The sequence below is a fragment of the Lissotriton helveticus genome, chromosome 12, assembly GCF_964261635.1.
Source record: "Lissotriton helveticus chromosome 12, aLisHel1.1, whole genome shotgun sequence".
NCBI lineage: Eukaryota > Metazoa > Chordata > Amphibia > Caudata > Salamandridae > Lissotriton > Lissotriton helveticus.
Window position 1 is genome coordinate 825,679,506 of NC_136073.1, and position 144,179 is coordinate 825,823,684.

General features: G+C 48.2%; 1 protein-coding gene across 1 annotated transcript; it reads left to right on the forward strand.

Annotated features, from left to right (window-relative positions):
* The first annotated feature begins 7,216 nt into the window (after positions 1-7,216).
* On the forward strand, positions 7,217-48,862 carry HNRNPM (heterogeneous nuclear ribonucleoprotein M). The gene is made up of 16 exons (XM_078670145.1): positions 7,217-7,370; positions 8,875-9,029; positions 13,805-13,857; positions 14,466-14,473; positions 14,563-14,656; positions 28,629-28,937; positions 30,130-30,283; positions 30,937-30,986; positions 33,874-33,934; positions 34,312-34,410; positions 34,517-34,555; positions 35,941-36,027; positions 36,807-36,905; positions 44,766-45,505; positions 48,133-48,184; positions 48,425-48,862. Exons 1-16 carry the CDS (start codon positions 7,318-7,320, stop codon positions 48,586-48,588), a joined length of 2,217 nt encoding a protein of 738 aa, XP_078526271.1. The 5' UTR covers positions 7,217-7,317; the 3' UTR covers positions 48,589-48,862.
* The last annotated feature ends 95,317 nt before the right edge of the window (positions 48,863-144,179 follow it).

Below are 144,179 nucleotides of genomic sequence, written 5' to 3' on the forward strand. Positions count from 1 at the left end.
TATTGCACCACCACAGCATCACTCAGGGGCACCACAACATCACTATGCGCTACAACAGCATCACTGAACGCCACAGCATCACTCGTCGCCACCACAACATCACTCAGGGGCACCACAGCATCACTCAGGGGCACCACAACATCACTATGCACTACAACAGCATCACTGAACGCCACAGCATCACTCGTCGCCACCACATCACTCAGCACCACCACAGCATCAATCTGTGCAACCATTCAACAACAACTGGTTCAAATATGTTCTGTCAATGTTTCAAGCTTTATTACAAAATGTTATAAAAAGATGTTAAATTTTTTCACTTCTGTTCTTGGATTTTCGTCACAATAAAATACACTGAACATAATCTTCACAAAAGCTATTTACAAAAGTTTAAGCTATTGCCATTATAAATTACAATACCTTTTATTTAAGTATTAATTATTAAAAAAATTAAAAGCCATTGTTATTTGTAATATCAATACATCTAAGTCACGTAAATACAACACATATTGCATTACAAATGCTATAGGTGTCACATTTGCGAAAGTTAAAACTATTGGCATTGGAAATGACAAAGCTATTAACTTTGCTATTTTCAAAACCAACACATAAATACAAAATTTGTCATTTAAAATACCAATAGCTCAAACTTTCCTAATGCGAGACCTATAGCATTGCAAATGCTTGTTTATAATGGATACTTGAAGTTCTGTGTTACGCTCGACGAGCTGGCACACAAGGGGCAGAGTGTGGTAAATGTGAATGCTGCTCAACAATCTTGCCAGAAAATGGATTCAATTATTTAAAGCGGCCTTCAGGCTGGCGTCTCTGGTTAGCCCTGTCGATATAATGACGGGATGGTCTAGCTCCAAAGATGTTGAGCTTTTATAACTGGTTCTCGTTTGGAGGACATTATGGCTGCTGCAGATTGGTCTTTTGATTCTACATTTAAAATATTTTATCATAAAAAAATTGTTGATGTAGCATCTAATGTGGTTGCAAAACTTTAAACCAGCATAATCAGAAGACTCTGTTTTCTGACAGAGAATAAAAAAATTCTAGCTAACGGGTCAAGAATTTTCTATTCTATTCTATTAAGGACACGGAGGCGAGGATTATCTTTCCCTAAGAATCGATGTGGTGTTCTATTGACTGTTATCTTTGATATATGGGTTACTGGTTGTTATATTAACACGTTCTGGTGATTTGTTATGCATTCTCTCGCAGTGCTGATGACATATTTCCTCGACATGAGATATGGCTTCTATTTTCTTTTCAGGAACTGAGACCAAGTCGACCTGAAGGGTCTTGAAGGACAATGGCCGCTGTTTTGGTGCACAACGGGGAGGTTCCTTTTGTTTGTGGAACTGGTGACAAGATGGTGTCTGAGGATTGACGAAGTTCTAGTTCTTTGGGTCCGAAGTTCATGGATTTAATTTGACCGGTTTGCAAGGAAAGAGGAAGGACTTTCCTTACGATGTTATGTAGTGTTAGCGTTCTAGTTCCGTTGTGCGCGAGTGACGCAGCACGCACTGAACTAGACGCGTTACGAGTGCGCAGGCGCGAACGGCGGTTCGCGCCACACAGAGCAGCCCGGAGCGCACAGAGCCAGTCGCCCGGCGCTCTTCCTAGCAATTATCTTGTTAATTAAATAAAGCATTTCTGCCCACACCAGCACGTGTCCAGCAACCTTCTTTAAGGTGGGAACTACATCATTACAGTGGCGACGAGGAGTGGGATCTCCCACACACGTGCACACACCTCCCGAAAAAACTAAAAAATTCACGGAGCATGGAGGTGTAGGAGGAAGCAGGACAGCGCTGTGATATTCAGACTGACCACTCACGCAAGTGGACACAGGCAGCAGAACGCACAGGAAGAGCGCGGCAGAGGCGCAAAAGACGGAACAGCGTTCACCACGTGCCCAGGAGCCAAGCTGCACCGCACCTTGCACGGAAACACGGTAAGGGAGAGGCAGTGCCACAGCCAAGGCCCTGGCTGAATAAAGTGACCGAGGTGAAGGGGGAGGAGCGAACCCCGCACCGGCACGTCGCAAGAAAGGGACACCAATGCGCCAGGCAGCCCCAGGAACCAAGGAGGGAACACCAGGGCGCCAGGCAGCCCCACGAACCAGGGAGGCGAACCAGAAGAACAAGCCAAGATGAGCAACCAAGCCTCCTCGCTCACGGCGCCGATTCCGTTCCTGCCCAAACCAGGTGAACCCCAGATGAAATGGGAGGACTGGATGGAGTATTTCAAGAATTACCTTGAAGCCTTGGAAGATGAAAACGGAGAGGAATTCTCTAGCGCAAGAAGAAAACGGATACTTCTACACAACTTTGGCCCCGAAGGGATAAGAGTGTTCACAAATATAGTACCCGCAACTCGACAGGCAGCTGACGTAGATGTCTTTAAGCATGCCCTGGAAGACCTAGACACCCACTATCGCATGACCGTATGTGTCTCCATAGATCGTTTCAACTTTCAACAGAGGAAACAAGGTGAAGGAGAGTCCATATATGATTACGTCGCGGCATTACGAAGACTGGCGATTACGTGCAGGTATGGAGCGTACCAGGACGATTTTATCAAGGACCAAATTGTGATGCACACCACCAACAAGACCGTACAGGACAAGTTGTGGGCGCACGGAGAAGCGACGCTAAAGGAGGTGATAGCGATGGTGAAGAAGGCGGAGCTCTCGAAACGTTGTGCTGAAGCAGCAAAAAGGGAAAATACGCAGAGGATCATGGTCAACAAGGTGGACGATGCGGAGCCCTCAGGGAGATACAAAATGGCGCCCAGGGAAGGTAGAGGAACCAACAAATGGGCGGGAAAGCCAAACCAGTCGGGGAAACAGACCACCGACAGCAAGTCCATGTGCTACAGGTGCGACAGCACGTCCCACACAGCCCAAGACAGGCACTGCCCGGCGTTCCATGCCAAGTGCAAGTTCTGCGGGCTAATTGGACACTACGAGAAAGTCTGTCACAGGAAAGGGAAGAAGTCGGTGGTAAAATACATAGCACAATCGCAGCTGGAAGACGAGGCAGGCGAGGAAACAGATGAAGACGACCAGGTGCTATGCATCGAAGAACAGGTGTTGGACATAGATGTCAAACGCTCCAACAAACCACGTGCGTACATACTAATAGGGGGAGTGAGGATCAAAATTGCAATTGACTCAGGATCCCCGTACACCATTGTTCAGAGGTCAGTGTGGGAGGAAGAATTCATGCCCAGCCTGGGTCCCAAATTGGAACCACCAGACATACGACCAATCTCATACACAAACAACCTGATCCCCATGGTCAGATACAGGAGCATGGAATTCGAATTCAGAGGAAGGACAGCGACTTGCAAACTATACGTGGCAGAGAAAGGCCGCTCAGTCTTGAGATGGAGAGATCAAGAGGACCTAGGAATCAAACTTGACCCAGGGGGCAAAGAGCAAATACTGCTGACGGACGGAGACAACTGGCCGGACCTGGAGAGAGTTAAGAAAGACTATCCCAAAGTGTTCTGAGGTACGGTGGGTAAGCTGGAGAAATTCATGCACAAGATCATACTAAAGGAGAATGCCCGACCCGTGTCCCACAAATTCCGTAATGTGCCCATAGCGGTGAAGGAGGCAGTGCAACAAGAACTACGCAGGCTGGAAGAACAAGGAATAATTGAGCCCATAGACAGCTCAGAATGGTTGGCCCCCCTAGTGGTAGCCAGGAAGCCCAACGGCAAGGTACGTTTGTGTGTGGACCTCCGCGAGCTAAACAAGTGCCTAGTAGTCGATAAATTTCCACTACCCCGCATCGAGGAGATGTTGGCCAAAACGAGAGGTGTGAAGTGGTTCTCAACAGTGGACCTCACGTCGGCATATCATCAAATTGACTTACATCCATCTAGCAGGAAGCTCACGTCATTCATCACGCCCTATGGATGCTATCAATTCCGTAGGATGGCCTTCGGATTGGCGTCAGCAGCGACAGTGTTTCAAAAGCTCATGCACCGCCTGTTTAAGGACGTCGAAGGCATCCAGTACTTCCAGGACGACATCTTAATAATGGGGATGGATCGTGAGGACCATGACAACAAACTGAACAAAGTACTGGGTGTGCTGCAAGAGAAAGGTCTAACGGCGGAGTGGGAAATGTGCAAGTTAGGTATGACATCCGTCACCTACCTGGGACAAGAAATAGGTGGACAAGGGATCACTCCCAAAAGAGAGAACGTGAAAGCTATCTGCGAAGCCAGAGCTCCGGTCACCAAAGATGAAGTGCGGTCATTCCTGGGAATGGCCGAGTACTACAGTAAATTTGTCCAGCACTTTGCCACAAAGACCTACAAACTGAGACAGCTGATAAGAGACAAGACCGTGTTCCTCTGGGACGAAGAAGCACAGAAGGAGTTTGATGAACTGAAAAGAAACATCAGCCAGGCGGTGCCCTTGCATGGACACGACCCCACAGAAAAAACGATCCTGACCACCGATGCCAGCGAGAAGGGTTTAGGAGCCGTCCTCGCACAGGAAAGAGATGACAACACCGTAGAAACCCTCAGCTTTGCTTCTAGGGCGTTGTCCCCCATGGAACAGAAGTTCAGCGTCATTGAGAAGGAAATGCTGGCAGCCACATGGGCCATGGGGAAGTTCAGGCAGTTCCTGTGGGGCATGAGGTTTCGCTTACAGACTGGCCACAAACCGTTAGTCAAGGTGCTCACCTCAAGTGGGCATGCTACAGCCACCCCACGTATAGCCAAATGACTCTCAAGCTGCTGGAGTACACCTATGACGTGGTGTACATACCTGGCACGTGCAACAAAGTAGCTGACTATCTTAGCAGGGCCTCAGCCATGGAAGAGGCCCCGATCCACATATCAGAGAACGAAGAGATGGTAGCAGTGATGGAGGACACAGAAAATGCCATCAGCAAACAAGAGTGGATGCAAGCGTATGAAGAGGACGTAGACATTCTGGAGGTCAAGAGCTATCTCATCAGAGGTTGGCCGGACAAGAAAAGACTAAAAGAGACACTCAGAAAGTTTTATGAAGTGCGGGAGGAGTTATCTATGTGCGACACGGGTACCTTCCTGTATCGCGGTGACAAAGTCGTACCCCCAGAGAAAGTGATTCCCACCCTCCTATGTCAACTGCACGAAGGTCATCTCTGCATTGTAAAGACCAAATTGAGAGTGAAACAAATGTACTGGTGGCCGGGCATGGACATCCAATTGGAGAGGCATGTGAGGGACTGCATCCAGTGCCAAAGTGCCGACAAGTTGCTCAAACCGTTAAGACCAGCATTAGGAAGATTTGACCTGCCCTGCAACCCCTGGGAAGAAGTCGCCGTTGACATCCTAGGGCCAGTACTGGATAACCAAGGGACCTCAAAGTACCTATGTGTGTTGATAGACAAATACTCTAAGTGGCCTGAAGTGCAGGTACAACGAGGAAATGGATCCTGAGGTGGTGATCAAGTTTCTCACCTCCGTGTTCCTGAGAGAGGGAATCCCCCGAACAATCCTGACCGACAACGGCCCGCAATTTACTACGGAAAAGTGGCACCGATACATGGAAAGAAATGGAATCAAGTCCAAACACACCTCAGTGTACCACCCAGCTAGCAATGGACAGGTGGAAAGATTTAACCGGGTCCTCATGGGATCTATACAAGCTGCAATCATGCAAGGAAAAGACTGGGAGACAGAAATCCAGAGAATGATGTGGGCATATAGGATCACTCCCTCATTGACAGGTTACAGTCCCTTCCAAACCCTAAGGGGCAGGCACCCGTTCACGAAAGACAATGTTGTTTGGAGAGAAAAAACAATCACCAGCAAGTGGTCCCCGGCCGTGGTCCAGCACAACCTGGAGAAAGCCCAAAAAATCTACACCGAGCATTACAACAGGAGAAGAAATGTAACTGAAACAGCGCTAGAAAGAGGGGAGTGGGTGAGAGTCAAACAGGCGGTACTGAGAAAGAAAGGAGAAAGCAAGTACAGCCCACCCCTGCGAGTGGAAGAAGTTTATGACCGAGCCGTGTTGCTCAGTGATGGAAAAGTGTGGTCACATGATCGCATGGCAAAGATCAATAAAATTGTACGATGGCCAGCGGACGAAGAAGGTGAACCGCAAGATGGAAGGCAGAGGAGTGATACAACAGAAAGGAAAGTAGAGAGTAAAGACCTAGCAGGAGAAGGAGTGCATGTGGAGAGAGAAGAACGGGAAAGACCGAGTGTGGAGGAGACAACCGCTGGAAAGGAGGTGACGCCCAAGAGAGGTGAACCAGGAGTGCGGAGAGAAGAAGCTATGAGCCCTTCGCCAGGTGTCCAAGAAACCTCCACACCGGTAAGACGCACTCGTGCTGGAAGGGTAGTTGTCAGACCTGCCTATCTCAGAGACTTTGAATGAGAGGACTATTGAACTTTCCGGCATTTATAATGTTGTATAAAAAAGGGAGATATGTAGTGTTAGCGTTCTAGTTCTGTTGTGCGCGAGTGACGTAGCACGCACGGAACTAGACGCGTTACGAGTGCGCATGCACGAACTGCGGTTCGCGCCACACAGAGCGGCCCGGAGCGCACAGAGCCAGCCGCCCGGTGCTCTTCCTAGCAATTATCTTGTTAATTAAATAAAGCATTTCTGCCCACACCAGCACGTGTCCAGCAACCTTCTTTAAGGTGGGAACTACATCATTACATGTTATTTACCCAGATGGGTGAATGCTGATTGGTGGATAGAAGGTGGGCTATGCCTTATGGGTTATGTAGTTTAAAGTTTTATTGGCTGCTGTAATTGCTTCATTAAAGAAATAGAAGCATAATCCTGGCCTCCCTGTGCTTAAAAGAATTTTAAATTCTTGGTGCGTCAGCTAGAAACGTTTTCAGTCTCCTGCCTGATTAGAGTCTACGGGCATGTATGCTGGTCAGACATGCCAATCGTTATTTAGTTGTGTTTAATTGTTTTATTGACAGTCATGGTGGCCCCTGCTAAATAACTAGAAGAAGGATAAATCATAATACTCGTCTACTTGTCCTTAATACAATAGAAAATCCTTGTTAAAATAATATGCATATCTTTATTATAGCCAAAATGGCCATACTCCCTATGCTAGTTTTCAAATCATCCGTTGTTACCATGGTAGCTTCCACTATTTTTTTTAGTACAAATGATCGTCTTTTGTCTCTTTTTACTGTCTTTCGACTCCCCCTTCTCTGTGACGTAACACTCGCCTTCCCAGAGTTCTCAGCGGCTTCTTCTTTGTGCCTCGCGCGTTTATTCCTCCATTTTACCTTCTGATCTCTAAACGTAACAGGCAGGAAATGGCGTCCGACGGCAAAGGCGAGAGCAAAGGGCCCAAGGATGGCATGAAGAGGTGAGGCGACTGAAATGCGGCCAGAGGCTGGGGGGCGGAGGGCAGCTGGGTAAATTTAAAGGTACGGGGTGCAGCTGGCCTTCTGGTGACGAGGCTTTAACGTTTCATGGAGACAGCCGCGTCACAAATATTAATAAGGGAGCGTAGCCTGAGGGACAGTCTGGATCATAGACCGGGTCAGAGGGTGGACCAGGACTGGTGGATAAATAGTGCTAACGAAGACGGCAGGTACAGCTGCAACCAAAATGGGGATGGGGGTCCCTCTACCCGATAGAAAGGTGTTTCCCGGTTCGAGGGCCGGGCCGGGTAAAATAAACAGCGGTATGTTCGGGGTGGCTGAACTCCCGGTGCCGCAGAAGGAACGTTAAGGAGATCATCTATAACCGAATTTGTGTCTGGGCGTCGGCCAGAAGTCCAGACACGGAGTGTCTGCTGCGGGGCATGCAGACGTGTGATTCAGCGGAGGGGATTGCGTTGAAACGGGTGTTGGGTCAGAACCTTTGGGAAGGGATTCGGCAGGAGGCTGTAGGGGAAATCTCCCCTTTTCCTGGGTTCATGGTTTTTGAATGCGCGGGGATTCGGTGATGTGACCCCGTTGATCGGGGTGGTCCTTTTGAGGTCCGAGTGCGGAAACTTTTACATCTTCAGGTCGATTAGAGCGGGTAATATTGATGTGCATCTGCTGCCACAGGTGATCACAAGCCATCCCAACGGCCCTTGAAGGGTGTGCCCCCCCACATTAAATGGCCCCTGGTTAATGTTTGTAACGGAGGGGTGGGGGGCTATTACTATATATATTTTTAATCTCCCACTTGTTAAATGCTGCCATTTACACGGGCGGCTGGTAAAACGCGCTTGTGACTATCTTTGTCCAGCATTTGGTAACAATCGTCTTTCCTGTTGTATTTCTGATTCCGCTTCCATCCAGTTGGAGAGTGACATGCTACAGATCTGTCTAGCCGATTTTAAATTTTAAGCAGTTTGTTAGTTGTTTTGTACGGGTTTAGGTGAAACAAAGGCATAGGGCAGTAACCGATTTCGGTACAGTGTGGCTCACTGGTTAGAGGCTGCAGGGCTGAGAGCAGAAGTCAGCCCAGGACCAGGGTTCAATTCCCGACGCGGCAGGGTTGTGGACCTTGGTCAGCGGACTCGATAATTCTCGCTTCGGTGCTTACTCTAATCAGGGGTTCCACTCGGCAACTCTGGGCATTAGCTTGCCTAATCTCCCACCAATTCCGGGGATGCCTGGCTCCACCTTGGGGACTCCCAGCAAGGGACCATCCCACAGGGAAAGCCAGGACGGGTTCCCCAGAGTTATACAGCGCCTGGACGCCCCGTTGCTGGGGCAGCTGTGCGCTTTACAAGTATACTACATTTACATACATTTGAATGCACGGTAATTTTGATCGCCATAACTTTCATTTTTGATTGGCTGCTCAGTATCATTGGTCGTATTGGCAATTTTTTCTTATGGTGACCACTTAATATTTGTATTTTTTTGCAGTGAAAACCAAAATGATAGAAGAAAAGAGAGAAGTGTCAAGAAATTCAACCGCTTTGAGCCGTACGGCCAGCCTCGCCAGAGAAACAAGATTTTCATTTCAAACATCCCATTTGACGTAAAATGGCAAGCTCTGAAGGACTTGATAAAAGAACTAGGTAAGGCACCAAGTAGGTTTCACTTTTACCTTTTCAATAGGACACCCATCGTTTCTTAACGTCCTACCACCGCCGAACTGGTCTGGAATCCCGGTGGATGTCTCAACTAACGTGGTCGTGGATATCTGCTGCCTGCTCGTCCTGATGGCCTATTAAAGGTCTCTCATAGATTGGTGGTTTTTATGTTTTTTTTTTTTGGAGGGAATGAGGTTTCCTTAACTTTTATCAAATGACGCCAGTCACACTTGCTGTGCGCGCGTTTTGTTGTCAACGTTTGGCTCATGTATGTGATGGAGTAAAGTTTTGTAGTCCTTGTAGATTGTCTTAAAATTAACCACGATTTTCAATTTCGGGTGGCCACTTTGCCAAAATTTTAGAGGAAAATTATAATTTATTTCGTCATCTGAATTGCAACCAATAAGCATCATGCTTCACAATTTTGAGATGTTGACCAATCATAGTCTCCAATATATATTTTTTTGGTCACCATTTTTTTGTTTAAATGGTTTTTGTGGGTAGTAAGTAGCCTCTTATATTACAATAGCTAAACCGTTTGTTTGGGGTGGATTTTTCTAAGGTACTTTCTAAAATCGTCTGCCGTGTAGTACTCTTGTACTGGAATGCAAACAAATATAAGTTATCAATTTATTCACGTTTGTTACCAGTTTTTTGTGGTTTCTCTTCAGTGCACATGGATGAACATTTCCAACAAAGGGTTGTTTCCTGACTTCGATAATACCCGCCTTTCTGCAAATGGGCACAATGGAATCTGACTGCTCTTCAGTTTGGTTGCAGGGCTCCTTCATATTCAGATTGTTTAGTGGTGGTTTCAAAATCAAAATATTAGTTATGTTTGCTATTTTTAGAGGAGGAGTTCTTTGCATCCAAAGTACAAATTGCTTTAGTGTATTGTATACCTACACACAAGGCGCTATTTTCATAACTGGCAACGAAGCCATGAATGAATTGTGGAGGACTTTCGAAATCGTCTGTTTACTTGCAGTGTTTGCTTATTGGCATTGGCACATAAATTGTGGCAGATCTGACTACTTCACAGTTAAGCTCTTACATGTGTTAACTGGCTCCTGTGCCAGCATACAGCTTGCAGAATATTGATACACATCATCAACGCTTGCTGGCTCTTAGCTGTGGTAACTGTTGATCATGTAATATGTGATCCATAGTCAGACGTTTGTCATAAAATCTGCAATGGGCTAAAGGTCAATTTAATGGTTTGCAAAAGGTCACTTTAATGGGGTAAGCCAATCCCATTTGTACAGCAAGGGGGCTTGTTTTCAATACCTCTCCGCACACTGAGGCTTTGTCAGTATCTAAATCAGTTGACCTGTGTTGTATTGACATGGTTTTTGATGGCTAATTTCTGTAAACCTTTAGCTGAAGCACTGTTCTAATCAAATTGCCATTGTCCACTCATAACACCTAGCTTACTTAAAAAAAAGTCTATCACACAAGCTATTGTGCCAAAATTGGCTTCAAATGTTGGTGTCGCAGTAGTCCTTAAAGAGGCAGTTCCATTTGTAAACCGGGATGATTCACAATTACATGCATCTGTACGTAAAATACATTGCTAGTATTTAACCTACTAGCACACAATTTTGTTGAACAGGTCCAAAAATTGGAAATGTGAATATTACATCGATATTCATGTACAATTAGGCTAAATAGAAAGGACTGATTTTACTTAGGGAGGTTTTGGGCCAATTCACAAACACGTAGGTGTGCTGAGGTGGATGTGCCCAATATAGCTGTTAATGAACACTGACAACGCTGTCCAAATGTGTGGTTTTGTTGTGAACTCCAAGAGTGTATCTTTTATGGTAACAATATTACCGAAATAAAGATTTTATGATGATGATGAAATATAAAGACCTACATGGTTTTGCATCTGTAGGTAACATACCACACTACAAGCAAAATAATTATATTTGCAACAGTGAAATTTCAGTGTCTAGACTGTTAGGCTGAACAGTATTTAGGAACAGACCACCAAATCTTACTCTTCCTGGGAACAATCTAGCACATCGCCTAAACCACGCACTGCGCCTTCCATTAAAATAAGCACTGAGGAATCCTTTCTGTTGATTTTCAACAGCACAGCATTGTGCAGAATTTACGCCATATTTTGCAGTGTCCATGGAAGAGCCACTAGTCGTGAAGGCATGCTCAGCGGGATAGTCAGACCCCTTCACTAAAAGATATTTGAGCCCCTGGGGTTTATCTTGCTAGTCGAACGTAAGTTGTCTGTACATAGAAACCTAAATCGTGCTACTCAAAAGGTTTGATTTTGTCACTGTTTACGTTAAAGGATGCACCTTTAATACTCAGTGGAGTTGCTTGTATACTGCCAAGGTGATTTGAAAAGGCAACAAATGTTGCTTGCTCTGTTTATATCTGGTTTATGAGATTTGCCTTCAAAATCCATGTCTCTTATGGTGGTACCCTGTTAGTAGTGGGCTTGTAGATCAGCAGTTTTGATCATTCCATATCATTAGTTTTAATACATGTTCTGTGTAAATGTGAGTGCAATGGATGTAGAGAGAGAGCTCAAACAGATTCTATTTCAAATTAAAGTTGGCATGTTGCTCAGAAATGTCTGGTTCACTTGTCATTCGGCGTTGATTTGGATTACAGGTGTGCAGTAGATGACAGCTTTTTTTATGTTAACCATGTGAATGCTTACTTTTTAAGATGCTGCCCCCCCGAATGAGGATGCGCTGTGGGCGGCTTAATTTGGTTGTTTACACTTGGGATGCCAAACCGTCATGTGGCAGCACCATTTTTAAATTAGTTGTGTAACCAGTGCATATCCTACTGTTGAAAGGTTATATCCATTTGTGTACTCGAGTTCTTGAGGGACAATTCAATTTCCTCATGACTTCATGAGAAGCATCAAGACAATTTTCCTGATAATGATGGAAATTTAGGGCTTTCATTGGGCTTAAATCTTAGGTTTTAGTAATGTCGAATATTAAATTAAGTGCTTTCTTGTCTACTTGTAGGTAGACATTAGTGTATTCGGCCCGAAGAGGTAATTTCTTTTTTTTTCCTTTTCTAAATGGGAGCCCAACATGGTGAAGAAAGAGGCTGTTCTGTTGACTTTAAGGCTGGCAGCTAATGCCAACTTCAAGTGGGCTTTGTTGGAATGTTCAGCGGATTACTTTATTTAAGTAACCATCCCGTTTTTAATGAGTTTCTTTTTTTGTTTTTGTTTTTTTTATAAAGTAAAGGTTTTCACAAGTGCAGGAGAAGCCAAAGTTTTTGTTTTTTTTCCCCTTCTGGGGGTTTGGTACTTCCGTGAAGTCACAAGGATTCTGAATTCTTTCTTGGCTGAACTAGTGTGCTTCGTGCAATCAGTGGAAGGAAGCACTGGATATGATTATGGCCATGGACGCTATGGGGGACATGTGGGAATCTGGTATCTCGATTTTTCTCAATGATTGTTGTCCTTGCAGGCTGTGGAAAATTAGCTTGTTGTGCCGAACTATCAAAAGAACTGCAGTTCATTCAACAGATTGGTTTTCTTTTTGCGAATAATGGCTGCTGCTGTTGTCTTGCTTCTCTTAAAAATGGACACCGCGTCACTTTTTTTTACCATTCGCCTTTAAAACCATCCTGCGGAGAAGCAGTCATTCAAGAAAAAGGTATCTTTTTGTTGAAAAATTGTTCCCATCCAGAAGCGTACGTCTCCTTTAAAACGCAATTGCAAGGTCCTCAAGTGGTCAGATGCCCCTAAAATGAGTGAACCAAAGTCTGGATTAATTCTTTATCAAACACTTAAACTGGTTCTCTCAATGATTTATATGCTTCTGAACCAGTGTCAGTCCATTTTCTCAGATGCTGGGCTTGTTTTTTAAGTTCTGCATTGCACTTAAAATCCATTTTCAATTCTGGCTACACAATGCCTTATTGCAGGAAAGCATTGGTATTTTTTGTTCATTAGTTAGATAATATATGGTGCTTTCATTGTTTTTGAGAAGTTGGAATTTTTAAGCTGATAGACCTCTTACCAGTAAAGCACCACATTAATTACATATCCAGTACGTTTATAACACCTTTACTATGTGCTCTCTAACTTAAGTGAGCAAACATTGTACATGATTGTACCTCTTCCACCTTTACTATGTGCTCTCTAACTTAAGTGAGCAAACATTGTACATGATTGTACCTCTTCCACATTTTATAGCCTAACACTTAGTGAGTGCTTGTTGGCTATATGAGAACTCCATTCTACATAAAGGCACAACGGTGGTTGATCATGTTTTGGAACACAGCATACCAGTTTATGTATCAAAAGATGCCAGCAAGAGGCAACTCGTAGTCATTCACACTTTACGTTGTAGAGGGACACCCCACTTTTTTTTATTCCAGGATTGAGGGTCTGTCTTGGTGTTAATTTTGGTGACAAGGGATCCATCTATACCTATGACTTCTTGCCATCAGCTTGCAACTCAGCAGCCATATTTGCTTTTGATTGTACAAACTTTCGCAGGTTCTTATTGATTAACCTATCAATAGTGGATGGTTGTTATGGACTTGCCAGTAGCTTGTTTTTTAAATTGGAGGACATGTTGACATGTTCGTGAGTTTACTGCACACCTGTAATGTCCTACGTGGTAGATCAGGGTTCTTGGAGTGTACTAGGCTGTTATTGGCCCAGCCTCCTAACAAGGAAAGTTGTTGATGATTGTTCTAAATTCCCATTATTTTCTTGGCTTTTCTCCCTTGGTATGTATCGTCTGGAATCTGATTTGTAGTTGGTGAGGTAACATACGTGGAACTCTTAATGGACGCAGAAGGAAAGTCAAGGGTAAGTGTTTGTGAGACCATTTCTTCTGTGGTTATCTACATGAGCGATGTAAATATGGTGCGCCGAATTTGGGAAGGCAGGTTACTGGGGTTCTAGATTTGATATATATACTTTAATATTTTTTGGGGAGGGTATTAGCAGGATTTTATGGGAGATCACGCATGGGACTTGAAACCAGCAGCGTTTGTTTTACTATTGTGTATTTGTTGTAGACTTCTAGGATTTTTGAAGTTGGGCCACTTTTGAAACTCTCGGTATGACACTTAAAGTTTGAGCCATATTTATAAAATGTATATCGTTTGACGAGTTAAGGCTTCAGGGCTCAGAACTGCAGTGTTGGAGGGTGTAGATATGTGGGTACAGGCAACTGCTGGTATTGCTTCTTTCAATGAGTTTCGATACCAACGAATAATATGCTTAATTCTTAAATACCAGCAAATTCCTCCCTGTAGGTAAAAAGCTAGGTAATTTTTTTTCCTTAAATGAGCTTTACATGTGTTAGTTAACCTTCTACTTTCTTACACTTGGTTTTTTTTCTTCTCTTCCTCCCCCCCCCCCCCCCCCACCACCTCCCCAAAATCTGGTGACCTGTCTATCTGCACATCCAGGGATGCGCGTAAGTCCTTTATTTTGTACAACAAATGGTACTTCAATGGAAGATCCGGAACAATGGTTTGAGTAATGAATGATATTTTTCATCCATAGGGCCGTTGAATTCAAAACTGAAGAAAACTTGAAGAAAGCTGTAAACCTTTTAAACAAGCATGTGCTTAGTGGGCGGCCCTTAAAAGTGAAAGAAGTGAGTTTTCCCTAATCTTCTGCAGCTGCGTTTGTTTTATTGTATGCTTACAATTTTGCTATTTCAGATAGTATCTTTTTAACAAGCATTTGCACTGCCAAGAGCTCCTGTTAATGAAATTAAGCTTTCATACGGAGATAGAAATCCTGTTAACCTCCTTCAAAAATTATTTTGACTCCTAACATATGGTATCCACAATCATTGTCTTACTGGGTTTATCATAACCTTTCATAATAAACAGATCACACCTATGGCATCAGAAATGTTTTGCTGTGAACCAATTACAACAACCAACTGAGTCCTGCTCTTAAACTTTCCCAAAATGCAACGACGAGGCATAAAGTAATAACATCCCAATTCTGTTGGCAGAACATAAGGAAATCTCTACTAAAATGGCCTCACATGTTCTTGCAGTGCAGAACCTATTTAAAAACCTATTCGATTCATTTTTAATTTCCGTGCACATGTAGCAGATTTTCCTCCCTGATCAATCTTATTGGCATTTCCTTTCTATATCAATTTAAAAGCATAGGCACAAACTTCTCATCCATGCAGTGCAAATTGAGACCATGCTGCCTCCATAGACATACACGTTTGAGTCAATTACCACATTTATTGAACATTTAGCAATGTTCTGGTGTTCGCTACCGCTTGTCGGCACATACACTCCCTTAATTTCTTCCAATTACTGTTTTTCATAGCCAAAGATTGAGGGCATCAGTGTACTTTGTATGGTGTATTCCACCTAGTAAACCCATATTTGGGCCAATTAATGTTTGTCAAGTTAACAAATGTGTTAATCATTTCAAAAGCCCTCGAGCTGGATTGAGGTTTTGCCAAATACAATACAGTACTAGGTTATCTGCCTATAAGGAGATACTGGGTCCCAGTGCAGGCCTCTCACCAGTGCTTCACGTCGCACCCATTCTTTACCATTGACCTACACTCTGGTCATTTGGTGAGTATAGCTGCTAGACCCACCCCCAAATCCCCTAACAATTTTTTGTCTTTGGGAGGACAGCCATCAGATATGGCCCTTCAAGAGGCTTTTAGTCATCAATCGACAACCGCATCCGGTGCTTGCATTTTTTATTTACTTAGTTTTCATTGCTCCTTTGTGCCAATTGTGCATTTTATTCACTTCTGACTCGGTCCACGGGCCAACGTGGGGGAGGGCTAGGGGGCTGGTCAGAGGCGTGCAGCTGGCGCACTGACGTGCAAGCCTGTCTGTTGCAGACGACTGGTAATATGAATTGCAAGGTCATTTACCCGGGGCGACATAGTTTACCTGCAACTCTGCCTTTTCCACTCATGCTAACTCTGGGGTTGCTTATGCGGTACAACCCCTGACTAATCAATTACTGACTGAGAGGCATGATGGCGAGGACTTCTGATGGATGCCATCTTACTCAAACCATTTATGTTCTTTGTCTGAACTGTTGTTCGCTACCTAAACATCAACATTTAATTTCCTCTGCGATTACAACCCAGATGTTCCTCACTGAGACCTGGTTACATGCAGGTTCTCTGCGGACAATATTGCTGCACTACCTGCTAATTATTCTTTAGTTATATACTGCAGAGGTTAAGTCTGAATACAGGAATCAATCTTATGCTCTTTAACTCTGCTTGTGCTACGTACTATACAGGGAAAATAACCCATGCCCAGAATTGTCAGAAGACATTTAAAGTGGTGAATTATCGAATGGCAGTAACATAACATCTCGCCTACGCCCCTTCTTTCACAGTGCCATTGTAATAAGTTAGCTTTTTTTTTTCACTCAAAGTGGAAAATATTCACTTATAATTATGCAGATATAAATTCCAACCGTAATATGGATTTAACAAATGCATCTTTAGTGGAGGCTTATCACTTGGCAACCAAGGCAGAGTACTCCCCAAATTAAGTGAATGGTCTCCTTTAGATTTGGCATCCTTCCTGGCTGCCTTGCAGTCTATTAAATCAGGATCTTCTCCCACCAGACAAGCTGATTACTGGATACTACAGTCTTAACTGATTTTGGAGCTCCTTAATTCATCTTTGATGGAAGGGTATGTGCCTCAGTAGTGTACGCCTGGTTTTGCAGCGTGAATCTTTCTGGATTCACTATGCTGTGCATTATTCCGCGGTCTTGTGGTTGGGTCCGGATTCGTAGTCTTTTCTTTGTTTTTTTTTGTTTTTTCTTAGCCCAGGTGGGCGTCGGCGTCACACCCCCATGGGTGTATTTCCGGTGACGTCGGCATGCTTCCTGCGGAAGCTCCCACTCTTGGGCGCCATCTTCAGATTCTTTTTTTCCGCGGTCGGGTCTGGATCGTTCCCGTTTGGGCTCCAGACATTTTTGGAGAAAGAAGAAAGAAAATACAGAAAAGACGAGGAGAAGTCATCTGAAGACTCCAGGGGACTTCACCGACGAGAAACAAGCAAGGATAAGGCGTTTTCCATCGAGATCTTCGACGACCGTCGACGAACACGCGACCAGAGAGGCCCTGGACGCTCGAGGATGGACAACACGCCGTTCAAGTTCTGCCGTAACTGCCACCACAAGTACGCGCAGAAGGACCAGCACCCGGTATGCAACCTTTGCCTACCGGTGGACCACGAAAGCGGAGACTGCAACGCCTGTTCCGCCTTCACCCCGAAGACCCTTCGTGTGAGAGAGAGGCAGAGGGTAGCTCACGCCGCCCTGCAGGGGAAGGCCCCGACTCCGTCACTCTACGAGCTGGGGATGTCCTCCGAGGAAGAAGACAACGCTGCCGCCGAAGACGACAGCTACACGGTCGTAGAGACCGATTACACGAAGACTTCTGACAAGGTAGGAGACTCTTCGGCCCCCAAGAACCCGAGAGACTCTGAGTCTAGAAAAATCGAGGGCAAGACCCCGAAAGCGCCGACGCCAAAAAAGGCGGCGTCCGCAACTACTCCCAGGCCCAGCGGATCCTCCGAGAAGGAGTCCCCGGCGCCGAGAGCTGCTGATCAGCAGAAAACGTCGAAAATCGTCCCCGAAAAGGATCGATCGACGAGGGAGAAAGACCCGAAACTGGCGACGACGACCAGAGACCCGAAATCCGGTTCGACGTCAAACTTCGACTCCGAGAGGCATGGCGACGAGCCATCCGTCGAAGAGAGCGGCCGACCCATCCGACGCGGAACACGCGGCCGAGATGGAAAAGAAAAGAAGGCGCCTCGAGGCAGAAATGGAGAACATCATGCAGCGGAAGAAAGATTTCGACGCAAAGATGAAAGCCTTCACGATCCCTCACAAGGCCAAGCCACCAGTGATGGAGGCGGTCGAGGAGGAAGAAGAGGTCGCCGAAGTCACCGAGCAAGACCAGGACGTCGAGGTGATCGACGACCAGGAGGAGTACGAGAATCCCTACGAAAGTTACAGCTATGGGGAGGAAGATGAGGGCAGGACAGACACAGAGTCGGCACCCTCTGACCTTCAGGAGGTAGATTACATCGATGTCGACACCGACAGCCCGGAGGAGGTGGTCGACACCTACCCCTCGAGGCCCTCGCCGCCGGACGACATCGGGGCCGAGGCCCTCGCCGCCGGACGACATCGGGGCCTACAACTCGGTGATACAATCTGCCGCAGCAGCTTTCAAGCTCAAGCTCGACGAAGAGAAGCAGAAAGCAGACTTCCTTCTAGAAACATTACTCCCAACACAAACGAGGAGCCAGTTCCTTCCAATGCTCGAGAGCGTCTTGGCCCAGGGGAAGGAAGCTTTCAGGGAGCCCGCAACATGCAAGGCAGTAACTCCCAGAACTGAGAAGAAGTACAAGCATGCCACAAAGGACCCGGCCTACATTCAGGGCACGGTCTCCGCAGACTCCATTATCACGGCCACAGCAAGGAGGAGGGCTAACGTACCCACTACCTCGGGCCCACCACCGGATAAGGAGAGCAAAAGGATGGATCTGGTGGGCAGAAGGATCGAACGGAATGCCGCGACCCACTGGCGCATGGCTAATTCCAACGCCCTGATAAACAGGCACATGTACCAAATCATGGAGGGACTGGGGCAGTTGGTGAAGGACTTGCCCCAGGATGCCAGGCAGAAAGCCGAAAAGCTGATTGAAGAGGGGAAGAATGCGGCAAATTCTTGCCTTAAGACGGCCCTGGATGGGGCAGACACCGCCAGCAGGCTCATGATGATGGGCGTCACGGAAAGGAGGCACGCCTGGCTCAGGATATCCGGTTTCAAACCGGAGGTGCAACACAGCATCCTGAACACACCGTTCAACGGCAGCACGCTTTTCGGACCAACAGTTGATGAACAACTCAGCCAACTGAAGAAAGATAATGAAACAGCAAGATCCATGGGGGCATTGCAGTTCAGAGGGAACAAGAGGGGCACCCCGTCACGGAGGCCCGGCGGGAGAGGCGGAAACCAGCCAGGTACATCACACCAGGCTTTCCAGCAAACGCACCAGGCAGACGAGCAGACTCAGCAGGGTCATCAGAAGCAGCCCTGGCAGTACCAACAAAGAGGCCAGTCCTTTCGAGGGAGAAATGGACGGGGGCAAAATAGAAGAGGGGGCCAGCAGCCCACCTCCAAGTGACTTCAAAAAACTCCGTGTGCCCGCCCGCAAAAAAGAACCCAGGGGGAAGCACGTACAGATGGGTCAAGACAAACTAGACACCTACGACCACAGGACACCAGTGGGAGGAAGATTAAGATACCACCTCCAGGAGTGGAGAGAAATCACATCAGACAAATGGATCCTCAACATTATCCAATTCGGATACTGCATAGAGTTGGAGGGGAGGCCAACAAGCAAAAAACCAAAAAGAAAGCCACTAGCAGGCAAGCAGCTACAGTGCCTTCAGGAAGAAGCAAAAGAACTCCTGCAGAAGCAGGCCATAGAACGGGTACCCTTCAAGGAAAGAAACACAGGAGTATACTCCACGTACTTCCTGGTACCAAAAGTAGACGAGACAATGAGACCCATTCTCGATTTAAGGTTCATGAACAAATTCATAAGAACACAAAAATTCAAAATGACCTCCCTGCAAGAGGTGCTCCCACAATTGCAGATCGGGGACTTCATGGTCACTATAGACCTCAAAGACGCATACCTGCACATCCCAATGAACAGAAAGCACAAACACATGCTCAGGTTCACCGTCGGAGAAAGCCACTACCAGTTCACGACACTGGCCTTCGGTCTGAAATCGGCACCAAGAGTTTTCACAAAGTGCCTCGCAGCAGTCGCAGCGCACCTAAGAAGGCAAGGGATACACGTATACCCTTACCTGGACGACTGGCTGGTGAAAGCAAACTCATACCAGAAATGCAAGCTGCACGCACATACAGTGACCAGCACGCTCAGAAACCTGGGGTTCTCCATCCATTGGAAGAAATCATCAATGGAGCCAGAACAAGTGAAGATCTTCCTGGGAGCACAGATCAACACCTTACAGGGCAAGGTGTTCCCCAGCGAGAAGAGGGCGAGGGCGCTGGTGAAGGAAACTCGCCTCTACCGGAAGGGACAAGCTCGGACAGTGAGGACTGCGAGCAAAATCATGGGGATGATGGCATCATGCATCCACCTGGTACCGAATGTACGACTCCACATGAGACCCATTCAAGAATGGCTACAGGGGCAATGGTCACAAGCTACAGGCAGTTGGGAGGATCTAGTGGTTGTAACGCACGCAGTGCAGAAGGAGATGACATGGTGGACCATGGAGAACATAGCAAGGGGAAAGCCTCTAACGCCCCCAACGCCAACAGTGACCATCACCACAGACGCATCCCTGAAGGGATGGGGCGCTCACATGGAGGAGCTCAAGGTGAGAGGACTGTGGACACCGACGGATGCCACAAAACACATCAATTACTTGGAATTGAAGACAATCTTCCTTGCACTGAAAGCCTTCCAGACAAGACTGTACAATCACAAGGTGTTGATACAAACAGACAATACCACTGCGATGTTCTACATCAACAAGCAGGGGGGCACCCAGTCAGCCCCGCTTTCAACGCTAGCACAGGAGATATGGAGGTGGGCAATCCCTCTCAAGATAGACCTGCTGGCCATACACCTGCCAGGGAAGGACAACATACAAGCAGATTGGCTCAGCAGGCAGACTTCAGCATCCCACGAGTGGGAGCTCAATGCTCAGGAGACGAGGCACCTATTCGACAGATGGGGAACTCCATCGGTGGACCTGTTTGCCACACGCCAGAATGCAAAATGCCGAAACTTCGCATCCAGGCAGCCCGAGGAGGGGTCACTGGGGAATGCCCTATGGATAGATTGGTCAGGGACATTTGCCTACGCCTTTCCCCCGATACCACTGATGCACAGAGTACTGAGCAAGTGCAGAGCGAGCAACATGACACTGATACTGGTCGCACCACAGTGGGCGAGGCAGACATGGTACTCGCAGATCATGGAGATGACACAGTGTGCACCCCACAGATTCAACAGGAGGAAAGACTTACTCTCCATGCAGAACGGAGAGGTGCTGCACCCAGAGCCAGAGAGCATGAGCCTAGTAGCGTGGCTCCTGAGGACATAGAGTTCGCACATTTAAGATTGCCAGAAAGTACACTGAAGGTCCTGCGGGAGGCAAGAAGGCCTAGCACCCGGAAGTGCTATGTTGCGAAATGGAAGAGGTTCACAATATGGTGTAGACCAGAAAGACTTCACAATAAAATGAAGAGGGACTCCACAGTGCTAAAGTACCTGACGCACTTGCTTGAGAAGAACCTTAGCTCATCCTCCTTGAGGGTTCACTTAGCAGCAATAGTCGCCTACACAAGGGGTGAAACGTGCAGGAGTTTCTTCACATCACAGGTGGTGAAGAGATTCCTAGAAGGGGCGAAAAGGATCGCACCGCCCAAGCGGGTGCCGCCACCTGCATGGAACTTGAACATAGTCCTAACGGAACTCATGAAAGAGCCCTTTGAACCGCTCCACAGGGCGTCCTTAAAGATGCTGACTATGAAAACAGCTTTTCTGGTTGCAATAACGTCCCTACGCAGAGTAAGCGAGCTTCAGGCTCTGACGCTACAAGAACCCTACATACAAATACACAATGACAGGGTTGTGATGAGGACTGACCCAAACTTCATGCCGAAGGTGGTATCTAAATTCCACATGAACCAGTCTATACAGATACCGAGTTTTTTCCAAAAACCAACAACTGCCGCTGAGCGAGCTCTGCACACCCTGGACGCCAGAAGGGCAGTCATGCACTACATCGAAAGGACAAAGGGACACAGGAAAACAAAACAGTTCTTTGTGTCATTTGCCAACAGTTACATGGGAAAAGCAGTAACCAAAAAGACAATTGCACGATGGATCGCACAGACAATCCAACTCTGCCACAAGCGTGCAGGACAAGAGCTAGCAGAGGGGACACGTGCCCACTCCACTAGGAAAAAGGGCGCTACAATAGCCTTCCTGGCTAACACACCCATACAAGACATATGCCTGGCGGCAACATGGGCTTCGGTGCACACGTTCACGAAGCACTACTGTGTGGACATACAGATGAACAAGGAAGCTCAAGTTGGACAGAAGGTGCTACAGCACATATTCAATACCCAACGCTCATCTTCCACCCAACCGCCACAGAAATGAGAAACCGCTACAAAATCTATGCACAGCATAGTGAATCCAGAAAGATTCACGCTGCAAAACGAATAGTTTTCTTACCTGTCGGTGTAGTTTTGCAGCTTGAAGATCTTTCTGGATTCACTAGATGAGGCTGGAGAGAGAAGAGGTGGTTAACAAAAGAGAGGTTTTTAAAAAAAAAGTACAAAGCGGTAAAATACCAACTAAATAGAACATTGCCATTACTTCGGAAACGAGGAGAAACACGGAAAAAAAGAACCCGAAGATGGCGCCCAAGAGTGGGAGCTTCCGCAGGAAGCATGCCGACGTCACCGGAAATACACCCATGGGGGTGTGACGCCGACGCCCACCTGGGCTAAGAAAAAAAAAAAAAAACAAAGAAAAGACTACGAATCCGGACCCAACCACAAGACCGCGGAATAATGCACAGCATAGTGAATCCAGAAAGATCTTCAAGCTGCAAAACTACACCGACAGGTAAGAAAACTATTCGTTTTGTCATCCCTCTTCTGAAAAAAGCCCATTTAGATCCTTCTTGCTTGTCAAATTTTCAACAGATCATCCTGTTACCAGTCTTTTCCAAAGTTTTGTGAAAACAGATCAACACCCATCTTGCTTTATTTGTTGATGTATTGTTGCGGCGGGATTAATAGGCAACACGTTAATTTTAGTCTTCTTGGGTTTTATTTTTATATGCAAAGAGTCCGAGCTCTTCTTCCTGGTGGATATAGTTCCTCTCGGTGATCGACTTCTTGCAGCCTTTCGGATACCGGATTCTGCTGATTCCGTTCTACGCCCTCTGTCTGGTTTCCGTCGTGGTCTTGGCTCTTGGGATTCCGTCTTGCCGCTCGATGTAAACAGAGGGAGACAACAGGATATCAGTTGCTTGTTCGCGTGGTCTAGCGCATTAAGGGAAAAAGGTGTGGGCACCAAACAACTCGTGACACACACTTAACTACTGCCGACGTGAGGCTTCAGTGCTCGGGGGGGGGGGGGAGGATACCAGGAATAGTGGATACCCCGGTTTATTCGGTAAATGCTCCTTTACGGTTGACCCAGCCCTTGAGTTTATCCCGTACCTGTGTGAGCCATACACCTCCCGCGGGTGTATGGCTGGGCGGCTCGTGGTGTCGGTGGCCTCCTGGCTTCTCCTTCGTCACGTCCCTTTCTTCGGCTGATTACCTCTTCTCCTCACACTCCGATAAACTCTTCTCTACTTCGCTTCCTCCTTCCACTCCGTTCTCCCGCTCGCTCCCTCCGGGTGAATAAACACACCTCTGATACGTCGTCTCTCTCTCTCTCTCTCTCTCTCTCTCTCTCTCTCTCTCTCTCTCTCTCTCTCTCTCCCTCTCCCTCTCCCCTCTCCCCTCTCCCTCTCCCCTCTCCCCTCTCCCCTCTCCCCTCTCTCTCTCTCTTCTCTCTTCTCTCTTCTCTCTTCTCTCTTCTCTCTTCTCTCTTCTCTCTTCTCTCTTCTCTCTTCTCTCTTCTCTCTTCTCTCTTCTCTCTCTTCTCTCTCTTCTCTCTCTCTCTCTCTCTCTCTCTCTTCTCTCTCTTCTCTCTCTTCTCTCTCTTCTCTCTCTTCTCTCTCTTCTCTCTCTTCTCTCTCTTCTCTCTCTTCTCTCTCTTCTCTCTCTTCTCTCTCTTCTCTCTCTTCTCTCTCTTCTCTCTCTTCTCTCTCTCTCTCTCCTTCCCCCCTTCAAGAAAAATATTCCTAAGGGGAACCAATGTCCCTGTGTGATTTCCAGAATCAAAACAATGACTTTGACACCATTCTGATATTGTGCATGTAACATTGCTATGCACTAATTTTGACTATTGCAATGAGCTTATTCTATGTCCATGTGTGTCATTATATGTTGTTGTGTATAGTTTTTTTTCTTCCCCTCCACAGGTTTTTTTATGCCCCTGCAAATCGCAGTGAGCTACCACGGCTACTAACCGTGACTAACACTAAACTTCAAAAGAATTTTTCACATTTAGAGCCTCACGGGAGGGTGCGCCTTAGCGCACGTACACCAACCGGAGGACATAATTTAGGTCCTGACGAATGCAGACCGAATTTGCAGTTGTAGCAGCAGAAACATGTTGACCAGTTGTTTGTTTTAAAGGACACAGATTTCCTAAGATAGAACCTAGCTGTCCGTCGCTTTGTTTGTAACCTAATACAGGTTGGCCAGTATTAAAGTTTTTTGTATAGGCAACAACCTTGTATTTTTTAATTTCTGCACCCATAGTTCCACTCACACCTTAATTTGGGCACTGTTGCACTCCCCACATCCCGCTCCGCTGTAAATCAGGCGTTGTAGCACGCTGGGGGGGCATTCGGCCACCCCAGCGGGGACCCAATGATAAAGCATGTCACCAACTAGTGGTGAGTGAGGGTCCTTTTACAAAAAGATAAGATTTCCTTTCCTTCTGGAAATCACACAGGGACATTGGTTCCCCTTAGGAATATTTTTCTTGAAGGGGTTTCTTTGTTCTTGAGGGGGTTAAAAATCACTAAAAAGAATTTTTGTTTAAATATTTTTTATTCGTTTCCACTTAGTCACTCCTTAGTTGTTAATTTATTTGTTGATGCCCACTTTCTTCTCCACTCCTCAGTCTGTTTTTTGGGCCGGACACAGTACGGAGTCCATCCTTGTGGTCTTAGATGTCCTGTCACGATCTTGATATGGGAGGTACTGCCGTGCTCATTCTGCTCTACTTTAGCGCGGATTTAAACACCATATGGCACTCGGTCCTTGCAGATAGACTGGAATCTCTAGGCTTTGGAAGTTCAGCATTTGGGTGGCTGGTTCTTTTCCTAAAAGACTGTATGATTTGGGTCTTCTCGTCTAACTTAAGATCCAAATCACTAGCTCAGACTTGTGAGTTCCACATGGTTCTGTTCTGAGCCCCATGTTATTTAGCGTCAATGGCGGACCTATGTAATTCTGGCTCTAGTCGTATCCAGATTTGATTATGGCAATACTGTATCTGGTCGCAGACAAGACCTCTGTCCATCGCTTGCAGATTGTTCAAAATGCTGCTAGGATATTACTTTGTTTACTTACAATTGTTTCAGTTCCTCACTTGTTTCAGGAACTGCACTGGTTTAAGGTTTCCAAACATTAAGTGTGAAGCACTGTTATATGTTTATGGCTAAGCTTCCTTGGCGCTATGTTACATCCAGGAACTGGTAGTTCCTTACCAGCTTACTCAGGGCTTGAGATCCTCAAATCAAGCACTGTTTACTGTACCATGATTTTATTTAACCTGTATGAATGGCCGCTCCTTTGCCTACCTAGGTCCAAAATTTGGAAATTATCTGCCCAATGTTCTTGAGACCTGCAAGTAATTGGTCGCCTTTCGTAAAAGTCTGAAGACCTGGCTATTTTAAGTCCTTGTTCTGGGACACCCTATCTGCGTCTGCAAACCCTGTGCGCATTTTAAGTCTCAAATTATTACTATGTTCAGCTAACGCTGCAAAGTACTGAGATTGTGGCGGGTAGATCTGTGTGGCATAAAACCTGATTTATCCTTTGATAGGTTTTTCATCACTAGTCAATTGGTCGGGACTTTGCCAATATTTTGGCATACATATTAAGCAGTGCAAATGGGTCTATACGATGAACACTCTTCTGCCACTACACCTTTTTTTTGTGCCCTACAACTGGGTTGGCTGTCCAGATGAATGTTCCTTGGCAGACACACTTCCCTGCTGTCCTTGTACGTGAATGAGTAGTTTGCCTAATTTCCACCTCAGCATTTGAAAAATTCAGGGGAGTTGCACGTTGGGCTAGTTCTACATCTTTGGCAATCTCTGCAGGCCCTCGAGTTATAGCTCCCTATTACTCTTCAGGCTTGTGGTGGGGATGTCCTGTTCAAATCTTAAACTGTTCTTTAGGGCATCTATTTCTGGGTTAATAGTTATCCTAGGTATATGCTATTTCTGGTGCAGATTACACCATCACACCTCTATTCCGCAACAAACTCATGCGGACTATAGCAATCTGAAATTGTATGTAACAAAATACCTACCTAAAAGCTTTAGCATATACAAGAGCACTCCACTGCTGAAAACCAGGACAGCTGGAATAATGCATTGCAGTGCTGTTTTTGTCATAATCATGGATTGTTACATAATTCATCTGCCTCAGCAGATTCTAACGTCAGTTGTTGTTCCTAGGTCCAATGGATCAAGTTATAATTATGAAAGTAAAAAATGTAGCAAGTGTTGCCACACAATGAAAGCCTGCTGCTGTGTGTAGCAGGCAATCGGGTATACATTTTATAAAATTACAAATGTTCGAAATTACAGTTGCAAAATGATGTACGGCTCCTCTCAATGGGACCTAAGAAGAATCGGTGACTGTCTAGTCCCAGGGTTTCAGTGGGTGACCGCATCAAAACCATGGTGATCTGAGAGATTACATATAATCAGATAACTTTTTACGACCTGTATGCTCAATTTACTGCCTCTTACCTTAACTTCAGTAACAGTCAGGCCTATAGCCTTTATTATAGACTTGTCTTAACCAACTCACGCCTACAATACGCAGCATAATCCTAAAAGTACAGATGTATGAAAAATGTTAGTTACCTCGCCAAAAACTGCCTAGCAAGGGTTATTGTATTGCATATCTTCTATCCCTGCAGTTTGTTCGGGTGGATCTTATCGCTGTTAGTGTAATTCCATGTAACAAAAAACCTGCCTACAACCATAAAGCCTATTGTCTTGAACACATTTGTTTAACAATAATTGGTTCAGGCCTGCTGGCTTTGTAAAAATGTTTTACAATAAACAGATCAAACCTATGAAATCAGGCGTGACTTCCCAAAGAACAAATTAAGCCTTTCTCTATTGGCTTTACACTTTAGGAAACACCCCATTTAAGTGCACCTAAACTGGCAGCCACTCTACATAAAATTACGAATATGTAGAAAAATATAGCTAGCAATACAAAGATCCCCCTCCCCTTCTTTCTGAACTCAGTCCAACAAGAATAATCACAGTAGAACACTCGGTTTTCCAGAGTGGTTGGCTAATGCCTAAACAAGTTCCTACTACACTGTGACGTTGCATGTATCAAATACCTGCCTAAATCCTGTAGCGCAATGTAATGCCCATTGTAATGCCCATCTGTTAAAAGCTTACTGGCTTTAAGTAAAGGCTTTTCACAATCAGCCAGACGAACTGCATTTGTCATAATTGTATAATACAGGCCTGTGGCATAGGACCGAATGTTTACTGGTGCGCGCATCGGGCCTATAGCTCCAAAATATTTTCAGGCTTCGTGTCAACTTAAGCTTTTCCTTAACCTCTCCCAGGCCGTCTGCTGTGACGTGTGTGGAGGATGGCCAATGGCCGTTCCAACCGCGCACACGTGGAATTCTTCTTCACCGCGGGGGAATTCCGGCCGCAGCGAAGCGGCTAAGTATCTGTATCGCAGTCTAAATTGGAATGATAGTCAAAATTAGTGAGCTAACCAAAATTCTAAAAGGGCCTAGCTAAGATTCTCACAAAGCAAGAGTAATAACCCAGACGTAAATGCCTATTGACTTTTACCATATGCCTTTCATAATAAATGTTGCGTCTAGTGATGTTAGTATAACATTTCATAATAAACAGATCAGGCTTATTAATGCCGTGATCATTGGCATGCCACAGCTGTATAGAGTATACACTCTGGTGCAATAAAAGAGGCTTTAATGTAAGCACCAACATTTTCCGGGTCAAGTCCTGGGAACAAACATCGGGGTGGAGCTTCAACCACTTTCGTAGTAGTACTCTTAAATATCTTTTTATTGGTGGTAGCAGCTGTCAAGCCAGGCCTGTTGAGCTCTCTTTTGCCCGAGATGCAGCTTAACATGGCCTTCATGTTATGCTTTTTTAAAGTAGTATCATAAGTAAATATTTGAATGGGTTACGACAAAGCAACTTGTTAAATGTAATGTTTCACAGGGCTGACAATAGCGTTTCACTTGCCACAAAGTACAGTTAGAGGTTAATCGTCTTTCTAATTAAGATTAAAAATTTTTTTTTATAGCACATATGTCAAAGTTGTTCATGTGGCAGAAGTATGGGTGACAGTAGTTGGTGCTGCAGTGTTGGTTTGTGAGTGGTAAGGTGTTTTCTACTTCTGCATCGAATGGGAAAGCAATGTATGGCTTGCTAATGAATGAGTTTCGTAGGCCAAGTGGACTGCTAGCATTGTGGACACTAGCGCTTTCTGTGTATGTAAAAAAGCAATCTTGAGTTTATTCTAGAGTACCAGTTGTGTTCCGTTTAATTTTTTTAAATATTTTCTTAAACTGTTTGGTACGAGTCGTTATGCGTGCAATATATGGTGATAGTGCAGTAGTGATTGGTAATATATTTCAACTTTTTTTGTGTAGGATCTTGACGGTGAACATGCAAGAAGAGCAATGCAAAAAATGATGGGTGGTCCTGGTGGCATGGGAGGACCCATGGGCATGGGAGGTCCGATGGGCATGGGCGGCCACATGGGTATGAGTGGGCCAGGCGGCATGTCTGGACATATGGGCATGGCAGGGCCCAATGGTATGGGTGGTCCTTTGGGACCGGGTCCTGCAGGCCCTGGAGTCCACATCCCACCAAGCATACTCAATAACCCGAACATTGCAAATGAAATTATCCATGCATTGCAAGCTGGAAGACTCGGGAGCACAGTGTTTGTGGCAAACGTAAGTCAAATGTTCCTCATTTACTTGGTATAAATGCATAACATTCCCTCGTTTTATTCTATAAATCAAAACCTTGTAAGTAAATCTGTTGTGAAATTGTCCCATCTTCAATGTGTTTGGCCTAGTTACCATCTAGGTCTCGCCTACAGAGATTTTTAACTTTTCAAAGAACAGTCCACAATAAATCAAAGCAATAGTGGGTGTTTTCACCCACTTACTCATAACTCGATGGATTGTCAGTCTTTCCTCTCCCTGCTCCTTAGTTTGTACCTGTTTGTATTACTTCTGTAGTATTCTGTACTTTCTGTTGCATCCTTTCACTACTAACAAATGTAAATGTTGTCTCACATGGGATGAATGTCATTCCTTAATCTCACCTTTATCTTCACTTTTATAAAAATTTGCCACATACAAGGGAAGCAGTGAATGGGTAAAAGCCACCCAAACAAAAGGATGATACATCTGTTTCAGTGGGTGAACAGGCATAACATGCGGGAGGAATAGATAAACAAATGATTGTGACAGCCGAGCAGTGGGCTGAGCATAGCCCACTTTGAGCCACACTGCACAGCATCACGGATTATCTGCAGCATGGCGGGAGACTTGGCTTTGCCTATTTTCTCAAGGAGTGGCTTTTAAATAACTAAATTTGGGTGTTGAGCAAGAAGGTGGAGGTGGGTGAGGGGCGTAGTGCCAGTGGACGAGAGCAGTGTGGAGCGGGTGAGAACTAACTTGGTGGGGGAGAAGCAGCACCGGGTGAGAGGGTGAAGTTGTAGGAGGAAAACAGCAAAGTGAAGCACACTGAGAAAGCAATGGGGGTGGAATACACTAGGAAGGGTATAACATGAGGTGGGCATAGGAGAATTCGTGACATCTGAGCAACAGGGAGTGGAAAGGGAGAAGTATACAAGGGAGACAACAGAAATATGCACTCTCGGAGTGCATAGTACAAAAGGGTGAAAAAAGGCGGTGCTTAAAAAAGCAAGTAGTGGAAGCACAGAAGCAAGGCAGTCGTGATGGTAAAGTGTATTCTGAGACCAACACAAGGTTATCTGAATTGAAAACAGAATATTGTACGCATTTTACACTACAAATACAATATTTTGAAGTGGAACACCACCTTTTTTATGTTCGGACTTGCACCATTTTGGACAGTCTTTCAGTGTTAATGTTGAATGTAATTGTTTTCTAGTTGGATTACAGTGTTGGCTGGAAGAAGTTGAAGGAAGTCTTTGGAATGGCTGGCGTTGTGGTTCGAGCCGATATTCTAGAAGACAAGGAAGGAAAAAGCCGCGGCATCGGCACAGTTACTTATGAACAAGCTATTGAAGCTGTGCAGGCCATCTGTATCCTTTTCTGGCTCGAAGCCTTGAAGAAACCTGAAATGTCTATTTAGAGTTCCTACAGTAGCATGACATGTTTGTACTAGACCATCAAGATGTCTGAAGTTTGTGCAATACTGCAGGGTGTCACTCAGATAAATGTTCATAATTGCTTTGCATTAGAAGGGACCCCCCCTTAGTAATGAAGCAGTTATTAATCGATGTGGCATGCATACATCACCTCAGAGACGAATCGTCTATTTCTGTTTCACAGAGTTGATGAGAACGCTGTTTATGGGATTTCCTTATTGGTGGGGATGGTGACGCTCCTAACAATGTAGGTGTTGCAATAATTCTGTGCCATGGCAGTGTTGCACAGGGTCATGAAGAATCTGAGACTAAAGTATTGGTCTCTTGTCCTTGTTAAGAATAAGGGGAATGGTTACCCTGAAGGGGAGCAGTTGAGGGGTTGCTGACCCAAACCTTTAAGCACCCTCCATTCTTTTCCAGTTGTTGCAGGTTTTTTGTATTTGTATAAAACTTTGGTTAAAGTGCTCCTCAAGTGTTGTGAAAATCAACTGAGCATGTTGAGGAGTGGCACAATCTGGACAACACTTCTAAGTGCAACTATATACATATTGTAAATGCAACCTAATTTTTCCTTAATTTAAAATTAGCGATGTTCAACGGTCAGCTGCTTTTTGATAGGCCGATGGTTGTCAAGATGGTAAGTGACAGTGTGTATGCTAGCCATGTTGGTGTCAAAATGCAACTTAAACTAATGTTTTGTTACATGTGGATACAAGCCATACTGTTTATTTGTTGGTGGTGGTTTATGTAAGGTGTTGAGTAGTTATGAAACTGTCTACAGATGTTTGATGGTGGTGTTTACCTGTAGTGCAACAGCTGGATGTTCGCAAAGTCCTGTGAAGCCGGCAGTTAAAAAAAAAGGGAAAAAAAGAAAAATTGTATAGGGCTGTTGACATGTATTGCTGCCTTGCCTGCAACAGGCTTATCAAGTGTTTATTTCATCCGTTCATTTTATTGTGCACTTCATATGGGCGAAGTACTGTGAATTTGTATCCTATTCCTAGCGGCTATTGCTTACTTGGAAAAAAGTGGAGCGTTGCTCCACTCAGGTTATCTGTTTGAAGTAACAATGTGTAGTCCAGTTCCTTTGGTGAACAGTTAAATTCTTTCTTCAAATATTCAAAAAGTTGTGCAAAGAGTCTCAGCCAACGCGTTTCGTTCAGAGTGAACTTCGTCAGAGCATGTGTATTGAGAAGGATCTACTACGATGAATCCAAATGCTTGGTAGTCCTGTTTCGCTGCAGTAGAGAAAAGTACGGCGCAACCGAAAAAGGGCAGATGTCTCCTTGATAAGGGCCCCGTGTGCGGTGCTGGAGCCGTTCGGTATCCAAGCTCCTTCCTCGCACCGCCTCTGGATGTCTTATAACGTTTAAAATGAGGGCTTGTCAAGACCGTAAATAAGTTTAGTTCAAGGTATGAGCGCTGTAGGTCACTTGCTATGCATAGATCGCCATCTGGTGTTGGGCCCGGACGTTTGCACTTTGTTTTTGTTTGAAGAAGTCTTTCCAGTCATGAGGTAGGTGACCTCTCCTTTCCGTGATAGTGCGCATGGGCATCGACTCATTGGTTTTTTTTGTTGTTTTTTTTTCACCATCGGGTTTGGACGTGAATTGCTGTGCTCCAGTTTGACGCCGTTCTTGTGTTCCCCTCGGTGTGCAATTTACTACCCCCTCCGGTATCTTTTCTCGATCGCGTATTCCTGCCTCTGCGTATCGAATCGATTTCACAACTTCGATCGGAAAACCTCGTGCGAGGCCCTTGGGCCTAGCTGCGTCAACCGAATTTGCAGTAGATGGAACTGACTCATTCCAATTCAGCCCTGGGTGCCACTCAAAGTACTGCCGCACCGATTTTCACGACTAGTGCAATTTGTGTTTATCCCCTGAACACAAGGAGACCACTGCGAAGCCTGCTGATCCAAGATGCTCTGACCGTCTGGCTCAACGTCACAAGATATATCAACAGAAGGACTCCGCTCCAGACTTGTACGGAGAAGATGTTTACCTAGAGATCTCGAAGCATATGGAGCTGAGGCGGAGGAGGTACAAGAAATTGACGTGTCCGAGAGACTCCAACATCGAGGAAGATATCACACCCGGTCAGTGTACTGTGAGTAAAGATACCCCTCTTCCCCAAAAAGTACCCTTTAAAATGGCTTCGGGCCAAGGTCTGCACTGAGAACGTTTCTAACGCCCCACCTTTTGGGCTCTGCACCGAAACAACTAGTAAAGCCTTCCGGCTCGGCACAAAGTCTACCTTCAGACCCCGAATCCAAGACTTCGGCACCGAAACATAAGCCAACTGTTCCCTCCAAAACTTCGGCACCCAAACGCACCACAGATCCAAAATCCTCTGCTCCGACAACGTCCATACCAAAATATTCAACATCAGATTATGGCCCCAAAAGAAAAGTCAGTTCCTCCTCCACCCAAGGAGCTTAGTTTGGATCTTCCGCCTGCACAGTACTCTTGGCAAGATAGAACAGAGCTCATTATGATGAGCTAAAGCAACTGATGCAATATCTGCCTGATGAACATACATCCAAGGCTCATGACCACATTCAGGAAGGGAAACTTATTTCTAATATATCAATCTGATGTGCTCTAGATGCAGCAGACACTGCTTCACGTGCTATTAACACCAGCATTCTTCTCAGACTTCATGTGTGGCTTGGAGTATCCGGTTTTAAACCAGAAGTTCAAACATCAATTTTAAATGCACCTTTTGATAAGGAGCATTTATTTGGTCCTTCAGTGGGCACTTCATTAGAAAAAAATAAAGGATATACTATTGTGTAGATGTGTTAGCAAGACAACAAGCTAATGTGGGCCAGTCAGTTTTTCGTACACTATTTCACAATCTAACAATGGATTTGATGCCCATGCGAACTATCCCCGAAAGGAGTCTCCGCCTACCTTGTGATTGGAAAGACTTTTTCGTACAAAAACAAAGTGCAAAGGTCCGGGCCCAACACCAGATGGTGATCTATGCACAGCATCGGACTCTACATGCCAAGAAAAGATGCATACTGGGTAAGTAGCATTTTCCTTTTTTGTACACGTCTAGCCTTCATTTTAGTGCTCCCTGCAAAATCTGACCCCTTTTTCAGGGCTTCTCAGTTTACTGTGAAGTGTCCCAGCATAGGGAAAGGGCATATTGCTATCCCTTAAACAAACTCCCAGCTAGGTAGTACATGATATGATAAACGGTAATTGATATTTGGTCCATGAGGTCAGCGGAAGGTACAATACGTGCTCACTCTTGACACTAGATATAAAGACAATGGGTGCATTGGAAATGTTGTGGTGCAGGTTATGCTGCTAAGTGTGACAGCAGTTAGGCGCATCTAAACCCTGGGAAGCATTCTTCTGGTTGTTGCTGTTCTTATGCTTTGTGTGGCTGCTTTAAAATGCATTGTTCAGAACGTGGTGTGGATAGGAATTTATTATTATTTTTTTAATTTTCCTTGGATAAGGTTGGCCTGTCTTTCCCTAGCCTATTTAATTAATTACTTTCCTTTTTAGGATGATAAAGCCATGCCAAAAGGTGACAATTTCCCCCCCGAAAGGCCATCTCAACTCCCACGTAAGTGTTTTGCATATGAATATTTTCTGGTAGTGTTATTTAGGAATTGGTGTGAATGAGTGGTCCATTCAGTAGCACAACTGCAAAGGGTAGTCCCGGGCAGTTAATGGCAGAGGCCCCCAGCCCTCCCAAAAATATGAAGAAAATGCTGGTCTCCTATGTAACCTGGAGAAACAAACCCATCATAAGACTCGGAGGCATGGTTGTAATGCACGTGCAGTGTATCTTCATATTGATTGTATGTTACTGTGCACCAAATGCGTAAGGCCAACAGTCAATCTGGGTAGTACATATTTAAATGGTGGGGGTGAATGTTTCTCTTGCATGTATTGCTGTTCAGTAGGGTAAATCTAAATATCCAATACTTCATTTTGCAGGTGGACTAGGAGGAATTGGTATGGGCCTAGGACCTGGTGGACAACCTCTTGATGCTCATTTACTAAATAGAGGTAGTGCTCTAGGCCCTTCAGCAGGCGGTATGTGCGTTTTAGCTTGTTCAAAATACGAAATACTATAAGAAATATTAGTATTCTAGTGTCTTAGGTTATTTTAAGACTAAGAACACTTTCCTCTCCATTTTAGGAATGGATGGCATCGGGTATGGCATTAACAAAATGGCTGGTAAGTTTTTTGCTTTGGTAACCATCTTGAACGTAAGTGTTCCCTGTCTTTTTTTGGGGGAGGGGGGGGGGTGTCCCTCGAAGTTCCAGAAACTAGGAAACCTAAATATTGCTATTATGATTGCAATAGTAAAATGTTTAAGTCTGTGGACAGGTCTGGAAAACATTGTGTGGTATAGTTAGGTTTGATGTGTAGTCTGACACATTCGAATTTAACGCGGCTAAGGGCCATATTTTGAGTGGCAATGCGGACTAATTCCCCAGTTTTCACATTATGGTTCACAAGGGCTATCCTTTATTTGATCAGATTTTTAATAAAGAAGGAAGCTCCCTTTACAGGGCCACTGGAATTACGTTGCTTGGGTGGAACAAATTATTCATTCGGGTAAAAAGGAAAATAATGCAGCTTGATGTAGGGAGGTTCATAAGTAGAAAGCACCCCCTCCCACCCCAAGTCTACGTTCCACAGCATTTTGCCCAAACCAGTGTGCAGCATCGCTCCCCCCCCTACCACGTGTTGTCAGTTTTGGTGATTGTCTTATTGTATTGCACCTATTTATTTAACGTGTTTTGACCAGTTCTGCCTGCGTGACCGGAGTGCTTCATTAACGTGGCACATACTCCGTTCAACCACAGCCATGTTAATACCAGTTGGACTCAAGGTTACTGTCCACAACTTCTGATGACAAACTTTTCTATAATCAAAATCTTGGCTTTTGACAGTTATCTGCTGTGTAATGACTTTACTCGGACTATTTCAGCCGTGAGAGGCAGTGATTACTTTTAATTTGAGATGCCCAATTCTGGGGTCCTGCCTGGTCACTGCATGCGATAGAGGCGAAAGTGGGCTCCCTTACTCAGTCTTCTATTTTCTTGGTTGGGTTACCCGACGTGGTGTGCTCACCAATTACTCTGGAAACAGACCTCCTTTAGTTTAACATTTCCATTCATAGAAATACAGGGACTGGTGTTTCTGTTATAACTGCTGTATTCTTGGTCTTTTTTTTTTTCATATGGCTCACCTTTTCTTGGTTCTTGCCATAATGTCTGCCACCAGGGTTACTGAAGTGCAAAGACCAGGCTGGGTGACTGAGCCAGTGAGTGGATGAATTCATCCACACAGTCAGTTTGGCCATTTTAAGATCATGTTTGTTTGGTTAGATACTTGATTTTAAAAGTACTTGATTTTGAAAGTTGTTGCATTTTATAAGGCTGGGTGGGCCTAGAATACGAGGTGCCGGAACACTTTATCCATTATTGGATTATACGTATTCGATCATACTCGTATGTTTTAAAATTATCCTCAGACAGCCCTTTCTTTTGTGTATCATGACTTCTAGATTGATGTCATTGTATGTTGTAAATAACAATTGTAACTTATTTCAGGTATGGATGGACCGTATGGTGGCAGCAGTGGGGGTAGCAGCATTGAACGCTTTGCTGCTTCTGGACTTGGTATGGGAAGATTACCTGGTATGAAAATTTACAGAAGCTTTTTTTTAGGGCATGTAAACCTAAAATGTCACTGCAGAAAATCTACTTTCAGATATTAATTTTGAGTCTTGGTGTCGTTTGCTATTTTATGCTGTTCTAAAAGTTGGTTTGATGGGAAGTTTGATATAACTTTCTCTTCAATCAAGCACCCCTTCATCACCCAAGGCCTGTCATATTACTTGGCGTATTAAAGTTATTGAATTCATCTAAGCTCTGACGTTTGAAATGTAGAAGCTCCTGTAAGCATAGGAGCCCTGGTAGTAATTGACAGATTTGGATAGGTAGTCTAAGGTGAGCAACCAGTTCCAGTAACCAGTCGTGGGTAAATTAGGAAATCTATTTAGCTCCATTAACTAAGAGTAAATATCTTAACCATTCAATCTACGGGTTTGTCATGAGATGTACATGATCTTCCTGGAGAAGTCTTGTTTAGATTTTAAAGGATGGATTTGGTTACTGGATTATATGGTTGAATAACCGTGAAAACTGCAAAAAAAAAAACCTGTAATTTAGGGTTGTATTATCAAGCCTTCCTAGTTTGTTTGCTTTTTTTTGGGTACTCCTGTGATTCTATAAAAAGCCAATGCTGGAGAGCTGCGTTTGCTTGCAAAGGCATTCGTTAATTAACAGCATTAAGTCCCGATGCTCTAGTTCTTAATATCCCTTTGCACACATGTGGCTTTAATGTGTACTTACGTGGGGAATTTATGTGGTTTTATGTTCTCTTGGTAGTGAAACGTTAATCTTTACATTTTTAGATGTTGAACGTGGAGCTGGTGCAGGATTTGAGAGGGAGTTTAGCCGGAGTGGCATGGGAATGTCTGGCGGCTTTGGAGACACACTGGACAGAGTGATAAGTAAGTCTTTGCTACTGAAGTTTAACTTAACTTCGAATTAAGTGTACAATGTATTCCCTTTATAGCAGAATTATTCCTCGTTCAGGTCTGCATGTTGATTCATGGTGTGTAGGCTTGCAATACTGGTTTTATTTAAAATGTATTGCCTTTTAATGTGCTAGGCCAGTGGTTCTTTACCTTTTGGCTTCTGTGGACCTGCACTTGATCATTACTGGAATCCAGGGATACCACTGAGTCCTTAGTAGAAGCTAAGGGTGATGGGTCTAAGCATTTGTAATTAATTTACCACAAATGTACAGAAATAAGCATTTATCAAACCTATACAAATGGTGACGTTTAGTTCACAATGGTACTGGCCTGCTCCCATGAATCAAAATAATTATGCAAACTTAATTTTTAGCCTCCATTGTCCAATTCCTACGCCTGTGCAGAGCATTTTAACTCTTATCCAAACTTACGTTTTGCTTATTTAGTGTTATACCCTTGATCAATCTGTTAATATTTAATTTTCTAAGCATTGGTCGATTCCCGGAGTAGGTGTCTGGAATCCCCAGACCATAAGCTTAACATGCTTTAATTGGCTTGTGACTGTGCACTGAGTGTTAGCCAGGCAATGAAGAAAATACTTATTCAGGGATGTGAATGTTTTCATTAGATTTGTAAGAGAGGCCACTTTTTGCACTCAATCTTTCCTTCTGATTAAGGTCTGAATCAACATGCATAAAAGTACAGCAACCTCCCTTGTACAGCTCACATCTTGCCACCTTTGGAGAAAAAAAGGAGGCCTTTGCATTTGTGCGGTACAAAAGGGGGTGGTGATGGACGGAGCATCTGAAAAAAATCAAACACTCACACCCAGTCAACAGATCTGGGTTTATTCCATCACTGTTCTTTAGCCCACTCTGCCACCCCAGTTCAGACATTGCATTTGTGTGCAGTACTTCTCGAGTATCCTTGTTGGCTTTAGCTTCCATAGGCTACATACATGCTTGGTGCTAAGACCTAGTGTCTGCTTTAAAGCGAAGTTCTGTCCTTAAAGTGGATTACCTTTGTAAGTTTTGTTTACACTTTGTACTGTCCGACAGTGGGGTTAAAATCTTGCACTAAAGGGGCGTGGCCAGACGCCAGCAAAGATGGCCGCCTGAGAGGGGAGCTCCGCCGCAGCCAAGTCTGTCCCCTACTATATCTGCTCCAAATCCGCCCGAGACACACTCCAGCGCGATCCCTAAATTGCCACTGCGGAGATGAGTCCGGGTGTGAGAAGCGCCTCCGGCGCGGAGAAGAGCTCCCGAGGGCCCGGGAGGCCGGCGGAGATGTTGGAGCCTCACGGCCGGGAAAAGTGGTTACGTGAGACCCCGGCTTGAGGCCTGCACGTGAAGAGGCGGTGCGCGCCGAGGCCTGGTTTGGAGCAGCGCCTCAGGGTCCATAACAGCGGAGAGGTGCACGGAGGTGTGGTGACCCCCCTGGGACATCCTGGACCTCCGCGGGGGGCTGACCCTGGCCCCAGGGAACACAGCACCACTCCGGTAGGAGGCGCGTTGCAGTAAACCTGAAAATAGACTGGGGCCTCGCGTCGATAGGAGAAGAACCTGAAGGTTGTGGGGCCGGGTGCAACACGGTGAGCGGCCACCACAGAGAAGGCGACCCCCGAGGGCTGGGGCAGAGACTGTCATAACAGAGTAAGCCCCGACCCCCCCCCCCGGGAGACAGGTGTGCGCGCAGACTGTGACGTAGGCCCGGTGGCGTGGTGCGCCTGGGCCTGCAGGGCTGCATGGACTGTCTTTGACCCGGCCTTGGAGCGCAGCTGCACTACCCCACAGGAGGGTAACACCGGGTGAGACCGACCGTCGGAAAGGTGACCCGAGACTGGGTGCCGAAGAGACACCCGAGCGCTGTGCAAGTTGTGAAAGATGCCAGAGTCCCGTGTGGGCTGACCGGGGCTGCACCGAACGCAAGGAAAGCCTGAGGGAGGCCGTGGTGGAGACCCCGGAGACAGCGCATCGCCTCCCGAACCCGGTACGAGAGACAGGACCAGGACCCACGAGGCAAATCCCTGCTAGCCGGAGGGGGTGGCCGATCTAGAAGTGGGGTCCAGCCGCCTTGCTCCATCACGATTGAAACTGGGAGGGGTGAGGCCCACGACACAACTCTCTGTGCGGACGGGCCGCCATCATGAGGCCGAAAAACGTTGCCGCCCAGACCAACAAGTTGGACAAATACGCAGTCCCTGTGGGGCAGGCCCAGGCAGGGAAGACCAAGCAGGCCCGAAAGAGCCGTCTTTGGCCTCCATTATGATGGCGATACAAACACTGGGTACTAACTTGGAGACAAAAATGGATAAAATATTAATCGAGGTCAACCTTCTCCGAGCGGACCTCGGCAAGACCACGGAAAAGGCCAAGGCAAACGAGTCCTCCATACTGGAGCTCCAGACCTCCTCAAAGACGCTGGAAAAACACGTAAGCGAACTGGTACACCAGCAGCGACAAATAGCCCTCAAGCTGGAGGATCAGGAAGGGAGAGATCGCAGAAATAACATACGTGTGGTGGGAGTGCCGGAAGGAATGGAGGGGCCCAGCGTGGAACTTGTCCTGGAAGACCTAATCCTCGCCCACCTCAGGCCTAAGCGCCTGTCCAATATCTTCACTATAGAACGCGCCCACCGGTCCCAAAACCCAAGCTGGGAGCGCCGCCCAGGACAATCATTGCGAAAATCCTGTCCTACAGGGATAGGGACGCCATCTTCCAGGCGGCTAGGCAGGTGGGTGACTTGCAACATAAGAACACCACGATCCGCTTCTTCCCGGATTTCACGCTTTAAGTCCAGCGGGAAAGGCGCTCCTTTGCTGGTGTGAAGGCAGCACTCCGAGAAAGGGGATTCAAATACATGATGTTCTTTCCTGCCAAACTGAAGGTCCTCGCAGGGGGTAAATCCCTGTTCTTCACCGCACCATCAGAAGTGCAGGACTGGCTTGAGAGGGAGTCATTGCGAGCGCGGGACCGGACAGAGGTTGGAGAGAAATCAGGACGCCTCGCCGGGATCTACAACCAGGAGATCTGAAGCGGATGTCCAAAGTCAGCGCTCCTGGCGGTCAAGGTCGGCCAGCCCCAAGTGGGGTCTCTCCAGGACACGGATGGCCGCTAATGGATGCAGACGCGCGACATGGACCCCGACTAGCTGTAATGTATAAAGTAGTGTCACGTCAGGACTATGGGCCTCTCCCAATTGGCGGGTGGGAAACCGGGGAGGGAGACTCTCAGGTAGGTGGGAAAGTGCGCCCCCCCCGGTGGTGCCAGGCTGTGAAGGAAGAAAGTCCACTACCCCTCCGACCTGAGGGCTGGTACGGAACTCTGGGGGGTTGATACATCGAAGTGCCAGGGGCGGGACAAGAACTGATGTGACTGCGATCAAACTCTTTAGGAGTGTATACTCCTTGTAGGGTGACTTTAACGCTGTGGTGTCGGGGGAATTGGACAGGCGCCCGGCCAGAGATATTGGTACAGGACAACGATGGCTCCTCAATCTTATGGAAGCATTTGGTCTAGTGGACCTCTGGCGTCTCAAACACCCTACTCAAGAGCAATGCACCTTTTTCTCAGGCCCGCATCACACTTTCTCATGAAAGACTACCTACTAGCACCCATGTACCAGGATGTCACAATCCGGGAGGTTGCCCATTTGGCACGCGGAATCTCGGATCACTCCCCATTATGGGCGCACGTAACCGTAGGTAGCCACAGGGTGGGATGTATGGCACCGATTAATGCCTGGTATATCAAGGGCGAAGACACGAAAAAGACTGTCACAAGTGATCGATGATTACTTCGGGGAAAACGAGGGCACGGTTGACTCGCCGTCGGTATTGTGGGAGGCCTTCAAAACTGCTGAGGGGGGGGAGGCCTTGTTGGTTATTGCGGGTGTAACCGTAAGGAACGGGAAGCCCAGATTGCAGCAGTAGAAACAGATTTGCTGGTGCTCGAAGGCGCCGCCCAGGAGGGTGAGGACCAAGAAGCGATACACCAAATTCAAGTAAAAACTGCATAGTATAAGGCCCTGGCCACGGACGCGGCCAAGACGCTGGCACGAGATAGGGAGGGCAGGCTATATGACCAAGGGGACAAAGCGAGCAAGCTTATAGCCTGGCTAGACAAGAAACAACAAGCACAGAAAGTGGTAGCGGAACTTAAGACCGACTTAGCGGCCGTTCATAAGGAACTGTGCGAGATTGTTAAGGTATTTGCGGCTCATTACCGACTGGTCTACACGAGGAAGTCCGAACGATCGGAAGAGTAGATGGCTTTCCTGAGCGACATCACATTCCCCGCTTTTAACTGCCGAACAGCGGGAGATGCTTGAGGCACCAATAAGGGTGTACTTATTAATTAAGGCCTTTCATAATCTTCGTTCTGGGAAAGCCCTCTGACCGAATGGCATACCTGTGGAGCTTTACAAGCTTAAACCTGACAGTATCAGAGCACCCCTCCTGCGGATGTTTAATGATAGTAGGGCGCAGGGGGCACTACCGAAAGACCAGCGCGTAGCTACGATTGTGGCTATTCCCAAGAAGGGGAAACCTAAAGTTGTGTGCCTCTTATAGGCCGATCTCAATGCTAAGCCGAAAATCCTAGCCAAACTGCTGGCCAACAGGCTTAAACCCGTCCTCCGTACACTGGTACACCCCGATCAGTCGGGCTTCATGCCACACCTCAATACCGCGCTTAACTTGCGCCGGCTCCACGGAGTGTTGGGTAGCTGTCATCAGCTCCACGAAGACGCGGTAGTGGTGCCGTTGGACGCGGCAATGGCGTTCGACACCCTGGAATGGCCGTACATGTTGGTCGTTCTACGAACGCTGGGATTTGGCCTGGAATTTGTGAGCTGGGTGCGCATTCTATATTCGGAACCGCTAGCGCAGGTGGTAGTCAACAATAAGGTGTCGGACGTCTTCGTGCTTGAGAGAGGGACACGACAGGGGTGCCCCTTCTCGCCTCTACTTTTCGCTTTCTCCCTAGAACCGCTTGCAGCTTGGATTCGGCGAGCCTCCCTGACGGGGGTTCGATGGGCGGATGGTTAAGGGGAAAGGATTTCGCTATAGGTGGACGACATCTTCCTCTATCTTACGAAGCCGGGTGAATCCATTGTGAGGGCGCTGGAAATTTTCACTAAGTTCGGCCACTACTCCGGCTACAGTATTAAACTTGGGCAAATCCCTCCTCTACGTCCTACATGGCGAACCCCCTCTGATTCCGAGCGAATGCCCGATCCAAATAGCTGCTGAGGGCTTCACATATCTAGGGGTTTTGTATCACCAAGGACCGGTCTGTCTGCTATGAAAGAAACGTTTTGCCGCCCCTGCACCGGCTCCAAAGAGACACGGCCACATGGAAAACCCTCCCTTTGTCCCTACTGGGAAGGGCAGCACTGTTTAAAATAGTGGCGCTGCCACGGTTACTGTACGCTCTTCAAAATTACCCGGACCTGGTGCCTCAGAAGTACTTCGCCACAATCGAGACAACCCAGAGGGGTCTGTTCTGCTCTGGACTGGACTGCCCTGCATCTCCCTGCAAAAACTGGCGCTGGGTTGGTTTGACGGAGGAATAGCGCTCCCTGACATCCGCAAATACTATTGGGTGGAGCACCTCTCGGTCATAAACCAGGGCACATATTGTGCGGGAAATGACCCCGGGTATGAAATGGATAAGTGGCTCCTTCTGGGGGGAAATTATGAGGTGGCCCTTTACTCGCGTCCAGGTAGATACCGCTTAACTGGACCTACCAAACACTCGGTCCAGCTATGGCACATTGTACAGAAGAAATTGGGGTGGGTGGGTAAACTTACCCTAGCAGCCCCGCTCTGAGCTTTGGAAATGCTTGGCTCTCTCAGACGAACCAAAGTGTTCAGAAACTGGGACTTGATTGGAATATCACAAGTCAAAGACCTATGGGGCCCGACTGGGGTGGTATTATTTGACACACTACAACAAACATGACTTGGCCCAGACGGAACACTTCCGCTACATGCAGGTCCGGCATGCACTCCAGACTAACATCCCCCCAGGGACACAACTCCCAGAGTTCTCCCCACTGGAGGACAGGCTGTTGGATGGCCACCTCCCGGACAGGGCCATCTCACTAACATACAAGAAACTCATAAATCACACCCCAGACCCGCTGACGGCCCTTAGGGGAAATGGGAAGCAGATGGACTCGAACTAGATGGCGAGGAATGGCGAGAGGCGCTGGCGTCCCCTAAAGAGGTACCAATCTCTGCAAAATTGTGCCTCATCCAACTGAAAATCCTGCATAGTCTATCTGTCTTGCACTAGGATGGTTCCTATGGGTCACAGTGAGAATGGGCTGTCGTAGGTGGTGTGAGGAGGTGGGTACCTTTTTGCACATTTTATGGGAGTGCCGAGAGATACAGGCCTACTGGTCCCGGGTGCTACACTGCATGTAGGAGGTGTGGGGAGTGGAGTTGCGACTTGAGGTTAAGAGGTGCCTCCTTAATGTATGGGAGCCCTCTGACCTTTCATCTAGGGGTAAACTATGAGTCACACTAGGTCTAGTGATTGTGAAGAGGAATATTGCAAGATTGTGGGGGGACGGCTGCGCCACCTACGCTTTGCTCCTGGAAAAAGGACATGGACTGGAGCATGGTTCAGGGGAAGACTGTGTATGTGGCCCGGGGATGCCCGCGGAAGTGGGTTGCTATATGGTCTAACTGGAATGAATATAGGAAATATTTGTGAACCTCCGTGTACTGCCCGTGACGAAGAGCTGACCACAATTGGATTATAGAGAATCAGTAGTCACCCTGTACTTTATTATGATTGGACCGCAGTGTACTCCCTGTGATTCTAACATGTACTGATGTTCTGTTTGTAAGCCTCGGAAGTGACAACCTATGTTTGTTTTTGTATTTTTCACTTTTGGAAAAATATCTCTGAGAAAAAAAAAAATACTCGCACTAAAAAGCACATTGAACTTAAGAAAAGTAAGTGGGCATTCCCACATAATCCGGTGCAACACCTTTGTACTGGTAGCCGCACGCTTTCTCTGGTAGCTTCTTTGTTACCAATCGGCGAGACTTGGGCAGTTTTGCGTTGGTGAAGCTTTGACATTTGTTTTTGTCACAGTGCTAAGCAGGTAGGCTGAAAATTAAACCCTATGGGCGAGAACCGATGTAGAGATCGAAATTGGCCACTAACGTACTACAGTTAAATATTAGCCTATTCATATTAAACAAAAGATCCATCATTCAGGGCTTTCCAAATTATTTCAGAGCGCACCTTACTGCTAGCGTTTTTTTGTTTTTTTTTTAAAGCTTTGGCAAAAGCATAGTGGCATGAACCGTAGGCTTGGAGATCCAGTTATTCTAAAGGGGTAGACCTAATAAGTAAATTGAGTGCTGATAAGATGTCCATGCTGGAGTAGTTCTCAATCTGTACCAATCAAACGGCCTACGTTTCAACTTGTGGCAGATGCATGAAAAATGTATATGTATGAGGGAGTTTGGCTAGAAGTAGTTAAACTCTCCCAGTATTAGATGGTCATGGAGTTCTGACACGTGTATTGAATTAGCAATCATGGCCCTTCTTTTAAGCAACAGTCAGGTGACTACTGTGAGAGCACGTGTGGTAGTATTCTAACCCAAGTTGGAAGACTGGCTGAGAAACAGAGTTTTAGGATTTAACTCCACATCCTGCACTTGAATCTCAAGACTAGGAAGCATTAAATTACTGCAAAGGCTGAAGATAAAGTATTAATTTGCTTATGTTAGTATCTTGTTTTGTGGTGTAATTTTCAAATATAAAATGAGTTCTAACATTCACATTTATAATCTTTATTTTCTTTTGCAGACTCTGGGAGTGGCCTTTCTGGAATAGACCGAATGAGTGCTGGTATCGGGTCTGGGGTAGAGCGGATGGGTTCTGGGATGGGACATGGGTTGGACAGGGTGCCTTCAGATATAGATAGGCTGGGTTTAGTTATAGATCGCTTGGGTTCCAGTGGTGATAGGCTATCGAACTCCGGGATTGACAGACTAGGCTCCCTTGGTATGGATTCTATGGCTCCCAGTGTTGAAAGAATGAGCCACAACCTGGACAGAATGTCTTCGGCAGAGAGAATGGGCCCTGGCATGGGATATGGGATGGAGAGAATGGGTTCTACTTTGGAACGTGTAGCTTCTGCTTTGGATAGAATGGGATCTGTAGATAGGATGGGACCAGCAGCTATGGATAGAATGGGTGTCGGCATGGTTTCTTCATCAATGGATCGAATGGGCACTGGAATGGACCGTATGGGTCAAGTTATTGATCGAATGTCTGCTCCTGTAGATCGTTTGGCATCAGGGTCCATGGGTAGAATGGGTCTAGATCGTGTCAGTGCAGGTGCTATGGACAGAATGGCAGCTGGTATGGGACAGCCAATGGGGGCAGGAATGGATCGCATGGGACTTGCAATGGGAGTTGGTTTTGACAGATCAATGGAAATGGAGCGTGGAAACTTTAACCCCGGCTATGGAGGTGGCTATGGAGGAGCTGCTGCTGGAGCTTCAGGAGCTCCAAGAAAAGGATGCCAAATCTTTGTCAGAAACGTAAGTGGTTTTTAGTTATGCATTTAACTAGACAATAGGTGGTTGAAAGCAGGAATGTAGGAATTTTATTTGCGCGCTATGTAGCTTTTTGTGGTACTCGCTCATGCATCGAACTCGTGACACCTGGCTCCAGGTGGTTTGAAGCGGTTTCTTCAGTTGGGCTTTTTTGGAATCGAGATTAGCCGTCACCGGTAGCTTCAAGCCGGCTTTATCTGAGTAGATTTTCTTGTAGTAGGTTAAGGGTCCTTTGAAAACATTAAATTCGCTCGAACTAGCTTGCTATTGCTATAGTCAATATCTGCTTTTACGTATAGAAAATGTGGTAATTAAAGTTAAGCCTCATTGGCTAGTAAAGGGTCTTAGAAATTGACGACTTGTCCACTGAAGAAAATTGCTACTGTCAATTATAACACTGCTCCAAGAACGTTTTCAATACCCCTGCACCCTTCTCTGCCCTTTTTGTTTTCCCTCTTTACTTTGTCAAAACTATTAGTATGTGGAGGATCACCTTGGACTGACTGGGAGTATTCATCTTCTGCTGGACATGATTTTTCATTCCTAAATACCTCGTGTGATTTCAGAATGATAGATAATGGGCTGTATAGGTAGCATATGCAGACTGGAGGGATGCCTTCGATTAACACAAATACAGCTTGGCCTCCATTGAGTCACTATTTTACAAATGATCTGTGCGTCTTTTTTCGTCAGATGTTTTTAGAGTGAAATCTACCACCTAGTTCAGGCTAGCACTCGAGAATTAATCATGGAAAATGCAGTGCTCATTTGAACTTGCACACATCTGACCTCCTTCAGTATGTGTTGAATGTGTAGATTTAAGGCAGAGACAACCCAAGCATTCCGATGAAAGTACATGGTCCCATTTGCTACACCACTCCTCCTATAGAAAGCTACTAGCTATAGAAAGCTACTAGCCTACGCTCAGCTTCTCCATCTCTGTTTACCACTGACAATGCCAGTGTTAGCCTAATGACAGGGCTGCATTTGCTGCTGAACCAAACATTAGAACCGTGCTATTTTTCAAATGAGATAGCCTTATGGCAGCCTGCTGCTAGGGGACCCCCCTCCCCCATGGGATTCCCTTTTCATCTAATCCAGCATAGACAATCTTCAGATAACTTTCTTCTGGGTTAGGTTTCACATATTGACATTCTTCGCAGTATACATGGTCAGTAAAGATGCATTGACGCACCAGCTTATTGAAATTTTTTTTGTCTGGTTTAAAGTATTTTCTTCCACCCTTCACTGACCTTTTCCCCTGTATAGAAGGACCATACAACGATGTGCAATGCAAAACAAGAGGGGTGTATTCCTAATCTCACCAGGGATGCACTAGCTATCTGCCAGTGGCGAATATCACAATGGTTCACTTTCCAGATAAACAGAATGCAGAGGAAAGTTAATTTTGCATTAAGTTCTTGAGTGGACTTCTTCAGATGTGCTTTTCCACAGTTCAACCTATTTACAGAAAAAAAGTTTAGTTATCCAGCTGGTATCCATTGGGTTGGAGTAGGAGTCTCTTGATAGTAGCCAAGGATTTCCTCCTGCTTGCATTATTTTGCATTTATCCTGGTTATCTTTTTCTTATATTACCATGTGGCTATTAAAAGAACAAAAAAGTAAATGTCAATTCAGCGTTCCATTAAAATGCTAAAATATATGTAAACACTCTGGGATCCAGTGTTGGATATGCCAATTTAGTGCTGTTGACCATTCCCCTTGAGAGGAGAGCTAGCATTACAGGTACCGGAACGCTTCCTTGTTGCCCCTGATGCTAGTTGGGGTGTAAAGCCATTGACCCCCCCGACAATGAAGTGTCCTTCATTCCAAGTGAGGGATGACTTAAATGGTAAGTTCTAGATGGTTGTCATCAACTCAGGAGGTGTCCCAGCATATTCAGCAAGAAACAATTCTTAGCGAATGGCAAATCCCAAAACTACATCCAGGGATCAGCAAGCCTTTGTGAATTCAGAAATTTGGGTTGCTTTTATTAGGAAAAACACTGAACAGGTCGAGCTTCAACGGAAGAATAGCCAGGAGAGCCCTGCTCTTTAAAAAAATAAAATCGTATGGCTCAAAGAACCATGTTTGTTTTGCCACACATTCCCATTCCATTATGTGGACTGTAGAGCTATGCCAAGACCTGTTTTAAATCCGTTTAAGCTTGATTTTTGAAGCCTAATGGCCAGCATTCTACCAGCTAAGACAAATTTACATGAAACATTTACTTTGTGTGGAAGTTGCACTCATTACTGAAACATTTGATGCACTTAATTTTTCATGAAGTGTTGTAATCCCAGAAAAGTTACATTTTCTTTGTAATGTGGGATAATTTATCTACGGATAGGACATGAGTTCTAGATTTACAGATGGCTTAACCTGAAAAATTACCAGATGTTAAAAGTATTTACTTAATCACATTCCTGTATTAAATATGATATTGAAATGCCTTTTTATAGCGTTTATCTTGCCACCATTAGGTATATTTTAATACTGCACGGTTCCTTAAATATGAGGGTGCAATTTAATCAAAGCACTTAACCAGTGAGCAATTTTGGATGCCTTCTACAATGTAGTGCATAATAATCTAATCAACATTTCCTTTCTAGCTTCCTTTTGACTTCACATGGAAAATGTTGAAAGACAAATTCAACGAATGTGGTAAGTACTCTTCAAACCTGTTAACCTGTTAAACGGTTAATGTGATATGTTGATCAGATACACAAGCTTGTGATTGTAAGATACTGCACCCAAGTAGCATTTCAGATAAATGTAATATTTTTTTCGCATGTCGCTGGCTTTTCTGAAGCTCAAATAAAGCAAAGGGAGTAAGTGTGTGAGTGGACATGTAGCAGTTAAATCTGCTCCTTGGTTTACCAGCTTTTTCTTTCCACCCCATAGGTCATGTAGTATATGCTGATATCAAGATGGAGAATGGCAAATCCAAAGGTTGTGGGGTAGTTAAATTCGAGGCACCGGAAGTTGCTGAGCGAGCATGCAGGCTGATGAACGGAATTAAACTTGCAGGCCGAGAAATAGATGTCCGCATGGACCGAAATGCTTAAATTGTTTTTCTTATCAATTTGTACTTTTGTTTTAATTGTTGGCTGGATGTAAAAAATGTGAAAATGCTTTTTGGGGACATCTTGTACTTTTTTAAAGACGTGAAATTTTACTGTTTTGCCTCCAAAAAAATGTGCCGACTGTGTCTCTGTGATAGTCCATTCCTTGTACAAACCGATATTGTTATAAATACTGAGGTATTCACATATGTTAACTTAGAATGTATTAACTTCCAAGATTGTGTAACAGACCATTTCAGTAAAATGTTTTAATCTATCCTGTTTGGAATTATTTCATATCTTGCTAGTGTCACTTAGCTTTCTATAGGTCTAATGTACTGGAGAATGCTCATGCGGAGACATTGATCTTCTACTTGTGAGCCATGACTTTATGCAGTGTTTATACTATCGTAGACTTACTCAATTCGAACTGTTGAAAGATGAAACAAAAGCTGTATAGAATTAGACCAGCCAGAATTGGTTGAAACGTCGAATGGCTTCTATGCCGTACATAGTTCTATATGAAACAATTAGACTGCAGATCCACAAGTTCTGGACCTTGTGACTCAGTGTGCTTTAAGCAGTTTTTCTTATTTTATTCAGGAGTCCGTGGGGGTGGTTTCAACACTGGCTAAATGTGGTTGGCTCCCTTATTATTGAGAGAAAGTTGAGACTAGACAACGACATACTGAATTTAGAGGCAACTGCCAGATTTTCAACTGCTTATCTTGCAGCAGGGACTACTGAGCTCTTTTACTGAACCCGATCTACACTTAAAATCGCCAGACATCACTTTCTACCCACTTGGAGTTCCTGCTGGATGAAGGTTGAATCCACACACTAAGAACTCCTTGAAACTTGACCGTGTGAGGGCATTGGTGGCTGGCACATACTACTGGGCCATGCAACGTGGAATGACTGCATGTGGACAAGCAGGCGGTCTTTGCACTTTTCAAGCCTTAAAACTTGACAGTGGTTGATTGGGTTAGGTCTTCCAAGTTATGGATTTGTAGAGGAATGATCATATGCAGGCTGATCCTGTCAAGCGTCGGCAGCAAGCTGATTCTGGTTTGTATCTAGATAGCTCAAAACCTGAAGCAAACGTATTGCCTAACGTAAACCTTGCTCTTGTATTAAACTTCTGGTGTTGGATCTACTGTTCTGTAGTAGGGGATCTCTGTTGTAGCAGGGTTTCTGTTCTCCCACAGAACTGTGCAGAGGATTGGAACCTCAGCGAATTAGGGTGACCCAAAACTCACCTTAGTACCCAACAAACCCCTTACCGAGCTAGCTACAGTGTCTCATTGGTCATAACCAACTCCCAATGTTTAGACAAACCAGAACATGAACTCACCAACCTCAGGTTACGTGGAACACATGAGCACTCTTTCGTTATACAATCATTACAAACCAGAACATGGAGTAAAGAACACGTGAGCATTTGAAATGTTTATTTACTAATGCCGTCTTCTCAGGCGCAGTATCTTAGATAATACAAGTAAACATATTATCAGCAACAAAGCTACAAGCATAGTTACTAGTCCATAGAAAGCGAATGGTGACAGCATGGGTAACATGCTGTAAATCAATAAGGGTTAACAACACTTATTTTTGCAGCGTGAATCTTTCTGGATTCACTATGCTGTGCATTATTCCGCGGTCTTGTGGTTGGGTCCGGATTCGTAGTCTTTTCTTTGTTTTTTTTTTTTTTTTTCTTAGCCCAGGTGGGCGTCGGCGTCACACCCCCATGGGTGTATTTCCGGTGACGTCGGCATGCTTCCTGCGGAAGCTCCCACTCTTGGGCGCCATCTTCAGATTCTTTTTTTCCGCGGTCGGGTCTGGATCGTTCCCGTTTGGGCTCCAGACATTTTTGGAGAAAGAAGAAAGAAAATACAGAAAAGACGAGGAGAAGTCATCTGAAGACTCCAGGGGACTTCACAGACGAGAAACAAGCAAGGATAAGGCGTTTTCCATCGATCTCGACGACCGTCGACGAACATGCGACCAGAGAGGCCCTGGACGCTCGAGGATGGACAACACGCCGTTCAAGTTCTGCCGTAACTGCCACCACAAGTACGCGCAGAAGGACCAGCACCCGGTATGCAACCTTTGCCTACCGGTGGACCACGAAAGCGGAGACTGCAACGCCTGTTCCGCCTTCACCCCGAAGACCCTTCGTGTGAGAGAGAGGCAGAGGGTAGCTCACGCCGCCCTGCAGGGGAAGGCCCCGACTCCGTCACTCTACGAGCTGGGGATGTCCTCCGAGGAAGAAGGCAACGCTGCCGCCGAAGACGACAGCTACACGGTCGTAGAGACCGATTACACGAAGACTTCTGACAAGGTAGGAGACTCTTCGGCCCCCAAGAACCCGAGAGACTCTTGAGTCTAGAAAAATCGAGGGCAAGACCCCGAAAGCGCCGACGCCAAAAAAAGGCGGCGTCCGCGACTACTCCCAGGCCCAGCGGATCCTCCGAGAAGGAGTCCCCGGCGCCGAGAGCTGCTGATCAGCAGAAAACGTCGAAAATCGTCCCCGAAAAGGATCGATCGACGGAGAAAGACCCGAAACTGGCGACAACGACCAGAGACCCGAAATCCGGTTCGACGTCAAACTTCGACTCCGAGAGGCACGGCGACGAGCCATCCGTCGAAGAGAGCGGCCGACCCATCCGACGCGGAACACGCGGCCGAGATGGAAAAGAAAAGAAGGCGCCTCGAGGCAGAAATGGAGAACATCATGCAGCGGAAGAAAGATTTCGACGCAAAGATGAAAGCCTTCACGATCCCTCACAAGACCAAGCCACCAGTGATTGAGGCGGTCGAGGAGGAAGAAGAGGTCGCCGAAGTCACCGAGCAAGACCAGGACGTCGAGGTGATCGACGACCAGGAGGAGTACGAGAATCCCTACGAAAGTTACAGCTATGGGGAGGAAGATGAGGGCAGGACAGACACAGAGTCGGCACCCTCTGACCTTCAGGAGGTAGATTACATCGATGTCGACACCGACAGCCCGGAGGAGGTGGTCGACACCTACCCCTCGAGGCCCTCGCCGCCGGACGACATCGGGGCCTACAACTCGGTGATACAATCTGCCGCAGCAGCGCTCAAGCTCGACGAAGAGAAGCAGAAAGCAGACTTCCTTCTAGAAACATTACTCCCAACACAAACGAGGAGCCAGTTCCTTCCAATGCTCGAGAGCGTCTTGGCCCAGGGGAAGGAAGCTTTCAGGGAGCCCGCAACATGCAAGGCAGTAACTCCCAGAACTGAGAAGAAGTACAAGCATGCCACAAAGGACCCGGCCTACATTCAGGGCACGGTCTCCGCAGACTCCATTATCACGGCCACAGCAAGGAGGAGGGCTAACGTACCCACTACCTCGGGCCCACCACCGGATAAGGAGAGCAAAAGGATGGATCTGGTGGGCAGAAGGATCGAACGGAATGCCGCGACCCACTGGCGCATGGCTAATTCCAACGCCCTGATAAACAGGCACATGTACCAAATCATGGAGGGACTGGGGCAGTTGGTGAAGGACTTGCCCCAGGATGCCAGGCAGAAAGCCGAAAAGCTGATTGAAGAGGGGAAGAATGCGGCAAATTCTTGCCTTAAGACGGCCCTGGATGGGGCAGACACCGCCAGCAGGCTCATGATGATGGGCGTCACGGAAAGGAGGCACGCCTGGCTCAGGATATCCGGTTTCAAACCGGAGGTGCAACACAGCATTCTGAACACACCGTTCAACGGCAGCACGCTTTTCGGACCAACAGTTGATGAACAACTCAGCCAACTGAAGAAAGATAATGAAACAGCAAGATCCATGGGGGCATTGCAGTTCAGAGGGAACAAGAGGGGCACCCCGTCACGGAGGCCCGGCGGGAGAGGCGGAAACCAGCCAGGTACATCACACCAGGCTTTCCAGCAAACGCACCAGGCAGACTCGCAGACTAAGCAGGGTCATCAGAAGCAGCCCTGGCAGTACCAACAAAGAGGCCAGTCCTTTTGAGGGAGAAATGGACGGGGGCAAAATAGAAGAGGGGGCCAGCAGCCCACCTCCAAGTGACTTCAAAAAACTCCGTGTGCCCGCCCGCAAAAAAGAACCCAGGGGGCAGCACGTACAGATGGGTCAAGACAAACTAGACACCTACGACCACAGGACACCAGTGGGAGGAAGATTAAGATACCACCTCCAGGAGTGGAGAGAAATCACATCAGACAAATGGATCCTCAACATTATCCAATTCGGATACTGCATAGAGTTGGAGGGGAGGCCAACAAGCAAAAAACCAAAAAGAAAGCCACTAGCAGGCAAGCAGCTACAGTGCCTTCAGGAAGAAGCAAAAGAACTCCTGCAGAAGCAGGCCATAGAACGGGTACCCTTCAAGGAAAGAAACACAGGAGTATACTCCACGTACTTCCTGGTACCAAAAGTAGACGAGACAATGAGACCCATTCTCGATTTAAGGTTCATGAACAAATTCATAAGAACACAAAAATTCAAAATGACCTCCCTGCAAGAGGTGCTCCCACAATTGCAGATCGGGGACTTCATGGTCACTATAGACCTCAAAGACGCATACCTGCACATCCCAATGAACAGAAAGCACAAACACATGCTCACCGTCGGAGAAAGCCACTACCAGTTCACGACACTGGCCTTCGGTCTGAAATCGGCACCAAGAGTTTTCACAAAGTGCCTCGCAGCAGTCGCAGCGCACCTAAGAAGGCAAGGGATACACGTATACCCTTACCTGGACGACTGGCTGGTGAAAGCAAACTCATACCAGAAATGCAAGCTGCACGCACATACAGTGACCAGCACGCTCAGAAACCTGGGGTTCTCCATCCATTGGAAGAAATCATCAATGGAGCCAGAACAAGTGAAGATCTTCCTGGGAGCACAGATCAACACCTTACAGGGCAAGGTGTTGCCCAGCGAGAAGAGGGCGAGGGCGCTGGTGAAGGAAACTCGCCTCTACCGGAAGGGACAAGCTCGGACAGTGAGGACTGCGAGCAAAATCATGGGGATGATGGCATCATGCATCCACCTGGTACCGAATGTACGACTCCACATGAGACCCATTCAAGAATGGCTACAGGGGCAATGGTCACAAGCTACAGGCAGTTGAGAGGATCTAGTGGTTGTAACGCACGCAGTGCAGAAGGAGATGACATGGTGGACCATGGAGAACATAGCAAGGGGAAAGCCTCTAACGCCCCCAACGCCAACAGTGACCATCACCACAGACGCATCCCTGAAGGGATGGGGCGCTCACATGGAGGAGCTCAAGGTGAGAGGACTGTGGACACCGACGGATGCCACAAAACACATCAATTACTTAGAATTGAAGACAATCTTCCTTGCACTGAAAGCCTTCCAGACAAGACTGTACAATCACAAGGTGTTGATACAAACAGACAATACCACTGCGATGTTCTACATCAACAAGCAGGGGGGCACCCAGTCAGCCCCGCTTTCAACGCTAGCACAGGAGATATGGAGGTGGGCAATCCCTCTCAAGATAGACCTGCTGGCCATACACCTGCCAGGGAAGGACAACATACAAGCAGATTGGCTCAGCAGGCAGACTTCAGCATCCCACGAGTGGGAGCTCAATGCTCAGGAGACGAGGCACCTATTCGACAGATGGGGAACTCCATCGGTGGACCTGTTTGCCACACGCCAGAATGCAAAATGCCGAAACTTCGCATCCAGGCAGCCCGAGGAGGGGTCACTGGGGAATGCCCTATGGATAGATTGGTCAGGGACATTTGCCTACGCCTTTCCCCCGATACCACTGATGCACAGAGTACTGAGCAAGTGCAGAGCGAGCAACATGACACTGATACTGGTCGCACCACAGTGGGCGAGGCAGACATGGTACTCGCAGATCATGGAGATGACCCAGTGTGCACCCCACAGATTCAACAGGAGGAAAGACTTACTCTCCATGCAGAACGGAGAGGTGCTGCACCCAGAGCCAGAGAGCATGAGCCTAGTAGCGTGGCTCCTGAGGACATAGAGTTCGCACATTTAAGATTGCCAGAAAGTACACTGAAGGTCCTGCGGGAGGCAAGAAGGCCTAGCATACGGAAGTGCTATGTTGCGAAATGGAAGAGGTTCACAATATGGTGTAGACAAGAAAGACTTCACAATAAAATGAAGAGGGACTCCACAGTGCTAAAGTACCTGACACACTTGCTTGAGAAGAACCTTAGCTCATCCTCCTTGAGGGTTCACTTAGCAGCAATAGTCGCCTACACAAGGGGTGAAACGTGCAGGAGTTTCTTCACATCACAGGTGGTGAAGAGATTCCTAGAAGGGGCGAAAAGGATCGCACCGCCCAAGCGGGTGCCGCCACCTGCATGGAACTTGAACATAGTCCTAACGGAACTCATGAAAGAGCCCTTTGAACCGCTCCACAGGGCGTCCTTAAAGATGCTGACTATGAAAACAGCTTTTCTGGTTGCAATAACGTCCCTACGCAGAGTAAGCGAGCTTCAGGCTCTGACGCTACAAGAACCCTACATACAAATACACAATGACAGGGTTGTGATGAGGACTGACCCAAACTTCATGCCGAAGGTGGTATCTAAATTCCACATGAACCAGTCTATACAGATACCGAGTTTTTTCCAAAAACCAACAACTGCCGCTGAGCGAGCTCTGCACACCCTGGACGCCAGAAGGGCAGTCATGCACTACATCGAAAGGACGAAGGGACACAGGAAAACAAAACAGTTCTTTGTGTCATTTGCCAACAGTTACATGGGAAAAGCAGTAACCAAAAAGACAATTGCACGATGGATCGCACAGACAATCCAACTCTGCCACAAGCGTGCAGGACAAGAGCTAGCAGAGGGGACACGTGCCCACTCCACTAGGAAAAAGGGTGCTACAATAGCCTTCCTGGCTAACACACCCATACAAGACATATGCCTGGCGGCAACATGGGCTTCGGTGCACACGTTCACGAAGCACTACTGTGTGGACATACAGATGAACAAGGAAGCTCAAGTTGGACAGAAGGTGCTACAGCACATATTCAATACCCAACGCTCATCTTCCACCCAACCGCCACAGAAATGAGAAACCGCTACAAAATCTATGCACAGCATAGTGAATCCAGAAAGATTCACGCTGCAAAACGAATAGTTTTCTTACCTGTCGGTGTAGTTTTGCAGCTTGAAGATCTTTCTGGATTCACTAGCGAACCCACCCACCTCCGCCAGAAAGATGAGGCTGGAGAGAGAAGAGGTGGTTAACAAAAGAGAGGTTTTTAAAAAAAAAGTACAAAGCGGTAAAATACCAACTAAATAGAACATTGCCATTACTTCGGAAACGAGGAGAAACACGGAAAAAAAGAACCCGAAGATGGCGCCCAAGAGTGGGAGCTTCCGCAGGAAGCATGCCGACGTCACCGGAAATACACCCATGGGGGTGTGACGCCGACGCCCACCTGGGCTAAGAAAAAAAACAAAAAACAAAGAAAAGACTACGAATCCGGACCCAACCACAAGACCGCGGAATAATGCACAGCATAGTGAATCCAGAAAGATCTTCAAGCTGCAAAACTACACCGACAGGTAAGAAAACTATTCGTTTATCCTCCCTAACTCGCATATTATATTAATAGCTAAGAAGGTCTCTTTGGGTTGAATTAGGGCGGGCCCATACCTCAGGATCCTAGAATGAAGAGATCACATCAGCATACACCAGCTTTCTCTGCATGCGAACAGCATCAAGTGTGTTTGTGCCTCAAGCAAAGCAATATAAAAACCCGCCTCAAGCCCAAAGTTAGCAGAAGCTGCACTTACGTTATGTCTATAAAGGCACGAAGATCAGACCTCATAACAACAATTCTGTATCGTGTTGTTCCTGAGGCTTCAGCACTCTATGTACAGACATAGTTTATTAAGCAAAGCTGATATCAGAGTAATATCATATTATTCTCAAGTAAACCACAACGAACTACTAGGTTGAAAGCTAAATCAACAATTAAGTGTCGTGTGCAGAAGCAGCAAAAGGAAAAATGGCGTTTAAACATTTAATGAACCTATGCTAACTTAACACATAAAGATATACAGCAGCTATATGACACCCCCCCCCCCCCCATGATCCGAGGACGGATAAGATAAGGGCAACTTCATGAAAGCAGAGTTCAAGAACTGCGAGCCATGAAAATACTTAAAAAAATTCTAATATTTTGCTCAAGTCAATAGGTCTGTGAAATTGATCAATGTACTAAAAATCGCAAAATATGCAAGCTGAAAGTCAAATGGTCGGAAATAAACCATGGAAAAGTTTTTAGGACAAGACGTATAAGCAAAATATGCAGCAACAGCCTCCAGCATGAAATCACCGTCTTCATCAGAAAACAGTTCAGCCATCCAATTCAAAAGTGGAAAAGAACATACGTGTTCCCCAAGTATCGGAGCCTCTATTACCATCAGAGGACAACTCGGTGGGTTCTCCAGAAAGCTCAGTTCCAAGAAATCCTGCGCTGCCGTGAATATATCCCAGGGACCCATTAGTCCATGCACCGCTGCTATGGCCACAATCCTTTCGTCAGAACAAACCAACTCGTGAGTAGTGATAGGACTCATCAGCTGATTGAAATCGACGCCAGGAGAAACCGGTCCGCAGAGACACAAATCAATGGCTCAATCAAAATCACAGCTCAGGCAGTGAAACACAGGCTGGCACAGGTGAAGTAGGAAAATCGAAACGATAATCCATATGCCGTGCTTAAAATCGCAAGCGGCAGTGTGCCAAAATATTCAAGCATTCGGTTACGAAACAGCGGCAGCAGAGGCTGGGCCGCTTCTTCCACATGTGGGGCATCCATATTTAAGAAAGCAGAGAACAACTAGGACGCCTGCCGCTAGTGCCAGTAAAACTGGGAATCCACCAAACAGACTCGAGAAAATGGAATGAAAGAAACTAGGGATTACTCCAAATATTTTTTCAAATGAAGTCACAAGGCCGCTGCTAACTGCTTTAAAAAAATGCGCTAGCCCAGATGTCAAGGACGCGTTAAAGATAGAATGTATCATTTCGCCAAAATGCAACGGTAAATCAGTATTTAAAAAGGCCTGAACCTCGGTCTGGGTGTTAGCTATGTGAAGCACGAAAGTTTCCCGAGCCGAACTCAAGGCCACTTCTTTCTGGGACAATAGAGCCCTCAGTCTAGTCATGCCGTTGAACTCTGCCTTCAAGGTTGGTATGCGTGGCCAAATGGAAACCTCCCTATTTTCATGTGTGGGTGGGTACAGGACATTTCTGCAGCAAACGACATGTTCACTTACTGTTACCACATAAGCTACACCTTTGATTAACCCGCAACAATCTTCATTATTCAAAAGTAAATAACTTCCGTTCCCTAACAAGGTAAAAGTCGGGGTAATTGCTGGTACAGGAGTGCCTTTTAAAACACAGGCCAAGTTTGGTCGGTCCTGGTTGCAAGAACCGTGTAATTGTATGTGTCTACACATTAACGAATGATCTGGAGTTTCTGTACATTCCTCCCCATTTAGATAAACTTCTTGGCCGTCCCTCAAACATCTATAGGGAAGGGACCATACTTCATGGAGAAAACCACTACCCAAAGGCTCATAGCGACCTATGGCAACATATTTCATACAGTTAGTAAATTTATACAAAGCAAAAGGTAATGTTAACAGACCGTGGATAAGCCACGTTGCAGCTGAGGCTTCTGCCGCAGAAAAAGGCAAGGATTCCAATTTCTCAATATGTAACATAGAAAAAGCCCCATGGCACCTTGCCAGATTTAGGGCGTTTGCAGGGTCCATGCAAATTGCATGATAGAACGTAATTGATTCTGACCATGGTACAAAACGGATACCTCATCATGCACAATATCCACTACAGAGGACACCATGTTATCCAAAGTGTAAATGCGTGAAGAAAGCATGTTAATACTATTGTCTACCACTGCAAGGACTTTCTCTAGATTTGCTTGATCTATAGCCCTAAGTCGTGTTGCAGCCTCAATCTGCGATGTTTTCCATATTTCATTGTACACAGCATATATCCATCTTTTCGACCTACCACTAGCCGGGCCTTTTATGAAATCATTTAAATCTACATCATTTAGTTTTGCAAGTTGTAATTTAACTGCAGATAATTTAGAATGCTTCAGCCAAGTTTGACATTTACCCACTGAGTAAGTTGTGACAGAATGCCCAGTTTCAAAACGTGAATCTGGTTTAACCTGAGCAAAGCCGTCAGACAAACCCAGAAAACGCGCTGGCACGAATCAGCACTCTTGTGCCACACTAGCCAACCTTTACGGTCTATACTGGATATGTTAAAAGAAGAATTCAGCAACAGGGTCTGTAATTCTCTAATCGAAAATGGAGTATGATTACTCCAGCCTGAATATTCCTTTTAACTCTGGGATAGAAGGCAAATTTAGTTTTTTAGCAGTAGCCAATCCAAAGCATGTCGTTTGTGAAATAGTAGAATTCAAAAACAAAATCTGATTAGGGATGAGACATGCACGGTGCAAAGCCTCAGCGCCTTGTACCTGCCAGTCCTTAGAACCCCAAACTGATTTTAGGTCAATTATTTCCTTCCATACTTCATAACCGCCAATAGCCAGCTGATCAAGAAAGGACTTCGAATACAATAGTTTGGTATCGGTAAGTCTAACCTTGGACATAGGCTTCTGTGTCATTTTGAAATAAAAGGACTCTGGATTAGACTGATTGAAGTCAGTAAAATATGTGTACTTTTTCAAAAAAGTACTGGAACTGCCTTGTATAGGAGCCGGACAATGCTCCCGTTGTGTATAATTCACAGTATTCCTTTTGGATGTCGTTTTATGTAAGAAATGATTGCCAAAATGTTGAAAGCAAAATAAATCACCATAATTAGCAGATTCTAAATATAAATCTTCAGCATCAAAGGCAGCATAGTATTTCAAATCAGAAAATAAAGACTACGGCCTGAACATCCCAATCATCAGAACGTATGTTTTGTTTCACCACATCCCCCATATTAACTCTAAGTACGTTAGGGACATTAACAACTTCCGTAGGGCCATGAATTTGAAATCAAACGGCATCCCACACGATCCCATCAAGGACAGGCCAAGCAGTGATGTTAACAAATGTTAAGTCTCTTCTCAGTCTATGTGCAGAATGCGATGAGGAAAGGGGAGCCAAAGTTCTGTAGTAGGGGGATCTCTGTGTATAGTCATAATCTAGTGAATAGTCCCGCCCATGTGCGTGGACCCCGGAGCAATCAAAAATAATCTTACAGTGTCAAAAAATGCAGAAAATGCATAGACACTTAAGAGAGAATTTAAAGACAGATAATGCAGCCAAAAAGGCTACACTGTCCAGTACTTCAACTAGAAATTCCACCATAAAATCCACAAAACAGCAAAGCCTGTACAGATTTCCCTTGCTTAAAAGCAAAATCCCTCAGGAATGATAGAGAGAAGAACCTGGACAGACATCCCCATAGGCTGCCATTATGTGGCTTAATTAGGATACTGTGCCTTTAAGGAACCTTCCAGAACCTTCTCCCAGTATCCCAGAATGCATAGCAGGTCCAACTTAGTTTCAGTTCTTTTTTCCGGCTCCTGCAAGCAGGACCCTGGAGCATTGAGCTCTCCCTTTTCAAGGGTTTTTGTTGGTGTTTTACACTAATTTCGATTTTTGGTGCTTTAAAAGTACTTTGGTGACTTTCTTCTTGAGTTTCTGCACTCTTTTTTTTTTTGTCCATAATGCCTGCATTATTCGACAAATGCCCGGAGTGCTCAAGGAAGAAGGCCAAGTCAGACCCCCATGAGGTCTGTATTCTCTGCCTTCCCTCTTCCCTGAGGACTGTGTGATCTGCAAAGGCTTCTCTGGAAGGACCCTGAAGGAGAGGAAGAAGATCAGACTTCAGGGACTTGAAGAAAGGAGGTTAAAGGCACGAGGTGGGTCAGGAGGGGCTCCTTCTGCCCATGCTGAGGCCTCTGGGGGGCTCCCCAGGGGCAGGAAGACCAGCCCTCGCCCAAGATCTCCGTCTGGGTCAGTTGCTCTGACCACGACGTCGAGAGGACGGTCAACGGCCAGTTCCAAGTCTCCCCAGGGCTCTGGGTTGAGAAAACGTCGCCCGTCGAGGAACGTGTTCCGGCCGCCGTCGAAGCCGGTGTCGATCTCCTCGTCGTCGAGTGGTCGACATCGGAGGGCCCGGCGTCGGCGCTCGCCGTCGAGGCGACACCGCCGTTCGCAGTCGAGGACATCGTCGTCGAGGGGATCCTCGTCGTCGAGGCCGCCGTCGAGACGGAAGAAGTCTCCGGCGCCGAAGAGGTCGACGTCGAAGCATTCGAAAAGACCGACGTCAAGACGCTCAAGGAGATCGACGTCGAGACGGTCCGAGAGGTCGACGTCGAGACGATCCAAAGGGTCGACGTCGAGACAGGCGTCGAGGTTGCCGTCGAGGCACCATCGCCCGTCGTCGAGGTTTCGTGGTTCGTCCATCTGGTCGGGGTCGACGTCGAGACGCAGGCACGGTTCGACGTCGAGAAGTGAGAAACGGTCGACGCCGAAGGGCCGTTCGACGTCGAGGGACCATCGGTCGTCGTCTGGGCACCGATCTTCGGCGTCTGGAGGTCCTAAGGACAGGCCCAGGACTGTGGGGGGCTCCCCACGCTCCGGACGGGATGGTGGCTCGCCGGGAACGGCGCATTCCGGGGTGGATACTCCGATGAAGCCCTCTGCACCTCCTTCGCGGCCTGCTTTGCCGAAGGGTCCGCCTCCGAAGGCCCCGACCCCACCTCCGAGGCCGGCTCCGCAGACCCCGCGTCCGGTTACTCCTCCACCCCCGGTCCCGCCGAGGGCGGTGTCGATGCCCAAGTTTCCGACGCCACCGAAGAAGACTCCTAGGAAGCCTAAGGCTTCTGAACCAGGGAGGCCAATGGAACGTCCGAGACCCAAGAGATCGAGGTCTCGCTCGGGGAGACGGGACAGATCGAGGAGTGGACGTGGATCTTCCTCAAGATCCAGGCATCACCATAAGAGACGTCGGTCCAGGTCACGGTCTGCCTCTGGGACCCGTTCCTACTCGCCCACGTTGTCCGATTCGCCGGAGACTAGAGTGTCTCCTATAGACGATATTGGCACGTTTCAGGAGGTTCTCCTGCGTGGAGCGGCGAAGTTGGGAATCAAGGTTGAAGCGCCTACAACTTCTACTTCTGTGATATTTGAGACATTACACAAAAGGCACTTGTCTCGCCCCCTGTTACCTCTGGTGCCAGGGCTCCTTGAGCCCGCTGAACAGCTATTCCTGACGCCGGCAGTGGTGAAGTCTGCGCCTTCCAGGATCCTAAAAAAGTACAGGGCTCCGGACTCGGACCCAGCCTTCTTGAGGAAGGACCCGGTACCGGATTCAGTGATCGTGACAGCTGCACGAAAGCTTCATGCCACCTCCCCTGCGTCCACGGTGCCTCCGGACAAGGAGAGCCGCTGGATCGACTCTGCTGGTCGTAAGGCGTGTGGGACGTCCGCCTCTTCAATGAAGGCCGCCAGTGACTCGGCGTTGCTGGGGCGTTACGACCGGGCACTGTGGGACTCGATGGAGCAGTTTGCGGACCTTGTCCCTCGAGACCGCAAGGAGGACTTCATGGAGATCGTCCAGGAGGGGATGCTGGTCTCTAACCAGGCCATCGGTGCCGCAGCGGACATCTCCTTGCTGTCAGCGCACGGATACTGCCACGGGATTCACCAGAGACGCCCTGCTTGGCTCAGGTTGACGTCACTGAAACCACAGCAACGTGTGGCGAATCTCCCGTTTTCCGGAGATACCCTCTTCGGAAAACACGCTGATGACGAGATGGCCAGGATGAAGGCCGAGGCGGAGACCCTGACGGTGGTGGGCTTGGAGAAGCCCAAGGAGAAGAAACCCTTCCGACAGTTCCAACGTCGGTTTGGGTCGCAGGGTCGTGGAAGGGGACAGTCTGCTGGACAACATCAACAGCAGCAACAGCAGCAGCAGTACAGGCGGCCCTTCCAGAAACGCCAAGGGGGTAGAGGTCGACAACAGTCCTCTACCGCGACCAAGGGCCCGGCCGGGTCTCGACCCTGAGCGGTTACTTCCCCCTCGTCCGTTACCCGCTCCGGTGGGGGGAAGCGTTCAATTTTCTGGCAGAGTGGAGAAAAATTACTCAGGACAAGTGGGTGCTGAATATTGTTTGCAATGGATACAGTCTACGTTTCACCAGCCCTCCTCCATCGATTCCTCCCGTCAGCTCGCAGTATCAACTGCGCGAGCTTCAGGCGGAGGCGGACATTCTGCTAAGGAAGAGGGCGATCGAAGACGTACCTCTGTCTCAAAGAGGAAGAGGTCTTTACTCTCGGTTCTTTCTTGTCCGCAAGAAGGACAAAAACGAGTTCAGGCCCATTCTGGATTTGCGACAGGCAAACAAGTGGATTCGCAGAGAAAAGTTTCGCATGCTGTCGTTGCATCAGATCTACCCTCAGCTGCAACGAGGAGATTGGATGTGTGCCATAGATCTACAGGACGCATACTTCCACGTGCCCATTGCATGCAAACACAGGAAGTTTCTGCGCTTTCAAGTCGGCACCAATCACTATCAGTACACGGTGCTACCCTTCGGGCTGAAGTCTGCACCCAGGACATTCTCGAAATGTATGGCAGTGGTAGCAGCACACCTGCGGAAGAACAAGGTGTTTGTCTACCCGTACCTGGACGATTGGTTGATCAAGGCCTCCTCCTTCTCGGAAGCTCAAGCACACTTCCAGAAGACGTGCGTTCTCTTGAACAAGCTGGGGTTGCACATCAACATGTCCAAGTCGGTCCCGATTCCGGTCCAGTGCATCCAGTACTTGGGAGCCTCCATCAATACGCTGTCAGCAAGCGTGTCTCCTTCGGAAGAGCGACGTTTATCACTCGTTCGGAAGGCTCAGGCTCTCATGAACACTCAGTCTACGACTGTGAGGACGGTGTCTTCTCTACTGGGATCGATGGCCTCTTGCATCTTTCTCACTCCTCACGCACGGCTACAGATGAGACCTCTGCAGGAGTGCTTGGAGGATCAGTGGGACCAGAGGAGAGGTTCTTGGGACGACAAGATACGACTGTCTCTACATGCTCTTCAGTCTCTGAAGTGGTGGTGCTCGAAGGAGAATCTCCTCAGAGGGGTTCCCTTCCACAAGGACATTCCCACACAGACCATCGTGATGGATGCGTCTCTCCAAGGCTGGGGAGCGCACTCCGGAGACCTACAAATTCAAGGGACGTGGTCTCCGACGGAGTCCACGTACCACATCAATTTCCTGGAACTGAGAGCTGTTCACTTGGCACTGAAGGCCTTTCATCAGTCCTTTCAGACCAACTCTCTGCTTGTTCAGACGGACAACACGACAACGATGTATTACCTCAACAAGCAGGGGGGCTCGAGATCGCGCACTCTGTCGCAGGAGGCGCAGGCGATCTGGCACTGGCTTCTGGCTCGAGGACTGTCGATAACGGCCACCCATCTGCCAGGTGTGCAGAATGTTCAGGCAGACGAACTGAGCAGACTCATTCAGGAAAACCACAAATGGGTCATAAACGACGAAGTACTAGGAGAAGTCTTCGCAAGGTGGGGAACTCCAGACGTAGATCTGTTCGCCACCGCCGAAAACAGCAAATGCCGAGGCTTCGCCTCCAGGTACTACCAGCCGGGGACGCTGGGGAACGCGTTATGGATCAACTGGTCGAACAGCTTTCTGTACGCTTTTCCACCAATTCCCCTGATTCCGGCGGTTCTCATCAAGCTGTCCCAATCCAGGGCGAGAATGATTCTGATTGCCCCGGAATGGCCCAGACAGTGGTGGTTCACGGACCTGCTCCACCGATCTCTCCTTCCTCACATGAAGCTGCCGTGCAGGCCGGACCTTCTCACGAAGTTCGGGGGGCGGATGGTGCACCCCAACCTCTCGTCTTTGAGTTTGGCGGCATGGCTCCTGAAATAGTGCAATATGGCCATCTGAATCTCCCAGAGGATTGTATGGACATACTGAAGGAGGCTAAGCGTCCTTCCACTAGGACTTCTTATGCTTACAAGTGGAAGAGGTTTTGCATCTGGTGTAGGTCTAAGAGCTATGACCCTACGACATGCAAGGAAGATGTCATCCTTCCATATCTGCTACATCTGGCGCAGTCGGGCCTTAATGTCCATTCCATTAAGGTTCATCTGGCTGCTTTGACTGCCTACAGGAAAGGCCCTTCACAGACTTCCTTTTTCCAGATCCCTGTGATCAAAGATTTTTTGGAAGGCTTGAAGAAAGTGTTCCCTCCTGTCAGGCTGCCTTCGCCTTCATGGGACCTGAATGTGGTGCTGTCCAGATTGATGAAGGAGCCTTTTGAACCCATTCATAAGGCTTCGTTGCAGCACCTGTCCTGGAAGGCGGCGTTCCTCGTGGCCATTACATCGGCCCGCAGGGTGAGTGAGATTCAGGCATTGTGTTGCCAAGAACCTTATACTGTGTTTCATAATGCTAAGGTTGTTATGCGTACTCACCCTAAGTTTCTTCCCAAGGTTGTTTCTGATTTTCATATCAACCAGACTATCACTTTGCCTACGTTCTTTCAGAACCCTTCATCTCCAGCGGAAAGGTCTTTACATTCCCTGGATGTGCGGAGGGTGCTGAAGTTTTATCTTGATAAGACTAAAGATATTCGTAGGTCAGACCAATTGTTCATCAATTATGGCTCAGTCAGGACAGGTCTTGCTACATCTAAACAGTCCATCTCGAGGTGGATTGTGTCCTGCATACAGTTGTGTTACTACAAAGCTAATAAGACCTTAGGGGGCAAGCCTAAGGCTCATTCCACCAGGGGCTAAGCTGCTACGACAGCTATGCTCCGTAATGTTCCAATTGCAGAGATCTGCAAGGCGGCCACTTGGAAGTCGGTCCATACCATTGCTAAGCATTACTGCCTGGACACTGATGCCAGGGCAGACGCTCAGGTTGGGCAGGCTTCGCTGCGGAATCTGTTCGCACAGTAGTGGCGTTATTTTATTCTCCACCGCCGCTTGGTGTGGGGATGGGCTTGCCATTCTATTCACTAGATTATGACTATACACAGAGATCCCCTACTACAGAAGGAGTAGTTTCTGTCCTGTAACTCCAGTTCTGTAGTAGGGGTATCTCTGTTATAGTCATAAGCGCCCTCCCGCCTCCTCGGTGGAGAGTTATTCATGTTCATAATGCTACAGGTCTGGCGTTTTCTACGCCTTCAAAAAGAACTGAAACTAAGTTGGACCTGCTATGCATTCTGGGATACTGAGAGAAGGTTCTGGAAGGTTCCTTAAAGGCACAGTATCCTTATTAAGCCACATAATGGCAGCCTATGGGGCTTGTCTGTCCAGGTTCTTCTCTCTATCATTCCTGAGGAATTTTGCTGTTAAGCAAGGGAAATCTGTACAGGCTTTGCTGTTTTGTGGATTTTATGGTGGAATTTCTAGTTGAAGTACTGGACAGTTTAGCCTTTTTGGCTGCATTATCTGTCTTTAAATTCTCTCTTAAGTGTCTATGCATTTTCTGCATTTTTTGACACTGTAAGAGATTATTTTTGATTGCTCAGGGGTCCACGCACATGGGCGGGACTATTCACTAGATTATGACTATAACAGAGATACCCCTACTACAGAACTGGAGTTACAGGACAGAAACTACTCCTTCCATTGAGATGGCGAATGCATGTTCTTTCCTCGACATAGTGTCCATTTACCAACCGGAAAAAATAAAACACAAAACCAATTGACATAAAAAGATATATCGAAAAAAGCACCAGCCAAATATATGTCCAAGGGGGAATCAAAATTTTTTTTTTGAATAAGGTAGCATAAACTGCAAAACGAGAGGGTTTCTTCGAGGCAAGGGAAACCGAGTCAAAGGAAAATCTGGAGTCTGTGGCTAAACGTGCTTGCAGGTCAGGCATGGAAAAATCAGTGGGATATGTATAGTCTATTTCATTTAGATCTGCACCTGGCAAAGTACTCAATAAAGGACTGGAAATCGCAGGTAATTCAATGGCCACTTCTGATTCATGATTAAAAGCAGTGGGCACAACTGAATTTCTCACAATGGAAGGACAGGAAACTGCCGGTGTCATACTAAGAAGAATCGGCCACTCTGTGTATCTTGACATTGTCAATTGAAATAAACCTGTTTTCCTTACGACCAGGAAGCGGTGGTAAAATGACTGTTCTTGTGCCCTTCACTCCAAGAACTGGAGCTCGATAGGACGGACCAAATTCTTTTTTGTTATCGATCTTCTCACGAACCAGTTTTCCAACTTGGGGTAGCCAGCCGACTACCGGGATCTGCAACGCAACATCAGACGTGGAGGGCAAATGTTCCTTTGCAAGACCGTCTCTGATCTTTTGTAGATTCTGTAAAACATTGCAATGTTCATCTGCGTCAAAGGAAGTGGCGCGAACCACACAGTCTAGACCGTCAAGGTCAGGGACGTACATCTTGATGCCAAAGAGCATTTCGTATGGGGTCCGCCCACCCAGAGACCTTCTAGGGAGATTATTAAGCGCACGCTGCACGCCATTGAGGTGGGTCAGCCAGTTTCTGCCAGTGCCTATAACTCGAGCTGTCAAAGATTGCTTTAAATCACGGTTCATTCGCTCCACTACACTGTTACCCTCAGGTCTGTGGGGAGACGAAAACTTGACTTTGACCCCCAACGAAGTCATGGCATCCTTATACGCCTTAGAGGCGAAAGCCGGACCCTGATCCGAATGGAAGGTACCACAGGCAAAAATCCCTACAAAGACACGCAAATCTCTAATGACAGTCCGTGAATCAGCGCTGCGATGGGGCCATACCCACACAAAGCGTGTGCATGAGTCAACTGCTACTAAGATGTACTTATACGCAGTATCAGATGAAAAAGGACCGCAGTGATCCAAATAAACACAACCTAGTATTTTATTAGAAATGTACAACTGTGTCTGTGGCGGACGCGTGGCAGTTGAAGGATTAATCTGCTGGCAAATGTCACAAAGAAGGACATAATCGCGCGTCTGTTTGTACAGTCCCCGCCACCAGAAGCGTTGTTGTAATTGACTTACAGTGGCCGAGACGCCCGCATGCGCAGACTCCACACCTTCATGTGCCGCTGTAATCAAGTCAGCTCTGCAATCCGAGTTGGGAATCAAACGTTCTCCAACATCAGGAATTTTCACAAAAGGAACCTTTTCGGGACTTAAGTGGTATGTGTACTTCGAAGGGAATCCAGTAGGATGTTTACCTCCCTTCTCAGTGGCAGCAACAGCCGCCAAGATTTCACTATCAATCTTAGTTTTGGACCTAGTAACTGCTGCAACCAAGTATGTAGATACTGCTGATTTCGCCGCCTCATCAGCAAGCGAGTTACCAACAGCGTGAACCCCAATACGCTGGTGGCCAAGAGTATGAATCACATAAACGAGCGGCAACTTAGCCTTAAGTTCCGCCACTCGAACCCAGATCATCTTGTGTTTTATTGTGCTACCCTTGGAATCACGAAATTCATTCTGAATCCAAAAGAACAAGTTTTCATTGTAAGACTGGACACAGTAATAAGAATCACTCACAATAAGAGTAGTAACACTAGGATCAGCGTACTCCAACGCTAGTAAGAGAGCACGAAGCTCTGCCAATTGTGCGGTGCAATCGCCCAGTGGCAACGTGTGCACTTCCCTGGAAACTAACTCATCGTTCAACATGGCACCTACCACAATGGCGCATGCGGAAACGTAGGCGTGTTTAGAGCCCTGCGCAACCTGCGCCGAACCATCAGTGTATATGATGCAATGGAAGTCCTCCAAAGGTCGCATAGCCAGAGGAGCAGGGTGAACAAACTCATACTGCAAGAACTCTTGCGACCGTAATGAGGCGTCAAAAATAAACGTGACATCCGTGGACGTCAAGGACGCAGCCCATTGAATCCACCGAGGGTGCAAAGCTTTTGAATTTGGTACACTGGCTTTCGTGACTGCCTCCAAATGAGGACAGGGTGTTACAACCAACATGCGTTTCCCCTGTGACAGAGCTCGTTCTTTAAGAATCGCCATCTGCACAGCTGTTAAAACCTTTTCCACAGTGGGAAACCGCATTTCAGCCGAAGTGTACAAGTGCGACTTGTAAGCAATAGGTACTGTGTCTCCCTCATTAAAAGTGAGGTACGTGAAACCCACTGTCCCAGGGACAATCCTTATCACCAGGTTTGTGTGGTTATCACGAGTCAGTAAGAATTTAGAAGCGAGCAGATCAGCCTGCAAGGACTGCAAGATGGCTGAGTGGTCAGGCAGCCAGCATGATTTCGAAAAATGTGGTTGTATCAAAGCATACAAAGGCTTGATACGCTGGGCATATTCCGGAATGTATGTCCTCCCGAAATTTAAAAAACCCAGCAAAGATTGTAATTTTTTCAGTGTAGTTGGAGCGCTCAACTGTGCGCATTTCTCCAAGAAGTGAGGAGCCAAACCTCTACCTTCATTGTTGAGCTCGTAGCCCAAAAACAACACTGTGTGCTCAGCAATGTGCGATTTTGCAAAGTTAAATTTGTAACCCATATCTGCAAAGTTACAAATAACAGAATTTACACGACACAGATGCTCCCAAATATCGTTGTCTGTGAGATATATGTCATCCACATACGAACAAGCATCTGGGTCGAGTGCCTCCAGAATAGAGACAAAGCGAGCGGTAAATATACCAGGACTATTCTTATAGCCCATTGGGAGACGCCGGAATTGTTTTTGGTCCCCAGCGCACGTAAAACTGGTCCATTGGGAGCTAAAGCTGTCCAATCTGTGGGCATAGAAACCGTTGGATATGTCAAGCGTTGTCTTAAAACGCTTACGCACGAGACTATCCACAAGGGCAGAGCCGTGAGTATTCTGTACTGCGCAGTTACGGCAATGCGAGTTCAAATGTCGGTAATCCAATACCAAACGATATGATCCGTCAGGCTTGGTCACAGTAAAAAGAGGATTATTCATCGGTGACACACACGTTTCAATAACTCCCTGATATTCTAATTGTTCAAGGATTTCCGCGACGGAAGCTTTGGCTTCACGCCGAATGGGATATTGAGGTTGAGGCTGCGGCTGAGACCGCAACGGAATTTCGTGGCAAGGCGACAATTTATCCCAACCACATTGGTTACGGTACAGAGCCGGTGCGAGAGCCCGAGCCCACTCTTCTGCAAAATGCTGCGCATGCTCTTTTGAGACTGTGTGTGCGAAACTGGGAAGGATTACCTCCTCCCCTCGCGGCGCCGCGAGCACAAAAGGTGGGGGCCAATCAGCCTCCGAAAGCAAAATATCATATGTAGACGAAAGATTTTCCCAAAACACCCCCTTTACAGTACGCTGTATGTCACCTTCAATTAACAGGACAATTTCATAAAGTCGCTCAGGGGGAGCAAGTCTCGTGTCTGCCGTTTCAATTACAACATAGACATCAGTCGCTGTCACCCTCAGTAGTGGACGCAGCGCCTCTCTGACTATGGTAATCTCCGCCGCGCTGTCCAGCAAGGTCAGAGCCCACGTCAGATTCCGAAGCCGCGTTCTCACTATCTGTGGCATATCGATGCGCAGTTAAGGCTGCGAATTTCTTTTTCGCAAACTGCGGTCTCTTTGGCATAGAATCCTCCTGCTTCCCTGCGCCTTCTGTCTGGCGGGGCTGGCCACGTCCTTGTTGGCCACCACGTCCCTGTCCGCCTCCTCCTCCACCGGTCTTCGGGGCCGATGAGTCCTGAAAGGAACGAGGAGAGCGTTGATCAGAAACCTGAAATCGATCAGGTGATTTAATCATCGCGCGATCGCGCAAATCATAAACTTTCTCAGCCGGCGCAGGGACCTGTGACGCAGGATATGATTCCTGAGTCTGCTGTTGTTGCTTCCCCTGTTTCTGAGGCCAATTCTGTTTCTTGGCCTTGGGTTGTACATCTGCCGCAGCAGATTGCACTTGTGGTTGTTTCTTCTCCTTAACCGCGAAGTACTTCAAACCCTTATTTGTGCGACCGATTGTTTTATAAGCGGCCACCACAATCTTCGCCAACTGGCGGGGCTTTTCGGCATCGGGTAACGCCGCCAAGGCATTAAAAACCTGGAAGTTCACTGCATCTCCCTTGATGTTGGAGAGTATGAGATCACTTACAATCTCAAAAGAACCACACAGGCGCATACCCAATTCAACCGCTGCCTCCGGACCGTGATCATCCTGAACACGTTTTATGATCGTAGGCAGTACAGCCATAGATGGGGTGCCGAAACACCTCGCATAAACAGCCGCAAAAGTTTTACCCCAACTTTCACAGTCAACGAGTTCGGGAGTGATATCCTTGGGTAAAGTAATCGTCAACATTCTATGTTTATCAGCAGGAGTAGAATTTGGAAATACGGCTTCCAGTTGGTCAAATTTCTCGGCCAGCCAAAAAGGAAAATCATCCTTATTATCAGGGCGTTGACCAAAAACCGAATTTACCATAACCGGATTGAGCCGTAAAACACCACGTTCCGTTTGAACGTCCGGACCCCCTGGGGACCACCCGGGAGATGTCGACCAATGTATTGCACTAATGCACGAATCACGGCAATTGAGACAACGTGTAGCCTGCGAATATCAGCAAGGGGACAAGCGCCGTGATTCGGGTGCGGGGTGAATCCACCCAAAGCAGGCCAATTTGTACCTGGAATGGAAAGTGGACCTAACCTCGCAGCTGACAAAGAGTGGGGGAGGGCGCCATCAAACCAAACGCGATGCTGCCAATGATCAATAGGTATTTCCAGTGCCCTGTACGGTGTATACTCAGCCGGTACAGGAGAGGGTGTGTAGTGGAGGAACACTTGAGAATTCGTGTCCACTTCCGGAAATGTGACCCACGAGTAAAACAGTTCGAAAGGGTATGCCGGATCTGCACACACCACCAATATCACAGCCATGCCTTCCAAAGGGACTTGGAAAGTTTGTAAATGGTTGCGCACCGCAATGCGACTATGCTGCGCAATGGCCACAGCCATGAGTCCACCGGAACTACTGAAAAACAAAGTGAACTTTGTAGCACAACTGGGTAGTAATTCAAGGAAACCGTTTAGAAAGAATCAAGCTTGAATAAAGACCTATTTCAAAAAATAGGTAGGTTTCACCGACACCACCGTTTTCCGGACGACAGTGAAGGGGTTAAGGTTTGAATGATATACTACTCGAGTGCCATGATATACGACCACCAACGTACGGGCGCCATGTAGCAGGGTTTCTGTTCTCCCACAGAACTGTGTACAGAGGATTGGAACCTCAGCGAATTAGGGTGACCCAAAACTCACCTTAGTACCCAACAAACCCCTTACCGAGCTAGCTACAGTGTCTCATTGGTCATAACCAACTCCCAATGTTTAGACAAACCAGAACATGAACTCACCAACCTCGGGTTACGTGGAACACATGAGCACTCTTTCGTTATACAATCATTACAAACCAGAACATGGAGTAAAGAAGAACACGTGAGCATTTGAAATGTTTATTTACTAATGCCGTCTTCTCAGGCGCAGTATCTTAGATAATACAAGTAAACATATTATCAGCAACAAAGCTACAAGCATAGTTACTAGTCCATAGAAAGCGAATGGTGACAGCATGTTACCATGCTGTAAATCAATAAGGGTTAACAACACTTATTTCTCACCCTCCCTAACTCGCATATTATATTAATAGCTAAGAAGGTCTCTTTGGGTTGAATTAGGGCGGGCCCATACCTCAGGATCCTAGAGTGAAGAGATCACATCAGCATACACCAGCTCTCTCTGCATGCGAACAGCATCAAGTGTGTTTGTGCCTCAAGCAAAGCAATATAAAAACCCGCCTCAAGCCCAAAGTTGGCAGAAGCTGCACTTATGTTATGTCTATAAAGGCGCAAAGATCAGACCTCATAACAATTCTGTATCGTGTTGTTCCTGAGGCTTCAGCACTCTATGTGCAGACATAGTTTATTAAGCAAAGCTGATATCAGAGTAATAACATATTATTCTCAAGTAAACCACAACGAACTACTAGGTTGAAAGCTAAATCAACCATTAAGTGTCGTGTGCAGAAGCAGCAAAAGGAAAAATGGCGTTTAAACATTTAATGAGCCTATGCTAACTTAACACATTATAAAGATATACAGCAGCTATATGACACTGTGTGTAGTCATAATCTCGTGAATAGTCCCGCCCATGTGCGTGGACCCAGGAGCAATCAAAAATAATCTTACGCTGTCTTCATTACAGTCCTGCATAGACACTTAAGAGAGAATTAAGACAAATAATGCAGCCTAACATACACAAGGCTACAAATGCCACCACTTCATCTAAACTGAAAAGGATAGCCCACCATGTCCGGTTTAACACTATTTTACCAAGTTTTCCTCACAGGGAAAACTCCCCTTCACCAAAATCCTTGAAATGATAGAAAAGGAGGGTTGGACAGACAAACCCCCATAGGCTGCCATTATGTGTCTTGAAAAGGGATACTGTGCCTTTAAGGAACTCTCCAGAGACCCTCAGTATCCTAGGATGCACAGCTAAAGTCCTTTTACTTTCAGTTTTTTTTCCGGCTCCTGCTTTCAATTTTTTGGCACTTTTCAAGTGCTTCGAGTGTTTCACTCGACGTCTGACTGCTTCTTCCTTTTGCTGGGGTTTTTGGCCAGTTTTGGCCACTTTCCTGTTGAATATGCCTCTTGTTCTAAAAGTGCCCTGAGAGTTCCAGGAAGAAGGCTAAATCGGACGCTCAGTGTATCCTTTGTCTACCATCCTCTCATGTCCCTGAGGACTGTGAGATTTACAGATCCTTCTCCAAGAGGACCCTGAGGGACAGAGAGAAGATCAGTCTCCAAGGCCTGGAGGTAAGGAGACATCAGGACCATGGTGGGTCTGGGCATGGAGGGACTTCTTCCTCTGCCCGTTATTCGGCCTCTGAGGGGGCTCCCCAGTCAAGTTAAGGCCAGGAAAAGGCACAGATCTCCGTCGATGCTGATAGCCTCGGCGTCGAGAGGGATGACCACTATCTGCTCCCTGTCGTCCAGGGGCTCTGGGGCGAAGCAGCGTCTACGTCGATGGGACGGACGTCGAGGCCTCGGACGAGGTTGATGTCAAGGACTACATCGTCGTCGAGACATCGACGTCGAGTGGTCCGAGAGGCACCAGCGCTCGCCGTCGAGGCGACACCACCGTTCGACGTCTAAGGCGAGAGTCTACGTCGAGGAGATGCGAGTCTACGTCGAGACAGTCTACGTTGAAGAGATCGTCGTCGCGGAGGAAAACATCGACGTCTAGGGGGCAGTCAAGGGCCAAGACTGGGTCCTCTGCCTCAGTGGTCAGCCTGTCCTCTGCATCCACGAGCCCACGGTCGTGGCGCCGGCGCTCAGCTTCACAGAGGTTGGCTTAGAGGGCTTAATCGTCGAGGCCTGCGCTGAAAAAAGAGTGGTTAGGTCTCCGGGTTCTGCATATTCGCAGACCTACTCGCCTTCTAGGCCCAGGACGCCTACACCTCAATTGCCTAAGGAGAAGCCTCCTCTTCATACTTATCCTCCAGTTCCCCCTCATCAACCTCTTCTTCCTCCACCGCGGCCTGCTTAGCGGTCTGTATCTCTGCCGTTCCTCCTGTCACCACCCACGAGGCCTCCACAATCTATGGTTCCGGTCCTGCCTCTGCAGCTTCTGCCTCCTGTACGGCCAGTGGATCGCCCGAGGCCCAGGAGATCGAGGTCACGGTCCAGACGGAGACACCGGTCAAGGAGTGACCATCTGTCTTTGACAGTGCGAGTGAGTACTCGCCCACCCTATCGGATTCCCCCCGTTCGAGGGTGTCACCGGTCGATGACATCGTGTCTTTTCAAGACGTGTTATTGAGAGGGGCAGCGAAGCTGGGGATTGCGGTAACTGTTCCCACACCTTCGACATCGATAATTTTCGAGACTACACAAGCGGCAGTTGTCTCGACCCTTATTGTCACGATGATGCCTCCGCGGGATCAGGATGATGCTTAAAAGGGGTCCACCTCCAGATCTCCCTACACTCTGACTATTAACATACACAGAGCATAAAGGAAATCATTGAGGGAAAAGGTAAGGAACGGGAAGGAAGGCTGAAATGAGAAGAAAGACACAAAGATAAGTACATATAATTCTAACTACTCTCAGTAGTCTCGCTAGTATATTACGTACCAAAAGCAGCTAGCTGTAGGCTGTCCTTCTCCCTTCGTAGTAGGTATCGGAAACTTCTCTCTATAGCCTATCATAATATTCTATAAGACCTAAAAGCCAGAACAAATGATCATTCAGACATTCAACGCCCAAGGGATAAAGGTCATACCACTGTTTCAGACATACCTTCCAGCCTTCCCAACCTGAAATAATAAAAAGAAAACCACCCTTTACCAATATCCAAAAATAGGGTGGAAAAAACTATAACTAATGTTCCAACGACTGTCATAAATGGCAACAGTTTTGCACCAAAGGAATATCCAAGAACAAGTGAATAACTGATCCTCCTTCAAAGTATTTATATCCAGGACAAACAAAGTCTCGAACATCACGTTCTCAAAGTTACTATCAAGATAGCAGGCACAGAATTCTCCAAATCCCAGAGAAACGGGGAGCGTCTCAGCCGAGAACGCAAAGTACTCGCAAATACCAATGGAACTGCTTGTCCCTTCCAAAAGCACGATCCGGAATACTCCTACTGCAGCCGCAGTCCAACGGAGTACGAAGATTCAGGGAATCCTCATCATCCAGCAGCCGCCAGACGTAAGAGCCTCCCAACAGCAGAAGGTGGCTCCTCCAGCGTCTCGTCCGAGAACGCTACTTCTGTAGTAGGGGATCTCTGTGTATAGTCATAATCTAGTGAATAGTCCCGCCCATGTGCGTGGACCCCGGAGCAATCAAAAATAATCTCTTACAGTGTCAAAAAATGCAGAAATGCATAGACACTTAAGAGAGAATTTAAAGACAGATAATGCAGCCAAAAAAGGCTACACTGTCCAGTACTTCAACTAGAAATTCCACCATAAAATCCACAAAACAGCAAAAGCCTGTACAGATTTCCATTACTTTAACAGCAAACTCCCTCAGGAATGATAGAGAGAAGAACCTGGACAGACAAGCCCCATAGGCTGCCATTATGTGGCTTAAATAGATACTGTGCCTTTAAGGAACCTTCCAGAACCTTCTCCCAGTATCCCAGAATGCATAGCAGGTCCAACTTAGTTTCAGTTCTTTTTTCCGGCTCCTGCAAGCAGGACCCTGGAGCATTGAGCTCTCCCTTTTCAAGGGTTTTGTTGGTGTTTTTACACTAAATTCGATTTTTGGTGCTTTTAAAGTACTTTAGTGACTTTCTTCTTGGGTTCCTGCACTCTTTTATTGTCCATAATGCCAGCATTATTTGACAAATGCCCGGAGTGCTCCAGGAAGAAGGCCAAGTCAGACCCCCATGAGGTCTGTATCCTCTGCCTTCCCTCTTCCCACATCCCTGAGGACTGTGTGATCTGTAGAGGCTTCTCTGGAAGGACCCTGAAGGACAGGAGAAAAATCAGACTTCAGGGACTTGAAGAAAGAAGATTGAAGGCACGAGGTGGGTCAGGAGGGGCTCCTTCTGCCCATGCTGAGGCCTCTGGGGGGCTCCCCAGGGGCAGGAAGTCCAGCCCGCGCCCAAGATCTCCGTCTGGGTCAGTTGCGATGACCACGACGTCGAGAGGGAGGTCCACGGCCAGTTCCCGGTCTCCCCAGGGCTCTGGGTTGAGAAAACGTCGCCCGTCGACGTCGAGGGACGTGTTCCGGCCGCCGTCGAAGCCGGTGTCGATCTCGTCGGCGTCGAGTGGTCGACATCGGAGGGCCCGGCGTCGGCGCTCGCCGTCGAGGCGACACCGCCGTTCGCCGTCAAGGACATCGTCGTCGAGGGGATCCTCGTCGTCGAGACCGCCGTCGAGACGGGAGAAGTCTCCGGCGCCGAAGACGTCGACGTCGAAACATTCAAAGGGATCGACGTCGAGACGTTCAAAGAGATTGACGTCGAGGCGATCCAAGAGGCCGACGTCGAGACGTACGAAGAGGTCGAGGTCGCCGTCGAGGCACCATCGCTCGTCGTCGAGGTTTCGTGGTTCGTCCATCTGGTCGGGGTCGACGTCGAGACGTGGACACCGGTCGACGTCGAAGAGTGAGAAACGGTCGACGCCGAAGGGCCGCTCGACGTCTAAGGATCCACGGTCGTCGTCTGGGCACCGATCTTCGGCGTCGGGAGGCCGTAAGGACAGGCCTAGGACTGTGGGGGGCTTCCCACGGTCCGAACAGGATGATGGCTCGCCAGGAACGGCGTATTCCGAGGTTTATACCCCGAAGAAGCCTTCTGCACCTCCTTCGCTGCCTCCTTTACCGAAGGGTCCGCCTCCGAAGGCTCCGACCCCTCCGCCAGTGCCTCCTCTGCCGGCTCCGCAGGCCCCGCGTCCGGTTACTCCCCCACCCCCGGTTCCGCCGAGGGCGGTGTCGATGCCCAAGTTTCCGACGCCACCGAAGAAGACTCCTAGGAAGCCTAAGGCTTCTGAACCAGGGAGGCCAACGGAACGTCCGAGACCCAAGAGATCGAGGTCTTGCTCGGGGAGAAGGGACAGGTCTAGGAGTGGACGTGAATCTTCATCGAGATCCAGGCATCGCCATAGGAGGCGTAGGTCCAGGTCACGTTCTGCATCTGGGACCCGTTCTTACTCTCCCACACTGTCTGATTCGCCGGAGACTAGAGTGTCCCCGATAGATGATATAGGCACATTCCAGGAGGTTCTCCTGCGTGGAGCGGCGAAGTTGGGGATCAAGGTTGAAGCGCCTACACCTTCGACTTCGGTGATCTTTGAGACATTACATAAAAAACACATGTCTCGCCCCCTGCTGCCTCTGGTGCCGGGGCTCCTCGAGCCGGCTGAACAGCTCTTCCTGACACCGGCGGTGGTGAAGTCTGCGCCTTCCAGGCTCCTCAAAAAGTACAGAGCTCCGGACTCGGACCCAGCCTTCTTGAGAAAGGACCCGGTGCCGGATTCGGTAATTGTGACGGCGGCCCGGAAGCTTCATGCCACCTCCCCTGCATCCACGGTGCCTCCAGACAAGGAGAGCCGCTGGATCGACTCTGCTGGTCGGAAGGCGTGTGGTACGTCCTCCTCTTCGATGAAAGCTGCCAGTGACTCGGCGTTGTTGGGACGTTACGACCGTGCACTGTGGGACTCAATGGAGCAGTTTGCAGACCTCGTTCCTCGAGACCGCAAAGAGGACTTCATGGAGATCGTCCAGGAGGGGATGCTGGTCTCTAACCAGGCCATCAGCGCCGCGGCGGATATTTCCTTGCTGTCTGCGCACGGATACTGCCACGGGATTAACCAGAGACGCCATGCTTGGCTCAGGTTGACGTCGCTTAAACCGGAAGCACAACAACGTGTGGCGAATCTCCCGTTTTCCGGAGATACCCTCTTCGGAAAACACGCGGATGACGAGATGGCCAGGATGAAGGCAGAGGCGGAGACCCTGACGGCGGTGGGCTTGGAGAAGCCCAAGGAGAAGAAACCCTACCGCCAGTTCCAACGGCGGTTCGGGTCGCAGGGTCGTGGAAGGGGGCAGTCTGCCGGACAACATCAGCAGCAGCAACAGCAGCAGCAATACAGACGACCCTTCCAGGAGCGTCAGAAGGGTAGAGGGGGACAACAGTCCTCTACCGCTTCCAAGGGCCCGGCCGGGTCTCGACCCTGAGCAGTTACTTCCCCCTCGTCCGTTACCTGCTCCGGTGGGGGGAAGCGTTCAATTTTTTCTGGCAGAGTGGAGAAAAATTACTCAGGACAAGTGGGTGCTGAATATTGTTTGCAATGGATACAGTCTGCGTTTCACCAGCCCTCCTCCATCGATTCCTCCTGTCAGCTCGCAGTATCAACTGCGCGAGCTTCAGGCGGAGGCAGACATTCTGCTAAGGAAAAAGGCGATAGAAGACGTACCTCTGTCTCAAAGAGGAAGAGGTCTTTACTCTCGGTTCTTTCTTGTCCGCAAGAAGGACAAAAACGAGTTCAGGCCCATTCTGGATTTGCGACAGGCAAACAAGTGGATTCGCAGAGAAAAGTTTTGCATGCTGTCGTTGCATCAAATCTACCCTCAGCTGCAACGAGGAGATTGGATGTGTGCCATAGATCTACAGGACGCATACTTCCACGTGCCCATTGCATGCAAACACAGGAAGTTTCTGCGCTTTCAAGTCGGCACCAATCACTATCAGTACACGGTGCTGCCCTTCGGGCTGAAGTCTGCACCCAGGACATTCTCGAAATGCATGGCAGTGGTAGCGGCACACCTGCGGAAGAACAAGGTGTTTGTCTACCCGTACCTGGACGATTGGTTGATCAAGGCCTCCTCCTTCTCGGAAGCTCAAGCACACTTCCAGACGACGTGCGTTCTCTTGAACAAGCTGGGGTTGCACATCAACATGTCCAAGTCGGTCCCGATTCCGGTCCAGCGCATCCAGTACTTGGGAGCCTCCATCAATACGCTGTCAGCAAGCGTGTCTCCTTCGGAAGAGCGACGTTTATCACTCCTTCGGAAGGCTCAGGCTCTCATGTCTACTCCATCCACGACAGTGAGGACGGTGTCTTCTCTGCTGGGATCGATGGCCTCGTGTATCTTCCTGACGCCACATGCGCGGCTGCACATGAGACCGCTGCAGGAGTGCTTGGAGGATCAATGGGACCAGAGGAGAGGATCTTGGGACGACAAGATACGACTGTCCCTGCATGCTCTTCAGTCTCTGAAGTGGTGGTGCTCGAAGGAGAATCTCCTCAGAGGGGTTCCCTTCCACAAGGACATTCCCACACAGACTATCGTGACGGATGCTTCTCTCCAGGGCTGGGGAGCGCACTCCGGAGACCTACAAATTCAAGGGACGTGGTCCCCGACGGAGTCCACGTACCACATCAATTTCCTGGAACTCAGAGCTGTGCACTTGGCACTGAAGGCTTTTCACCCGTCCTTTCAGACCAACTCTCTGCTTGTTCAGACAGACAACACGACAACTATGCATTACCTCAACAAGCAGGGGGGCTCGAGATCGCGCACTCTGTCGCAGGAGGCGCAGGCGATCTGGCACTGGCTTCTGGCTCGAGGACTGTCGATAACGGCCACCCATCTGCCAGGTGTGCCGAATGTTCAGGCAGACGAACTGAGCAGACTCATTCAGGAAAACCACAAATGGGTCATAAACGACGAAGTACTAGGAGAAGTCTTCGCAAGGTGGGGAACTCCAGCCGTGGATCTGTTCGCCACCGCCGAAAACAGCAAATGCCGAGGCTTCGCCTCCAGGTACTACCAGCCGGGGACGCTGGGGAACGCGTTATGGATCAACTGGTCGAACAGCTTTCTTTACGCTTTTCCACCAATTCCCCTGATTCCGGCAGTTCTCATCAAGCTGTCCCAATCCAGGGCGAGAATGATTCTGATTGCCCCGGAATGGCCCAGACAGTGGTGGTTCACGGACCTGCTTCACCGCTCTCTCCTTCCTCACATGAAGCTGCCGTGCAGGCCGGACCTTCTCACGAAGTTCGGGGGGCGGATGGTTCACCCCAACCTCTCGTCTTTGAGTTTGGCGGCATGGCTCCTGAAATAGTGCAATATGGCCATCTGAATCTCCCAGAGGATTGTATGGACATACTGAAGGAGGCTAAGCGACCTTCCACTAGGACTTCTTATGCTTACAAGTGGAAGAGGTTTTGCATCTGGTGCAAGTCTAAGAACTATGACCCTACGACATGCAAGGAAGATGTCATCCTTCTATATCTACTACATCTGGCGCAGTCGGGCCTTAATGTCCATTCCATTAAGGTTCATCTGGCTGCTTTGACTGCCTACAGGAAAGGCCCTTCACAGACTTCCTTCTTCCAGATCCCTGTGATCAAAGATTTTTTGGAAGGCTTGAAGAAAGTGTTCCCTCCTGTCAGGCTTCCTTCGCCTTCGTGGGACTTGAATGTGGTGCTGTCCAGATTGATGAAGGAGCCTTTTGAACCCATTCATAAGGCTTCGTTGCAGCACCTGTCCTGGAAGGCGGCGTTCCTCGTGGCCATTACATCGGCCCGCAGGGTGAGTGAGATTCAGGCGTTGTGTTGCCAAGAACCTTATACTGTGTTTCATGCTGCTAAGGTTGTTATGCGTACTCACCCTAAATTTCTTCCCAAGGTTGTTTCTGATTTTCATATCAATCAGACTATCACTTTGCCTACGTTCTTTCAGAATCCGTCATCTCCAGCGGAAAGGTCTTTACATTCCCTGGATGTGAGGAGGGTGCTGAAGTTTTATCTTGATAAGACTAAAGATATTCGTAGGTCTGACCAATTGTTCATTAATTATGGCTCAGTCAGGACAGGTCTTGCTACCTCTAAACAGTCCATTTCTAGGTGGATTGTGTCCTGTATACAATTGTGTTACTGCAAAGCTAATAAGACCTTAGGGGGTAAACCTAAAGCTCATTCCACCAGAGGCAAAGCTGCCACGACAGCTATGCTTCGCAATGTTCCCTTTGCAGAGATCTGCAAGGCGGCCACTTGGAAGTCGGTCCATACCTTTGCTAAGCATTACTGCCTGGACACTATTGCCAGGGCAGACGCTCAGGTTGGGCAGGCTTCGCTACGGAATTTGTTCGCACAATAGTGGCGTAATTTTCATATTCTCCACCGCCGCTTGTTGTGGGGATGGGCTTGCCATTCTATTCACTAGATTATGACTATACACAGAGATCCCCTACTACAGAAGGAGTAGTTTCTGTCCTGTAACTCCAGTTCTGTAGTAGGGGTATCTCTGTTATAGTCATAAGCGCCCGCCCTCCTCCCCGGTGGAGATTTGTTCAGATACATAATGCTACAGGTCTGGCGTTTTTCCGCCTTCAAAAAGAACTGAAACTAAGTTGGACCTGCTATGCATTCTGGGATACTGGGAGAAGGTTCTGGAAGGTTCCTTAAAGGCACAGTATCCTATTTAAGCCACATAATGGCAGCCTATGGGGCTTGTCTGTCCAGGTTCTTCTCTCTATCATTCCTGAGGGAGTTTGCTGTTAAAGTAATGGAAATCTGTACAGGCTTTTGCTGTTTTGTGGATTTTATGGTGGAATTTCTAGTTGAAGTACTGGACAGTGTAGCCTTTTTTGGCTGCATTATCGGTCTTTAAATTCTCTCTTAAGTGTCTATGCATTTCTGCATTTTTTGACACTGTAAGAGATTATTTTTGATTGCTCCGGGGTCCACGCACATGGGCGGGACTATTCACTAGATTATGACTATAACAGAGATACCCCTACTACAGAACTGGAGTTACAGGACAGAAACTACTCCTTCCCAATTAGCTAAAGCTCGTGTCTCAGCCGAGAACACGAGACGCCAAATTCCGCAGCAGCTTCTGTTCCCGGAAATGGTACAAATCCTAAGGAAATGCGTTCGGCAGCCGCCGAACGAAAGGACTGAACAAGCAGGAAAATACCGCCACAACAGCGCCTCAGCCAAGAACGCTGTGGATTCTTCCGAGATGAGTGAAACCAAACACTGACTCGGTCCAGATTCAGGCAACGAATCACTTATGACCTGCGAGGCGTTGACTTCCTAAATGGTGTTCCAGGCTCCTCCCAGACGCTGAGCCTTATGGGACTTGTAGTTCTGCAGGTGCAACTGGCATGTCATGACAGTATGCCCTCCTCCCAAGCGCCTCCTAGCACCAGGCTTCTCCGGATGACAAGCATAGAACCTGCGCACCGCACTGGGGGCATGGACACCTGAACACTGCTCCCACGAATTATCCTCCGCAGCATATCCCTTCCACGAAATCAGGAACCAGAGTTTACCCTGTCGATACCGGGAGTCCAAGATCTGACTCACTTCATACTCCAGGTTCCCATCCCGAAGCACAGGAGGTACCAACTTGCGCCGAGCAGATCGGGCCGGCTTCAGCAAACTACAGTGAAACACTGGATGGATTCTCAAAGATGCAGGGAGCCGCAGTTTGTATGCCACTGGGTTCACACAGCGAACCACCGTATAAGGCCCGATGAAACTGGGATGGAAGATACCACGGAAGCGAGTGTTCTTCGTAGAGAGCTACACCCGATCACCCACCTTATATATCGGACCTTCTCTACGATGTCGGTCTTCCCATATTTTGTAGGTTACCATGGCCTTAACCAAGTGTGCATGCACCCTCCGGTGAATTTTCAGAAGGGCCTTCACCTGACCAGCCACGGTGGGATGATTCAGTACATCACTAGGGATTGTCACAGGCAGTATTTGCATGGAAACCTGAGTTAGCCCTAAAAGGCGTCTCACCAGTGGAACAATGCCAGGCGTTGTTATAGGACAATTCAGCCAACCACAACAAGGATACCCATGTGTGAGAAGTTGGCCTGATGTGCAGTGTTCACTATTCTAGTGATCACTATATATCAGTCCAAACAACCCTTATTGATGATTGGTTGTAAGTCAACCTTATAGACCAGCTATCCTAGTAGCATGGATACGAGCAGTCTAAGGCTAAGACTCTAGAGGGCGTGTTAAGCCAGCTGTTTTACCATCACATTACCCCTTGAACACCCAGTGAAAGGACACCACACAAGTGTTATGAAAATAAACAGTGTATTTATTAGAATCACAACAACCCTGTACTCTTTATGAGGACAGGGTGCTAGGCACACAACAAAACTCTTACGAAAATACTTAAGTTAGCACGTTATACACAAATGCCCGAGGGGCACGAAAAACCATATACTCTAAAAGTGGAATGCGAAATTACTAGCAGGTAAGTACAGTACTAATAGGCTTTGGAATCGCTAGGACTTGACTATAGAATCGTTAGATTACTTCTAGGAGGCCTAGGGGACTCGGGTGCAGAGTGTGCACTCTCACGCGGGATGCGGGACAAAGTCTATGGAAGCTAGTAAAGGCAAAGTTAGTGTTCACGGGCGAACCCGACCTGGTAGGGAGAAAACGACAGTGGATCCTGACCCTAGGATAGTGAGGCTATGCTGGGACACCGAAGTGCCGAAGTTACCTAGCCCAGGGGCTGCAGCTGCATAGGTCTGAAAAGACGTCGGGAATCTCGTTGCCGGACCAGGAGCCTGGAAGAAGGAAGTTGCTGGCAGGCGACCAGTGAAGAAAAGTTCGATGGATCCAAGCCTGGATCAAGGAAGAAGAAAACCTGAAAGCAGAGGGGACCAAGTTCTTGAATCACTAGCCAGTGATTAAGTGGGCACCAGGATGGCACCGGGCGAAGTCACCGCAGTCAGGTGAGTGGGCGCTGCTGGGCTCTGCAGTCTCTCGGACCAGGAGGCGTTGTCGGCGACCAGGATGGAGGTGCGAGCTGTCCCACGAAGGTTCTTGCTGTCGACGTCGCTGGACCCAGGATTGGGCAACAAGTCTTGGCAAATGCAAGGCCCACGCGGTGGACCTAAAATGGCGTCTTAGCCGGACCAGGAGGGTCCAGGGTACTTCTCCGATGGAGGGAAGCAAGGGCCAGTCTGGAGCAACCAGACTAGCAGCAGTGATGTCGTCGGGCGTCGTTCAGAAGGCCACAAGCCAGCGGGCTAGTAGCCAAACAACGCGGTGAGCAGCAAAAAGCAGAAGGGCCCCACGCAGATCGTGGAGATGCTGGGAGGCTGCACTTCGGTGCTGGAGCTGCTCAGGGTCGGGGCTTCTCGGACCCCAAAGCACTCACCAGGAAATTACTCGGCGGGCTTGCTGTGCAGAAGTCGTGCAGTCTTGAAGATGGCCGGTCCCTCGAGGTCTCGTCACACCCACGAATCTCAGCGTGACTGATGATGTAGGTAGAGGTCAGAGGTGCCAGGGAAGCCGGTTCTCGTCGAGCTGGGCAGTCTTGATCCGGAGGAGAGACTTGCAGCAGACCGCAGTGTTCTTAAGATGGTGCCTGCGGATGCAGGGTGACTACTCCTTAGTCACAAGGGAGAAATCTTAGGAAGAAGTCTTGAGTTCCTTCCGTGGAAAGTAGTTTCAGGATTCAAAGATGATCTGATTTGGAAGGGGGCCAGTTCCTACCTTTATCCTGTAAAAAGGGGCTGGCACGCGACTAAGTCCTGCCCTAGGGGTGGGACTAGGAGGGGGGTGGTTACACCCACTTCCTTGGCGGGCTTTTCCCCAGCACAGGGTCTGGAGTGACCCTGGAACTGGTTCCAGCCAGCCTATGCACAGTGAGCACCGGGGTGCCACGTGCAGTCACCTTCCTCTGAAGCCCTGCCTACCTACAATACACAAAACCTGTCTGGGACGGTGCTGGCACCGCCCCGGGCAGGAAACCCTTTGTCCTTATCTCCTGCTCTGGGAGGACTCCCAGCAGCAGGAGGGCAGACTTGTGTCTCGGTGGCAGCATCCATTTTGTGGATGCTAAGGCTCTGTCTGACTTTTAACCGGGTTATAGATTACATGCATATCGTGTCCCTCTAGAAGGGTGGAATGCTAACCCCGTCGCCAGAATTGGCGAGGGGTTAGTATTCCAATTCGTATGACACCTTACTCGACATGTTTTGATAAAGCGATACCAGAGTTGGCATTTAACCGCGAGGATTATAATGCACTTAAGAGTATATGGTATGCGATATCATGGAAACGGCTAAGGGATGGATCCCGAAAGCCGCAGACAGGCTCAGCTCATGCCAGAGCACCATCTCACACGATTCCAAGCACTCTGCCTTCAGGATTGTTAAGGCCTGCCATAGGAGTGACTGATAGGAGATCTGTGTGTCCATTTTAGGGTTAGATATAGGTATACTATATCTAAAACAAAGGGTGATTACACCACCTTGCCCCAGCTGTCGTGCAGCCAGTTGTGTCAGATTTGGATGGCCAGCTAGGGGTGGCATAATACATGCTGCAGCCCCTGGTTGGCCCTGGGTACACCTATGCCCTGGGTACCTAAGGTACACTGTACAGGGACTGATAAGGTGGCTCAGTATCCAATTTAGATATGTACCTAAGGTACATGGAATCCATTTTACAGAGAGAGCAGTGGGCCTGAGGTCCTGAATAGCAGGGCCTCAGGTCAACTAAGTCAGAAAACCAGCAAAACACCAGGCAAAAAGTTGGGGGCAACCATAGTCAGGGATCTACCTTCCTACACCATGAGTCTGCTGCTTCGTCAGCATAGCAGCGCAGATACTTCTTAAGAGTCTGGTTCAGCCTCTGTCTGTCCATCGGACTGAGGATGGAAACTTGTCGATAGAGCAGCAGAAATTTTCAAAGCTTTACACAACATTTGCCAGAACCTGGCGATGAACTGCGGACCCCTATCGGAGATTATGACCTGGGGTATCCCATGGAGACGAACCACTTGAGTCAACAGTAACTGCGCAGTTTGCGAAGCTGTAGGGAGATTTTTGCAAGGAATAAAGTGTTCCATCTTTGTGAATCTGTCCACCACCACCACCAGGATGGCGTTGCTACCCTTATCCAAAGGTAGACCCAACACGAAATCCATACTGATCACTTGCCACGGTCTGGAAGGAGTAGGAAGTGGCATGAGTAATCCTGTTGCTTTCACTCTTTGCACGTGCACATGGTTGTATGTCTAAACAACTACTGCCTAAACCACGGCATCCTTAACCACGAAAGCCTAACCACGAGATTTTCTCAACCACTACCTTTTTTTAACACGACTTCCTAAACCACAAAATGAAACATCTCGTGTTTGGCCAGTAGATGGCACTATTGTAATTACAATACTTCTTTGTGTGAACCACTCGTAAAAAAATAAACTGATCAGAATCTACTTTTTTTTTCTTTTTTAAAACTTATACCATTAGCTTTTTTATTTTTCCTTTTTTGGGGGGGGGAAGACACCCCCCCCCCCCCACACCCCCCTAATGTTCCCTTAATTCTGAGGAGTGTAGTGGAGAGACTCGTGGTTCAGGGAAGTCGTGCTTAATGAAAGTCGTGGTTCCGGCTTCATTGTTCAGGTAAGTCGTTATAAAATGATCGTTGTTAAGGATGTTTCCCGTGCACATGTCTCTCACTGATTAATCCATAGTTTCACATCATTTGTCATGCCTTCCCACCAGAAATGACGTTGTAATGCATGAACTGTTTTCTGATGTCCCTGGTGACCTGCCACCATTGCATTGTGACACCAATTGAAAGCCATTAACCTAAGGGCTTGAACAGGGAGGAACAATCTATTCCGAAACATTGGTAGACCATGTTTAAGAGAACGCTGTAAATCTGCATCAGCCCACTCCTTCCATTGCAGAGGAATGTTTAGCAACCTCCTCCAAGAACTGTTCCACCTGTATGGAACACAACACGGCCTCTGGAGACAGAATGGGCCTTGGATCAGTTTTCTGGTGACCTTCCGAATCCATTTGCCTAGATAAAGAGTCTGCTTTCCTGTTCTCAGCTCCCGTACGATGTGTTATTGTGAACTCATATTCAGCAAAGAAAAGCATCCATCGCATCTGACGCTGAGACAAATGCCGTGCTGTTTTCAGAAATTGGAGGTTGCGGTGGTCAGAATACACAGTTTTGCAGCGTGGATCTTTCTGGATTCACTATGCTGTGCATTATTCCGCGGTCTTGTGGTTGGGTCCGGATTCGTAGTCTTTTCTTTGTTTTTTTTTTCTTTCTTAGCCCAGGTGGGCGTCGGCGTCACACCCCCTTGGGTGTATTTCCGGTGACGTCGGCATGCTTCCTGCGGAAGCTCCCACTCTTGGGCGCCATCTTCAGATTCTTTTTTTCCGCGGTCGGGTCTGGATCGTTCCCGTTTGGGCTCCAGACATTTTTGGAGAAAGAAGAAAGAAAATACAGAAAAGACGAGGAGAAGTCATCTGAAGACTCCAGGGGACTTCATCGACGAAAAGTCAGCAAGGAGAAGGCGTTTTTCATCGAGATCGACGACCGTCGACGAACACGCGACCAGGGAGGCCCTGGACGCTCGATGATGGACAACACGCCGTTCAAGTTCTGCCGTAACTGCCACCACAAGTACGCGCAGAAGGACCAGCACCCGGTATGCAACCTTTGCCTACCGGTGAACCACGAAAGCGGAGACTGCAACGCCTGTTCCGCCTTCGCCCCGAAGACCCTTCGTGTGAGGTAGAGGCAGAGGGTAGCACACGCCACCCTGCAGGGGAAGGCCCTGACTCCGTCCCTCTACGAGCTGGGGATGTCCTCCGAGGAAGAAGACAACTCTGCCGCCGAAGACGACAGCTACACGGTCGTAGAGACCGATTACACGAAGACTTCTGACAAGGTAGGAGACTCTTCGGCCCCCAAGAACCCGAGAGACTCTGAGTCTAGAAAAATCGAGGGCAAGACCCCGAAAGCGCCGACGCCAAAAAAGCGGCGTCCGCGACGACTCCCAGGCCCAGCGGATCCTCCGAGAAGGAGTCCCCGGCGCCGAGAGCTGCTGATCAGCAGAAAACATCGAAAATCGTCCCCGAAAAGGATCGATCGACGCCGAGGGAGAAAGACCCAAAACTGACAACGACGACCAGAGACCCAAAATCCGGTTCAACGTCAAACTTCGACACCGAAAGGCACGGCGACGAGCCATCCGCCGAAAAGAACAGCCAACCCATCCGACGCGGAACACGCGGCCGAGATGGAGAAGAAGAGAAGGCGCCTCGAGGCCGAAACGGAGAACATCATGCAGCGGAAGAAAGATTTCGATGCAAAGATGAAAGCCTTCACGATCCCTCACAAGACCAAGCCACCGGTGGTGGAGGCGGTCGAGGAGGAGGATGAGATCGCCGAAGTCGCCGAGGAACAAGACCAGGACGTCGAGGTGATCGACGACCAGGAGGAGTATGAGAATCCCTACGATAGTTACAACTATGGGGGGGGAAGAGGAAAGCAGGACGGACACAGAGTCGGCACACTCTGACCTACAGGAGGTAGATTACATAGATGTCGACACCGACAGCCCGGAGGAGGTGGTCGACACTTACCCCTCGAGGCCCTCGCCGCCGGACGACATCGGGGCCTACAACTCGGTGATACAATCTGCCGCAGCAGCTTTCAAGCTCAAGCTCGACGAAGAGAAGCAGAAAGCAGACTTCCTGCTAGAAACATTGCTCCCAACACAAACGAGGAGCCAGTTCCTTCCAATGCTCGAAAGCGTCCTGGCTCAGGGGAAGGAAGCATTCAGGGAGCCCGCAACATGCAAGGCAGTAACTCCCAGAACTGAGAAGAAGTACAAGCATTCCACAAAGGACCCGGCCTACATTCAGGGCACGGTCTCCGCAGACTCCATTATCACTGCCACAGCAAGGAGGAGGGCTAACGCACCCACTACCTCGGGCCCGCCACCGGATAAGGAGAGCAAAAGGATGGATCTGGTGGGCAGAAGGATCGAACGAAATGCCGCGACCCACTGGCGCATGGCTAATTCCAACGCCCTGATAAACAGGCACATGTACCAGATCATGGAGGGGCTGGGGCAGTTGGTGAAGGACCTGCCCCAGGATGCCAGGCAGAAGGCCGAAAAGCTGGTTGAAGAGGGAAAAAACGCGGCAAATTCTTGCCTTAAGACGGCCCTGGATGGGGCAGACACCGCCAGCAGACTCATGATGATGGGCGTCACGGAAAGGAGGCACGCCTGGCTCAGGATCTCAGGTTTCAAACCGAAGGTGCAACACAGCATCCTGAACACACCGTTCAACGGCGACACGCTTTTCGGAACAACAGTTGATGAAACACTCAGTCAACTGAAAAAAGATAACGAAACAGCAAGATCCATGGGAGCATTGCAGTTCAGAGGGAACAAGAGGGGCACCCCGTCACGGAGGCCCGGCAGGAGAGGCGGAAATCAGCCAGGTACATCACACCAGGCTTTCCAGCAAACGCACGAGGCAGACTCGCATGGTCAGCAGAAGCAGTCCTGGCAGTACCAACAAAGAGGCCAGTCCTTTCGAGGGAGAAATGGACGGGGACAAAATAGAAGAGGGGGGCAGCAGCCCACCTCTAAGTGACTTAAAAAAACTCCGTGTGCCCGCCCACAAAAAAGATCCCAGGGGGCAGCACGTACAGATGGGTCAAGACAAACTAGACACCTAAGACCACATGACACCAGTGGGATGAAGATTAAGATTTTACCATAGAACGGGTACCCTTCAAGGAAAGAAACACAGGAATATACTCAACGTACTTCCTGGTACCAAAGGTAGACGAGACAATGAGACCCATTCTGGACTTACGGTTCCTGAACAAATTCATAAGAACGCAAAAATTCAAAATGACCTCCCTGCAAGAGGTGCTCCCACAATTGCAGACCGGGGACTTCATGGTCACAATAGACCTCAAAGACGCCTACCTGCACATCCCAATGAACAGAAAGCACAAACACATGCTCAGGTTCACCATTGGAGAAAGCCACTACCAGTTCACGACACTGGCCTTCGGACTAAAATCAGCACCAAGAGTTTTCACAAAGTGCCTCGCAGCTGTCGCAGCGCACCTACGAAGGCAAGGAATACACGTATACCCTTACCTGGACGACTGGCTAGTGAAAGCAAACTCATACCAAAAATGCAAGCAGCACGCACATACAGTGACGAGCACGCTCACAAGCCTGGGGTTCTCCATCCATTGGAAGAAATCATCAATGGAGCCGGAACAGGTCAAGATCTTCCTGGGAGCACAGATCAACACCTCACTGGGCAAGGTGTTCCCCAGCGAGAAGAGGGCGAGGGCAGTGGTGAAGGAGACTCGCCTCCACCGGAAGGGGCAAGCTCGGACAGTGAGGACTGCGAGCAAGATCATGGGCATGATGGCATCATGCATCCACCTGGTACCAAATGTACGACTCCACATGAGACCCATTCAAGAATGGCTACAGGAGCAATGGTCAAAAGCTACAGGCGATTGGGAGGATCTAGTGGTTGTAACGCACGCAGTGCAGAAGGAGATGGCATGGTGGACCATGGAGAACATAACAAGGGGAAAGTCTCTAACGCCCCCAACGCCAACAGTGACCATCACCACAGACGCATCCCTGAAGGGATGGGGCGCTCACATGGAGGAGCTCAAGGTGAGGGGACTGTGGACGCCAACAGATGCGGCAAAACACATCAATTACCTAGAACTAAAGACAATCTTCCTTGCACTGAAAGCCTTTCAAACAAGACTGTACAAACACAAGGTGTTGATACAAACAGACAACACCACTGCGATGTTCTACATCAACAAGCAGGGGGGCACACAGTCAGCCCCGCTTTCAACGCTGGCGCAGGAGATATGGAGATGGGCCATCCCTCTCAAGATAGACCTGCTAGCCATACACCTACCAGGGAAGGACAACATACAAGCCGATTGGCTCAGCAGGCTGACATCGGCATCCCACGAGTGGGAGCTCAATGCTCAGGAGACAAGGTACCTGTTCGACAGATGGGGGACCCCATCGGTGGACCTATTTGCCACACGCCAGAATGCAAAATGCCAAAACTTCGCATCCAGGCAGCCTGAGGAGGGGTCACTGGGGAATGCCCTATGGATAGATTGGTCAAGGACATTTGCTTATGCCTTTCCCCCGATACCACTGATGCACAGAGTGCTGAGCAAGTGCAGAGCGAGCAACATGACACTGATACTGGTCGCACCACAGTGGGCGAGGCAGACATGGTACTCGCAGATCATGGAGATGACACAGTGTGCACCCCACAGATTCAGCAGGAGGAAAGACCTACTCTCCATGCAGAACGGAGAGGTACTACATCCAGAGCCAGAGAGCATGAGCCTAGTAGCGTGGCTCCTGAGGACATAGAGTTCGCACATTTGAGACTACCAGAAAGCACCCTGAGGGTACTTCGGGAGGCACGAAGGCCCAGCACTCGGAAGTGCTACGTTGCGAAATGGAAAAGATTCACTATATGGTGCAGACAGGAAAGGCTCCACAATAAAATGAAGAGGGACTCCACAGTGCTAAGGTACCTGACCCACTTGCTGGAGAAGAACCTTAGCTCATCCTCTTTAAGAGTTCACTTGGCAGCGATAGTCGCCTACACAAGGGGAGAAACGTGCAGGAGCTTCTTCACATCACAGGTGGTGAAGAGATTCCTAGAAGGTGAGGAAAGGATCGCACCACCCAAGCGGGTGCCGCCACCTGCATGGAACTTGAACACAGTCCTAACGGAACTCATGAAAGAGCCCTTTGAACCACTTCACAAGGCCTTCCTAAAGATGCTAACTATGAAAACAGCCTTCCTGGTTGCAATAACGTCCTTACGCAGAGTAAGCGAGCTACAAGCGCTGACGCTACAAGAACCCTACATACAAATACACAATGATAGAGTTGTGATGAGGACTGACCCACACTTCATGCCGAAGGTGGTATCGAAATTTCACATGAACCAGTCTATACAGATACCGAGTTTTTTCCAAAAACCAACAACAAGCGCAGAGCGAGCTCTACACACCCTGGACGCCAGAAGGGCAGTCATGCACTACATTGAGAGGACACAAAGGGACACAGGAAAACAAAACCGTTTTTTGTGTCATTCGCAAACAGCTTCATGGGGAAAGCTGTAACCAAAAAGACCATTGCACGATGGATCGCGCAGACAATTCAACTCTGCCACAAGCGTGCAGGACAAGAACTGGCAGAGGGGACACGTGCCCACTCCACCAGGAAGAAGGGCGCTACAATAGCCTTCCTGGCTAACACACCCATAGAGGACATATGCCTGGCGGCAACATGGGCTTCGGTGCACACGTTCACGAGGCACTACTGTGTGGACATACAAATGAACAAGGAAGCTCAAGTTGGACAGAAGGTGCTACAGCACATATTCAACACCCAACGCTCATCTTCCACCCAGCCGCCACAGAGATGAGAAACCGCTACAAAATATATGCACAGCATAGTGAATCCAGAAAGATTCACGCTGCAAAACGAATAGTTTTCTTACCTGTCGGTGTAGTTTTGCAGCTTGAAGATCTTTCTGGATTCACTAGCGAACCCACCCACCTCCGCCAGAAAGATGAGGCTGGAGAGAGAAGAGGTGGTTAACTAAAGAAAGGACTTTAAAAGTACAAAGCGGTAAAATACCAAATAAATAGAACATTGCAATTACTTCGGAAACGAAAGAAACACGGAAAAAAAGAACCCGAAGATGGCGCCCAAGAGTGGGAGCTTCCGCAGGAGGCATGCCGACGTCACCGGAAATACACCCAAGGGGGTGTGACGCCGACGCCCACCTGGGCTAAGAACAAAAAACAAAAGACTACGAATCCGGACCCAACCACAAGACCGCGGAATAATGCACAGCATAGTGAATCCAGAAAGATCTTCAAGCTGCAAAACTACACTGACAGGTAAGAAAACTATTCGTTATAGGATGTTGCCCTCCCCACAGGTAATGTCTCCATTCTTGGAAAGCCTTCTTCACTGCCAAAAGCTCCTTCTCTGCTATTGTGTAGTTTGCTTCTGCAGGATTGAGTTTTCTTGACAAAAACGCCACCGGATGCAACTGTCCAGACTGTTTATCTCTCTGTGAAAACACTGCCCCAATAGCCACATCGGCAGAATGTCGTCGATGTAAATGACAACGAAACGATCCAGATACTCTTTCATAATGCCATTCAAAAAATACTGGAATGCCGCCGGGGCGTTACACAACCCGAACGGCATTACCAGGTATTCATACACGCCAAATCCGGTTTTAAACGCTGTTTTCCACTCATCGCCCGCCCTGATACGGACCAGATGATAGGCCCCCGCAGATCCAAACGAGTATAGATAGCTGCCTCTCTCACCTGATCTAACCGAACGGGAATGAGTGGAAGTGGGTATCTGTTGCTGATCGTGATTTTATTGAGCTGTCTAAAATAGATACATGTACGCAGCTCACCATTCGCTTTCGAAATAAAGAAAAGCGGAGAGGCTGCCGGAGAACGTGATGGGCGAATAAAGCCAATGGAACAAAAATGTTCCAGATAAGCCTTCAGATGTGTTGTTTCCGAAGCGGACAAAGCATATACCCTACACGAAGGCACCACTGCCCCTTCCACCAAATCAATCCGGCAGTTATAATCCCTGTGAGGTGGGAGTATTTCTGCCTTTACCTCACTAAACACCTCTTGGTATCTTGCATATTCCTGGGGCAACACCACTTCCTTCTCAGCAGCTGTGGCAACCGTAAAGGCTTGAGCCAATGAAAACACATGCGGCACTGATGATTTTAAACATTGAGACACACATCCTTCTGAGTCAAAACAAACAGATTTCTGTTTCCATTCTATGGAAGGATTGTGTTGCCACAACCACGGCATGCCTAAGATCACCTCGTATTGAGGAGCCTCAACTATATTCAACACAATTCCTTCAATGTGATCTGTTGAATCCCCAGGCATGGTGAGTTCCAGAACTTCAGTGTGTGCTACGATGGGACCTGATTTCAAAGGAGTGCCATCTACAGCCAGGACTGCTTCGGGTTTAACCGTCGCCACTCTCACCAACCCCAATCTATCTACTAGCCCTTGATCTATAAAAATTTCCGGTTGCTCCGTAGTCGATCATAGTCGATACAAGGTGTCTGGTGCTCTGCGTTTAAGAACATGGACAACACTATGGGTTTCTGTGCTCTTTCGGGTGGAAACCTCCAAGGAAGGTTTCTTCCACTCTTGGGATAGACTTTGGTTTGGCAGAACCGTCATACTATCAAGAGGAGCTTCAGGAACTATGGCTGCATTCATGACGGCTACTTGTTTACCGGAATAGAAGGGTTTTTTCTTTTTAGGCTTCAAAGTACATTCTCTAACATAATGCCCCTTTCTACCGCAGTACATGCAAAGACCCTGAGCGCGTCTTCTCTCTCTCTCTCTCTCTTAGTCAAAGGAGGTCGAACAGCCCCAATCTCCATAGGCTCGGGACCTGTTTCCTGAGTACCTGTACGTCCTGTTAGTTACAACCCACCTCCTGGTCTGTCTCCTCTCTTACGATCTCCACCCCTCTCAGACATATGATGATCTAACCTTAGTGTGAGGTTGATTAAATCAGTGCAATTGGTGGGTTGATGGTCTATCTGCGCCAACACGTCCTTCAGGTCCTCGTTCAAACCTTGGTAATACAAGGCCATTCTTTTTTCCTCCGGCCAGGAGGTTTCTAGTACTAACCTATAGAAGGTGGTAATGTATGATACAAGCTCTTTCCTGCCCTGTCGCAAACCCAAAAGTTCCCTGTCCGCGCTAAGCGTGGTTGCTCGTCTATCAAAGACTCTTTCAAATTCTTTACGAAAATCATCCCAGTATGCCAACAAAGGATCATCATTGCGTACTAACTATACTGCCCAATCGGCCGCATCCCCGGTTAAATATGAAATTGCAAAAAGTCACTTTTGACAAATTAGTAAGAAATGACGCCGGTCTACATGAAAAATGCAGTGTTATCTGAGTCAAGAAGGTCTGTATCTTAAGAGGGTCACCAGCATACCTTTCTGGACTAGCCAGAGGTATGGGGGGGGGGGGAGGTACTGTCACTTGAATTTAAGAACCACCAGCTTACATCAAATGGGTTCCTAGTTTGTCTATCTAACCTTTCTTTTAAGGCTGCTGTTTCTGCACGTGATGCTTCCAATTCTTGTTGTACCACAACTAAAGCCTGTAATGCATCATCCATTGTGGCCATCTTTTAAACACCCCTGACCGGGAGGAAACTATACTTGGGTATGTGATTCTATTATGATGATGCATCCTCGGGATCAGGATGATGCTTAAAAGGGGTCCACCTCCAGATCTCCCTACACTCTGACTGATAACATACACAGAGCATAAAGGAAATCGGGCGAGGGAAAAGGTAAGGAAGGGGTTGGAACGGGAAGGGAGGCTGAAACGAGAAGAAAGAAACACAAAGATAAGTACATTTAATTCTAACTACTCTCAGTAGAGTCTCGCTAGTATATTACGTACCAAAAGCAGCTAGCTGTAGGCTGTCGTTCTCCCTTCGTAGTAGGTATCAAACTTCTCGCCTATCATAATATTCTAGAAGACAAAAAAGCCAGAACAAATGATCATTCAGACATTCAATGCCCAAGGGATAAAGGTCATACCACTCTGCTTCAGACATACCTTCCAGCCTTCCCAACCTGAAATCATAAAAAGAAAACCACCCTTCTCCAATAACCAAAAATAGGGTGGAAAAAACTATAAGTAATGTTCCAACGACTCATAAATGGCAACAGTCTAGCACCAAAGGAATATACAAGAACAAGTGAATAACTGATCCTCCTTCAAAGTATTTATATCCAGGACAAACAAAGAGTCTCGAACATCACGTTCTCAAAGTTACTATCGAGGTAGCAGGCACAGAATTCTCCAAATCCCAGAGAAACTGGGAGAGTCTCAGCCGAGAACGCAAAGTACTCAGATACCAATGGAACTGCTTGTCCCATCCAAAAGCATGATCCGGAATACTCCTACTGCAGCCGCAGTGCAATGGAGTATGAAGATTCAGGGAATCATCATCCAGCAGCCGCCAGACGTAAGAGCCTCCCAACAGCAGAAGTTGGCTCCTCCAGCGTCTCGTCCGAGAACGCTACTTCCCAATTAGCTAAAGCTCGTGTCTCAGCCGAGAACACGAGACCCCAAATTCTGCAGCAGCTTCTGTTCACAGAAATGGTACAAATCCTAAGGAAATGAAAGGACGGAACAAACATGAAAATACCGCCACAACAGCGTCTCAGCCGAGAACGCTGTGGATTCTTCCGAGATGAGTCAAACCAAACACTGACTCGGTCCAGATTCAGGCAACGAATCACGTACGACACGTGAGGCGTTGTGACTTCCTAAATGGTGTTCCAGGCTCCTCCCAGACGCTGAGCCTTATGGGACTTGTAGTTCTGCAGGAGCAACTGGCAGGTCATGACACTTATTGCCCTTGGTGCCAGGGCTGGAGGAACCGGCAATGGAGCTCTTAACTCCAGCGTCGACTAAATCTGCACCTTCCCAGCTGCAGAAGAAATACAGGGCCCCAGACTCTGATCTGGCGTTCCTTCGATCAGAACCAGTGCCGGATTCGGTGATCGTCACGGCGGCCAGGAAGCAGCAGGCTTCTGTCTCCGGATAAGGAGAGCCATCAGATGGACTCAGCGGGGCGAAGAGTCTGCTGGACGGCTGCTACGTCTATGAAAGACGCTAGTGCCACAGCTCTTTTGGGTCGGTATGACCGGTCTTTGTGAGAGTCCCTGCTGCAGTTTCTGGAGCACCTTCCGAGGGACAAGAGGGAGGACTTCCAAGAAATCGTCAATGAGGGCATGATGGTATCCAATCAGGTTATCAGCTCGGCTGCAGATTCCTCTCTTGGTGGCTCATGGTTACTGCCATGGGATTAATCTGAGATGCCATGCCTGGTTGCGCTTGACAGAGGCGCAGCAGAGAGTCGCCAACTTGCCGTTCTCTGGGTCTACGCCCTTTTGAAACATGCGGATGAGGAGATGGCCTGTATGAAGGCGGAGGCAGAAACCCTGACGGCTGTCTGGTTAGAGAAGCCGAAAGAGCAGAAGAAGACCTTCCGTCCCTTCCAGAGACGTTTTGGTGCCCAGGGAAGAGGGCAAGGTCGTCAAGCTGGCCAGTAGCATCAACAGCAGCAGCAGTTCCAGCGGCAGCCTTTCCAGAAGCACCAGAGGGGGCCAACAGTCCTCCTCGACGCCTAAAGACCCGGCCGGGTCTAGGCCCTGAGGTGCTACTTCCCCCTCGTCAGTTATCCGCACCAGTGGGGGGAAGCATACAACATTACTTGGCAGAGTGGAGAAAAATTACTCAGGACAAGTGGGTGCTGAATATTGTTTGCAATGGATACAGTCTACGTTTTGTCAGCCCTCCAGCTATTCCACCGGTTTGCTCGCAGTTCCAACTGCGTGAGCTCTAAGTGGAGGCCGATACGCTGTTAAGGAAAAGGGCGATAGAAGACGTCCCCCTGTCTCAAAGGGGAAAGGGTCTTTACTCTAGGTTCTTTCTGGTACGCAAGAAGGACAAGAACGAGTTCAGACTCATTCTGGATTTGCGACAAGCAAACAAATGGATTTGCAGGGAAAAGTTTTGCATGCTGTCTTTGCCCCAGATTTATCCTCCGCTGCAAAGGGAAGACTGGCTTTGCGCAATAGATCTGCAAGATGCGTACTTCCATGACCCCATTGCACGGAAACACCGGTAGTTCCTGCGCTTTCTAGTCGGCACCAATCCCTATCAGTACACCGTACTACCGTTTGGACTGAAGTCTGCACCCAGGACATTTTCGAAATGCATGGCAGTGGTGGCAGCGCACCTGAGAAAGAACAAGGTGTTTGTCTACCCGTACCTGGACGACTGGTTGATCAAAGCCTCCCCCTTCCTGGAAGCGCAACTGCACTTCAACAGGACAGCCGCTCTGTTGAACCAACTGGGGTTGCACATAAACATGTCCAAGTCTGTTCCGACGCCTGTCCAGTGCCTACAGTACTTGGCAGCCTCCATCGATACTCTCAGCAAGTGGGTCTCCTTCGGAAGAGAGATGCTGATCGATCCATTGGAAGGCTAAGGCTCTCATAGCTGTTCCATCTACAACAGTGAGGACGGTGTCTTCTCTACTGGGGTCGATGGCCTCTTGCATCTTCCTCACGCCACACGCACGCCTACACATGAGGCTGTTGCAGGAATGTCTGGTGGATCAGTGGGACCAGAAGCGGGGGAGCTGGGACGACAGGATCAAGCTGTCCCTCCACGCTCAACAGTCCCTGAGATGGTGGTGCTCCGCAGAGAATATCCTCAAGGGGGTTCCATTCCACAAGGACATTCCCATTCAGATTGTCGTCACGGATGCTTCTCTGCACGGCTGGGGAGCGCATTCAGACCATCTACAGATCCAGGGAACGTGGTCCCCGGCGGAATCCACGTATCCCATCAATTTCCTGGATCTCAGAGCTGTTCACTTGGCACTGAAGGCCTTTCATGCGTCCTTCCAGACCACCTTCTTGCTTGTGCAGACGGACAATGCGACCACAATGTATTACCTCAACAAGCAGGGGGGCTTGATCACGCACTCTGTCACAGGAAGCGCAGGCGATCTGGCACTGGCTACTAGCCAGGGGACTGACGATAACTGCTACCCATCTGCCAGGTGTGCAGAATGCTCAGACAGACACACTCAGCAGACTGGTGCAAGAAAACCACGAGTGTGTTCTAAACGACGAAGTGCTAGGAGACCTCTTCGACAGGTGGGGCACTCCGGACGTAGATCTGTTCTCCATCACCGAAAACAGCAAATGCCGAGACTTCGCCTCCAGGTATTACCAACCGGGGATCCGGGGGAACGTGCTATGGATCAGCTGGTCAAACAGCTTTCTGTACGCTTTTCCACCCATTCCCCTGATTCTGACGGTGCTCATCAAGCTGTCTCAATCCAGAGCCATTACATCGGCCCGCAGGGTGAGTGAAATTCAGGCTTTGTGTTGCCAAGAACCTTATACTGTATTTCATGCTGCTAAGGTTGTGATGCATACTCACCCTAAGTTACTTCCTAAGGTGATTTCTGATTTCCATGTCAATCAGATCATAACTTTACCTACGTTTTTCCACAATCCTTCTACTCCAGCGAAAAGGTCTCTCCATTCCCTGGAACTCAGAAGGGTGTTGAAGTTCTACTTGGATAAGACCAAGGACATTTGTAGGTCAGACCAATTGTTTGTTTATTATGGGTCGGTCAGGACTGGTCTTGCCACCTCAAAACAGTCCATCTCTAGGTGGATTGTGTCCTGTATCCAGGTGTTACCAGAAGGCTAACAAGACCTTAGGGGGTAAGCCTAAGGCTCATTCTACCAGAGGCAAAGCAGCTGTGAGAAGTTGGCCTGATATATAATGTTCACTATTCTAGTGAGCACTTTGTATCAGTCCAAACAACCCTTATTGATGATTGGTTGTAAGTCAACCTTATAGACCAGCTATCCTAGTAGCATGGATACGAGCAGTCTAAGGCTAAGACTCTAGAGGGCGTGTTAAGCCAGCTGTTTTACCATCACATTACCCCTTGAACACCAAGTGAAAGGACACCACACAAGTTGTTATGAAAATAAACTGATATTTATTTATAACAAGACTACCCTGAACTCTTTATGAGTCAGGGAGCTAAGCACACAACAAAACTCTTAAGAAAATACTTTGTCGCACAATTTACACAAATGCCCGAGGGGCACGAAAAACCATATACTACAAAAGTGGAATGCGAAATTACTAGCAGCTAAGTACTACTCTCATAGGCTTTGGGATCGCTAGGACTGGACTATTGAACCTTTAGATTGCTAGCAGGAGACCTAGGGACGTCGTGTGCAGAGTGGGAACTCTCACTTGTAATGCGGAACAAAGTCTATGGATCCTAGTAAATGCAAAGTTAGTGTTTTCGGGCGAACCCGACTAGGTAGGTCAAAAACGAAAGTGGATCTAGATACTTAGAGAGTGGGCCTACGCTGGAGCACCGGAGTACTTGGTTTACCTAGCCCAGGGGCTGCGGCTGCATAGGGTTCAAGTGTCGTCGGGTTTCTTCGTTGATGAACCAGGAGCCTGAAGAAAGAGTTGCTGGCAGGCGGCCAGTGAAGAAAAGTTCGAAGAGATCCAAGCCTGGATCAGGGAAGAAGAAGACCTGAAAGCAGAGGGGACCAAGTTCTGAATCACTAGCCAGTGATTAAGTGGGCACCAGGATGGCACCGGGCGAAGTCACCGCAGTCAGGTGAGTGGGCGCTGCTGGGCTCTGCAGTCTCTCGGACCAGGAGGAGTTGTCGGCGACCAGGATGGAGGTGCGAGCTGTCCCACGAAGGTTCTTGCTGTCGACGTCGCTGGACCCAGGATTGGGCAACAAGTCTTGGCAAATGCAAGGCCCACGCGGTGGACCTAAAATGGCGTCTTCAGTGGACCAGGAGGGTCCAGGGTGCTTCTCTGATGGAGGGAAGCAAGGGCCAGTCTGGAGCAACCAGACCAGCAGTGTTTGTTGTCGTGGAGAGTCGTGAAGGGGCCACTAGCCAACGGGCAAGCGACCTGGACAACGCGGTGAGCAGCAAAGAGCAGAAGAGCCCCACGCAGATCTCGTGGATACAGGGGGGCTGAACTTCGGTGCTGGAGCTGCTCAGGGTCGGGGCTTCTCTTACCCCAAAGCACTCAGTCGAGGGTCACTCGGGAGTCGTGCTGGACAAGCGTCGTGCAGTTCTGAAGATGGCCGGTCCCTCGAGGTCTCGTCACACCCACGGATCACAGCTGGGCTGATGATGCAGGTTGAGGTCAGAGGTGCCAGGGAAGCCGGTTCTCGTCGTGCTGGAGCAGTCTTGATCCGAAGGAGAGACTGGCAACAAACCGCGATGCTTGGTTGGTGCCTGCTGCTGCAGGGTGACTACTCCTTAGTCACAAGGGAGATTCTTGGGAAGAAGTCTTGAGTTCCTTTCGTGGAAAGTAGTTTCAGGATTCAAAGATGATCTGATTTGGAAGGGGGCCAGTTCCTACCTTTATCCTGCAAAAAGGGGCTGGCACGCGACTAAGTCCTGCCCTATGGGTGGGACTAGGAGGGGGGTGGTTACACCCCTCTCCTTTGGCGGGCTTTCCCCAGGCCAGGGGCTGGAGTGCCCCTGGAACTGGTTCCAGCCGGCCTATGCACAGTGAGCACCGGGGTGCCACTTGCAGTCACCTTCCTCTAAAGCCCTGCCTACCTAGAATACACAAAATCCTGTCTGGGACGGTGCTGGCACCGCCCCTGGCAGGAAACCCTTTGTCCTTGCCTCCTGGGCTGGGAGGACTCCCAGCAGCAGGAGGGCAGACTTGTGTCTCAGTGGCAGCATCCATTTTGTGGAGCTAAGGCTCTGTCTGACTTTTAACCGGGGTTACAGGTTACATACATGTCGTGTCCCTCTAGAAGGGTGGAATGCTAACCCCGTCGCCAGAATTGGCGAGGGGTTAGTATTCCAATTCGTATGACACCTTACTCGACATGTTTTGATAAAGCGATACCAGAGTTGGCATATAACCGCGAGGATTATAATGCACTTAAGAGTATATGGTATGCGATATCATGGAAACGGCTAAGGGATGGATCCCGAAAGCCGCAGACAGGCTCAGCTCATGCCAGAGCACTATCTCACACGATTCCAAGCACTCTGCCTTCAGGATTGTCAAGGCCTGCCATAGGAGTGACTGATAGGAGATCTGTGTGTCCATTTTAGGGTTAGATATAGGTATACTATATCTAAAGCAAAGGGTGATTACACCACCTTGCCCCAGCTGTCGTGCAGCCAGTTGTGTCAGATTTGGATGGCCAGCCAGGGGTGGCATAATACATGCTGCAGCCCCTGGTAGTGTATAATTGGGGGGGTTTTACCCAAAAAGAGTCCCTGGGACCTGGGTTGGCTAGGTATTATGAGGAAGGGGTCCCAAAGGGATAGAGAACACAAATTGTAGTTTAATAAAGAAAATAATCACATAGACATTGAATCAAACCACATTGTTTTAATCACAATGGGGATGTGTATCAAATAACGACCATAATCAAGTATTAGAAATGAAAGGTGGAGCAATGCCCCGGAAGGGGGGGGAGTGCGTGATATTGTGAGGATACTGTGATAGGAAAGGTGTAGGAGAGTAGGGTCTGCAATCCTATGATCACCCAGATTTTTGCTTTTTGCTGCACTGGTTTACGACTTTCCCTGGCTGTGGGCCTGCTAATCAGACCCACAGCCTAGCTGTTCTCTCTATCCAAATTGTACTTAGGTACTGAATTGGCACTGGGCCCTCTCCAAGTCCCTGTACCCAGGGCTGAGGTGCACCCAGAAGTCTCCCAGGGGCTGAAGCATGTATTATGCCACCCCTGGATTGACTAACTAAAACTGACACAACTGGCTGCACGACAGCTGGGGCAAGGTGGTGTACTCACCCTTTGCTTTAGATATAGTATACCTATATCTAACCCTAAAAATGGACACACAGATCTCCTATCAGTCACTCCTATAGCAGGCCTTAACAATCCTGAAGGCAGAGTGCTTGGAATCGTGCGAGATGGTGCTCTAGCATGAGCTGAGCCTGTCTGCGGCTTTCGGGATCCATCCCTTAGCCGTTTCCATGATATCGCATACCATATACTCTTAAGTGCATTATAATCCTCGCGGTTATGTGCCAACTCTGGTATCGCTTTATCAAAACATGTCGAGTAAGGTGTCATACGAATTGGAATACTAACCCCTCGCCAATTCTGGCGACGGGGTTAGCATTCCACCCTTCTAGAGGGACACGACATGCCTGTAACCTATAACCCGGTTAAAAGTCAGACAGAGCCTTAGCATCCACAAAATGGATGCTGCCACCGAGACACAAGTCTGCCCTCCTGCTGCTGGGAGTCCTCCCAGAGCAGGAGATAAGGACAAAGGGTTTCCTGCCAGGGGCGGTGCCAGCACCGTCCCAGACAGGGTTTTGTGTATTGTAGGTAGGCAGGGCTTTAGAGGAAGGTGACTGCAAGTGGCACCCCGGTGCTCACTGTGCATAGGCCGGCTTGAACCAGTTCCAGGGTCACTCCAGACCCTGTGCTGGGGAAAAGCCCGCCAAGGAAGTGGGTGTAACCACCCCCCTCCTAGTCCCACCCATAGGGCAGGACTTAGTCGCGTGCCAGCCCCTTTTTACAGGATAAAGGTAGAGACTGGCCCCCTTCCAAATCAGATCATCTTTGAATCCTGAAACTACTTTCTGCGAAAGGAACTCAAGACTTCTTCCTAAGATTTCTCCCTTGTGACTAAGGAGTAGTCACCCTGCATCCGCAGGCACCATCCAAGAACACTGCGGTCTGCTGTAAGTCCTTCCTCCGGAATCCGACTGCCCAGCTCGACGAGAACCGGCTTCCCTGGCACCTCTGACCTCTACCCACCTCTACAGCCCAGCTGAGAACCGTGGGTGCGACGAGACCTCAAGGGACCGGCCATCTGCAAGACTGCACGACTTCTTTCCAGCAAGCCCGCCGAGTAATCTACTGGTGAGTGCTTTGGGGTCCGAGAAGCCCCGACTCTGAGCAGCTCCAGCTCCGAAGTGCAGCCCCCCAGCATCTCCACGATCTGCGTGGGGCCCTTCTGCTTTCCGCTGCTCACCGTGTTGTTTGGCTACTAGCCCGTTGGCTTGTGGCCTTCCTGACGACGCCCGACGACATTTCTGCTGCTGGTCTGGTTGCTCCAGACTGGCCCTTGCTCCCTTCCAGAGGAGGAGCACCCCGGACCCTCCTGGTCCACTCAAGACGCCATTTTGAGTCCACCGCGTGGGCTTGAATTAGCCAAGGCTTGTTGCCCAATCCTGGGTAACTTCGACGCCAACGACTTCATCCTTCGTGGGACAGCTCGCACCTCCATCCTGGTCGCCGACAACGCCTCCTGGTCCGAGAGACTGCAGAGCCCAGCAGCGCCCACTCACCTGACTGCGGTGACTTCGCCCGGTGCCATCCTGGTGCCCACTTAATCACTGGCTAGTGATTCAAGAACTTGGTCCCCTCTGCTTTCAGGTTTTCTTCTTCCTTGATCCAGGCTTGGATCCATCGAACTTTCCTTCACTGGTCGCCTGCCAGCAACTTCCTTCTTCCAGGCTCCTGGTCCGGCAACGAGATCCCCGACGTCTTTTCAGACCTATGCAGCTGCAGCCCCTGGGCTAGGTAACTTCGGCACTCCGGTGTCCCAGCATAGCCTCACTATCCAAGGGTCAGGATCCACTGTCGTTTTCTCCCTACCAGGTCGGGTTCGCCCGTGAACACTAACTTTGTGAATTCTAGCTTCCATAGACTTTGTCCCGCATCCCGCGTGAGAGTGCACACTCTGCACCCGAGTCCCCTAGGCCTCCTAGTAGTAATCTAACGATTCCCTAGTCCAGTCCTAGCGATTCCAAAGCCTATTAGAACTGTTACTTACCTGCTAGTAATTCGCATTCCACTTTTAGCGTATATGGTTTTTCGTGCCCCTCGGGCATTTGTGTAACGTGCTAACTTAAAAGTATTTTCGTAAGAGTTTTGTTGTGTGCTTAGCTCCCTGTCTCATAAAGAGCCAGGGTAGTCTTGTTATAAATAAATATACTGTTTATTTTCATAACAACTTGTGTGGTGTCCTTTCACTGGGTGTTCAAGGGGTAATGTGATGGTAAAACAGCTGGCTTAACACGCCCTCTAGAGTCTTAGCCTTAGACTGCTCGTATCCATGCTACTAGGATAGCTGGTCTATAAGGTTGACTTACAACCAATCATCAATAAGGGTTGTTTGGACTGATATATAGTGATCACTAGAACAGTGAGCACTGCACATCAGGCCAACTTCTCACAAAAGGGTTGAAGGTGACAGAATAATCAATACTTCAAGCCAAAATAGTTATAATGGTTACAAATTATGTACACGAACAAAACAAGAGAACTTAAATTTCAAATCAAGACATATCATACTCCACACAGTACAGTATATGAACAGTTGGGCCGTGGAGTTGACGATTAAAAACAGATAGTTGTCGACGTTTCGACCCTCTCAGATATGCAGGTGTTATTGTATCCTTGCAGCGGGGTCTTCTTCAGGACAAGGGAGTGGGGGCAGACCACCTATTTAATATACAATTGCTGGTATTATTTTGCGAGTTTAAGCTAAAGGAAATAAATTACATTAACTGGATATTGAGAAAGCACACGGCCTGAATTATGTAGGAAGGGAAAACATGCACCAATATGGAACGCATTGTGACCCCCTGATTATGGGGTGCCAATTAATCAGATATCATGTCACCATGAATAGTGGGATATAATTCAAAAAAGAGAGGGAGAGCGTGGAAAGGTTGTGGTTCCATCGCGTATATTGACCCCCAATTGGTCGCGTGTCATTTGTCGCATATTGCATCACCGTGAATGGTGGGATATAATTAAAAAGAGAGAACGTGGAAAACTAGTGGTCCGTCACCAGGTGGTGTGTGATTGGCATGACGTTTCCGGACTAATATACAGTGGAATATCTGTAGTTACCTTACTAACAACGATTCAGGAGTTGAGAAGGTAAGGGACATCCGGTCTGATGTTCCTGTGGAAAAATAGAGAGGGGATCCGACAGGTTGCTATATGTCGGGACGGACACAACTTATAATTGCGGCATATCGGCGGAGAGCACTGAGGAACTTACCCCGTCAGGCTGAAAGCAATGTTCGGTTTCTGGATAGATCGTCACACAGATCTGTGCAGTAAGTAAAGAGAGAATATAATCGTACGGGACGCTACCTCTAACGTTGGAACAATGGACATGAGAGCCCGGACGTGCCGCATGTAAAGCTTACCGGAGGCCGAATGAATCAGGCATGGAATCCGCTCGAGTTCGCAATGGCGAAGCTCGGTTCCTGATTCATTATGTTACCATGGTAGCGCAGTCACGTGGTGACCCGAGCTAGTATAGAGCTAGACAAAAGACTAACTTGCTGTTTGGCGGTTGCTAGGAGACCGCGTAAATAGATTCGAAGGAAAATTTACTATGGGTGAGTGCTAATTAAAAGGAAACATTCCGTGAAACCACAACAGGGTAATGATTGAGTATGGATGTATGTAATCCGGTGGAAAGATCAACCAGTATGGGCCGATATTTTGCGGTGACCACAGAGTTCAATTAGCATAGGTAGTGCCATAGTTGATTATACACCAAGTAAGTATAACATGTCAAGTGCCAGGAAGAATAATTACAGGTGCATCGTATCACTTAATGGCGTACCTCTCACATGAGGGTAAAGGCCAGTTGGTATTTAGACGAATGATATAACTGACATATACATCTGGCTATTAGAGGCAATCTGTCAATACCTGGCGTACCTCTCACAGGAGGGTAAAGGCCAATGGTAGGGCGAAGTTTGTCACATCAAACGCACAGAAAAACAGACATCAGGGGATCCATATCAATATAGTAGCTGAATGGCGTACCTCTTACATAAGGGTAAAGGCCATAGTGTCACACATTGAATGGACTCTAAATTCAGATTCACGGCAAGGTGGCCAGCTGGGAGAAGGAGCTATCATGCTCGTTAAGACCCTTTTCAATGGAGTTAAAGAAAAACATCCATTTTAGTTCACGGGTGTTTAGAATACTCGAGATGTTCCCACCCCGGGGTCCCAGAACCGCTCTTTCTATTACTACCCATCTGAGACTATCTGGTGAGTGTGAGGACGTGGTGAAATGATCAACCAAGGGGGCTCCCTGTACCTCACATCTAATTCTGCTCATGTGTTGGAGAATGCGCACCTTGATCTTCTGTTGCGTTTGGCCTATGTATATCTGTTGGCATGGGCAGAGTATCGCATATATAACGTTCGAGGAATTACAGTTCGTCTGTGCCTTCAGCTGTATTTTCAATTGACCGTATTGGAATTCCTTTCCTTGGATGGTGGTCTCACAGGCTTTGCAGTTTCCACATTTCGAGTGGCCGGTCACTGGAGGCAGGTTCCACAAAGTCGCAATCGTGGGATCCTGAGGTGTTGGTAACAGAGATCTTACCACGAAATCTTTCACACTTTTGGCCTTTTTAAAGGCGTGTAGAGGTGCTGATGGTTGGTCGATATCGTCCGATATTAATTTCCAGTGACGATTTATAATCCGTTTGATTTGGTTGCTCCTGGTGTTAAATGTGGTAACACAAACGATCCTTGATGCCTGTTGGTTCCTGTTAGCGTTTGGAGATAATAGTTCCTCGCGGGGATAAAACCAAGCTCTTTTTCTGGATTGCTTCACTAGACGCCTGGGGTACCCTCTCGCCAGCAGTCGATTGGTGAGCTCATCAGATTCCGTGAGGTAATGCTCCCGGTCCGAGCAGTTTCTGCGGACTCGGAGAAATCGCCCGAAGGGCAAATTGTCCCGGAGGGCTCTAGGATGGTGACTGTCGTAATATAGCAAGGAATTCCTCTCTGCTGGTTTTCGATAGAGCTTCGTCAATAGGACTCCTGCATTTTCGTAGATGGTGAGATCTAGGAAGTTTATCATGTGATTGTCCGATTCTATGGTGAACTTCAGAAAATCAGATTGATGATTCAGCCAGGTGAAGAAGGACAATAGATCGTCTGAATTCCCATTCCAAATTATGAGGATATCATCGATATATCTCATCCAGAGACCTAGTTGGTCTCTGAATGGATTTACTGGATTGAGTATAGTATCCTCCTCAAATGCGGCCATATAGAGAATGGCTACATCTGGAGCAAAGGGAGCCCCCATTGCTACACCAGACGTTTGGATATAGAACTTGTTCTTGAAAATAAAAAAGTTCTTAGTCATCGCAATCCGGAGCAAGGACACGATGAATTCAGTGGGTACTTGCACCGGTGCCGGGCGGCGTTGTAAGCAGCGTGTTATTACATTCAAGGCTTCTTGTTGCGGGATAGATGTATAGAGCGATACCACGTCGCATGTCGCCAATCTTTGGAGCTCTGAGTCGAAAGGAGAATTCTCAACAATATTAATCGTATGCATCGTATCACGTAGATAGGTAGGAGTGGATTCCGCCAACGGTAGATTCAATGTCTATGTGATTATTTTCTTTATTAAACTACAATTTGTGTTCTCTATCCCTTTGCAGCCCCTGGTAGGCCCTGGGTACACCTATGCCCTGGGTACCTAAGGTACACTGTACAGGGACTGATAAGGTGACTCAGTTTCCAATTAGATATGTACCTAGGGTACATGGAATCCATTTTACAGAGAGAGCAGTAGGCCTGGGGTCCTGAATAGCAGGGCCCCAGGTCAACTAAGTCAGAAAACCAGCAAAACACCAGGCAAAAAGTTGGGGGCAACCATAGTCAGGGATCTACCTTCCTACATAACCCCCCCCCCAAACGAAAGGAGATAAGGCTATCCTTGCCAGGTAAGCCTATATTGCCTGAGTGGCCATATAAGGAAGTACCAGCACTGGCATGGTTACCCCCTATCTCATGGTCCACTAAGCAATCCCTCACCCTAAGGGTGTCTGAGGGTCTCCACCATAGAGAATCTCTACCTGTGGTGTGTTTTGGCAAAGTAAAAGGCTGGTGCTGAGATGGAGTACTGAAGTGAGGCTCCACTAATTTTGGGCTCAGCTTCCTCCAATCATTATCCACCATAGAGGCCTTTCTTTCCAAGACTGAGTTGTGTTGAGCTCTCAGGGTCAACCTCTGGCTACCTAAAGCTGGAGGCTGAGTCCCTCTGTTTGGCTTACTGGAGGGACAGGTCAGGTCTAGGGCCCTCAGGTCCCAAGTTTGGCTGTGCCCAACAGTGTCCATCTGTGGGAGGTCCCTAACTAGTTTTAAGGGGGATCCCTCAGGAGTATGTTTTATTTTCACTTGGCTAGGACTACTAGCTTCAGTGCCCTTAATCTGCTGATTGGGAAGTTCTTTTGGACAGGGGGCCCTTTGGGGTCCACCACTGGCCTCCCTGACCTCTACAGCCCTGGGCTGGCTGAGGCAGGGTAGAGAGGGGCAGGTTACCTGCTCCAGACTGGGCCCCACCTTGGAAGGGTCCACTGACATCAGGGGTTCTGCCAGGCTAGGCCTGACTACCTCTGTGGCAGTTTCTTCACAAGGGGTCAGATCAGTTCCCTGAGGAGGCTGACCCTTTCCTAAAGTCTGGTGGGAGGGAGATTTCTCTTCCTCCTCAATGCTCTCTGTCTCAGTGGAGTGATCCATAGTTTCAGGCTTCACAACACTATCATCTGTCTGAGTTTGAGCTGTGGCCATCACAACTCTCCCAACCTTTTCAGGAGGGGGCTCAGTTTGGGTGTGGGCTGTGACCATCACAGCCTTTACAACCTGTTCTGGGAAGGAAGTTGTCTGAGATTGGGCTGTGACTGGCACAGCCCTCCTGACCTGTTCAGGGAGGACATCTTGGACTGGGGCTGTGGCTATCACTGCCCCACTAACCTTACCATGGAAGTTTACCATTTTAGAATGGGTTTCTTGCTCTACTTCAGCCCAGGCTGAGAGCTCTAAATCATTCCCCAGTAGGCAATCTACAGGCAAGTTTGGTGACACTGCCACTCTCTTGTGGCCAGTGACACCTCCCCAGCTGAGATTGACCACTGCCATGGGATGATCTCTCTGTACTCCATCAATATTGGTCACCTGGTATGTGGCACCAGGTAAAAGTTGCCTTGAGGGGACTAGACTCTCAGTCACCATAGTGATGCTAGCCCCTGTATCTCTATAGGCCTCAACTTTTATACCATTGATGAGGGGCTCCTGTCTGTACTTGCCCAAAGTGTTGGGACAAGTTGTGAAGTTGGCAAACCCCATGCCAGTCTCACAGACAAGAGTATCTAAGTTTGGGGACCTGGTTAGGCCAGAGTCCCCAGGAACTCCCAAAGTAAATGCACCCAAATTCTTGGGGGCACTCCCACCACCTGGGGGATTACTACTAATAGTAACAGGAGGTTTGGGAATGTTACTTGGGGGTATGTTCTCCTTATTGTTATTCTTTGGGCAACTGCTGTCAGTTTTCAAATGACCCACCTGTTTACAGGGATAACAATAAGGTTTCTTCTGGGCATTGGAAGGATTCTGGGACCCACCCCCCTCAGAGGATTTTTGGGGCCCTGATGTGGTTTGATCTGAAGATTTATTCCCACCCTTCTCATGAGGCTTGGTTGATTCCTTTTTCTGGTCACCACCTTGGTTCTTAGGCCTAATCCTGGTTCTGACCCATTTGTCTGCCCTCTTACCCAATTCCTGTGGAGAGGTCAGATCAGAGTCTACTAGGTGCTGGTGTAATAACTGGTTCTGACAATTATTTAAGACTTGCTCCCTCATAATAAGATTATACAATCCTGTGAAGTCAGTAACCTTGCTACCCAGTAGCCAGCCTTCCAAAGCCTTAGTGGCACAATCAACAAAGTCAGCCCAATCCTGAGACTGAGTTTTCTGGGTATCCCTGAACAGCAACCTGTACTGCTCAGTGGTTAAGCCAAACCCATCAACCAGTGCATTTTTCAGGACTTGGTAATTGTTAGCATCCTCAACTCTAGTAGTGAGGAGCTTATCTCTACCTTTTCCATCAAAGGAGAGCCACAGTATAGCTGCCCACTGACTTTGGGGGATGCACTGTACAGTGCAGGCCCTCTCCAAAGCAGCCATCCATTTCTGGATGTCATCCCCTTGTTTAAAGGGGGGCACTATCTTTGTCAGGTGTTTAGTATCTAAACCCTTCTCTTTTTCTCTTGGGAGATTGCTGCCACCAGTGGGAGCTAACCCACTCATCTGCTGCTCTCTAGCAAATGCAAGCTTTTCTTTGGCCAGGGCAAGTTCTTCCCTTTCAATCCTCAGAGCAGCCTGTCTCATTCTGGCTTCATGCTCTATTCTCTGAGGGGAAGTCAATCTCCTCTGGGGAGAGTTCCTTCTCCTCTGAGAAGAGGCATTAGAGTGCAGAGATCTATTGGAGTCCCTAGAAAGAGATCTATCTCTCCTAACTCCAAGGTTAGGCCTACTTAGGGTCAGTACTGGGGGTCCCCCAGATCCTAGCCCAAGCAAGTCTATGTTGGCCCTAGTTAGCCTTCTGACTACCTCAAGACCTTTGTCTGCCTCATCCCCAGAGAGTTCCTCAGGATCCTCCTCCTCAACTGCATTTACAGTGTTGTGGAGGTCTGGATCCCCAGTGGTACCCTCTAAGGCTGGCATATTCCCATCTAGCTGAGAAATCTTTCTCGCATCATATGTCTCTAAGAGACCTATCAGAAAGGGAATGGTGGGGTTAGACCCCTGTTTCAATTTCCTGGAGGTACACACTTGTCTCATCTCCTGGAAACTGAGAGCTGCATATCTTGATTTGACCTGTGGAGGGTCAAGATCCACAAGGGGAGTCTCAGTAGATTCTCCTTGGGTAGACATGCTTTTTCTAGTGAGGTGTAAGTGGTGCACTTACCTACACTATATGTTTGCCTACTGATCCCTTGCTAGAGTTGTAGTTTAGGGTGTGCTAAGCCCTAGGAGCTACAACAGCTGGTTCAGTAGAACTCAGAGTATTCTAAGCTAAGTTATATGTACCTTAGTACTTATGTGATCTTTCAAATGATATTCTTAGGATATGTGTGGTAAAACAACAGCAAGCTCAAATCCCAACCGCTGCTCACCAATGTGAGAAGTTGGCCTGATATATAATGTTCACTATTCTAGTGAGCACTTTGTATCAGTCCAAACAACCCTTATTGATGATTGGTTGTAAGTCAACCTTATAGACCAGCTATCCTAGTAGCATGGATACGAGCAGTCTAAGGCTAAGACTCTAGAGGGCGTGTTAAGCCAGCTGTTTTACCATCACATTACCCCTTGAACACCAAGTGAAAGGACACCACACAAGTTGTTATGAAAATAAACTGATATTTATTTATAACAAGACTACCCTGAACTCTTTATGAGTCAGGGAGCTAAGCACACAACAAAACTCTTAAGAAAATACTTTAAGTCGCACAATTTACACAAATGCCCGAGGGGCACGAAAAACCATATACTACAAAAGTGGAATGCGAAATTACTAGCAGGTAAGTACTACTCTCATAGGCTTTGGGATCGCTAGGACTGGACTACTGAACCTTTAGATTGCTAGCAGGAGACCTAGGGACGTCGTGTGCAGAGTGGGAACTCTCACGCGTAATGCGGAACAAAGTCTATGGATCCTAGTAAATGCAAAGTTAGTGTTTTCGGGCGAACCCGACTAGGTAGGTCAAAAACGAAAGTGGATCTAGACACTTAGAGAGTGGGCCTACGCTGGAGCACCGGAGTACTCGGTTTACCTAGCCCAGGGGCTGCGGCTGCATAGGGTTCAAGTGTCGTCGGGTTTCTTCGTTGATGAACCAGGAGCCTGAAGAAAGAGTTGCTGGCAGGCGGCCAGTGAAGAAAAGTTCGAAGAGATCCAAGCCTGGATCAGGGAAGAAGAAGACCTGAAAGCAGAGGGGACCAAGTTCTGAATCACTAGCCAGTGATTAAGTGGGCACCAGGATGGCACCGGGCGAAGTCACCGCAGTCAGGTGAGTGGGCGCTGCTGGGCTCTGTAGTCTCTCGGACCAGGAGGCGTTGTCGGCGACCAGGATGGAGGTGCGAGCTGTCCCACGAAGGTTCTTGCTGTCGACGTCGCTGGACCCAGGATTGGGCAACAAGTCTTGGCAAATGCAAGGCCCACGCGGTGGACCTAAAATGGCGTCTTCAGTGGACCAGGAGGGTCCAGGGTGCTTCTCTGATGGAGGGAAGCAAGTGCCAGTCTGGAGCAACCAGACCAGCAGTGTTTGTTGTCGTGGAGCGTCGTGAAGGGGCCACTAGCCAACGGGCAAGCGACATGGACAACGCGGTGAGCAGCAAAGAGCAGAAGAGCCCCACGCAGATCTCGTGGATACAGGGGGGCTGAACTTCGGTGCTGGAGCTGCTCAGGGTCGGGGCTTCTCTTACCCCAAAGCACTCAGTCGAGGGTCACTCGGGAGTCGTGCTGGACAAGCGTTGTGCAGTTCTGAAGATGGCCGGTCCCTCGAGGTCTCGTCACACCCACGGATCACAGCTGGGCTGATGATGCAGGTTGAGGTCAGAGGTGCCAGGGAAGCCGGTTCTCGTCGTGCTGGAGCAGTCTTGATCCGAAGGAGAGACTGGCAACAAACCGCGAAGCTTGGTTGGTGCCTGCTGCTGCAGGATGACTACTCCTTAGTCACAAGCGAGAAATCTTAGGAAGAGTCTTGAGTTCCTTTCGTGGAAAGTTGGTTCAGGATTCAAAGATGATCTGATTTGGAAGGGGGCCAGTTCCTACCTTTATCCTGCAAAAAGGGGCTGGCACGCGACTAAGTCCTGCCCTATGGGTGGGACTAGGAGGGGGGTGGTTACACCCCTCTCCTTTGGTGGGCTTTCCCCAGGCCAGGGGCTGGAGTGCCCCTGGAACTGGTTCCAGCCGGCCTATGCACAGTGAGCACCGGGGTGCCACTTGCAGTCACCTTCCTCTAAAGCCCTGCCTACCTAGAATACACAAAATCCTGTCTGGGACGGTGCTGGCACCGCCCCTGGCAGGAAACCCTTTGTCCTTGCCTCCTGGGCTGGGAGGACTCCCAGCAGCAGGAGGGCAGACTTGTGTCTCAGTGGCAGCATCCATTTTGTGGAGCTAAGGCTCTGTCTGACTTTTAACCGGGGTTACAGGTTACATACATGTCGTGTCCCTCTAGAAGGGTGGAATGCTAACCCCGTCGCCAGAATTGGCGAGGGGTTAGTATTCCAATTCGTATGACACCTTACTCGACATGTTTTGATAAAGCGATACCAGAGTTGACATATAACCGCGAGGATTATAATGCACTTAAGAGTATATGGTATGCGATATCATGGAAACGGCTAAGGGATGGATCCCGAAAGCCGCAGACAGGCTCAGCTCATGCCAGAGCACTATCTCACACGATTCCAAGCACTCTGCCTTCAGGATTGTCAAGGCCTGCCATAGGAGTGACTGATAGGAGATCTGTGTGTCCGTTTTAGGGTTAGATATAGGTATACTATATCTAAAGCAAAGGGTGATTACACCACCTTGCCCCAGCTGTCGTGCAGCCAGTTGTGTCAGATTTGGATGGCCAGCCAGGGGTGGCATAATACATGCTGCAGCCCCTGGTAGGCCCTGGGTACACCTATGCCCTGGGTAGCTAAGGTACACTGTACAGGGACTGATAAGGTGACTCAGTTTCCAATTAGATATGTACCTAGGGTACATGGAATCCATTTTACAGAGAGAGCAGTAGGCCTGGGGTCCTGAATAGCAGGGCCCCAGGTCAACTAAGTCAGAAAACCAGCAAAACACCAGGCAAAAAGTTGGGGGCAACCATAGTCAGGGATCTACCTTCCTACAGCAGCTACAACAGATTTGCTTAGTAATGTTCCCATTGCAGATATCTGCAGGGCTGCCACTTGGAAGTTGGTCCAGACAGTTTGCTAAGCATTACTGTCTGGACTCTTGATTCCAGAGCAGATGCTCAGGTTGGGCAGGATTCATTGAGAAATTTGTTTGCACAATAGAGGTGTTGTTATTTCTCTCCACCGCCGGGTTAGTTGTTTGGGATGGGCTTGCCATTCTATTCACTAGATTATGACTATACACAGAGATCCCCTACTAGAGGAGTAGTTTCTTACCTGTAACTCCCAGTTCTGTAGTAGGGGTATCTCTGTTAGTCATAAGCGCCCGCCCTCCTCCCCGGTGGAGAAAATGGTACTGTACTATATGCTACAGGCCTTGCTTTATACACCTTCAAAAATAACTGAAAGTAAAAGGACTTTGGCTGTGCATCTTGGGATACCAAGGGTCTCGGGAGAGTTTCTTAAAGGGACGGTATCCCTTTTCAAGACACATAATGGCAGCTTATGGGGGCTTGTCTGTCCAACCCTTCCTCTATCATTTCAAGGATTTTGGTGAAGGGGAGTTTTCCCTGTGAGGAAAACTTGGTAAAATAGGGTTAAACCGGACATGGTGGGCTATCCTTTTCACTGTTTAGATGAAGTGGTGGCCATTGTAGCCTTGTATTTGTTAGCCTGCATTATCTGTCTTAATTCTCTCTTAAGTGTCTATGCAGGACTGCAATGAAGACAGCTAAAGAGATTATTTTTGATTGCTCCGGGGTCCACGCTCATGGGCGGGACTGTTCACTAGATTATGACTATATCAGAGATACCCCTACTACAGAACTGGAGTTACAGGTAAACTACTCCTTGCTTTTGAATGAATGGTGCGCTACTAATTCAGCCATAATCACTGCATTCTTTTGACATTGCATTAATCAGACTTATATATATATCTATACACCAATATCTGCTAGTGTCCTCCCAGCGAAAATATAAAGCAGGAAAGCAATTTATTTACAAGGAATACAAAAAAGAATAATGCATGTAAAATGCCATGCCACAATTGTGTTAAATAAGAATTGCATCATGCTGACACCTTTGCAAGTGTGTATGTATGTGTGTGTGTGTGTGTATATATATATATATATATATATATATATATATATATATGTGTATATATATATATATATATATATATATATATATATATATATATATATTACTTCAAAAGGTGACGACGCTATGTGCGATTTTTACTTCTTTATTTCGCCGCTGCCAAATGCGTTTCGACTGCCGAGCAGTCTTGCTCACTGGCTAAATGTTGTCTCCCTTGATTTTGAGAGAAAGTTAAGACTAGACAACAACATACTGAATTTAGAGGCAACTGCCAGATTTTCAACTGCTTATCTGGCAACAGGGATTACTGAGCTCTTTTACTGAACATGATCTACACTTTAAATCTCCAGACATTGCTTTCTACCCACTTGGAGTTCATGCTGGATGAAGGTTGAATCCACACAATAATCCCTTGAAACTTCTGGATTTAAAATCGCCTTAGCCAGCCAGGGATAACTGACACTCGATGAAACGCTTGAAATACTTGTCAACAAAGACTTTTGTTAGAAAATAGATCTCTAGTTGGCACATGTCCAAGTAGGGACCCTCCCTCTAGTCAGGTTAAGGAAGTCATAGCTAAGACGGCCTTGCTCGCCCCCCTTGGTAGCCCGCAGAGCAGTCCAGCTTATCCTAGAAGAAATGTTTAAAGTATTTGTACACATGCAATAACACAGGGAAAACACTACAAAAGAAGTCGCCTATGCGAATCCTCAGGGCTGAAATAACAAATAAGTAACAATGGAGCAACCTATATGTAGTTGTGCAGTAATATTAACAACAACATCTCATCGTGTGTGGAAACAAATCGTGGCTTCCACTGGTGTGTAACAAACAATGCATTGGCAAATGAGTGCACCCAAACGTATACATAGTGATTGTGCCTCTAATGCGCGATTCACGGTTTGTGCTGGTGGTGTGTTGTGTGAAAAAGTGAAACGGATCCGGGTAAAGAGAATCTAGGAGTAGACTCCTTGATTACACCTCGACGTAGTAAGTGTCTCCTCATAGAATATAGAAGTTTGGTAAAAGCGTCCAGTGTAGGCTATTGTGCAAACGAGTGTAGCTAATTGTGATCGATTCATTCATACACTTAGTGCAAGGCAACATAAAATCGTGGTGACGTGAGGGTGCGGCTTCATCATGGAAATAACACATACCTATTCGTGGCTGTGTCAAACCGGGAGGTCTGTGTAAAAGAAACCTAAAGAAGAAAGGGGAGGAAGACCTCATAAGTCAAAAATTCTCTCTGAGAGCTAAGGCATATATAATTAGAATAAAAAATCTAAGGAAGTAGCTCACCGCTCTGCTGGTGATATTTCTGACCCAGCAGGGCCCGTGACCTCGGTTGTATGTCTCAGGGAAATGAAGTCCACACTGTACAGGGATCAAACAATGTAGGTAATGAGATAATGAGGGTAACAAGCCGGAGTCTCAATTAATTGGGTCCGAGAGTGAGCAACGACGTGACTATCAAGAACAACAACTTGCTCAAAGGAACAAAAACAATGTGTCAATATATAGTGATTGGAGTGTCAATCACAGTGAGAGTCCTCAGCAGTTCTATTACTAATTCGAAAGCATGTGTTTCTTTTTAGTATTGCACACAGGAACGCAAAGGCACTGAGTTGTACTTGTCATCTGAGTATAGGACAAGCACTCAATAGTGTACCGGGAATAATGTTAAAGAATTGTCGATCAAAGAAATTATCCAAACCATATCCGGCATTATCAAGTATTGGCAAACAGTGCTTACCCCTGAGTGGAGTGGGTGATCCCTATGAGGAGTCACGGTATTCTGCGTTGGCAACGCGTGGAAAAATCGTGGAAATTGTGCGATTCTGTAATATTAAAATACATAGGGATCGGTACCTGTTGGAACCTGGGATGTCAGGTCACCTAGGGTAGCCTGGCCTAGGGTAAGCCACACAAATACTAGAGGCACATGTGCGAAGGTTGCAAACCACCCAGCAGTAAATCAACGCAATAACACCTAAAAATGACACAACACCATTGTTGGAAAAATACGTGCTTGTTTATAAAAATAATATACTCTGCTTTATACCTTTGGAAATTACAACTCAGCACATACAGTTGTCATGAAATTTAGTGATAGCACTTTCAGAAGTATCAACTTATCTCATTAATCAGCATCAACAGTACGTTTCATTTAGTCAGGAATATTAAAAGACTTTCTCAAGTTCACAGCACAATCCCCTTACTGCTCCATTTTCAGATGCAGAATTACACTTCCCACCAACTCCACTCCTTCTGAGGACAAGCTGCCACAAATTGTCAAGCACCAGAGGCTAGAAGAGAATGTCACAGAAGACTAAATAAGCCTCAGTCTCCTTCTGCCCCTCATGAATATCTTAAGTTTCCTGAGACTGTAGTCTTGGCAGATGTGCGGTTATACCAGTTCCTCTACCCCTTTCCAAGCGCAGGAATCAGTTAGCGCTGCACTGTGAGAAGTTGGCCTGATATATAATGTTCACTATTCTAGTGAGCACTTTGTATCAGTCCAAACAACCCTTATTGATGATTGGTTGTAAGTCAACCTTATAGACCAGCTATCCTAGTAGCATGGATACGAGCAGTCCAAGGCTAAGACTCTAGAGGGCGTGTTAAGCCAGCTGTTTTACCATCACATTACCCCTTGAACACCAAGTGAAAGGACACCACACAAGTTGGTATGAAAATAAACAGATATTTATTTATAACAGGACTACCCTGGCTCTTTATGAGACAGGGAGCTAAGCACACAACAAAACTCTTAAGAAAATACTTTAAGTCGCACAATTTACACAAATGCCCGAGGGGCACGAAAAACCATATACTACAAAAGTGGAATGCGAAATTACTAGCAGGTAAGTACTACTCTCATAGGCTTTGGGATCGCTAGGACTGGACTACTGAACCTTTAGATTGCTAGCAGGAGACCTAGGGACGTCGTGTGCAGAGTGGGAACTCTCACGCGTAATGCGGAACAAAGTCTATGGATCCTAGTAAATGCAAAGTTAGTGTTTTCGGGCGAACCCGACTAGGTAGGTCAAAAACGAAAGTGGATCTAGACACTTAGAGAGTGGGCCTACGCTGGAGCACCGGAGTACTCGGTTTACCTAGCCCAGGGGCTGCGGCTGCATAGGGTTCAAGTGTCGTCGGGTTTCTTCGTTGATGAACCAGGAGCCTGAAGAAAGAGTTGCTGGCAGGCGGCCAGTGAAGAAAGTTCGGAGTGATCCAAGCCTGGATCAGGGAAGAAGAGGACCTGAAAGCAGAGGGGACCAAGTTCTGAATCACTAGCCAGTGATTAAGTGGGCACCAGGATGGCACCGGGCGAAGTCACCGCAGTCAGGTGAGTGGGCGCTGCTGGGCTCTGCAGTCTCTCGGACCAGGAGGCGTTGTCGGCGACCAGGATGGAGGTGCGAGCTGTCCCACGAAGGTTCTTGCTGTCGACGTCGCTGGACCCTGGATTGGGCAACAAGTCTTGGCAAATGCAAGGCCCACGCGGTGGACCTAAAATGGCGTCTTGAGTGGACCAGGAGGGTCCAGGGTGCTTCTCTGATGGAGGGATGCAAGGGCCAGTCTGGAGCAACCAGACCAGCAGTGTTTGTCGTCGTGGAGCGTCGTGAAGGGGCCACTAGCCAACGGCAAGCGACCTGGACAACGCGGTGAGCAGCAAAAAGCAGAAGGGCCCCACGCAGATCCCGTGGATGCAGGGGGGCTGAACTTCGGTGCTGGAGCTGCTCAGGGTCGGGGCTTCTCTTACCCCAAAGCACTCAGTCGAGGGTCACTCGGGAGTCGTGCTGGACAAGCGTCGTGCAGTTCTGAAGATGGCCGGTCCCTCGAGGTCTCGTCACACCCACGGATCACAGCTGGGCTGATGATGCAGGTTGAGGTCAGAGGTGCCAGGGAAGCCGGTTCTCGTCGTGCTGGAGCAGTCTTGATCCGAAGGAGAGACTGGCAACAAACCGCGAAGCTTGGTTGGTGCCTGCTGCTGCAGGATGACTACTCCTTAGTCACAAGGGAGAAATCTTAGGAAGAGTCTTGAGTTCCTTTCGTGGAAAGTTGGTTCAGGATTCAAAGATGATCTGCTTTGGAAGGGGGCCAGTTCCTACCTTTATCCTGCAAAAAGGGGCTGGCACGCGACTAAGTCCTGCCCTATGGGTGGGACCAGGAGGGGGGTGGTTACACCCCTCTCCTTTGGCGGGCTTTCCCCAGGCCAGGGGCTGGAGTGCCCCTGGAACTGGTTTCAGCCGGCCTATGCACAGTGAGCACCGGGGTGCCACTTGCAGTCACCTTCCTCTAAAGCCCTGCCTACCTAGGATACACAAAATCCTGTCTGGGACGGTGCTGGCACCGCCCCTGACAGGAAACCCTTTGTCCTTGCCTCCTGCTCTGGGAGGACTCCCAGCAGCAGGAGGGCAGACTTGTCTCTCGGTGGCAGCATCCATTTTGTGGAGCTAAGGCTATGTCTGACTTTAACCGGGGTTACAGGTTACATACATGTCGTGTCCCTCTAGAAGGGTGGGATGCTAACCCCGTCGCCAGAATTGGCGAGGGGTTAGTATTCCAATTCGTATGACACCTTACTCGACATGTTTTGATAAAGCGATACCAGAGTTGGCATATAACCGCGAGGATTATAATGCACTTAAGAGTATATGGTATGCGATATCATGGAAACGGCTATGGGATGGATCCCGAAAGCCGCAGACAGGCTCAGCTCATGCCAGAGCACTATCTCACACGATTCCAAGCACTCTGCCTTCAGGATTGTCAAGGCCTGCCATAGGAGTGACTGATAGGAGATCTGTGTGTCCATTTTTAGGGTTAGATATAGGAATACTATATCTAAAGCAAAGGGTGTTTACACCACCTTGCCCCAGCTGTCGTGCAGCCAGTTGTGTCAGATTTGGATGGCCAGCCAGGGGTGGCATAATACATGCTGCAGCCCCTGGTAGGCCCTGGGCACACCTATGCCCTGGGTACCTAAGGTACACTGTACAGGGACTGATAAGGTGACTCAGTATCCAATTAGATATGTACCTAAGGTACATGGAATCCATTTTACAGAGAGAGCAGTGGGCCTGGGGTCCTGTATAGCAGGGCCCCAGGTCAACTAAGTCAGAAAACCAGCAAAACACCAGGCAAAAAGTTGGGGGCAACCATAGTCAGCGATCTACCTTCCTACATGCACCACCTTAGTTAGTAGGGAGTTGAACGACCCAGGGCACAGTCAGCTCTCCTATGCCACCCCCTTGGGCTTCCCCGCTTACTTGTCAGTGGGCCAGAAGGTGCGTTCCACGGTAACACCCCCTCGAGGTAGGGTTATTTCTGGGCAGAAATCGGGCCTCTTCGCTCCCTCACGGAGGAGCGGAGGCCCTTGTCAGGGAAACTTGAGGCACTTCGTCAAACACCAGCCGCTCGGCGGAGCCGCTCCTTCCTTGGCGCTCTCTCGCAGGGCCTGCCGACGGTTCTCCCACCAGGGCGCAATCGCGCATGCGCGGAAGAGAGGCGTCTCGGCCTCAGAGACTGCTCCGGCGTCCTGCCACCAAGTAGCGTCTTCACCGCGGGCCTGCTCGACCCTAGGCCCCTCCTGTGCTAACCACTGGCTCAGCTGAAATCATGCGCAGTAGCGCTAGAGAGAGTTGGTCAGCTTGCTAGCTTTTCTCTCTCCTTTGGAGGCGCTGACACGGAGCGCGATCGATGCCCCAGGGGTCCCGCTCTCAGTTTAAACAAAGAGAACTAGATCCTAACTCCTCACTCTTCTACCTCATAGGATGAGAGGCTTGCCACACGCCACAGGACCAGTCACTAGTAAGGAAACCTCAATGTCATTTAGAGGAGGTGCTTCCTTCTCACACTAGAGAGAGGAGGGGGGAAAGGGGGGCTCCTCCAGGATAGAGCCACAGAGCTCTTCTATAGCACTAATCCTCTAACCCTCCTTACTGGACAGACTTAGGGGCACAAGGGATCTCTTAGTTCAGTTCCCAGTGCAGGGTCCTTCTCAGCTCCACAGACTACTGGAATTAACCCCCTCACCTAACTGTCCAGGGTCAGCAGGATGAACTAACTTGGCTAGGACAACAGGAATGGGAGGTAGAAAAGCCTTGACAGAGGGCTACCCTTGTAGAGCAATCCACCCTTCAGGATCCTACCCCTACCAGTCCTCAGCCTTCACTCTAGCTGCTCCTCACTGACAGACAAAATGGCTGTCCAGCATTCCGCCTTTTATAGGCTGACCCTCAGAGGTCCAGAAGGGACCAGAAGGTTCTGGAACGCCCTATTCTACTCTATGGGACAGGTTCTAGGTTTGGCAGTTAGGACAGTTGGTAGCCACCATTTTGTGACTCCAACTATTTCCCTGTCAGAAAAGGCCTCTAGGCCTGAGGTGAAAAACTATGAGAGGGGGAAGAACACCTATCCCCTTGACCAACACCTTGAAAAAGCTAGTGGACACAAAAATTAATAAAGGTTTGAGGGGCAAAAAGGGGACAAAATAAATAATAAATTGGAGGGACTACGCAAAAAGCCAGACAAGTCTAACACGCGTCCCCCCCAGCTGAAAGTGGGGAGAGCTACCCAACCCCTTGGGAGTCCTCATCACTAAGGCGGAAATACCTGGAGGGACCGTCTGCGTTGGCGTGGTCCACTCCAGGCCGATTTTCCACCCGGAAGTCCATTCCCTGTAGGGAGATGGACCACCTCAACAGCTTGGGATTCTCCCCCTTCATCTGCATTAGCCAACGAAGGGGGCGATGGTCAGTCTGAACCAGGAAGTGCGAGCCAAACAGGTATGGCCGCAGCTTCTTCAGAGCCCACACCACCGCAAAAGCTTCCCTCTCAATTGCACTCCACTTCTGTTCCCGGGGAAGCAGTCTCCTGGATAAGAAGACCACAGGCTGATCCAGGCCCTCTTCATTTAGTTGCGATAACACTGCCCCAATGCCATGTTCTGATGCATCTGTCTGGACAATGAACTCCTTGGAGAAGTCTGGGGCCCTCAGGACCGGTGCTGCACACATTGCCTGCTTCAGTTTCTCAAAAGCTTGCTGACAAGCTTTCGTCCAAACTACCCGTCGAGGTTGTTTCTTTGAGGTGAGCTCTGTGAGGGGCGCTACAATAGTGCCATAACCCTTCACAAAGCGACGGTAGTAGCCTGTGAGGCCCAGGAAAGCTCGGACCTCAGTCTGTGTCTTGGGGGGTTCCCAGGCCATGATTGCCTCAATCTTTGCCTGCAGGGGCTGCACTGACCCCCTACCCACCAAGTGTCCAAGGTACACAACCGACCCCTGCCCAATCTGGCATTTGCTGGCTTTGATGGTCAATCCAGCTTGTTTCAGGGCCTGGAGAACTGCTTGCAAATGTTGCAAATGGTCCTCCCAACTGCTACTGAAGACAGCAATGTCATCCAGGTAAGCAGCAGAGAAACTCTCCATTCCAGAGAGGACCTGGTTCACCAGCCGCTGAAATGTGGCAGGGGCATTTTTGAGCCCAAAGGGCATCACGCAAAATTGGAAGTGTCCCTCAGGCGTGGAGAAGGCTGACCTTTCCTTTGCTCCATCTGTCAAGGAGATCTGCCAGTACCCTGAAGTGAGGTCAAAGGTACTTAGATATTGGGCAGCTCCTAGCCGGTCAATTAATTCATCCGCCCTAGGGATCGGATGAGCATCAGTCTTTGTAACTGAGTTCAGTCCCCGGTAATCTACACAGAACCTCAGTTCTGGTGTGGTGCCTGGTGGAGCGGCTTTTGGCACTAGCACCACCGGACTAGACCAAGGGCTGTTGGAAGGTTCTATGACTCCCAGCTCTAGCATCTTGGCAACCTCTCCATGGATGCTAGCCTTCACCTTGTCGGACAGCCGGTAGGTCTTCGACTTCACTGGTGGGCTGTCCCCTGTGTCCACATCATGGGTACACAGGTGAGTCCTTCCCGGGACAAGGGAGAACAACGTAGAGTACTGCTCCAGTATCTGGTGGCAGCCCTCCCGCTGCTCAGGAGTTAGAGTGGGAGAGAGAATTACTCCCTCCACTGACCCATCCTTCTCTTGAGACGAGAACAAGTCTGGGAGAGGTTCGCTTTCCGCTTCCTCTTCCCCATCAGTCACCATCATCAGGATGACCTCTGGCCTCTCATGGTGGGGTTTGAGGCGATTGGCATGCAGCACCCGTAGGGGCTGTCGAGGGGTCTTAAGATCCACCAAGTAAGTGGCCTTACCCTTCTTTTCCAACACCTCAAATGGGCCTGTCCAACGATCTTGAAGGGCACTTAGCTCTCCAGGTTCCATCACCCACACTTTCTGGCCAGGCTCCAACTCCACCGGGTGAGCATTGTGGTCGTACCATTCCTTCATTACTGCCTGGCTGGCCTCCAAGTTGTCAGAAGCTTGCTTCCACAACTTTGCCATTTGGCTCCGGAAGGCCAGCATGTAGCTCACCACATCCTGAGGAGGCTTTCTGGGAGACTTTTCCCATCCATCCTTCACCAGGCTAAGAGGTCCACGCACAGGGTGCCCGTACAACAGTTCAAAAGGGCTGAAGCCCACTCCCTTCTGCGGCACTTCTCGGTAGGAGAACAGCAAACAGGGCAGGACGACGTCCCATTTCCTCCGTAGGCTCTCAGGCAGACTTCTTATCATGCCCTTCAGGGTCTTATTGAACCTCTCTACCAGTCCATTGGACTGGGGGTGATAAGGAGTGGTGAACCGGTAAGTCACTCCACACTCCTTCCACATCGCCCGCATGTAAGCTGACATAAAGTTGGTCCCCCTGTCGGACACAACTTCCTTGGGGAATCCCACTCGGGTAAAGATCCCCATCAGGGCCCTAGCCACCACAGGTGCAGTGACAGTCCTCAGAGGAATGGCCTCTGGATACCGTGTGGCATGATCCACCAGAACCAGGATAAACCTGTGACCAGCTGTTGTTGGTGGATCCAATGGCCCTACAATGTCGATGCCCACCCTTTCAAAGGGGGTGCTAACGACTGGAAGTGGTTCCAGGGGAGCTTTCAACTTCACCCCTGTTTTCCCACTGGCCTGGCAGGATACACATGTCCGACAGTAAGTGTTGGACGCCACTTTCATTTGAGGCCAATAAAAGTGGAGGACAAGCCGAGCAAAGGTCTTGTCCTGACCTAAGTGTCCTGCCAAGGGTATAGCATGAGCCAATTCCAGCAGAAAGGCTCGGTATTGTTGCGGGACTACCAAGGCCCTTGATGAGCCAGGTAAGGGTACCTTGGGATCACTGTAGAGGAGTCCATCCTCCCAGTAAATATGGTAGTATCCCGTAACATCACCTGCTGCCTGGGCTTCAGCCTGACGCCTCAGTCCCTCAAGGGTAGGGCACTCCCTCTGCCCCTTACAGAATTCCTCTCTGGTAGGTCCTCCCTCCACATGCCACTCAGCAGGGATGGGTAAATCCTCCAGAGAGTCTACTTCCCCCTCCACAGACTCCTGGTCCACCACTGCAGGTGGCCGATCCGTCACATGGGGTGCGGAAGCCGAAGCAGGCTCTTCCTGTCTTCGGATCTGTCCCTTTTTGGCAGCGGGTTGGGCCATTGTTCCAGGCTCCAACCCAGGCGAACTCCCTCTCCGGGCAGTCGCAGACCTTGTGCTCACACAGGCCCAGTCAGGTGTACCCAGCATCGCAGAGTGCGTCCGGTATTCCACCTCTCTCCAAGTGTTGTGCTCCATGTCATTCCCCAGCAGACAATCAACTGGCACGGCAGGGCTTACGGCAACTCGAAGTGAACCTGCAACCCCTTCCCACTCAAAGGGAACCTCAGCCACTGGATAGTGGCCCATTCTGCCGTCAGCCATCGCGGCGGGGTGGAGTACATGGGGAACCACCTGCTCTGGAGATACCAGTTGACTTCTCACCATAGTCATACTGGCTCCTGTATCTCTCAGAGCCTCCCCTCTCTGGCCATTGATGGTGACCCATTGCCCATACTTTGCAGTATTTGGGGGCACCTGGATCTTAGGAACCATCTCCCGTTCTCCCAGGGACACTAAGGTGACACCCGCCCACTCACCCCCCTTATCTAAGGGCAACTCCTCCCCGAGCGCTACACTAGCTACTCCCGGTGGTTTTCCTCCGGTGGGAGGGGGTGGTCTCTTTGGGCATCTGACATCTCCCTTATAATGTCCAACACCACCACACTCAAAACAGTGGAGAACCCTTGGCTGCTGGCTTTGGCCAGGATTAGGGTTTCTGGGCGGGTTTACCTTAGGGGTGAAACCTGTTCCCTTTCCTTGGAAATTGTTTTGGGGACCTTTAGAGAACTCCCTCTTTTTATCTCCCCCCTCCTTCTTCTGGGGGGCGCCCTGTCCGGCCTTTTGGAAATCCCCTCCAGTCCCCTTTGAGGACACCCGGGTACTTGCCCAGATGTCCGCCTCCTTTGCAAGCTTCCGGGGATTGGTCAGCTTGCTGTCGACCAGGTGTTGGCGCAGCTCGGGAAAACATTTCTTGAGGAGGTGCTCTTTCAAAAATAGATCATACAACCCCTCATAATCCTTCACCTCACTGCCCTTGACCCAGCCCTCCAATGCCTTACGTGCCTAATCAAGGAAGTCCACCCAGTTCTGGGTGCTTAACTTGTGGCTCCCCCTGAACTTCTGGCGATACCTTTCTGGGGTAAGCCCAAACTTCCTTACTAATGCTAGCTTCATGGTGGGGTAGTTGGTTTGCTCCCCTGGTTCCAGGGCCAGCAAGGTGTCCCGACCAGTAGGAGGCATGTACTTATACAAACCACCCCCCCCAGTGCTTCTCCTGCACCCCATGGGCTCTTAAGGAGACCTCATAGGCAGCCAACCACTTGGCTATGTCATCTCACTGACTAAAGCTAGCAATAAGGTCTTTTGGCAAATAGGGTCTGGACTCCCTGGCTGTTTCTTTGGATTCGCTGCCACCATTCATTACAGGAGAGGGCCCCCGTTGTAGGGCCTGGAGTTCCAACTCTTTCAACCTGAACTCATGAGCCATCCTCCTCTCTTCCTTCTCCTGCTCCAGCTTAGCCAACTCCCATTTTAATTGCCTCTTTTCCCTCCTGTCAGCGAGCTCTGCTTCAGTTAAGCTTCCCCCAGAGGAACTACTGCCCTTCCTGGAGTGGGACACTGGTCCTGGGATTAGGTTTTCCCCCTCAGAGTGGAATAATCGTTCTATCTCCACAACCGTGTCCCGGTCTGTCCCTTCATCCTCCTCCTTCCCTTCTTTGTGTGCCTCCACCCAAGCCCTTAGACTGGTCTGGAGTTCCCCCTTCTTGGCACCATGGTTAAAAAATACCCCCATTTTCTGGCAGAAATCTTTCAGCTGAGCCACAGAATAGATGTCTAGGTTTTCTAGTGCAAACTCCATTTTACAATAGACAATACCAAGTTATACACACAAGGAAATTTGAGTTGCAAGGGCAACCTGAAGCTACCTCCACCCCACCACCAGGAACAAATTTGGAAAAACAAAAGCACAAATTAGGAGGGCCGCTAGGAGAAAACTCCTGGTGTAGTCTAGTGAATTACGCTCAATTACTACTGAGTAGTTGCAACCACAGTCAGGATCCCACCGCTGCACACCAACTTGTTGGAACCTGGGATGTCAGGTCACCTAGGGTAGCCTGGCCTAGGGTAAGACACAAATACTAGAGGCACATGTGCGAAGGTTGCAAACCACCCAGCAGTAAATCAACGCAATAACACCTAAAAATGACACAACACCATTGTTGGAAAAATACGTGCTTGTTTATAAAAATAATATACTCTGCTTTATACCTTTGGAAATTACAACTCAGCACATACAGTTGTCATGAAATTTAGTGATAGCACTTTCAGAAGTATCAACTTATCTCATTAATCAGCATCAACAGTACGTTTCATTTAGTCAGGAATATTAAAAGACTTTCTCAAGTTCACAGCACAATCCCCTTACTGCTCCATTTTCAGATGCAGAATTACACTTCCCACCAACTCCACTCCTTCTGAGGACAAGCTGCCACAAATTGTCAAGCACCAGAGGCTAGAAGAGAATGTCACAGAAGACTAAATAAGCCTCAGTCTCCTTCTGCCCCTCATGAATATCTTAAGTTTCCTGAGACTGTAGTCTTGGCAGATGTGCGGTTATACCAGTTCCTCTACCCCTTTCCAAGCGCAGGAATCAGTTAGCGCTGCACCACCTTAGTTAGTAGGGAGTTGAACGACCCAGGGCACAGTCAGCTCTCCTATGCCACCCCCTTGGGCTTCCCCGCTTACTTGTCAGTGGGCCGGAAGGTGCGTTCCACGGTAACACCCCCTCGAGGTAGGGTTATTTCTGGGCAGAAATCGGGCCTCTTCGCTCCCTCACGGAGGAGCGGAGGCCCTTGTCAGGGAAACTTGAGGCACTTCGTCAAACACCAGCCGCTCGGCGGAGCCGCTCCTTCCTTGGCGCTCTCTCGCAGGGCCTGCCGACGGTTCTCCCACCAGGGCGCAATCGCGCATGCGCGGAAGAGAGGCGTCTCGGCCTCAGAGACTGCTCCGGCGTCCTGCCACCAAGTAGCGTCTTCACCGCGGGCCTGCTCGACCCTAGGCCCCTCCTGTGCTAACCACTGGCTCAGCTGAAATCATGCGCAGTAGCGCTAGAGAGAGTTGGTCAGCTTGCTAGCTTTTCTCTCTCCTTTGGAGGCGCTGACACGGAGCGCGATCGATGCCCCAGGGGTCCCGCTCTCAGTTTAAACAAAGAGAACTAGATCCTAACTCCTCACTCTTCTACCTCATAGGATGAGAGGCTTGCCACACGCCACAGGACCAGTCACTAGTAAGGAAACCTCAATGTCATTTAGAGGAGGTGCTTCCTTCTCACACTAGAGAGAGGAGGGGAGTAAAAGGGGGGCTCCTCCAGGATAGAGCCACAGAGCTCTTCTATAGCACTAATCCCCTAACCCTCCTTACTGGACAGACTTAGGGGCACAAGGGATCTCTTAGTTCAGTTCCCAGTGCAGGGTCCTTCTCAGCTCCACAGACTACTGGAATTAACCCCCTCACCTAACTGTCCAGGGTCAGCAGGATGAACTAACTTGGCTAGGACAACAGGAATGGGAGGTAGAAAAGCCTTGACAGAGGGCTACCCTTGTAGAGCAATCCACCCTTCAGGATCCTACCCCTACCAGTCCTCAGCCTTCACTCTAGCTGCTCCTCACTGACAGACAAAATGGCTGTCCAGCATTCCGCCTTTTATAGGCTGACCCTCAGAGGTCCAGAAGGGACCAGAAGGTTCTGGAACGCCCTATTCTACTCTATGGGACAGGTTCTAGGTTTGGCAGTTAGGACAGTTGGTAGCCACCATTTTGTGACTCCAACTATTTCCCTGTCAGAAAAGGCCTCTAGGCCTGAGGTGAAAAACTATGAGAGGGGGAAGAACACCTATCCCCTTGACCAACACCTTGAAAAAGCTAGTGGACACAAAAATTAATAAAGGTTTGAGGGGCAAAAAGGGGACAAAATAAATGATACATTGGAGGGACTACGCAAAAAGCCAGACAAGTCTAACAGTACCCTTGAACCATATGGGAACACGTCTGGAAAGTAGAACAAAGTGCATCACAGGGATCACATTAATAATGACCCTGGACGCCAGCTCACCATCTTACCTACAGATAGTGTAAAGTCGTGTAGTACCCAGGAGTCGTGTGCGAACTCGATACAAATAGCCGATTGTCTCCGAAAAGTCTGGGAACAACAGAGACAACGTGCTGTCAAATCTTAAGCTCAAAATATAAAAGATCAGCCTAACTGACAAACGCAAACAAAGTTTCTAGCTCAGGTAACCAGATTCTCACCTAATGAACGTGAGTGCAGTGAAGCCGCGTACTCCCGGGTCGCCGTGTTCCTGTTTGGACATGTGACCCGGAAGTCGTGCAAGTTAAATAGGAAGTGTAACGTGACGCACGCCCAATGAAAGATGGACCGCTAACCATATTGCGCGCGACCAGCGTACAAGAATGTATGAACAATTTAGCTTTTCATGATCCCGATGGACGGCGTACACATTGTCACAATAGCTATGTTCAAGCGGAGTCATAAAATGAAATTGATTCAAGCGGATCGCTCTCTAAATCAATACCCTGAAAAATACAACATGAAAACCAGGCCGGCGGGATGATCAAACAAAATATGAAAAAAACGTGAAAAGAAAGGCAAACATTCATTACTGTGTGCGCGCGAGTATGTGCATGCGTGCAGGTGCCACTCATACGTGGCTAAGTACAGTACATTATGATATTGCCACATCGCTAATTAACAGTTGTATGGCTCATAAATACATAGAAGACTTAACAGCTTCATGATATCTGAAGGTATATAGTAGCACCATCCGTGTCTGATTGTGTATAGCATTATCTCGCATAGATAAAAAACACTTATTTCTTTATAATGGCGATATCTATAGCCATAAGATATCCAATTGTACAGAACAGTAAAAGATCATCCCAAAACATTGTTATCGTGTTTAGTACATTGTACATCTTGAACACCAGTGGATTAAAACGCTGTTGTATAGTATTAATATAGACTGTCATACAGAACGGACAAGAAGCTCAAAAAATGGTCACTAAGCGGAATATATCAAAAAGAGAAAGGGGGAGTCTGTTAGATGGTCATATAGAGCTGTATATGTGTAAATTTGTAATGGAGTGATACTCTACGACAATACGATAGAAAGAACACTGGACAAGTGTTAACCTCTTTGACCAGTAAGTAGTGCATCTGATGACACGCTCAGATTTCCATCCGGAAAATTGTTACATAAATATCAATCACCTAAGAAATATTGCAGCTCATGATCATAATTCAGTCCATGCTTGACCGTACGTAAGTGCATGATCCACATGGCCTCCGTGCGACGTAGCTTAAGTTCCCTATTACCACCCCTAACTCCTTGTGGGACCATGTCAATGCCAAACAAGCACTTGCAATGCAATAGGTCTCGCATTAGGAAAGTTTGAGCTATTGGTCTTGTAAATGACATTTTTTTTTATTTATGTGTTGGTTTTGAAAATAGCAAAATTAATAGCTTTGTCATTTACAATGCCATTAGTTATAACTTTCGCAAATGTGACACCTATAGCATTTGTAATGCAACATGTTTTGTATTTACGTGACTTAGATGTATTGATATTACAAATAACAATGGCTTTTAATTTTTATACATAATTAATACTTAAAAGTGATTGTAATTTATAATGGCAATAGCTTAAACCTTTGTAAATAACTTTTGTGAAGATTATGTTCAGTGTATTTTATTGTGACGAAAATCCAAGAACAGAAGTGAAATATTAACATCTTTTTGTGACATTTGTAATAAAGCTTGAAACATTGAGAGAACATATTTGAACCAGTTGTTGTTGAATGGTTGCACAGATTGTTGCTGGGGTGGCGCTGAGTGATGCTGTGGTGGCGCTGAGTGATGCTGTGGTGGTGCTGTGGTGGTGCTGAGTGATGCTGGGGTGATGCTGGGGTGGTGCTGTGGTGGTGCTGGGGTGGTGCTGGGGTGGTGCTGTGGTGGTGTTGAGTGATGCTGTGGTGGTGCTGAGTGATGCTGTGGTGGTGCTGAGTGATGCTGTGGTGGTGTTGAGTGATGCTGTGGTGGTGTTGAGTGATGCTGTGGTGGTGCTGAGTGATGCTGTGGTGGTGCTGAGTGATGCTGTTGTAGCGCTGAGTGATAATGTGGTGCTGAGTGATGCTGTGGTGGTGCTGAGTGATGCTGTGGTGGTGCTGAGTGATGCTGTGGTGGTGCTCAGTGGTGCTGAGTGATGCTGTGGTGGTGCTGAGTGGTGCTGTGGTGCTGAGTGATGCTGTGGTGGTGCTGAGTGGTGCTGTGGTGGTGCTGAGCGATAATGTGGTGGTGCTGAGTGGTGCTGTGGTGGTGCTGAGTGATAATGTGGTGGTGCTGAGTGATGCTGAGTGGTGCTGTGGTTGTGCTGAGTGGTGCTGGGTTGGTGCTGAGTGATTGCGGGGTGGTGCAGAGTGATGCTGGGGTGGTGCTGAGTGATGCTGGGGTGGTACTGAGTGATGCTGGGGTGGTGCTGAGTGATGCTGGGGTGATGCTGAGTGGTGCTGTGGTGGTGCTGAGTGGTGCTGTGGTTGTGCTGTAGTGGTGCTGAGTGATGCTGTGGTGGTGCTGAGTGATGCTGTGGTGGTGCTGAGTGATGCTGTGGTGGTGCTGAGTGGTGCTGAGTGATGCTGTGGTGGTGCTGTGGTGGTGCTGAGTGATGCTGTGGTGCTGCTGAGTGATGCTGTGGTGCTGAGTGATGCTGTGGTGGTGCTGAGTGGTGCTGAGCGATAATGTGGTGGTGCTGGGGTAGTGCTGAGTGATGCTGGGGTGGTGCTGAGTGATGCTGGGGTGGTGTTGAGTGATGCTGGGGTGGTGCTGAGTGGTGCTGTGGTGGTTCTGTAGTGGTGCTGTGGTGGTGCTGAGTGATGCTGTGGTAGCGCTGAGTGATGCTGTGGTGGTGCTGAGTGATGCTGTGGTGGTGCTGAGTGATGCTGTGGTGGTGCTGCTGAGTGGTGCTGCTGAGTGATAATGTGGTGGCGCTGAGTGATGCTGGGGTGGCGCTGAGTGATGCTGGGGTGGCGCTGAGTGATGCTGTGGTGGTGCTGAGTGGTGCTGTGGTGGTGCTGAGTGATGCTGTGGTAGTGCTGAGTGATAATGTGGTGGTGCTGTGGTGGTGCAGTGGTGGTGCTGAGTGATGCTGTGGTAGTGCTGAGTGATAATGTGGTGGTGCTGAGTGATGTGGTGGTGCTGAATGATAATGTGGTGGTGCTGAGTGATAATGTGGTGGTGCTGAGTGATAATGTGGTGGTGCTGAGTGATGCTGGGGTAGCGCTGAGTGATGTGATGCTGGGGTGGCGCTGAGTGATGCTGGGGTGGTGCTGAGTGATGCTGGGGTGGCCCTGAGTGGTACTGTGGTGTTGCTGAGTGATGCTGTGGTGGTGCTGAGTGATGCTGTGGTGGTGCTGAGTGGTGCTGTGGTGGTGCCAAGTGGTGCTGGGGTGGTGCCGAGTGGTGCTGTGGTGGTGCCGAGTGGTGCTGTGGTGGTGCTGAGTGATGCTGTGGTAGTGCTGAGTGATAATGTGGTGGTGCTGAGTGATGTGGTGGTGCTGAGTGTTGCTGTGGTGGTGCTGAGTGTTGCTGTGGTGGTGCTGAGTGATAATGTGGTGGTGCTGAGTGATGCTGTGGTAGTGCTGAGTGATAATGTGGTGGTGCTGAGTGATGTGGTGGTGCTGAGTGTTGCTGTGGTGGTGCTGAGTGATAATGTGGTGGTGCTGAGTGATAATGTGGTGGTGCTGAGTGATGCTGGGGTAGCGCTGAGTGATGTGGTGCTGAGTGTTGCTGTGGTGGCGCTGAGTGGTACTGTGGTGTTGCTGAGTGATGCTGTGGTGGTGCTGAGTGATGCTGTGGTGGTGCTGTGGTGGTGCCAAGTGGTGCCGAGTGGTGCTGGGGTAGTGCTGAGTGATAATGTGGTGGTGCTGAGTGATGTGGTGGTGCTGAGTGTTGCTGTGGTGGTGCTGAGTGATAATGTGGTGGTGCTGAGTGATAATGTGGTGGTGCTGAGTGATGCTGGGGTAGCGCTGAGTGATGTGATGCTCAGTGATGCTGGGGTGGCGCTGAGTGATGCTGGGGTGGCGCTGAGTGATGCTAGGGTGGCACTGAGTGGTGCTGTGGTGGTGCTGAGTGATGCTGGGGTGGCGCTGAGTGATGCTAGGGTGGCGCTGAGTGGTGCTGTGGTGATGCTGAGTGATGCTGGGGTGGCGCTGAGTGGTACTGTGGTGTTGCTGAGTGATGCTGTGGTGTTGCTGAGTGATGCTGTGGTGGTGCTGAGTGATGCTGTGGTGGTGCTGAGTGGTGCTGTGGTGGTGCCAAGTGGTGCTGGGGTGGTGCAGAGTGGTGCTGGGGTGGTGCCGAGTGGTGCTGGGGTGGTGCCGAGTGGTGCTGGGGTGGTGCCGAGTGGTGCTGGGGTGGTGCCGAGTGGTGCTGGGGTGGTGCCGAGTGGTGCTGGGGTGGTGCAGAGTGGTGCTGGGGTGGTGCCGAGTGGTGCTGAGTGATGCTGGGGTGGTGCTGAGTGATGCTGTGGTGGGGCTGAGTGATAATGTGGTGGTGCTGAGTGGTGCTGTGGTGGTGCTGAGTGATAATGTGGTGGTGCTGAGTGGTGCTGTGGCGGTGCTGAGTGATAATGTGGTGGTGCTGAGTGGTGCTGTGGTGGTGCGGAGTGATTATGTGGTGGCGTGTGAGGAAGAATGTAGAGTGAAAAATAATGTACTGAAAGAGGATTGTGGAAAATTAAAAAGTCACCATATCTCAAAATGTGGTGCGTGATACAGAGACAGCAAGACGTGGAATGGAAGTATTTTTTTTTAAAGCAAAGCAGATAAAGGGGTGAGAGAGAGCCTCCAAAATAGTAGTTATTTCAGTATAACGAGAATTAGAGAAGGAGATAGAGAAGCAGAGAGATTATAAGCTATTGCAGTGTGTGATATTTTAAATCATGAACGGTTTAAAGTTGCTAAATTGAATTTCATGCCGACTTTAATTTCAATATAGTGAAAGGCTGAAAGTATTCCACTATGTTTATAATAAAATGTGACCACACTAACAATACTGTTTAAAACAGTATCCTTTAAAAATTACATGTTTTTGCTGATTCAAAATGTCCCGAGTAAAGCGTGAATTAAGGACATCATTAAAGGCGGATGTCTGTCTAGCTTGTGTTTTCCTGGCGCCTCCGGTCGGTTTGGTGTTAACACGTAATTGACAAACCCATCATCAAGCAGGATGTCTCAGTCTATGTTGTTGCCCGCTGGCGCCTGCTGTCTGTTTCAAGCAGAGAGGAAAGAGCTGGATTAGGCGGATGCACACGCTGCTAAGGGAGAAGGCAGGGGATTAATAGGCAAAACCTAAAAATAATTAGAGAGAACACTGGCGCACATCTACTTGAAAAGAATTATGCTTCGGTTCTTGGGCTGGTAGGTCCACCATACCTTGTCAACGCTTTTTATTTCAACTATTTAGTCTTTTTTTATTTTCTTGAATGGTCATTGTGTATTTAAACTATGTCTTCAGGTTAATGCTAATTACAGCCAATAGTACTCTTTCTTTGTGCCAAGGGGAATTTTTTATTAATGTGATGTGCATTAAAACTAAAACGGGTTGCAATATCTATTCAAACTACACCTGCCTTCTAGGAAGCGCTCGTAGTGTTCTATTATAATTATGTTCAAAGTAGTTTGTTTTTATTGTTAGTGGTGCAAGCGGTAGTTAGGCGGTAGCTGCATTAATTTTGGTGCAATATGCTTGAAATAAACTAAAACATTATCCACTTCATCAGGTTGCCATTGCCAACCTGTTGGCTTTGCCAATGCTTATTTGTGAATCCAGTCTGCCCCAGATGTCAGCATTAGAGCACTTATTTCAACTGCTTGCGAAACGATGCCAATCAAATCATCACGCAAGTGACATAGAATGTATTTGAGGCAAAGAGCAAACCTATAATTGTCACGTGTATGCACACTGTACACTTGACAGCCAAGGTCTTGTCAGTATTTATCGCATGCGTGAAATGCTTTCGCAAGTGTCCAAGAATGCTAAAGGCCAGAGCTGCCGACTTTGGAGCAGGGTAAAAAGGTTCAATCCTCGGCGTCCGCTCAACATCCGGTGATTCTAGGCAAATCACTCAATCGCCCCTTGCCTACCAAAAATGAACGTGTATATAACTGGTGCTCGTGTAAAGCGCTCCAATGCCTTCAAGTCGAGTTCGCGCTATATAAAACTGCAACAAAAAAGAGCCTTTCTCTGCAGTTTATTCGAATACTAATCAGTAGTTGTCATCTTAGCTCAGGAAACAATGCTTTACTCCTTGCGTGCCGCGGACGTCTTGGAACTGGAAGTGCAATGCGCATGTTGCTCGTAGTTGCAGCGCCAGTGGATGCCGGAAGTAAGCCGGACATGTGAAGGTAGGGGGCAGGAAGTGTTTCTTTTGCTGCGTGCGTCGGCTTCTTTCTTCCGGTGCTGGTCTCACATGCTGTAATCATGTCCGCGTTCGAACAGCTTCGAGCCAATTTGGGCAAACTTCTAAAAGGCATCGACAGGTAACGCATACATGTACCATGCGAGCTCCTGGGGAAAGAACGAAAGGAAAGCCAATCGGAGAGAAGTGCTACTATTCTAGGAGCTCCTTCAAGAGATGGGATCAGCGCTCTCCCCTTCATAAGACTGCTATTATCGGCTGTTGAGCCACTCCCTCATTAGCGCCTGGATCATGATAGGATGAGACCCTCCTTGTTTATGTATTCAATCTATATTATTTGTATTCTGGTATACTTGTCCCTGTGCAACCACTACACACCGTGAAACCCTGCCTAGTCAAGTCGCTCTGCAGTTGTTTCTAATTACATTTATTTTTTCGTTGTTTTTGCAGATTTCTGGAGCATTATTTTTTATTCTGGTCATTATTTCGCAAGATCTATGCCGGAGGTAATTCATTGCCTTAATAGTCATTTAACATCATCTAATTATACATTTACATATAAAATGCATATACATTTATATTTATAACCTCGTACATCTCCAAATAAAAGAAGTGCACAATTGGGAGCGATCATACTCTTCGTATACATCTTTATTATATTGGCGGTATTTATAGAGCACATACATAGCCTTGAATAGCAGCGCAGTACTGTGTGTAAGTACCCCCCATGAAAAAGACTTGCTATTGAACTTTCCAATAGGAGATTGTGCAAAACAAATGGGTAGTAAAATTTTAAAAATGCGAGACACGGCCTGGCGGCCGTGAAAAGTGTGAAGCAGGGGGCGGGGGAATGGATCCCTTTGAAGCACGGCCTCTCGGCCGTGAAAGTGAAACAGCCTGAGGCCGAGCGCACGCTGGGGGATGCCTGTGGGAGGGAAGCTGATGAATTTGATGTGGACGCGCTTTCCGCTCGAGTAATCCACAGGCACTGTCCAAAATCCGCGATGGTTTCAGAGCTTTGATGGCCCACTATACTCTCGTCTATTTATTCCTTGCGGAATATAATAGACGAGACCTAAAAATCGTGCATGTATGTCACTTTCTTTACTTTGGCATGTAGCGACATGTAATGCCACAGGATACTTGACTCCTCATAGGGATCACCCACTCCACTCAGGGGTAAGCACTGTTTGCCAATACTTTATAATGCCGGATATGGTGCGGATAATTTCTTTGATCGGCAATTCTTTAACATTATTCCCGGTACAGTATTGAGTGCTTGTCCTATACTCAGATGACAAGTACAACTCAGTGCCTTTGTGTTCCTGTGTGCAATACCAAAAAGAAACACATGCTTTCGAATTAGTAATAGAACTACTGAGGACTCTCACTGTGATTGACACTCCAATCACTAGATATTGACACATTGTTTTTGTTCCTTTGAGCAAGTTGTTGTTCTTGATAGTCACGCCTTTGCTCACTCTCTGACCCAATCAATTAATTGAGACTCCGGCTTGTTACCCTCATATTATCTCATTACCTACATTGTTTGATCCCTGTACAGTGTGGACTTCATTTCCCTGAGACATACAAACAAGGTCACGGGCCCTGCTGGGTTGGAAATATCACCAGCAGAGCGGTGAGCTACTTCCTTTGATTTTTGATTCTTATTATATATGCCTTAGCTCTCAGAGAGAATTTTTGACTTATGAGGTCTTCCTCCCCTTTCTTCTTTAGGTTTCTTTTACACAGACCTCCCGATTTGATGAAGCCGCACCCTCACGTCACCACGATTTTTATTGCCTTGCACTAAGTGTATGAATGAATCGATCACAATTAGCTACACTCGTTTGCACAATAGCCAACACTGGATGCTTTTACCAAACTTTTATATTCTATGAGGAGACACTTACCACGTCGTGGTGTAATCAAGGAGTCTTCTCCTAGATTCTCTTTCCCCGGATCCGTTTCACTTTTTCACACAACACCCCACCAGCACAAACCGTGAATCGCGCATTATAGGCACAATCGCTACGTATATGTTTGAGTGCACTCATTTGCCAATGCATTGTTTGTTACACACCAGTGGAAGCCACGATTTGTTTTCACACACGATGAGATGTTGTTATTAATATTACTGCAGAACTACATATGGGTTGCTCCATTGTTACTTATTTGTTATTTCAGCCCTGAGGATTCGCATCGGCGATGAAACACGTGTCGGCTGGCTGTCTAACACAATAAAGGATTTCATCGGACTACTCTCCCACAGGAGATCCCTACAACATTCTGTTGCTTTGTTTCTTTGTTCACTGTATACTGATTGTTACATATCTTTTGATTGGTTTCTTGAGTGTGCATAGGGTACTTCCGTTATTCATTTAGTTGGTAGATTTATTTACTAACTATTGAGTGGTTCCAAGGGTTTCCCACTCACCCAGTTGCACCATCTTTACACAGCGCGCTATTGATTGATGCGTCTACGAATGGCAGTGCACCCTTTGCTAATCTGACATCTAAAACCTTTCAGGATTTGTCTCTATTCTAGTCAGTACAGGGTAGCCGCCGCGCATTTAAAATCTATCATCTTCTGGTCTACTCCCGGGCCTATAGCTTATTGACTTTTTAATATGGACCGTAACAAAGTGGCAGAAGAATTGTTCGAGAATCTAGCCAAGGGTATGTCTACCCAATCAGCTTCCACTAGTACTAACCCCCCGCGCAATGAGGGATTGAAAGAGAAGTTTCATAAACTCGAGACACTCAAGAAACAAGAGAACTCAAAGTGGTGGGATGGAACCACATTTAAACAGTACTTATGACTTAAACGTATTCCCAGAGGGCTAAGAGGTCAGATCTTCCCTACATATGATGACCTCGATATAGATCTATTGAATAAATGGGAGGAATCACTCATCAACAATTCCATGACTCTAATGAATTTGTTGATAGAAAGTGCAGAACGCAAGGTCACTAAACTTCAGGTGGAAATTTCTGTCCTGGAACAAGAAATTAAGGACCTAAATTTACCTGAAGCTACAGTGAAAAACTATACCATTCTGGATGACATCCTACTCAAACATCAGTCAGACATAAAAAATAGAAAAGCGAGACAACTCAGGAGAGATGAGTTGGATTATACACAAGGTAGGATTTTTACATATGAGAAAAAATATGACTATGATCCCTAGCACCTCCAGAGTGGACAAGACTAACAAAGCCAGTGCACAAACTGTTTCTATCTCCTCCAGCAACACCTCACTTAACTCAGTCAGCACCAATGGCGGTGATACTGACAATATGGAAGGGGCGGAACAAAGCAGCTCTGCTTTTTTTCGCGAGGTTTTGCGTATCAGGAAAGGCAACAGGTTTATTCCTCAAAGAAATCAATCAGATCCAAAACCCGGAGGGGTAGGAGGATCAAGCTCAGAAGAATACAGGAGGAAACTGAGGTCAGGGGCCAACAAGAATTAGAGAGTGCATGTGCTAGGGAAGTACAAGTTATTAACCTCTCTTCTTTTCATCTCACACCAGATATGATTACATTACTGAGTAAGGGTCTTAATTTCAACACCTATGCCACAAGGGATATCTGTAAATTAAAGATAGACCTTTTTAAATTTGTGAGGAATCTAAAGCTTAAGAAACATTTTTTTGGGATGGATAAGAGCAGCAGAGGGGCTAGAAATATTCCTGCACTTGTCAACACAGAATCTTTATCAATAAAGGACATTCAAACAACACATCTCCTTTTGTCTCTTACTGATATGGAAAATACTCCTTATGATATGGACAGACTATTGGAAGAGCTAAACATCGAATCTGATTACAGCATTGCCAGCGGTTTAAAATCCAAATCTAGATGGATTCCGACCTTGCCTGGTGGCAATGCTATTGACAATTGTCATAAGCGCGTAATAGAGGACATTGATAATCTGAATTGCCTGCATAAAGACAGGAGGTTCAAATACAGAGACAATCTGACTCATGGAGAAAGGTTGGCTCTAACCAGAATTATTGACAATGACAAGATTACTATTAGAGAAGCTGACAAGGGGGGGCAACGTGGTGGTGATGGAGCGCGTTGACTACCACCAAGAGATTCTTAACCAACTTGGAGACGATTCTTGCTATGAGCGCTTGACTTACAACCCCATGGGTCCACTAACACTTGAGATCAACTCTAAATTACTGGTCTGGAAACAGTCAGGACTTTTTAATGATGATGAATACCTGTACCTGAAGGTCTTCAGACCTTCTTATCCTTGGCTCTACACCTTACCCAAGGTACACAAGAACCTTTCGTTTCCACCGGGGAGGCCAATAGTTTCTGGAATGGGAGGACCGACAGAAAGAATCGCTGAATATGTCGATCTCTTCCTTGGCCCCTTGGTGAGAAACTTGCCCTCCTATATACAGGATACTAAGCACATCTTGAGCACCTTGGCAGACATCCAGTGGCAACCGGGGAAGATACTGGTGACAATGGATGTAGTGTCATTGTACACCAGCATTTACATGGACCTGGGTCTACAGGCTGTTAATAAACTGTTGCACAATAGACCAGCTTCATTGTGGCAACACACTATGAGGTTATCTACAATGACGGAATTAATACTGAGAAACAATTTCTTTATTTTCGACCAGACGTGGTATCGCCAAAAGAAAGGTGTCGCCATGGGGTAAAAATTTTCACCCTCTTTTGCGAACCTATTTATGGGTACACTGGAGTCGGATCTAATTTGGGGCAAAAAAGGCGCTCAGTATATCGACTCAATTATTTTTTGGGGTCGATATATTGATGATTGCATTTTACTATGGTCGGGTTCAGAGGAACTTCTGACCAGCTTTTTTCAACACTTGAACAACAATACATGGGAGGTCAAGTTTACAATGGAATTCAGCAGGACACACATTGAGTTTCTTGATGTTGAATTTTATGTCTCCAACGATTCCTTACAGAGCAGGCTTTTTAGGAATTCCACTCCATGTAATGCTATTCTGCATGCTTCTAGTTCGCACCCTCCGCACCAAATAAACTCCATACCCTATGAGGAATTTCTGAGGGCAAGGAGGAATTGCAGTGAGGACTTGGAGTTCAAAAAATGTCTGAACAGTATGAAGGACAGATTCTTTACAAGAGGCTACCCAACGAATGTAATCCACAAGGCTGAGAAAAGAGTTGGGAAAGTGAAGCGAACTGACACATTGCATTCACAAACATTATGACTACCATGTAATGGCACTTTAAGACTGATCACTGATTTCAATTCCCTCCATGGTGCATTACGTAAAAGCGTGACCAAACATTGGGGGCTTTTGAAATCGGAGAGAGCCATCAGAGACTTTATTTCTGACAAACCTCAGATTACTTTCAGGAAAGGTAACACACTTAGGACTAGACTAAGTCCAACTGTACCTCGTGGTACCAACCTTACAACCTGGATGACACAACACAGTCTTGGATTCTATAAATGTGGATTGTGTACCATGTGCAGATGGGCCAAACATTGCACCACACATTTCATGGGTCCTAGAGGGGAGAATTTTTCCATCAAAACAAACAGAAACTGTACCACCAAGTTTGTGGTATACATTATTGAATGTAACTGCGGCAAATACTATGTGGGCAGCACAATTAGACCCCTCAAAGACAGAATAACTGAACATCTCAGAGCTATACACAAACGAGACCCCAAGTATCCTGTGGCATTACATGTCGCTACATGCCAAAGTAAAGAAAGTGACATACATATACGATTTTTTGGCATTGACATGGTCCCACAAGGAGTTAGGGGTGGTAATAGGGAACTTAAGCTACGTCGCACGGAGGCCATGTGGATCATGCGCTTACGTACGGTCGAGCATGGACTGAATTATGATCATGAGCTGCAATATTTCTTAGGTGATTGATATTTATGTAACAATTTTCTGGATGGAAATCTGAGCGTGTCATCAGATGCACTACTTACTGGTCAAAGAGGTTAACACTTGTCCAGTGTTCTTTCTATCGTATTGTCGTAGAGTATCACTCCATTACAAATTTACACAATGCAATGTACTAAACACGATAACAATGTTTAGGGATGATCTTTTACTGTTCTGTACAATTGGATATCTTATGACTATAGATATCGCCATTATAAAGAAATAAGTGTTTTTTATCTATGCGAGATAATGCTATACACAATCAGACACAGATGGTGCTACTATATACCTTCAGAGATGTCATGAAGCTGTTGTTGATACCTCTTCTATGTATTTCTGTAGTAGGGGATCTCTGTGTATAGTCATAATCTAGTGAATAGTCCCGCCCATGTGCGTGGACCCCGGCAATCAAAAATAATCTCTTAAGGTGTCAGAAAATTGCAGAACTGCAAAGACACTTAAGAGAAAATTTAAAGACAAATAATGCAGCCTATATCCACAGGCTACACTGTCCAGTACTTCAACTAGAAAAATTCCACCAAAAATCCACAAACAGCAAAGCCTGTCCAGATTTCCCTTGCTTTAACAGCAAACACCCTCAGAAATGATAGAGAGGAAGGCATGGACAGACAAGCCCCATAGGCTGCCATTATGTGGCTTAAATATGATACTGTGCCTTTAAGAGAACTTTCCAGAACTTCTCCCAGTATCCCAGAATGCATAGCAGGTCCCTCTCACTTTCCGTTCTTTTTTCCGGCTCCTGCTTACAGGACCCTGTGCATTGAGCTCTCCCTTTTTCAAGGGTTTATTGGACTTTATTACACTTTTTGGATTTAAAAGTGTTCTCATTTGATTCTTGGTGTTTCCTTTTCACTTCTGTGTGTTTGTTCAGGCTTTTAGGGATCTAAAATGCCTGCTTTATTCGACAAGTGCCCAGCATGTGGAAGGAAGAAGGCCAAGACTGACTCACACGACGTCTGCATTCTTTGCCTCCCTGATGATCATGTCCCTGAAGATTGTGACATCTGCCAGACCTTCTCTACGAGGACCCTGAGGGAAAGGCAGAAGATTAGGCTCCAAGGCCTGGAAGAGAGGCGACTGCAGGCTGCAGGTGGGTCTGGGCAGGCTGGGAAGGCTCCCTCTGCCCCTGCTGAGGCCTCTGGGGGGCTCCCCAGAGGCAGGAAGACCAGCAAAAGGTCCCGGTCTCCGTCGACGTCGATAGCATCGACGACGACGTTGAGAGGGATGACGACGGTGTGTTCCCCTTCTCCCCGGGGCTCCGGGTCGAGACAGTGTGGAAGATCGACGTCGAGAGGCCTGGCTAGGCCGCCGTCGAAGTCACCGCCGACGGCGTTGTCGACGTAGTCGTCGTCGAAGTCGAGGCATCGCCGTCGACGAAGACACCGGCGCTCGCCGTCGAAGCGACACTGCCGGTCGCCGTCGACCAGTTCGACGTCGATGGGATCCTCGGCGTCGAGGACCGCGAGGAAGCGGTCCTCGAGGAGAAAGAGTCGACGCTCGCCGTCGAGGTCTGACCGCTCGTCGTCGAAGGGACGACGTTCGTCGTCGAGGAAGAAACACTCGACGTCGAGGAGACGGCGTTCGACGCCAGAGTCGAGGGATCGCCGTTCCACGCCTGTAAAACGACGCTCGACGTCGAGCAGGAAGAGATCAGCGTCACCAAGGGTCTCAACCTCCTCTAAGAGGCGCAGAAGGGATTCTGGTGCCAAAAGTCACGCTGGATCTGATGGTGGACGTCGGAGGCGTCGCTCTCGCTCTGGAGGGTCTGGATCACAGGCCCCTCCCTCGAAGAAGTCATCGGGCACGGCGTACTCGGTGGTATATACGCCGCCAAGACCTGTGACCCCCTCCTCCTCCTCTACCGAAGGAGGCTCCTCCGGCTAAGCCGCCTCTCCCCTCCCTGCCTCCCCCGTCTCCTGCGGGGCAGCCTCCACCGCCGGTACCCCCTCATAGGCCGCCGAGGTCGGTGTCGCTGCCTCTGCTTCCGACACCTCCTAAGGGTACTCCTACCCTGAAGCCCATGGACAGGCCACGGAAGACGCCTCCACGGAAACCGGTGGAGCGCCCACGTGCTGGGAGGTCGCGCTCCCGCTCCAGGAGAAGGGAACGTTCGCGTCACAGGTCTTCTACTCGATCTAGACGGCGCCACAGGAGACACAGGTCTCGTTCACGGACCCGGTCGTCTGGGACCAGGGACTACTCCCCGACCTTGTCAGATTCGCCAGACACGAGGCTTTCACCGGTCGACGATCTGGTGTCCTTCCAGGACGTGCTGTTACGGGGTGCGGCGAAATTGGGCATTACTTTGACGGTGCCCACTCCAAAGACTTCGGTCATCTTCGAGACGCTCCATCAGAAGCACTTGTCTCGGCCGTTACTACCACTGGTGCCGGGCCTGGAAGAACCGGCCCTGGATCTTTTCCTCACTCCAGCAGTGACGAAGGCGGCGCCTTCCAGACTGCAGAAGAAGTACCGGGCTCCGGACTCGGACCCGGCCTTTCTCAGGCTGGAACCCCCTCCGGACTCGGTGATTGTGACGGCGGCGCGCAAACAGCATGCCACCACGCCTTCCTCCACAATTCCGCCAGATAAGGAATCTAGGTGGTTGGATTAATCTGGGAGAAGAGTTTGTGGGACATCGGCGACCTCAATGAAAGCAGCTAGTGCCACTGCCTTGCTGGGTCGGTATGACAGAGCCCTTTGGGAGTCCCTTCAACAATT

Excerpts from the sequence above, each read along its gene's own strand:
- HNRNPM (XM_078670145.1), top strand. The coding sequence starts at position 7,318 with ATGGCGTCCGACGGCAAAGGCGAGAGCAAAGGGCCCAAGGATGGCATG. Across the intron at positions 14,657-28,628 it reads GGCCCTTAAAAGTGAAAGAA|GATCTTGACGGTGAACATGC; the intron begins GTGAGTTTTCCC and ends TTTTTTGTGTAG. Across the intron at positions 30,987-33,873 it reads GGCCGATGGTTGTCAAGATG|GATGATAAAGCCATGCCAAA; the intron begins GTAAGTGACAGT and ends TTTCCTTTTTAG.